Here is a 111,215-nt window from a genome sequence, read left to right on the forward strand (position 1 = left end):
TCTCGTATAATATTCCTTCATGAGCATTTTTTATGTTCAGAGGTGGACCCAGTTCATTTATTACTTTGGGCTGAATGAGGTTCAGAATACAGTGGTACCTCGCAAGACGAATGCCTCGGAAGACGAAAAACTCGCAAGACGAAAGAGTTTTTCGTTTTTTGAGTTGCTTCGCAAGACGATTTTCCCTATGGGCTTGCTTCGCAAGACGAAAACGTCTTGCGAGTTTGTTTCCTTTTTTAAAAAAACCGCTTGAAGAGGTGCAGTTGCGACTGACCGTGCTTCGCAAGACGAAAAACCGCGCAAGACGAAAAGACTCGCGGAACAAATTAATTTCGTCTTGCGAGGCACCACTGTATATCTAATGGTGGCCAGAAGCTTCCCCTAGTGGGAGTGCCAGTGGGCCCAGATATCATTCAGCCCCCAAGATACAGCTTTATAGCACTCAGCCAATGTCTCCAGCTGTCTTACTGAGGAAGCATTTGGAGATTGGCTAGGAAGAAATGGCCATTACTTAGGGTTGCCATATTTCAAAAAGTGAAAATCTGGACACAGTTTCCGACTACCGAATCACGGCTATGTCCGGGAAATTCCGGACGTATGGCAACCCTACATTAATCTAAGCCAATACTTGAAGCCTTTAGGGTTCCATTGCAGCTGCTCAGGGGCATTCAATAGTTATAACAATGCTTTAGAACTATTTACTTGTGTAGAATCTACACATCTGCTGCAAAATGCATGATGGTCCATAGAAGTGCACAGCACATTTCATTAAGGTGTGCACCCAGGGATTGATGGATGGATGGATGATTTATTGATTTAAACAAAGGAAGGGGGAGGGAAATGACAAGACAAACAAATAAGGACTAGGAAGAGGTAAAGAAGAAAAGCTAACAAAAACGATCATTTCTAGAAGCCAAAACATTAGATTTTTCCTGCAGAGAAAAAGACCCTTGCCAAGCTGACCAGAGGCAGGGTAATTCTGGAGGGCCAGGGGCCAAATGGCTCCTCCCCCTTGCTTGCATGCCACAAAAGTAGCCCCTCACCCCAGGTCTCTCCACAAAAGGTGGCAAGTGGAGCTTGGATGGAGACAGAGCCATGGAAGAAGAAGAAGAAGAAGAAGAAGAAGAAGAAGAAGAAGAAGAAGAAGAAGAAGAAGGCTGGATGGATTTGTAGCTTTTGCTTGAGAAGGAGGGAATTCCTGCTCCTTCCTTACTGCCATCACTGGAGCCAATTGCCTTATCACCACTTCCAGAGACAGCCGTAGATTCATTCCAGCCTTTTTATTCTGCTTGCATCTCTCTCTGTCTGCTTCCCTTGACCCCCAGTTTTTTAAAAACATTAGGGTGTGTGTGAGCACCCCCCCCCCTTGCAAGTCTATCCCTAACCCAGGGACAAATCCTGACCAGGTTGAAGTCAGGTTGCCTAGTCATCTATGAAGATGGGTCTGCTATTGCTCTGTACTGCCTTGTATCCAGGCCATCAGAATAATCCCTTTTCCACCTCTGCCCGGGACTCTGATGTCACAGCCACTTAGTCTGATCTGCAAACATCGTGGGCTGACACCTTGTTAAACACTCACGGGGGTCGTGCTTCCAGGCCTTTTCCTGACCTGCTTTCTTTTTGCCCGCTGCAAAGTTTCAGTTGGCAGGCACTTCCCTTGCACTATTAGGTGTCATTCGAGGAACAAGGCACCCAGATCACTTACAAATTAATTTGGAGTTAAAACTACAGAAAATTAGGAACATGTTGCTTTGCAGACTTGGCTAGCTCTCAAGATAAATACATGGAAAACTCCTTCATTTGTAACTTTGCTCTGTGAAAAGGGAGGGGGGGAGTCACAAGCATTCCTGCTTCCTGTCTCTTAACTGTTGTCAAGGCCTTCAACAGCTGTTTAATGGTCTGAGGCCTTACTTCCCAAGGAAAACTGAAGCAAACAAACAAAGGATTGGAATTATTTTCCTTAGGGCCAAATTAAGCTAAATAAAACTGATGAAGCACACAATCTAAAACCCTTGTCAACCATTAGTTTTGCAGAGAGTAGTCACCTTGAGGAGCTGGTCCTTTTCCCCAGCCAAAAAAAAAAAGTCCTGCTAGCGAGTTCTGTTTCCAGTGTCATCACTTTGTCTTCATTGCTTTCTCACTTCTGGGTTGTCAGCTGAGGAGCCACTCTTAAAAAGACCAAATTGTACCCAGCAGGCCTCTGGTTTTAAACCTCCAATCTAAAAGCCAATTTCATTAGTAATCATCATGCCAACCAATACAGGGTTAGAGTAGTGCTCAGTCAGCATAGACTGACATGCCCTGGTGTGCACAGTCATAGGTTGTAATGGTATCATAATACCACAGCAGGGCAATTCAGCCTTTCTATGCTTGGCACAATTGTTATTGCCAGATGCAGAGTTGTGGCATTGTGCATGTAGCTGGTACAACAGGGCACAATACCTGAAAATGGTTCTGCCACCACAGAGCTAGCTACATAGCCACAAACCTGTATAATTAATTATTGCTGGTAAGATGTTGTTATGAGTACAGTAGACCTGCCCACTTGCCTCAAATTGTCTGTCCCTATAATTCATACCTAGGTTACTATGCATATCTACCCAAATATTAGAGGGTTGGGTGTCACTGGTCTACAAAAATATATCAAAGGATGCATTCCATTGGTGGGCTCAATTATGAGCTCAATTTTAATGTTGGCACCCTCATAATGTTTTGTCATGCTGTACCCAATAAATGGGATGCGGGTGGTGCTGTGGGTTAAACCACAGAGCCTATCAGAAGGTCGGCGGTTTGAATCCCCACGACGGGGTGAGCTCCTGTTGCTTGGTCCCTGCTCCTGCCAACCTAGCAGTCCGAAAGCACCTCAAAGTGCAAGTAGATAAATAGGTACCGCTCCAGCGGGAAGGTAAACGGCATTTCCGTGCGCTGCTCTGGTTCACCAGAAGCGGCTTAGTCATGCTGGCCACATGACCCGGAAGCTGTACGCCGGCTCCCTCAGCCAATAAAGCGAGATAAGCGCCGCAACCCCAGAGTCGGCCACGACTGGACCTAATGGTCAGGGGCCCCTTTACCTTTACCTAGTAAATATCTACTAGGTTCAATACATCTTTTTGTTAGAATCATAGAATTATAGAGCTGGAAGGCACCACAAGGATCATCTAGTCCAACCCCTTGCAATGCAGAAATCTTTTGCCCAACATGGAGCTCAATATTATTACTATTATTATTACATTTATATCCCACCTTTCCTGCCAGGAGCTTAATAGTTCTTCCCCTTCTCATTTTATCCTCACAACAACCCTATGAGGTAGGTTAGGCTGAGAGGCAGTGAATGACCCAAGGTCACTTTGTGAGCTTCATGGCTGAGTGAGGATTTGAACTCTGGTCTTCCAAACCCTAGCCTGACACTGTAACCACTATACCACACTGGTTTTCTATGTTTCTGTATGTATCATACAACACTTTCCATATTTTCCCTCAGACTATTGCAACATTTTGCTCTTCTTGCCACTAAATATATTATCACAACCAGTGATGTCTAGAACAATTCCTCTGTATGCATCTATCTACACCCTGAGGTCAATGGGAGAGGCCCTTCTATGCCCTGTGAGGATGGGAATGCATAACCAGGCCTTCTCATCATCAGCACCCACTCTAGCCACTGCCCCAGAATATTTGCCTCACTTTACCTCTTTGAGTGTGTTCAGATGTCAAGTTTAAATAGTTTTGTTTCATGATACTGCCAACGTTTTCAATATTGTCCAGCAAGTGTTGTATTTTTGTGCCCATACCTCTTGAATATTAATCCATTTTTTAAAAACAACAACTTTATAATGTTTTATCATGTTCTTAAATCTATTTAAGCTTCTCTGAGGACCCTGTGTTGTTGCAAGCGTGAGATACAAATATTTAATAAATAAGTAAAATAAACTCAGAATTCCATGCTAGGATCTAAGCAGGCAAAATGAGCTACACTAGGATGGCTCTGGAAAGGCCATGTTTTATGTCTTGCTATTACACGGCAAATTTCCTCCTTTAAAGGGCTCTATTGGTCTCTGCAGTCTGACAGTCTTACTGAATGTGGAGCATATGACACAGTCAATGGTCCCCGATGGCGGCTGGTGTCCACGGGGACTGGAAGGGCAGATGGCAGGGAGATTGACAGTAGGTGGCGCCATAGCCAACAACAGGCAGAGCCAACTCATTCTAGTTTTGTCCCCATCCTCTTCCCTGCTGAGTTTTACAAAGGCAACACTGAGATTAGGGAAGAGGAAGCTGACATCCAAGGCTGCTCTCTGGGCTGGTTGAAGGTAAGAAGGCAGGCAGGTGGGAGCTGACTGATAGCTCACTGAGGTTGGTGGGGAAGTGCCCCCATTTGCCTTAATGGAACAGCCACTGCTGAATTGGCCTCTGATTCTAAGAGAGAAATCTAGAGACCTTGCATTCCCCCTGCCATGTTTGTTTGTGTGTGTGTGTGTGTGTGCGTGTGCTCGTGTGTACTTGCATGCATGTACCAGTCAATAGATGTCTGGAGGGCAATGTGTGTGCATGCGTGAAGGGTACATGCATCCATGCTTGAGGCGTGTATGTGTGTGCAAAGCAGGTTGGACCGACTGCTGTGTGCTGGGACTGTGAGTGGGCGAGTTCCCTGCTCCTGCTGTCCTCTCCCTCCCCTTCTCCTCCCCCTCCTCAGTTCAATGCCCTACTGCAAAGAACTGCGCCTCTATTGTTTCTCTCATGCAGATTTTGGGGTGTGAGGAGAGGAGGAGTGAGAAGGGAAGAGCAGGGACAAGATAAAAGCTTTGCTCTCGCCTCACCAGGCAGAGGCAGAGCCCACCCAAGTTTCAAGGCGTTCGTTCAGACGTCTGACCTCTGTGCCGGCAGAAGGTGCTTTCTTACATTTTCAACGGTGCTTCTGAATTGCAATTTCCTCCCTCGCAAACAGGACTTGGTATGAAAGGGACTACAGGGATGCATCCCATTCCCTCCTCCGTGATGCTATTTCTCTGTTGAGAAAGCCATGAAGAAGAAGAAGAAAGAACTAGAAAGGCCAAGCCTCTAATCATGTGTTGAGCAGTGCTGCTGCTGCCTTGTGTGCCCAGTTACCTGTTTATAATCTCCCCTACAAACCCTTTCCGCGCTACAGATTCTTCTTTGGGGCTTCCAAGCTGAAGGTTGCATTAATGTAATCATTCTGGCAGCCGGGTAGATTTCTGCATCTTGTAAGAGTTGCTACTTTATGAGTCCCAGAGAATGCAAGATGCCCCAAAATGGATGAGGTGCTTCTGTATCCTTACCAGTTTCATGCCACGGACCCTGCTTACAGCCGTATCCTTACCATGCAGGTTGGATCAATAAAAGCACTAATCTCACTGGTCCTGACAGATCCCTGGCTCCTTCCAGAAGCTGTGCAGCCACAAGTCCTGCTTAACCCATCTGGCATCACCTTTCCCACCATTTCATTGCCAGATTCAGAATGTTGGACATCTAGACCTAGTGCAGTGAAAGGAGATGTATTTATAAATATGCACGAAAAGAGAGAGCATAAGTTAGTCATGGGCCAGCTTTTTTTCTTTTTCTTTTTTGCCTATCACCTTTATACAGTCAGAGCTTAAGAGGATCAGGCTGGCACTCACAGAGTCACTCTTGGTCAGGGTAAAACCTTACTTAAAGGCTGGAAATTATTTAGAAAAGGGTTATTCAGACCAACAAAGCTATCTGTGCTAAAGGGTGACTGAACCTCGTTCCTCTAAGACATACCAAATCCAGATGGAGTTCATCAACCCCAGCCTTCCCTACCCCTGCTATTTCAGCTATGAATGCCCTCCCCCATATCCAGTTTATGCTGGTGCCACTAAGTAAAGGGCATTAAAGATTAACTGGCCCAAACCCCCAGTTTGGAAAACTCCAACAAAGTCCATCTTGTCCAGTTTTATGTTGCTACTCTCTGCCTAGTACTCAAATTTATCAAGTTGATCTGTTTTTTGAAATGTTTGAGATCCCTCCAAATATCACTCTGTCTTCAGATTTTATAAACATGCTCACAGTGTGCTCATCCAAATCACAATGAAAACATTTAACACACAGGGCCCCCCCATTGTTTCTGTGGGACATTATTTGGCATCCTTTTCCAAAAGGGTGTGGCACTTTGTACACCAGAGAGACCATTAACTCTCTATAGTAGTGCCAGTTTCATTAGAAGTTCTTTGCCTGTTCTTGCATAAAATGATCAAGCATCCTTCATGTGCTTCCTAATATTTAAAACACTGAAGAAGAAACCATGCCCTGCTGACTACAGAAAGCAGCCCTTTTAGGGACTCAGAGGTGATATTCCTAAACTGTAGCTCCCTGCAATACACGTGGTCAATTTCCTCACCACAGTATTGGGGCAAAATAGTTTTGCAGGTGTATGTCATATTTTAAGATGTATTGCGAATCATGAGAAGCCTCAAGAAGCATGACTAGCACAACTCCATTCTGAAACATTGGAAGCGGTGCAGAATCAAGGGACATTATTGCTCCATCATCTCTGGACGACACCCCTAATTTTGGATTGCTCTGCTCTTTGTAGCAGTTGATAGAACAGACACTGACATTTTGATTTGGGAGATCTGCTTGCAGTGATTTGTCTAGACCTGCTCACATGTAGATGCAGGATAGAGAATACAGATTGGGAATTTGGGAGTGATCTGGAGGATACAGGATGGGTCCCATTCCATGGGAGGTGTGTGAGGTGGGAAAGAAAGAAAGAGAGGGGGGGTTCTCTCTGAAACTCCCCTCCCCAAGCAAGGAAGTTTCTCTCCTATCACTATCAGTGCAGTGAAACTGACTGAGGAGTGTCTCTACTCTGCCTCTCTGCATCTTCAACCAGGCTACCCCCCCCCTTGCACAAATCCACCACAGGAAAAGAAAAGCCCCCAAAGAAGACAAAAGAGCCTGTTTTGGCCATGCCACCTGCTATCCCCTACCCTACAATACCGCCTTAAAAACTGGACAAACAAAAGGCCTTAAAATCTTAAAGGGGCCCATTCATTAGGGTGACAAAAGAGGAAAGAAATACATTATCATAATTAATCCTGTGGCTGGCGGTGGGTGGCGAGGCCCTCTGTCTCCCAAGGTGGCAGTGGCGGTCATGTCACCAAGTCCTGCACTAATGTACACTGGGTAGGCAAAGCAGGATGTGAAATAAACCCCCAAAGGATGAGTGCAGGTTTGTCTTCTCTTTGCCTGCCCCCACCTCTGCTTCCCCCCACTGACGTATATTGATTCCTTCCCAAGTGCCTGCCCCCCCCACTCCTTCCCTCACTACCCATCAAGTCATCCCTGTTTTGCAGGGCTGGAACAGCCCGCATTTGTCTGTGCCTTGTTCCTCACGTGCACAGACACACAAGCATTGTGACCCTCCCTTGCAATCACAGCTGAAGAAATGCCTCTCACCTTCTCTGGCTCCTTAGACAGGGCAGGGATGTCTTCCTGGGAAGCTGTCAAAAATCTGCCTGTAGCCCAAACTCTATATATTGGTTATTTCAGGAAAATGCAGAAAACGCTCTTGCAGTCCTCTGCCGAACCATCCATCCATCTCCACCTACTCAGCTTCCAGGGCTAGAACTATAATAATGCATCTCTAGACCATCTACATTAATAGAAGTTCTCCCAGCAGCATGCAGACACAGAAGAACAAAGTCCCACTTAATGCATGATATGGAAGATACAAGCCCCCACTGAAACAGTTCTAAATGTGCTTTTTGGGGGTTATGTTCATGTAAGCTATTATTTATTGCTCACCTTGAATTTGTTCTTTTTTTTCACATTTCCTTAGTTCAGCAGTATTTCGTTAACTTGCAATTGGCTACTGTTTTTCTTGCTGCTTCTGTTGAATTTTAAACCTGCACCTCATATATGGCTTAATATTAGTGGGGGCAAGTTGCATTTCTACCTTCCCTGCATAAATCCTAAAGGCACAAAAGCTCTGCCCTCTATGGCAGTTTCCTCTAGGGCCTATGATGGGGAGGGGGGGAATCTTCCTACTGTAGCATTAACACCTGCTAGGTTTTGCCAGGCCTGAGCACTGAGTGGGCTCCTTTAGGATTCTAAAAGAAGAATGTAAGAAGTACTTTAATCCACTGCACCTTTTCTCTTCACAGTGCTGCAGTGATAACAGGAAGCTGCTCTTATGCATATAGCGGAGTGTCCCCTTCTTTGCAACTCTTAAAGATACAGGAGCACTCTCAGGGTCTGGATTTCACATACCGGTAAGTATGATGCTGGGCAAGCCATTCCCAACCAACCCAACCAAATACTAAGGTGGGTGGGTGGGGAGAGAAACCAGGCCTTTGTGATCTGTGAACCACCTATAGGCTGAGCTTGTCAGGGCACCACTTCCCTTGGTGACACTTCTGCCTCATGCAAAATGTTGTCCAGACGCCCTCTAACTATGCATTGCCCTGGGAGCTCTCCAGCATTTTCCAGATCTGAACTTTTGTCACATATTACTCAAGTACAGTGGTACCTCGGGTTACATACGCTTCAGGTTACAGACTCCGCTAACCCAGATATAGTGCTTCAGGTTGAGAACCTTGCTTCAGGATGAGAACAGAAATCATGATCCAGCAGCGTGGCGGCAGCAGGAGGCCCCATTAGCTAAAGAGGTGCTTCAGGTTAAGAACAGTTTCAGGTTAAGTACAGACCTCCGGAACGAATTAAGTACTTAACCCGAGGTATCACTGTAGTTATCTAACACATTGTTTCCCAACTGGGGACTATATCCCCCCCAAAAAATATTCCAAGGGAGCTACAGGTTAAAATCTTGTAAATGAGGGGCCCACAACACAAGGCTTGGGGACCACTGAGGGAAGTGAGAAGTGAAGGGGGGAAATTCTGATTGGATGGCTATCTGCTTGGCCAATCACAAGCGGGTAAGGGGGTAGCCCACCAGGGCCTAGCACTCCTTTTTGCCACCTGGGAGCAGTCCTGGTTTGTTTCCAGTGGGAGAGGATGATCACTGAGGCTCCCTTTTTGACCAGCAGAGCTCGCGATCCAGAACCCCCAGGTCAGGTAAGTGCAGTGGTGGGTAGCAGCGGGTAGGGCTGGGCGAGCTGCTTGTTGCTGCCGCCAGTGCTGGGCCCAGTAGCAGCCTGGGCCTTTCTCTGCAATGTGTAGGGTGCAATCCACCCCAGCACCTAGCCAAGCAGGGTCATCTGGTGCTGCTGACTTGCATCTAGTAAACAAGTAAGAGTCTACTCAAAAGAAAGCCACACTGTGTTCAGTGGGCCTTACTCCCAGGTAAGGGTGTGTGAGACTATAGTGTTTTATCTGGGCAGCCAGGGCTCCTCCGCATGACAAGATATTTTTACACCAGGTCAGTGAAGACCACTTGCTTTTCTTAAAAAATCCCATATATACAGAACTTCCTACATACCTTTTGGACTGTATCTGTAGGTTTCCCCCTCTGTGTCAAATAACTGGGGTCAAATAAGTGTTGTTTATTTTTTATAATACATGGAAGATGGATCTGCCTCGGTAGGTTCTGGACTCTCCTTCCTTGGAGGTTTCTACGCAGAGGTTGGCTGGCCATGTGTCATGGATGCTTTAGCTGAGTTTCCTACATTGCAGGGGGTTGGGCTAGAAACATGACCCTTGGGGTCCCTTCCAGCTCCATTAGTCTCTGTTTTTCTGCTTCAACAATATTTCATTATGTTCCTATCATTTTATGTAATTGTATTTTGTATAAATTATAAAAATTATAAACAAAACATTTAAATAGATATCTTTCGACCAGTAGGAGGGGGGCATGGATAGCCACGATTTTTGTTGGGGGGGCAGAACTTCAGATTTGTATTGATTTTTACTTATTTGTGGGGCACAGCTGCCCTCTGCCCCCCCTGGCTACGCCCATGGGGGACCACAATTAGAAAAAGGTTGGGAAACACTGGTCTAATGGTAGAATGCAAAGATTGTGCAATCTATGGTGCAATAGTGATGGGACAGGGTACCTTTCTCTTGTAGATGTTGGAAAGATGGAAGGAAGGAAGGGAGGGAGGGAGGGAGGGAGGGAGGGAGGGAGGGAGGGAGGGAGGGTCTGATAGTTGGTGAGCTTTGTTTTTTCAAGACTGTAGCCAATAAGCAGCACTATTCTACAGATTTTAACTCAGAAGTATGTCTCAGGTAAGTGTGCATATTATGGTAGCCCCAAAGTGTATTGTGCTACAAACCTCCTTCGTTAAGAGTCAGCAGAAGTTTTTACTTCTATAGGTGCAGGACTGTGTCTTTACAATGCGTGTATACTTAATTGGGCATAAATCTCACAGTGTCTAATGGGGCTTCCTCACTAGTAAGCCTAAGTTTGCAATTCCATACATACACACTTACCTGGGAGTGAGTCACATTCAACACAATAGGCCTTACTGCAGGTGCGAACTTTTATTAAAAGTGCCCATACTTCTTTTAAACGAGTTGGAGTCACAACCAAATCTAATACAGGCATGGGAGAGGAGAGGGAAAACATGTTCAATTAAAAAACAGTGGAGGGTGGAGGAACAGACACACTCAAAACATCCCATCAGAGATTGTGTCGATTACAGTGCCCACATACAGAGGCAAACAAGGACTCACAATGACAAGGGCTGGTTGGTCATGTCCGTGGAAGTGCAAACATGCTGGGAATGTGGGCTTGAGAGAGCACATCTCTGTTTGAGACTCTGTCCTTCCATGTGATGTGCAAAATCTTCCTGATGCAGTGCATACGGAAGGCATTGAGGCATCACTCCTGGCAGGTGTAACTTGCCCACGACTCACTTCCATAAAGCAATATGCTCAACACTCATGCCTGGTAGACCTTCATCTTGGTATTGGTCATTAGCATCACAGTCTCCCATACCTTTTTGGAGAAGCGAGCCATTGCCGTAGCTGCCTTCCCAATATGCTTGTCCAGCTCAGCATTGGTGGTGAAGCTGCTGGTTGTGGTAAAGCCCAGGGAGATAAAAAATCATCTACCACCTCAAGCATGTGGTGACCCAGGCTGATGCGTGGCATGCTGATGATGTCCTAACCCAGAATGTTGGTTTTCATTGGGCTGCTGGTAATCCTTGATTATAGCTTACAGTGATTTTTACCAAGTTGGGTGCCAATGGTGTTCTCCTGTAGCATATTATTCCTGGATACCATTTCACTTCATTTGGTAGATATTGCAATGTAATAAATGGCTGGAATTGTGCATCTCCGTCCAGTGGGTCAGAAGAGGTGCAGCTGTATTACAGGGCTTGGCTGTAGTTGATGGGATGTGTTAGGGCTCGCCCACACTTCCATTTGTGTTGTGCCTAGAAAGCATGGGTCTGGGTGGTTTTCTGCTTGACCCAGGCTTTCTAGGCACAGGTCCAAATGGTTTTTCCCCTTGCTCCACCCCTTTCCAAGGGAAAACTCGCTCTTTGGCGAAAGATTGGAACAAGTGGCTGTCTAGGGAAAACCCAAATTGACATTTGCTTCAATTGAGCATTAAAGAGCAGTTTCCCCAGGGGTGGGGGTGAGGGGGAACAGTTGGACCAGAGGAAGTGTGGACAAGCCTTTAGTCTTTAAGGTGCTACAATGCTTTTTCGTTTTTGCAGCAGCAGATTAACACAGGTACCCCTCTGAAAATATATAGCTATTCTCTGAAATCTCAGCATTTATCAATTTCAGCTCATTCCTTCTCATTGTCAGAATTTATCAGCATATCATATTCTGAAAACTTTCAGTGCCTGTGCAGTACAGACTTCCCTTGGTAATTTGCCACTAATTTATGCAAGGGGAGGGAGGGAGAATGACACAAAATTTACATTCTGTGGCAGCTTATCCCACCATTGTCCACTAGGGGGGTTCTCGCTCCTTTTTGTGTTCTGGGTCCTTCTCATTGACCAACTGAGTTAGTGGAGCCATGAAGCTATTGCAGTTATTATAGTCCTCTCTAGGATTAGTGTTTAACGTTGGATATGCAAGTGGTTGCTTTCATCACAGCATTTCACATATTTTTTTCATCACATTGCAGAAGGCATCTAGCAGTCCCACCAGGTCCGATGGGTTCCAGCCACCACTGATGTCCAGTGAACATTAATTCAGATAAAGCAGAACTGGGATCATGAAGTGAGAGGAAAGGCCTCCTCCAAGCCAGGCCTTTGCTGGTGAGAGAAATGAAACCCCCCTGAATATTGAGACCAAATGATGGTTGTGAAGCTGTAGAAGGGATTGGGGAAGTTGTGTGCTCAGAAACGGAAGCTGTAAAGACTTACAAAAAGAACTGGTATGAGCCTGCAGCTTCTGAAAAGAAGACAATAAGATGGCATGATACTATTCTGTATACACACTCATCAAAGGGAAGGGAAGGGAAGCAGGACAAGTGGTACTGCTCTCCACTGTTTAACAGTCTGGCAAGGATTAGGAACCTGCGGTTCTCCTGATATTGTTGGACTCCAGTACTCATCATCCCTGACCATTGGCTGTGCTGTTTGGGGCTGGTGGGAATCCAAAAATATCTGGAGGGTCAACAGTTCCCATCCCTTTTGTTAAAAAAGGGCCAACCACTAGAGTGGAGAGGTGAAGGAAGACCAGATCGATCCTATGGGATTCACTGCCCCATAAGGGGAGCAGACACCAAAAGGGATAGCAATATTCAAGAAGAAAATCATTACTGCCCATGAATTAGACTTTACATGCCGCCTTATGTAGGGAAAAGTAATGCTGTTCAGGACCATTGTTTGTGGGCAAACTATTCTTGCAAGTGCTTAATGTAAGATCTGACACTTCCTCCTGCTGCAGCACCAACTGCTGTCCCTGTAGAATGGAAACAGTGAATGCAGCCAGTTACTTTTAGACCCAGGACTTAATGGTGTTAAGCGGACCCCCTTTAGATGGCCATGCATATTCCCTAAATAGTGAAGCACACAACTAATGTTTCTCCTTCTCTTTCTCTACCTCACTATGCCAAAGCAGTGACCAGCATCAGTCTATGAGACCTGGCATCCCCAGACTGGCCCAGGTGCTAGTGCCAGGCCTGTTTGCCAGTGTTCACAACATCTGCTTCTCTCTAGGTTGTCATCTTGGAGATCCCTAGAGCTGTGGGTTTTGACACTAGCTCTGGTGTTGTGAACCTTTGACCTCCCAGATGTTACTGAACTACAACTCTCATCGTTCCTGGCCACTGCTGAGGCTTGTTGGGACTGATGGGAGTTGTGGTTCAGCAACATCTGGAGGGCCAAAGGTTTCCCACACCTGCGCTAGCTGCACCACCAGAGAGAAAGCCAGGATGCATGGCCAACAGCACAGAGCAAAATTGGCCACTGCCATATTTCTGCAAAGACCATCATCCTCGGAGGCTCATCGTTTCCTGTGGGTGATGTGCGTTTCAAAAAAGGGGATAGGCGGTGGAGGTTTGTTTTTAGGCTTTTGTGAAAGAAGCCCAGAAGCCCCAGCATTAAACAGTAATAGGCAACTAGCCAGTAGATGACAGATGAATTGCTCTTAGATGGGAAAAACCAGGGCCCTCACTTACATTGCTGACTGGGACCCGAGCAAGCTAGTAGTTGTAAGGAAGTTGCATTTCAGGATATAGTGGGGGCGGGTGGGTGGGAAAGAGTCATCCTTCAGCTGGTGCTGTGCACACAGAGACAGACAGAATGTGTGGGATGTTATGCGGAGGGCTTGTTCTCATTACCTCGACTGCCTTAAATATGTCAGCATCCCATTGCCTCTGAGGAAGGATCAGGAGCAATACTGTGCTAATGGAGACTGAGGCCTTTCAGAAACTTTTAAATCCTATTGTAATTTTTGCTTATTTTCTGATGTTTCAGAGTATGTATGATCTTGGTGAAGAAAAGGGTGAGCAGAGGGGGGTATAGTGATAAAGGGCCACTTTTGGGGGATGCTGAAGGTAGGCAATTGTTCCGGAATCAAATATTGTGGATTCCACAAACTTTCCCCCCAGCAAAAACATGAAACCATCTATCACAGATAATAGTAAAGACAGAGTTATGTCAATAATGCATTTTCCTCACCCTGGTTGTTGGTAGGAGCACAGGACAGGGTAGGGATGAGGGTGAGGGAGAGAGTAGAACACTGTGAAGAAGATTACTGGATTTTAAAGGTAGTGGGTGTTGTTTCAGGTCTGGCTGAATATCCAAGGAAGCCCCCAATAGGATTTTTTAAACATCTGTCTATCTAGTTTGAAATCTTCTCTAGTTCCCACTTGATCACTTTAGAAGAAATAAAATGTTTCACTTTTATAATTTTGTCAGTGTCCAGTTCCATACATACCTCCCCAAAAAGCCACTACGTAATACTCACATTTATTTCAAAAGATAGCATGTACCTGCATTCACGCTGTAATACACATGCATAAACCCTAACACAAAAAACAACAACAGATAAACGGTCTCCAATATGTAATACGTTTCTTCTTCCTTACCACCCAAGTTCTTCTGTAAAATTTACATTCCCAAATATTCATCAAAGGAGCAATCTATTGTTTCCTAATATGGGAACAGCAGTGATTGTGCCTCCATCAAAGGAGGATGGAGAAGTGCAATTAAACGCTACTGGCTTTGGTATTGGTTCTCCATATTAATGCACACTCCCATTTACTTTGCATCCAGTACACTCCTGCCACTGGTTTTGGAAATTGTGTATACATACGTTTTGATGCATTTTCCTCCAAACCAGCTTCAATCCAAATTGAGACTTGCTCATTGGGTAAGAAAAGTCCCACCCTGTCTCTGTCTACCAGTGGAGATATACAACGGGCGACTTAGATATGCATCAAACTATGTTCATGAGTACAACAATGTGCAAACATGGTGGGAAATGCAGTGAAATGCAATGACCTCACTGCATGTGTACATGTGTCATGTGTACAGGCCTTCACTTCAGCCCAGAGTGAGTCACATGATTACTCAGGCTGCCATCTCCGAGCCAGATTAGTCCCTCCCACATAGTGGGTCTATTTTTTTCCAGTCCAAGTTCTGCAGCTAGAATCCAGGTTGTTCATTGGTTTTCTGTTAATTTTGCTGCTGCCTCCTTCTCTGGCAAAGGAAGGTATAATGGGCATCTTACCGGGCTGAGAGAAAACAGACCTAATGGGAGCTCATCACCTGCTAATTGAAACCTGTCACTTTTTTTCCTGTGTCAGAGAAGAGTATTTCAAGGTTACTTTAGGAAAAAAATGTATGAGGTTCTGAGTATGATGTAGGGGGTGGTACAATCCTGCCCCTTTGTGGACCACCAGCCTGGTTGTAGTTTCTCAGTGGTGGAAAGTGAGGCACTGACTTTGCAGCTGGCTTTGTGTTTCCTGGCTTTCTTGTGGGTTTCGTCAAAGGAAAGTTTGTCAGTAAAGTTCCAAAATGAAATTCTTGGGTTTCAGGCCTGCCTGGATGTCACACAGACGAGAAACCCATCCTTCCCTCAACACCCCTCCCCGCTCCCCAAAAAACTGGATAAAGTTGTCACTGCTCCAAGGCGTATGAAGGCTAGTGATTATTACTCAATGATGAGTACTTTGCACATGTTCAGAGATTATTCCTCCCCTGTTTCCAAAACTGGCAGTGCAATTCTATATCACTTAAGTATATACTCCTAGATATGGGGTTATATGATCCCTAAACCATTGAAAATAGGTTATAATTTGAAGGTCTGGAGGACCCTGGCTCATATTTTGGCCCATCCATATGGCCAAAATAATTAGTTATTCCATTTTTATGGAAATACAGTTTTGTTTCTGATGTTGACTATTATTATTATTATTATTATTATTATTATTATTATTATTATTATTATTTTGCCCCTTTAGGAACCCTGCATGCTTCTGAAGCAAGAGTTCCTTGGTTTGTGTTGTTTAAAGATTTGATAAATTTGTTTTCTTGGATTTGTATCTGTTCAAGATACAAATGTACTGAGTTCAAGAATCTATGCCATGTGATTTGGCTTAATTTCTAAGCGACAGGTGTTAAGGCTCTGTTTTGTTTGGAATTTTCATACTCATGCCTGCTCACATGGAAGGCGTTCCCTCTGTCCATGGGGTGTGCAGAATAATCAGGGTTTATCAGTGCAAGGGACAGGGACTACAGCACTCTGTACATGTTCAAAGGCATTTTGCCCCTGTGTGCTTTACAAGTCCTGGTGAGGGAAAGGTTGTGCGTACATGTGTGTGCGTGTTAGATCTCTCACACACACACAGCTCAAAAAGTCATTACAAAGCCATCACAGGATAAGAAAAGTTGTGTTGTGTTGTGTTGTGTGTCCCCCCCCCTTGATGAAGGTGATAGTGCCACTTTGGTTTCTCCCACTGTTTATACCTATTTAAGCTTTTTCAATAAATCAGTCCTCTCCACCTGCCTTTTAAAAAACCAAAACAGCAAACCCCAAAGTTTTTACCCTTTTCTCCCCAAAATCCTGGAGAGTCCACCCTGTGTGTCCCCCACCCCGCCGCCCGCAAAGTTTGCAGCTGTCCCACTACATCGCTGCGTCCGCTTGCAATAATAAATAAAGGAGCTGGTTTGGATTTGGGAGGGGGGCAGCTGGGAGGGGGCAACGGGCAGCATTTGAAAATCTGTGGAGCAGAATTCCTGTGTTGAAGGCAAGTCTCTCCCTCCCTCTGCCCTCATTGATTTGAGGCGGTGAGGAGGGAGGCGGGGGAGGGCGCTGCCTGGGTGGTCTCTTCTCTCTCCACTTTGGTGAGCTGTTGCTTAGCAGCTAATAATAGGAGATGTTTGCGGAGTAATTTGCCTCTTCCTCGGCCAATGGGAACCGGGGCACTTTCCCATCAAACCAAACCTTCCTCCCCCCGCTCCTCTTTTCAGGATCTCGAAGGAGACTGTTTGTTCCAAATGTTGGTGGGACGCGATCCGAGGCGCACTGCACCGCCGGGCACCCGGGCGCCTCTCCTTTCGGGGGCTGTGTGAGCTTTCGATCGCCGTCTGCTGCCGCGCGTCGAAGGGGCCACGCTGGGAGGCGCCGAGGGCGCATGGGGCGCGCTTGGATGGCCTCGGATTCGCCCCCATAATGTCCACATGGGATCCCCGCAGCAGCCACTCCTCTGAAGCCTCCGACCCCGCGCTTCTCCCCTCTGGATTACCGCTCCCGGGAAGCCGCCTGCGCCCCTGCGCCTCCCGCCAGCACCGTCCTCGCTCGACCCTGGAGCATGGCTTCGGATCGGCCGGTCCCGGGGGCCGGGGGCTTCCGGGGAGAACTCCCGCCGTCTTACGCGGCGGCGGCCACGGCGGCGGCGGCAACTGCCAACTCGGATCTGCTCCGGAGACCCAGCTACTGCCACGCTGCCTTTGCCCTCAAACAGATCTCCAAGGTAAGGGAATGGGGCGAAGGCGCTTTCCCACGGGTGGGGGGGGGGGACGAGAAGTAAAGTTGGGGCGACCCCGTCCACCCGGGAGAGAGGCGCGCAAGCAGCTGCAAGGAAGGGGACAAAAAAGGCGAGGGATCGGCTCTTTTGGGCCCGGGGGGGGGGCTGGGAAAGGGGGTCCTCTTCGAAGCTTTCGGCTTCTTTGGGGCCAGGGAATGAAGGAAGGGGGCAGGCTTTGGCCGGCGCGCTCCAGAGCGAGCCCGCGCCGTGGCCCCTGGAGTTTGTTTATGGAAAGGGGAGACGCCGGGGAGCCGTCCAGGAGGGACGCGCGGGAGAGGCCATCCCCGGATCGGATCTGCGAGGGGAGACGGCGGCTCGGGGGTGGGTCTGCGTGGAGCGTTTCGCTCGGGGGCGAGCAAGGGAGGCGGGTGGACTTGAGTCGCTGAATCGGTGGAAGGAGAGGAAGGGAGACAATGGGGGAGTCTCCCGCAAGGGAAAGCAAGGAAACTTGACAGGTCAGAAGGACGCACCTGAGGAAAGGGTGCAGCGGACATCTGCTCTCCCCAGAGCTGGAAACTAGACTGTGGTAGGACTCCTTAACATACCGGGTTGCCTTTTGCAGGGCTCCATTCTAACAGGGCACTTCAGCTGCTGGGTTGCTCTGAAGGTGAGGAGTGTATCTGGAACTGGGGAAGGGAAGCAGACCACCGCTGAGGAACAGAGGAGGGAGATTCCTGCTCAGCAACCTCACAGACATAACACATGGATGGTGGCAGGAGCTTCCCAGCGGCCTGTTTCTCCACCCTGAGTAGGGGATTCACCCACATCTACAGCTGTCACTCAGGAGTTCATCTTTCTGCAGACTGGGAGGATATGGGCACTGGCCTTCACAAGTTCCGAGCAGATGGAAGCGCTGCAGGGATAGGCAGGCGTGCACATATATGCCCCCACAAATAATCTATGGCAAGGTTCTTGCTGAAATGCTTGCTCCCAAAGGCTTGAGGTCTGCTTTAACCCCAGTGCCAGCTACCCTGGGGCAGGATGTTGCTGTTCCCTGTAGCAACAGTGTCTTGGCTAACTCTCCATTTCTCTCCCCAGGGTAAGGCTGTGGGCCAGAAAGCCCCGCTGTGGCTGCGGGCCCAGTTCCAGGCCCTGCTGTTTACACTGGGCTGTTGGATCCATCGTCACTGTGGCAAAGTACTTTTTGTGGGGCTGCTGGTCTTTGGGACGCTGGCTGTAGGGCTGCGAGTAGCCTCCATAGAAACGGATATTGAGCAACTCTGGGTGGAAGGTAAGTTCCATTTTGTGAGTGTGTGTGAATACTGGGAGGGCTGCATAGCGCTTTAGGACATTCTTGGGTGATGGTGGAGCAGTTGTCAAACATAGTGGAAGCAAAAGGCCTAGAAGAGCCTTTTAAAGGGAGTTGTTAGCAAAGGGGTCCCTCTCTAAGCTCCACACATGTGTGTAAATCCAGATTTGCACACAGTTTCTTGGAATTGGCATCTTGGGGGAAGCTACCAAGTAACAGGGGGATAGAGAGCACTTTCTTGGATATAAAAATGTATTCCAGTTTGAGGAACTCTTAAAACCTCAAGTCTTGCAATAAAACCCTGTTTCCCCATTTTAACTTTTTTCGATAATTGAAGAAGAGTTTGTAAGCCTTGAGAAAAACTTGAATTATGTGACTTTTCAAACAGGCTAGAAAGCCTCCAAGACCAGCTGGCAAAGTGATGAAAACAAGAAGCTCTTTTATTTAAAAAGATAATTGCACAGGGAACAATCATGCTGGGAACTTCTTCTGTGCAAGCCCCATTGATATGAATAAGAGCTGGATGATAATGTGTGAGTGCCTTGTGCAACTTCATTCAAGTTGAAGGGGCTTCCTCCAGAAATGTTTTCAGTGGGTTGTGCCAGTGGTTTTTAAGCCAGTTCTCTGATTTTTAGAGCCCAAATCAGAATTCTTTTGAATGTTGGTTAAATACTATTCTCCATGATGGTAATGAGCACTGTTTATGAATACTGAATGATGGGACAGACACTTTCCATGCCCTAAATTTGCATGTAGACTTGTGGGGTGACATGGTATAAAACTGGAGAATGTGGGGTTGCCTTAAGTGCTTTTGAATAATTGAAGATTGTGCTAACAATTATGGTTTGGATTTAGAGGCACCTGGCAGTTCTGTTCTTGGAGGTCTCAGTAATGGGATGTATCACATTCATGACACCCTGCCTTGCAGCCCATTCTTCCTCTGACTTGCTCAGAGTGGTTTCCTTACATGTGGTTTCCAGGCAGTCTCCCATCCAAGCACTATACAGTGCTTAACCTGTTTTGCTTTAGCAATAGAATCTCACTCATCCTAAACCTTCAGACCACCTTCCAGAAAGAAAGGTGTTGTGGTGATCCTCACTGATTTCCTGTCCAGGCATGGAATTTTCTTCCCTTTTTTTTGGATTCAATCTTGTTTGGTTATATTGGTCTCAATCTATGAGAAACAATGATTTATACACCAGAAATATTGGGAGACAGACCTCTCCTGTAACCCAAAGGGTTTGGTGTTGTTGTGGTGTTATAGAGAGAGATTTCCACCTTGAACTTGTTCCGCAAGAGTGTGTGCAAGTGTGCATAAACCTTCCTATGCTGCTCTGCATGTGTGTGCCTGTGTTCGCCATGCTGTGTGTGCAGTCCAGATCCCTATCGGTGCAAATACATGCCCCCACATAGACAAGTGCAATTAAATTATTTCCCCCATCTCTGATAATATGTTTTTTCTTGCCACCGGGCCCTGCTTGCTGCATTGCATTATTGACATTAAAATCCTAAATTACCTTTCTGAGGGTGGTGCTGAAGGAGAGGATAATTACTGTCTACAGCAGAGCTGTCAGTTGAAGTTTAACTTGGGTTACACTTGCCTGCCAGCTGAGAATGGAATTGGGTTGAATGCAAATAGCCGAAAGCAAAAGGGGTCACCAGGAGCAAATCCTAATTTCCTACTGGAAACATTTGATAAAAATGATGCCTTTGTTATTAATAAGTTCAGCATGCTATGCTGCCCCCTCCATTCTCGGCACTGCCGTCAATCCATGTGGCAGTGCCTGGGGTTTGCTCCTTGCTTTCCATCCCCTGCTTATTGCAGTCTCCTCTCTTTTCCAACACCAGGTTGCGCTGAGTTTTCACACCCTAGGATTTTTATTTTATTTTTATTCTTTTTTTAAACAAAAAAAATTGCAAGCAGCCTGGGAGCTTTCCAAGAGCAGATGTTTCTCTGTGATGACTGTCAGCGATCTTTGGCGTTCCACACCTCCTCCCCCTGCACAACCCCAGCTCCATGTGTGGTCCTTAACTACTCTTGGATTTTGTTCAACAATAGAAGCAACTTCACTCTTCCACCCTCCCACTCCCTTTTAAATAAAACCCACACTCACATGAATGCCAGTAAAGTTTACCCACCTGTTTCACACACTGAAGGGGGACTGGAAAGGGAAAAATGCTTCAACCTTAGCCTTCTGCCCCCTCCCCTTCTCTCCTTGCTTCTGCCTTCCAGAGGCTTGTAGCAAAAAGGAGATCCATCAAGACCTGCAGCTGTTAAACATTTAAAGAAGGGAAATCCCCTTTTTGTAACCAGCCCATCTCAGCCCAAATCAAGAACATCCCCTGAGAACCTGCACGGTTGGGCTTGTACTTATTTATTGCTTTTGATGCTGACATTTGCTCAGCTTTAAAAGAAAAGAAAAAAATCTGTTGGCTGTCCCATACTGTAGTTGGAGTGATGGCTTGTAAGCTACATAAAGCAGAAGGCACATGGGATCTAGGTCTTGGGGATGTTGCACTGAAAAGAGCACTAAACTTTGTGGAGCTCTTTGGTTGGACGTTTTGTTTTGCTACAAATTTATATTTGGATATATCTTCATTTTTAGATTAAAAAATGCTCGGTGGTACTATTTTACTTTAAATTATGCATGTTAGAACTAGGTACTGCAACAAACAGTGTAAAAAAGCGATGTTCTGATTTATCACTTGCATTTCCTTGAATCACAGTTTATCCTCTCAGCTGGCTGGCATTTGCCAAGTGGGGCTTTGCAATATTGTCTTTCGGTTGGCTGCTTGGTGTGTGGCAAAAAAGCTGGCTGGGAAGAGTTGGCATACAAGTAGAAGTGGAAAAAGTTCACGGCTGTAGATCTCCTGTTGTGGATAGTTCCAGTGTGTAAAATGTTGCTGTGATTACTTGTTTGCTGTGATGCAGGCTCCTTTCATTGGAACCCCATGGCGCTCTGAGGATACTTCTGTGAAGCTGTGCTTTGAACTGTACTGCATCCCCCTTATCCTCTGTTGTGGGCCATTTGGATCAGAAAAGGTTTGCTGTCAAGATTTGGATTCCTAGACCAGAAATTACTTAGCTTCCCTTGCATCCGTGACAAGCAACATGCAGCACTGATAGTGAAAAACCAGCTGAATCTAACTGTGAATTATCCACAGGCCTAGCCATTCTGCAATATGGCAGTTGCTCCATGACTGAGTTTTGTTCATGCCATGACCTTTGCCACATTTGATTGATCTGATTTGTGCATAGCCCTGTACAAATGCCTCTGGAGAAAGCTTCTTTGCATAATGATAGTATAGTATAGATGCTATTTCTACCAGTGGTGCTTTTCACTAACTTAAATTAGACAAATCCAGAAACACATAATTTGAAGGAAGTGACCATTGACTCTTGTTTGAAGGTCCCAGTCCCCATACTCACCACTGTTCTATGAACAAATATCTGTGGTAGCTTCTCATACTTTTTGCACTGTAGTACACTTCAATCACCCTGGAAAAGATGGTTGAGTGTATTTGTGCTCAAAACATGAAGCTGTCATGCAGAGTGTGTGGGCCAGAGTGTGTGTGCGCAGGGTGAAGCACCCTGACCTTTTGTATAGTGGAAAACAACAGAACATCTGATTCCTTAAAACAGATGGGGTATCATTCTAGGTGTTAGTGTAACCATGGCTGTCTCTCCTTCCAGCCCAATCGTCCTCCCTAAACTACTCCTTCTACCAACCTCTTCCATTTGCAATGCTGTTGTGGATCCGCCTTTGCCAACATGGTGACCTCCAGATATTTTGGAATATAACTCTCATCAGCACTGAGCAACATGAGAGATAGCAGGAGAAAACATGTTTAAAAGAAGGAATATGCTTCTGTGACCAGTATGTTTGGCCCTTAGAAAGTTCTCTCTTGGTGTGTGTTGTCCACAAGAGAAAGAGTAGGGAGGAGTATAGATACATGAGTTTAAAGAACTGCCAAATTGAATTGAACCACTTGACCCTTATTTATGAATGGTGTTGAATTTTACTGAGGCAGATAAACGGAAACACTTTGGGAATAGATCAAACAATTTGATATTGGTGAATGAGCTGTTTGCCCTACTGATATCCCATTTGGGGGTTATATGATGTGGTTGGTAGATTCTGTCCATGGAACTGTGTTGTATCCACAGATGCACTCTGACTTCACACTGTTGTTTAGTTTAGATGAGGAGAGGAGAGCAGACAAGGGACCTGCTGGGTATTGATGGGATGGCAGTGTGTCATCCCAGGTCCATCTTAACAGCAGGCTCTGCTTGTTCCTTGTATTGGCATTTGGCTTTAGCAGTGAAAGACTGAGCTCCTCTCTCACAGTTTGGGCATATACTGTATGCCTTTTCCTTAATTCCACTCTTACTGTAAATGCTCATGTTTAAGAAATTGGCTTTGTTTCCTATGTACAAAGTGACCTCAGAGGACTGTGAGGAACTAAGAAAGATCTATTCCATGAATATCCACCAAGTCTTGTTAGAATTGGCATTTTATTTTTGGAAATGTTGAGATAAAGGAGGAGTGTTGAAGTCTGTAAACAATTTGGTGTAAAATGCACAAATATATCCCACATCTACACCATGCAACAGTTTATATGGCAAGTGTGCATTTCTCTCCAGTTTCTGGGTCCCCTTCTGTGCAATAGCAGCTGAAAGCCTTGAATTAAGCTCAATTGAAAACAGCAAGGTTACCCACCTTGACTAAGGATCAGGTGTCTCACTGTGTGATCTATTCTACAACAGTGTTGACACCAGTCATCTCAACCAGTTATTATTATCTATTAAATTTGTATACCGCCTTTCATCCGTAGATCTCAGGGCGGTTCACAGCTTAAAAATAAAAAATAAAAAATGCAGTGGATGGGAAAATACCAAGAGCTGATGTCAACAGGAACTGACTGTAGGCACTTATAGGTAAACCTCTATAAAGGTACAGTACTTGCCTGTTGGCATTGTTATGACCAGGGTAGACTGCTGAGTGGGAATTAAACCCTAGAGCTTGGGGCTTGAAAACATTGGAGAGGCAAAAGATCATGGTTGATTTATAGGCTAAGGGTGACCTCAAAGAAAGGCAGGTTTAATCTTTAACCAGAACATTTTGGTGTAGCTATGTGGCTGCAGGGCCTTTTTAAAGGTTGCTGCTACTGAATGGCTGTTCTGCCAGAGGAAATGTTTTTATCTTTGAATTCCTGAGAGTGTGGGGAGGCAAGAAAAACCGATGAAGGATTTTTGCCCACCCATACTGGAACTTGCAAGGATTCGGAAGAAATGAAGAGTTTGATGGATTACTGCTGGGGCAATGGATAGACACCCTTGCTGGACAGACTGCAGGCAGCATGCTGAGGTGATAAGACCAGTATGCAGAGATCTGGAAGGTACTGTTCAAGAGACTTGGTGGTGAGCCCAGTTGCTGTTCTGAGCTGGCAGTCAAAATTGACCTTGAACGTGTTTCTATATCTTGAATGAGTCAGAACACCCAGAGTGGACAGTAGTGACATTTTCCAGGATAAAGTGTTGTAAGATGCCTTCATGCTGGTGAAAATGAAATTATTTCACTGTACTGGCCTATATCTTGGGATAGGAAAATGTCAATATTTAAAAAGGAATTAATTAATTAGCACAGGATTTAGTGAAGCCAACTCCTGGCATGTAATTTGTGGAGTGGCGTGATTGAATTTCTACTTTATAACCTGGGAGAATACTTTGATGCCAGATGCAGCTTAGTTCTCAGTAGTGTTTTGAGGGAGTGAACATCTAAATATATATGACTAGAGGTAACTTGTAAAGGAGGGAGATTCTGTAGTTTGGATGCTTGTAGGGTACACAAACTGGGCATTTAGCTCAGAATGACTGGGGAACCTAGCCTCATTTGGGGACTTCAGCACAGTATAACAATCATGCACCATTGGCTTATCTGTATCTGATGCCCAGTGAAAGATGTCTAAACTGCCCATTTGAAATGATAGCAAAGAATGGTTCCTTTAAAGAGTGCTGGGGTTCTGAGTCTATCTAGTCTGAGAGAGCTGACGCCTGACACCTTTACAAACTTAGCCTGATATTCCTGCAGATGGGAGAGGTGAAGCAGCCTTTAAATCAGGTCAGACCTCAGGGTGTTTGAGACTGGAGATGAACCCCATGAAGGCAGGCCATGTGAGAAATACTAGAAGGCCCAGTATATATTCAATGAGGCTTTTCTACTCTGAACTCTCCTTCTGAACAGATAAATAAACTGTGGATGTGGGGCCTGCATACCTCGCTCACAAGAGCAAATAAACAAGCCCCCAAGGCAGCTGAGTGCAGAGGCCAAGGGGGCTTCAGTGTATATATGTACGTAATGTTCTTGGGTGGCCAGCAGAGGTGGGTGGCCTAGTGGCTAGCAGAAGGCTCTGAAGTGGCCTTGGTGCTGATAAGAGTGAGAGGACAACTTCAGGAAGGATGAGAGCCATGGGGGAGATGGGTGACGTGAACAAGTGTGCTTCCCATATTGTTGGACATTTGCATTCCTTAGAGGCAAAGGAGGCTGGCAGCAGAATTAAGGAATCTACAAAAAAGAATTTATAATCTTACATAGACAGTGTGAAAGTAAACTGGACTATTTAAAGTGGAAAAGCAAACTCCAGAATGTTGTGATGCAGGGGAAGTATGTGAATCTAACAACGATAGGAGAAGCTAGGTAATTCAGGGAGTCTGGGTATAAACTTAAGGCCTATCAAATTTCCTCCATAAAGAAGTCCATCAGACTGCCACAGGGGCACACAGTTTCTGCACTATTTTTGGAGTGTGTCCCAGCATCTTTCCCTCATACCCTCCAAAATTTTATAGACAATTCCTCATTGTTTCCAAGAAAGAAACTGTATTCCTTGTAGTTTTTTTTTTACAGAGATGTCTGCTGGTATGTCCTTTGATAGTTTAGATTTGGTTAATATTCTATGTGTTTCTCTTCCTTCTGTAGAAGTGATGATTCTCCCACACTTGCTATATATTAAATAAACCTCCTGTTGTGGAAGTCTTAGGTAATGATCAGTCTAGTCTTAAGCCAACCTATTTCCTAGGTTCTTCCATAGTCACCTTGCCCCTTCTCTTGTCTTTTCTTTGGCCGGCATTTGACAGGATTCAACACATAAACTTTGGCACAATAAAGAAAAGAGGTTTTAAGCTGGGCAGAATCCATAGATACGTTTTAAAAACAACACCACACAAATGAAAAAGCAATTGTCTATGGGCCACAGTGGAAAAATGCTACTATCAGTGCAGGTAGGAACGATGATGACAAACTAGGATAAAGTCCAACAAAGAGGGAAATGCCATTAGTTTTGTTCTTTTTCTTTGTCACCAAGTCATTACCAATTTCCATTGGTAGTAAATGCCAGTAGCAAAGTAACACTGGCGTTAACTAAATGCAGTTGTTTATAACCACACTTGAAGAAGAAAAAAATCATTGAACAATTCTCATATGCTTCATAGTATTTATTGTGATTGCTAATAACTGCTGTGAGGGTTGCACATGTGATTGCACATGCAAGTAGTAAATAATACCTGCAGAATAGAAAGTGTTGTAACTACTATTTAAAAAATAGTGTATTTGAGGATACCCTTCAGCCTCTCTATCCTCTAAAAGAGAGAGAAAGAGTGGGAGAGCGTTGGCCATTATCCTCTAAATCTGCTTTGTTTTCTGCCTCTGCTTTGACATTTGCTCTAAGAGGCATCTTCTACTGTGACCATGGCCGGCTTTGAAAGGATCTTTCTTTTCTCAGACTAGCTCAAACTTGCTAGAGTTGCCACTCAGGCTGTTTCAGTTTCCCAAAGAATTGAAGGGTTGGGGGAGGAAAGAGCTCCTTTTGTTGAGGGGGGGGTGGACAAGAGAAGAGTGAGAGGACGGATGCTTCTAGATAAAGATGGGGTCTCCCCACCTCGCTGATCTGGTTGTACATATGGAGATTCCATTTTTAAATGATATGTGAAGAAGGGTGTCTGACCCAGCCCTAGAGATTTTATTTTTTATTTTATTAGCAAGAGCTGTGAGTGGGGAACAGAAAGTGGAGAGAGAAGGAGAGAGTGTTATTCTCTGATCCATCCCCCCTGGCTTGGAAAAGTGGTCTGAGTTCAAAAAATTCATTTCTTGCCTGAATGAAGGCAGCAATGTGGAAAAATTTCGCCATTCAGAGGGGGATGAATGTATGTTTCAACCGCACATTAAGTCACATTAGCAGGCAGTGGAGTGCTTAATGTGGGCATTTTTCACAGCGGCCAACAGAGGGGATGATTAGCATAATTAGTCCAGGCAACTCTATACATATGGAAATGCCAAATGCGTAAATGCCAACACCAGTGGAAATTTATGTCAATGCTGACAGGAGTCTTAGCAGTGAATGGCTCCCAACTGAATCTCTTTTAGCCCCCTTTTTCGGGGGTCGGGCTCTCCCCTCGTCTTTGGCCAAGGCTCCTTCATGCCGTTCCTCTCCCTCACCCGCCCCCTCCACACTGGGAACCTGAGCCCTTCGGATTTCTGGTAAATAAAGACATTAATTTAGGTCTGGGATAAACAAAAGGCCAGGCCAGGCCTGGGGAATGGAGAGTAGGCCTCAAACGGGCCTTTCAGTGCTCTCCTTAAAGCCAGCTCCCCCATCCAGCCTGCCAGCCACCTCCACCCCCTCTGCCTTGTTTATTTAGAAAGCAGCCTGGTGTCTCTGTCTTTGTCAGACTAGGTTTGTTAGAGAACAAGCACCAAGGGACACGGCGCTGCACATCTCCCCCTACCTCGGCCCTCAGCAATGTTTAGCCCCAGGGTGTCAGTTTAATGGGGTGCTTGGGCTCCCTTGCTTGTCTTGATGGAGCTAGTTGCTTTTCCATGGTGAACAGGATCCTGGTTGGACGTGTTTTGACAGCCATAGGCCAGCTAGCGGCTGGCAGGCCTTTCAGAGCAGCCGGGACAGGTAAAAATGGCTCTTTTAGCACGCCCCCAGCGAGACTTCCTCCCGAGCAGCATGGCTCCTTTCACAGCCTCCCTAATCCAGCTAATCCGCCCCTCAACACTTTGAAGGTGGCCCAAGGCATGTGCGTGCAGCACTGTGTTGAGGACGCTGCAAGAAATCAGATTCGGCTGCGGCTGCCACTGCCATAAGGGAGGGAGTGTGAGAGGGGGGTGGGTGCATATTAACCTTCCCCATCCTTTCTTCACTGTTTCAGGCCTGTCAAGGAATCAGATCTCCACATGGATATGGAGGGGACACAGCTGTCCACTTACTCTCTGTTTAGTTGCATTATTGAATTTGTTGCTGATGGGAATAGTCATGGATTAAACCAAAACATAAGCTGTCCATGATGAAGCCTCACTTTCAGCCTGGCTCACTTCCAAGCCTATCTAGACTAGTATCCTGCTTCAGATCAGGCAGCTTCTAGTTGTTGGGGTTTTTGCTTTTGAGGAGATTTCCCAGTAGTAGAGATGTGGGCATAATCTGCCAAAATTACAGTTGACGCCTTGACGCAAACAGTCAAGGATAAGATTTACTCTTTATACTTCTATATCATCTAGATCAACATGTTCACAAATGCAGTCAAAACGTGGGTCTCTGAATCAGGATAAACCCATGCAGTTGCAAAGAAGACAAACATAAGTCATTCTTTAAAAAATAAATAAATCACATTTAACGCATTATTGTCTTGGACAACAAATAAGCAGTCTTCAGTGTGTAGCTTTAAAACCTAATATTCATGACAGTATTGATTTGTTTAGATCAAGGATCTTAAAGCAAAATACCACATTACAGCAATAACTTACATGATACTTTATCACACTGAATTTCTTAAGTGGTACATTTCTTAGGAACAATATTGGTTGATGATTTCTTTTGTTAAAGATAGCTGTTTTATTTCTCTTTTACTGGATTTTTATTTCTCACAATCCCTCATGTGAATATTCAGTTAATGAAGGATGCATACATATGTGCATAATTAGTGTGGTTTGAGCTGCAATTCTATAAACATCTATCTGGGAATAAGCCTATTGAACTCTGGGAATTCCTTCTGAGCAGGCATGTATAGGATTGCACTGTGAAACTGTACCCATCCTATTTTAGTCATACATGCAATATTCCATGAGGATCAAGCTTTGCATAAATTGTCTCTGCTATTTTCCAACAGAAGCCAGCTGTGCAGAATGCTGTGTGCAATGTAAAATTAAAAAGCCACATCCCAGCAGATTTTCAAATTTAAAAAAATGGGTATACAAATAATAATGAACAATAGTAAAATAATAAGGCACAGAACAAATGTCTAAGAGTATAAATGGACAGTTGAAGGGATATTAAAGGTGGAAAGGGTACCTGAAGCAGGGAAAGAGCAGCAAAGAGGACATCAGCAGTAGATCTGTCACTTGACGAGTCAAGTCAAGGGAAGATAAGTTTATCCTACAGCAGAAAAAAGCAACAGTTCATGTTTATGCATTTATTTATGCTCATCCCAAGTTCACCTTTCACAGATTTGTAGTGGTTTGTAATATGTAAGAGGTATGATATGGTTGTAGCCCTAGTCCTGCTGCAAATTTTAAATTATTTTTCTTGTCCTTCAGAACAAGCATTCTCCTTTTTTTTCCCTTTTCACTTTGTATATCTTGATGTTTAGACCTTATTTTTTTGTTTCTGATTTATCTGTTCTGCTGTTCATACCTATCCTAATTAATGACCTTAGTTTGCCTCATATGGTTTTAGATCAGGCCTGCAGAACCTATGCCCCATTAAGTCAGACCCTCCCACCAACTAAGTCTTGTGTCTGCCTGCTACCTGTTTGCCTGTCCTCCTATATTTTTTTCCTTTTCCAGTAGTTGTTTCTCCATTTTTTCTTATGTGTCACTCCAAAATCTATGGAAGCACCAAATATTTTCTGTGGTTGGCTGTTGTAGATAACACTCTTCAAGGTTACCACCTTTACCTATTCAGAGTATTTGGCAGAAGGCCTTTATATCCCATCTTGTAGAAAATCTAAGCTGTGGGGGACTGGGGCTAGGACTGGCCCACCTATGAGGCAAGGTTAGATGACCACCTCAGGTGACAGGTTCCACAGAGGCAACAGATCCTGATGTAAATCTTTATTACTTCCTTGTTCCTGTTGTAGATCTTCACTTACCCCTTCTTCCCTGGCGGGGTGGTGGTGGTGGGGCAGCGTTTTGTGGTTTGCCTCAGGTGCCAAATTGTATTGGGCCAACCCTTAATAGGGTTTTGACACAAATGTCCTCCAGCTAGCTTCATAAATTCCATTAGTGGACTGTCTTAGTGAATACCACATCAAATACCAAAGACTTTGTATGCTCCTGGCTTAGGGCATCAAGTGGTCAGATTCAGAATGTACAGATGTGGATAAGCTACTGGGTTTTGGAACACAGTAGGTTGTGAATCCACTTCCATAAGTTGTGAATCCACAATCCATGAGATAAATACAGGGTGACTGAGATCACCCAAGTCTCTTACAAATATTGCAAAGCACCTTGCCTAGGATCAGTAGAGGTGAGAATACATACAAGAGGCCCATTGGTGCTTCTAAGATAGAGAATCTACTCCCAAAGCCAGTGAAACTCTCTCTATTGTAGAACAAATCTGTCTTTCTATTCACTTTTGAGGCAGAAAGGCCCATTTTTTTATTTCCAAGGCTTTGAATTGTCTCCTTGAAGAAGTCCTCTTTGAGGAACTATTCTCCTGAGTCCAGATCATGACAGATTAGGTAGTTCTTCCAAGGATATCCTCTGATTTTAAAAGGCAATTATCCAAGTTATGTGTAAAACTGTCAAGAGAAGAGGTTTTCCCCTCTGGATTTCATGAAACCTGGTTCCACTTTGCTTGTTTATCAAGACTGCAGCACTCACACTGTGACTGAACCAAAGAGCAAGGCTGGATACAGATAGTGCTATTTATTGGTGGGGGCGGGGAATGGATGTCATTTAATCATCTAGTTTCCATGCAAAAAGTTAAAGTCTGATGAATTTATTGAGATGAATATAGAATAAGTCTTATTCCCCTATTATGATCTTTTCAAATTAGAAAAAATGAAAGAATGAACACTAATACCCTGCTGAGCATCTAGTACCAGTTCCACAGCTTGGGATTGTAGCAAGGTTTGGATTATCTCTTTCCATCAGTTGTCTCTTCAAAAGATTTCCAAGAAGAAGAGAGAACAAAGCACTTATTGGTAATGCACCAGGCTCCGTAATATGGCTTCTGGAGATGGCACCTAGGACCCCATCTGTCACAGTGGGGCGCCTGAGTCAGTCACAATTCTTGTTGTTGGGCTGATGATGAGAGAAGTTCTAGGAGTATTTTTATGTCCCAGTTGAGGTTAGTTTGTGCTGGTACAGGTAGCTAGAGTATCAAAAGGATTGGTTGATGAGTGTTTTGTCAGAAGAATGAGCTTTGGAGGGCCAAGGGAAGGGCCACTGCCCTGCTTCCAAATCAGTGAATAGCTTTTCATATGTTCTTTGGATAGGTTCTCACTTGAATATGGCAGTTTTCCATGCCCTGGATCAGAGGGGTTTGTGGTTAGCGCTACAGAGTCTGGGCCAGGACACACACAGACATTATGCAAGCAGACAATGTAGCAGTCTTTAGGCCAGCACCCACTGCTCAAGACATTTTGTTGATGTTTAGGTCCACCTTTTGTCACCCTGAAGTTGAGCCCAAAGATCAATTAACCAGGACCAGGGAACTCAGCAGCAGAGGCTTTAAGAGCACACAGCTTTCATTTTAGTACACTTTCTTTCTTAAACTATGTAGATCAGATATTGTAAGCTGTGGGGAGTGCTGTGTCCTTCATTAAAGCTCCATCTACTCAAGAGAAGCTTGACTCAAAATTATTGAGTTGATTTACTGACCCTAAGAGCTATACTTTTACTTAAGCTGAGGTTTCTCATTTATAAGGTGATCAGAGCTAAACAGTTCACCCACACAGTCCCTCCTGTGGAGAAACCAGAAATTATAGAATCTTGATCAGCTGACTGTGGTGCTGGCTTGGGCTTCCTAAGAGCAGTCTCTGATGGGGAAGATTTCCATGCCACTTGACCCAAATTATCTGACTTTTAGGATGCAGGCATGCAGAGTAGGAGAGGAGTGTCCTGCTTTGTTTGTGACCAGGGTAGTTGGTGATACAATGTGGAAGCGATGAACTTTGAACAGTTTGTGGTGTCACAGATCACACAAGCATTGTAAGTCCATGTAAATGGTCTAATAAGAGACCCCAAACTTCAGTTCTGACTGAACTAAATTATGTTTTCTGCTCAGGTTCGTAATGCAAAGGTGAGAGAAAACAGCAAGTGAAAGGCCCAGGTTTCCCTTCTAATTGTGTCTTACATCCTCTTACTGTCATCAATTGAGCCCTTAGAAAGGTGGGAAGATAGCAAGGGTGTGACTCAACTTGAGAAGTGGATGGTTATTTGTCCATGTAGATCAGTTGCCATTTTATTTGAGGTTTCTGGGGGCTAAGGCCAATTTAAAGGAACTTCTACTAATTTCAGTCTGCCCTTATAAACTGGGCCAGCAACCCAAAGGATATTCTACTCAAGTCTCTACAAGGAAGAGATTAGAAAGCAAAACTGTCCACTGTCTGCAACCATTTGCTGGGGCAAAGTGTGAATGGGAGACTTGCAGGAAAGATTGGAATGTTCCAGTGGTGTCCAAATTTTTTTCAAAGAGGGCCAGATTTGATGAAGTGAAGGGTTGTCAGGGCCGACCAAAGTTGTTAACCTTTTTTTAGGATTCAAGTTGTTGAGGTAAACTGCCACAGGGGTCGGATTAGGCCCCCGAAACGGACTTTGGACATGACTTGTATAGACCTTAGTGCTTCTTTTTTACAAGTCTACCTTTTCTATTGAGCTGGAAGCTCATATATACTTGGATGGTACAGGGCATAGCCCGAAGTTACTCTGGTTTTCTTGTGTCCATTCTGTTAAATCCTTATTTAAACTTTTGTTCTGGAAGTCAAGATTCTGCCCTTGTTCTAGCACCAAGTAGGTTTGTTGCAGAAAAGGATCCAGAGAGTTCCCCATATCCATTTCCGGCATGCTGGCTTTGAAGGATGCTCCTCCCAGCCCCAAAGAGTCCACCCAGCTGTTGGTATCTGATAACTGAAGCCTTGTCTCTGGCAAACTGCTGTAAGCAGAAGAATCCCAGCTGGATCCTGGGGTGGGGCAATGTCTTCAACCTTTGGATTCAGGGCTTGGTTTTATTTTTATCATTTTGAAAAGATGGAGCTATAAAAGGTGTCGAGGAACATTTGATTATGGTCCCTCAAAACAGCCATGATAGGAGGTCAAGTTGAACCCCATAAGGACATATATCAATATCATACTTTTTTACCCCAGATGACTTTCACCCATTGGACTAGAAGAAAGGTGACCAAAAATGTTCTGAAGGGTTGATGTCGAAATATACAGAATTTTGTGGCACCTTATAGACTGTTTTCTTTTCACATAAGCCATAATAAATCTGTTTCTAAGGTGCCACAAGTTATTTTTGTGGGGAGGTTTGCAGTATCAGACTAGCATGGCTATCCCTTTGGAATTTATCAAAACATACATATCCTTATAACTGAGAAAACAATGCATTGTAAAACTTGTATCTTGCAATAGTCATTATATCTCAAAAGATGAACATGTTTCAGAATTCAGTGAATGCTGTGGAAATGGGGAAATAAAATCAAGTAAGTCAGTCTTGTACTACCTACAGAAACACAAGTGGCAGGTACACTGCAGTATTGGGTGCACATGTTTGCACATGATAAAAGGAATGAGAAAATATGTAGTCTGTTTATTAAATAAGCACATTGGGAAGATATATGATTTCCGGGATGTTACCATGGCTTATATAGAGGTGCCCACAGGCATGTGTTTTCTATTGGATGGGATCTCAGCAGATGCCAGGAACGTGTTCTTTACTGATACATTAAGAGCATTATATTTCCCCTCCAGCAAATAATTGTGGGGAACTGCATCCTTTGAATATTGGAAGAGACAGATGTGTAAGAGAGACCTGTGTCTTGAAAATGCTTCCATGCTTTTATCTGGAGTTCATGGGTCCCATATTCAAGTCTGACCCTCTTGACATTACAAAGACACACTTTCCTATGTTTAAAAAACTGGATGGTTCCTAAGAGACAACAGTTCAGATGCTGTTCAGTTGCACTCTAAGCTCCATCTAATGCAGAACAACCTTGGACTAGGATTAATATTGTTGCTTTGGCTGCTATAGTTAGAAGCCTACCCCTGACCACTAACACATGGCCTCCAGGAGTTGATCACTCCTGCTTTTCTTTTATACACCCACTAGCTTGTTTTGTCACATTCAGTCTAGTTTGCTTTTTAAAAGAGATGAGATCCACTGTGGATCTGAATACGATAACCTTTCTCTTCTAGACAACAAGCCCTATATCTTTATCCATGGCAACTTTTTTGTTTTCATTTGCTTTGTTATTTATTATTATAATTATTTACTTAGTTGCCTAAGGTGAGAAACTGTCTCAAAGCAGCTTACAAGCAATATGAAACAAGCAGAGGGCCTTCTCAGTACTAACACCCTCCCTTCAGATGGAAATGGAATAAACAACAATCTTGACTTTAGAAGACCTCTGAAGGTAGCCCTGTTTAGGGAAAGTTTTAAGGACTGCTGTTTTTAGATAAGTTGTAAGCCACCCAGAGTGGCTGGGGGAACCCATCCAGATGGGTGGAGTGTACATAACAAAATTATTATTATTAATTATTATAATGATATAAAATATAAAACATACCAATAACTATTAAAAAATCTAGCATACAAATGCTACTGCCACACCATCCCATGAAAATACCAGAAACATCACTGGTACAGTAACGATTTAAAAGTGCCAAACAAGAATTACTGCTGCACATACTTCTATGTCCAACATCATAGCTTCTACCTATCCTAAATGTCTGTGATTTGCATTTTAAATGGAGGTTATAAGATACTTGAAATACAGGGATCAGCTTACTGTGCAGTGTTAACATGTCCCTCATAAGAGGGTGCTTCCTCCATATTATTTTTCAGAAAGGGAAGACTGTTAAATTATAAGTTCAAATAGAAGTTCATAATGACAGTAACCACCATTACAGATCAGACATCACAGGCAGAGCTTCTGAGCCTTCTCACTATAATTCAGAAATGGTGGGCACAATCAGCAAAAGCTAGTCACAACTTAAGACTCATTCAAGTAATGAAATAGAACAGATCATAAATACTTTCCCTTGAATGTGGAAGCACTTTTATAGTGAGGCAGTTTTGCACATTCAGCTGTAGATAATCAAATGATTGCTTGGCCACTATGAGAACGAGATGCTGAACTAGATGGTGCTTTGTCCTGGATCTTAGGCAAGTCAATCTAAAAACTGTGGGTTGTTTTTTACAATAAGTATAGAAAATTATTATTTTTAAGTAAGTTGGTATGCACAAGTTTTGTACAAAAAGTGATCTTGTACAAAAAGTGAATCTAGCTCCTTGGAAATAAGGCACGGAACATATATGGACACTAAACAGTGCACGGAACAGTGCCACAGTGAGTGACAGAGCCCTTTGTCTTCAGGTGGCTGAGTGAAGCACGATGGGGTCATGCTCAGATATCTTACGACAATGTCAATCTTCTCAGTATAAAATTATTATGTGTGCTAGATTAACACAAGCAGTTCAAATCTCAAAAGTCCTATACTGTATTTAGTCTCTTGGTTTCTGATCATGGATGAGTCACTTAAAATTCTGGGGCTTCAGCTGCCCAACTAAAATGAGATCCTTCTGTATCTCCAGCAGTGATAGTGGGTAAGGGCAGGATGAAGGACAATATACTGAGGACGCATGGTCAAGAGGCATCTACGGCATATATTTATCCATGTTTTAGCCTCCATTTTCCTTTTTTTAAAAAAAGATATTTATTGAGTTTTTCCACCTTTATACATTAAAAATCAAAAAGAAAAAACAAAAAAGTTAAAAACACATAAAGTTTACAATCCTTATTTTCAATAACATATTTCCCTGACTTCCCCACACCTCCCCTTCTTATATTCCAATTCAAATTGTTAATTCAACAAGTTCTTGTCCCCAATTTTTGACCTTTTCATATTTAATTCATTTTTTTAAAAAACCAATTTTAACTTATAAACATCAGTATTTAAACATCAGTGCTCATTCTTAAAACTTTTTTCTAAAGTCGACCCAAATTCCCTTCCACGAATTCCCCAATTTTCATACTAATAACAAAACAAAATAAAAAAAAACAGATTATAATTCTGCACCCTTTGGATTCCCAAACCCCACCCCCCCTTTCCCGGTTTCAATCCCCAACAAATGTCCATCAGTCTTAGTCTACTATCAGCCTGGAGACCTCACGTCCAAGGCTCTTAATTCTCTCTCAATTCCTCTCTGCCGGTTTTTTTGGTAGTCCTTAATATTAAACACCAGATCTCGGAGAAGCTCTGTCCCGATAGGGTCCATATTTCTTCCAGCCAGACCTCCATACTTAAAAGTGGAGCCCGAATCTTGTTTCTTACTCCTTTTAAGTCCAAATGTCCCAAAAGCTCCAACTTTCACCTTAATCAAATTTGTAATCCATAGGTCTTCAGATCTCCACATAAGGAGATCTCTTCATTCTTCAATCTTCAATTCAAAACAGATTTTCATCATCCAGTACTTATTTTCCTTTGTAGCCATCATGTCAGGCCTCTGGCTCTCCTTTGTCATCTGCAACATTACATCTCCTCCTTCCTTTTCCTCAGAAACAACATATATCTCTTTCTCCACACTCTCAAATCTTTCAAGTTTCTCTTCTTGTCCAGCTGCATGGACTTCATGAGTCAAGTCCTTATCAAATTCAATGGATTTGTTTACTGTTAAGTCCAGAGTTGCAACATTTGTAGCCAAAACATCAATTTGGCCTTGTAACTTTCCCAAGAGAAGAAACACTCTGTCCAATTTAGCTTGAATTTTTCCTCCTTCAGCCATTCTTGTAATGTCCCAAAATCCCCTCTAGAGGGATTTTGGTTACTTTATCTTCCTTCCAGTTCAAATCCAAAAATCAAGTTAGTTTGTATCAGTTCTTCCTTGTTTTCAACAAAATATAACCAAATTGTAGCAAATATATCCAGCAGAGATAGCAGAACCAAAGTTCTCTTTTTCCTTCTTGACAGCTAATTTGACAGCTGTCAAACTCTTCTATATCTCCTCAACAGGCTCTCTCGCGGATCACTCCCGGGTCCGGGGGGGTGGCGCTTCAGCTCTCAAAATTAGCTCTTATCCTCCAGTGAAATTACTTATACTGCCAAATCGTGAAATTAATGTCTTTTACCCAATAAAGAAGAAGAAATTCTCTCGACCTTAGTTAGCTAGTCCTTGCTTTAGATTATTTATAAGACGGGGAGACGGACTTCCTGTTTGCGCCTTCCCCGATCGTGCCTAATTCAAAAAAATTTTTTTCTTTACAAATCCAATTTCCGTATTACTCACGGGTTGTTGCTTTTAGAGTCCAATTGTTCACAAGAAGAAGTCAGTGATCTCCGACCATGGCATGCGGCTTCACTCCGCAGGAGAAGCAGTCGACTCTCATCAGCGCGCTGCTCACCCCGTCCCCCGTTCCGAAGCCTTTAAAAAGGCTCCTTCGCGGGTCGGGGGGCGCAAATGGTGCCCGCCGAGTCACCAAGTTCACAGGCTTCAGCGCCTGTGATTTCTGAGGGTCCCCGCGTCGCCGCAGCGGCAAGACCCGGATCCTGCGGAGCCGATTCCCTCCGGAGCTCGGAGGGAATCCGCCATTAGCCGATGGCGCTAACCCGGAAGTCCGTTTTAGCCTCCATTTTCCAATTGATATTAAGCATGTGCTACCTAAACAGTATAGAAATTATTTAAATCATTAAGCACCCATCTCTCAAGATCTGTGGGGCTCTTAGGCAAGACACTTTTGGACTGGTGGGGTCTTTGCTGTGGAGCCCCAGCTGATGTCTAGCTTTCCACCCTCTGAAGTCGCAACAGGCCCGCCTCAATGTAAAACTAGTATCCCTGTTTTCATGCATTAAATGTTGAAAAATAAAAAAGTTAGCTGTTACTCTTGCTTGCAGGCAATGTTGGACTTTTTTATTTATTTAAGGAATTTATACCCTTATTTTCTTTATGTGTCTTAAAGTGGCTTTCAGTAAAAATATTAAGTCTCTTTGTGCAGTACTGCTGCCTTCACAACTGGGAGCAGAAAATGCTTTTCACTCAGAATTATTGATAGAAGAATGCAAGGTAAATATCATGGGTGTCAATTCAGTTCTTGTGTGAAATTGATTTGTTGTACCTTAGTTTCTGTACAGAAACCACCTAGTTCACATTTTCAGGTACTGAAACCTCTCCTCCAGTTTTTGATTTCTGCAAGTAGCTAGAATTTAGGATTTTACTCTATATCATCTGTGTCTCATGAATCAAATCCTGAATCTTTTTCAGCAGTAAATGTAAAATTGTTGCTTGTGTACTTCAGGATGTTGTTGTTTTCCATCAAGGAAGTGCTTTTCTTTCAGGGTTATTTTATTTTCCCAACACAAACTACAATGTAGTTTCAATGAGAAAATCTCCTTAGCTTGAAGGGCCGGTGCAACTTGAAGTGTTAATATGTTATGTGGCTGCACAGGTGTCACAGGTTTGAGCAGGATATCGCACAACTGTTGCTGGATTATGACTTCTGTGAATATATTACTAAAGGGTTATGTCTGAGATTTTTTTTAATCGTTTGGATAACCCTTCAGGACCCTAACAATCTTCCTGAGGCAAGTTTCTATCCTCTCACTTTATCCAAATGATCTTTTGGCATGCTCTTGGATTGTTTGTCCCTTCTCCTTTGATGACATCTGATATCTCCTGTTAGGTGCAAAGGAACATTATGTGTGTTAATACAAGGAGTAAAGACAAACTCTGTGTTCCATTGTTATTTGTAGTGACAATGCCTAGATTGAATGGAGAGGGCAGACTGAAGGTGGAAGCCAGTTTTATGCATGGAGAAGGGTCTTCTTGTCCAGTTGATTAATTACACAAAGGTTTCTTAATGCCTTCTAGTCACTGCATCCCTGGAGGGTCTCATGAGTCTATTCTCTGCCCTACAAGCTAATGCCAGGTGCTTTCCTTTTTTGGTCTGGCCCAATACTTTCTATTAATACTTACACCCGACCCAGGGCAAATTATAGGGTTGCCCTACTCATGGAATCAAGGCAATTGTTTTCCCTAGATAGCTCCAGTAACATTCAAACTGCCCAGTTCTGTACTCCAGGAAGGGCTTCTCTGAAGCCCATGTGAATCAAACCAGGAAGTACAGCAGCCCTATGTGGGCTTGCTGCAGGTTTCCTGCCCATGTGTACAAAAAACCCTTGTGATGAAAGTGACCATGTATATTTTCCTCAACCTTGAAACAGTTACAAATGCTTTTTTAACTCAAGGTTGAGTTTCTGTTCCTCTGCACACCTTTCACTCTGGAGAATTACCCCCTCCACCCCCACTCCCACAAATAAAGAGAGAAGGGGAGGCAAATGTTGGAATTTCCCTTCCTTGGAAAACATGGGATTTGTGGAGACTGCTGTTACTCATTTGTTATATATGGGAAACAGACAGCTTTCCTCAAGGAAGCATTTCTGTTTCATGCATATTGCATTTTTCCAGTGCTCAAGCTGCAGTATTAGCTGAGTAAATGATATTTGACCCCCCCCCCCTTCTGTTGTGAATACTGGATGGAACAACATGGCATGAGAGTTACAGACACCTATTGGATAGTGCTTGTAATGGCTGCCCCCACCAAGTATCTGTGTGTCACTTCTCGGGGTCTGGTACAAATTTGTAACACGAGTCTTCTTTCCTCTCTGCTGCTCCCTCCCTCTTCTCCCAACCCCCCACAAAAGGCTTTGTCTATTTTGAAAAATTAGAGGCTTGATTGGAATATGTTAGCATAAATAATGGGAACTAAGGAGGCTCTTTCTATTAGTGGCTGCCTGATTTGTATTTATAGCCAGATGTGGCAATATGGGTGTGTGGGGGTGTATCTCACACTAAATGCTGTATAGGCACTGTGTTCCCTTGTCATGGACGTACTGTAAGTTATACACATTGTGAAGGCTAGAGGCCTAATATGTTTGCTGACGTATGTTCTGAGACCTGCAAATCCTATCAAGCAGCACTCTTGCCTTGCTGTCCCTGGTTGGTACAGTGCTTGTTCATCCCTCCTTCTGGCAGTCAGATGCCAAAAGTGTTGGATTCTTGTCTATTGGGATTTTATGTTTAAAGACCATCGTATGTGGTGGTCTTGCAGTTAAGGTTAAAGCTTATTGGGAAATGATATATAATGAATTGAAAAAGATGCTTAAAATAACATTCAAAAAAAAACACAAAAAACTAGAAGCTTTTATTCTGGGAATTATAGGGATAGAGCAGGGATCAGCAACCTTTTTCAGCCATGGGCCAGTCCACCATCCCTCAGACCATGTGGTGGGCCGGACTATATTCTGGGGGGGAGAAATGAACGAATTCCTATGCCCCACAAATAACCCAGAGAGGCTTTAAATAAAAGGATACATTCTACTCATGTAAAAACACTCTGATTCCCAGACCGCCCACGGGCAGGATTTAGAAGGCGATTGGGCTGGATCCAGCCCCGGGGCCTTAGTTTGCCTATCCATGGGATAGAGCTACCTAAACAGTATAGAAATTTATTAATGTATGCGACTACAGCAGCAAAAATGTTATTTGACCAAAAATGGAAAGAATAAGAAGTCTCAATGAAAGAAGAATGGATACCAAAACTTATGGACTTTGCAGACATGGCAAAACTTACTGGAAAAAATAAGAAATCAAGATAACAAACTTTTTATAAAAGAATGGAAATGGTTTATTAAATATTTACAAACAAATTGTAAACAGATAAGGACATTGGCAGGATTATTGTAATAACCTGCAAATTCATAAGAGTATACAATTAAAGTAGATGAATAACTGAAAACTATAAATAATTTTTAAAACAACAACAACAGTGTTGGATTCTCTTGAGTGTGCACAGGAAATGTCAGCAGGAACATAGGAACTCTGGAAGTTGTGGCTCTTGAGAGAGCATCTTATGTAAAAGGGTGTATATCTCTTTGACACAAACGAAGACATTGTGTTAACTATATAAGTGGCTTTTGTGTGTGCTTTTCTTTACCTGTGGGTGGGGTGTCCTGTTTGGGGTAGCAATTTTACGCTTTGTCCCTGCTGTGGCCTTGACCTCCCGGCTGCTGTTTTCACCAGGGGGAAAGTCACTGTCCCACTTCTGCCCACATGCTTGGGCCCTGGCCCCCCTCTTTAACTACTCCAGCATGTTAGCAAGGAACGCTCCCTTTGCAGCAACACCCTCTTTAGGATGCCTTTATGTATTTATTACTAAGTGGTGGGTGAGCCACCTCCTTCAACAAAACTATGTCCACAGCAAAACTACTATGAATTGCTTTGGAGACAGGATATTGTGCTATTGCATCCTGCTTTGAATAAAAGCTGGGCTTTTTAATGTCTTCGAAGGCTCTGAAAAGGGATTCTCTCAAGAGCTTTGTCTGCTGCTCACTTGCCACCCTTACTCTTTCTGTTCAGTCTATGAGGTGATGTTTTCCCACAGGGGCTATGGGCATAAGGGTTTTGTTCCCTTCTTAGCCCCTGCTGTGGGGCTGGAGAAATTCCAGTCCCTTTCCTTCTATGGGCCCGACTTTCCTCTTGCCCAGTCAGACCAAAATTTCAGTTCTTTGAGGCAAGAAATTATCTCTTACTTTTTTGTGTTTGGGGCTGGATCTCTGCCTTCTACCATAAATATCCATAATAATAACTATGAAGCTTTAATAACAGATTACTCCAGTATGGTAGCGCTAAATTGGTTGAGAGGAGGTTTTACCCTAGAAGAGGGTTGGAGTTTTCTTGGGGGGGGGGAGTTTATTGTCCGCACATTTTCTCAAGCCAGGTGGGCCCTTAAGAGGAGAGCCCTATCCTGTCTCTTTTAATTGAAGCTCTCTTGGGCCTCCCAGCTGGTGTGGAAACAGAGCAGGGGGCTGCATTTGGGTGGCCCAGCTGGGAGGGAGGAGGTGCCCAGCCCAGCAATTTATCCAAGAGCCTGTAATTATGGGGATAATTCTGAAGGCCTGTTCCACTGCCTGGGAAGCGGCTCTGCTGAACCTAGGGGGAGAGAAAAGGGAGAGACGGTGTCAGCATGTGCAACCCAGGACTGAGATAAGTTGCTTTTGTCAACACCAGGTAATTGATCTCCCCTGCTCCTCAGTTACATAGCTACCCATTTCTCAGCTGGGTTAAGAGATGACCCTTGCCTTGAGGGCAGTTGACCATGTAGCCAGGCTGAAGCAGCACTTTGGAATCTACTAGGACTAGGATGTCATAGTGAATCCCAGGGTGTGGCTTGGAGTGGCTTCTCAGGAATGAGAAAGGGTGGCAGGAAATAAAGTCTTCCACAGAATAACCTCGCTATGAAGCTCTGCTCCAGTGCCCTGTTGGCACCGGTACTTTCAGGCATGCTCTTGCACTAGGCTTGCAACCCAGACTCTTTTTGCAAAAGCAAATTGGCTAGGCCCTTTAGACACAAGTCCTGCCGGACGTGCTGTGGGGATGTTCCTAGATCAGCCAGCTCTGGGTTACTGGGCATCTCTCCACTTGGCTCCCAACCAATTCTGCTTTTTCGGCTGCCCTTGTTGGTACCCAGCTCTGCTTCTGTGGGGAGACAGGGAGTGTTTCTGGGAGCATGCTGTGAGGCATCCTCTGAGCCAAAGAGGCCCTGCTAGGGGAGGAGTGTCCTACACAGTTGGCTTGTCTAGCAAGATGGGGCAGTGTAAGTCTGTCGGACCCCACACAGTGCAAGGGCCAACTGATGGGATGGAGCTTGCAGCCTCTCCTTAAAGAAACCTGGGAATCTTGAGTACAAGAAGACCCTAATGTTTACAAGCATGTGGTCCAGTGTTTTCATCCCTGCTGTTCTGGAGATATTTCAATGCTCCTGGGGAGGCTGTGAGAGTGAGATATAGCATATCTGAGGTGTGTACGTGTTCAATGCATGTGGGGTGGAATGAGGGATAATCCAATCTAATACTCAAAGCCAAAGCAGCAGTACAATTGGGAGTTTGATCAGGAGGGAGAGGGACCCTTTGCATGAAAAAGGAGAGGGCTTCCTTTGTTAATTGGAGTAAAAAAGAATTTGCATAGGGCTCCTCATTAACATGCTCACTGTTGCTACCTCGCTGTAGCCCAGAATCCCCTCCCCCAACTTTGTATCAAACAATGCTGCTCTCTCAGTGGAGGGGAGGGGGGTTAAGCAGGAGCAGCTGGGGGGGGAGGCTGTGGCACATAGAGTGACAGTACCTAAGTTTAACGCCCTCCCCATCAGACAAGAGAGTGCCCCATGTAAAGCATACTTGGCAGCTTCTCTCATTTTGCCTTGTCTTTTCATGTTGCTCCCTGGTTAATTAGGGTGTTGGAATTTGAGGCTTCCTCATTCCCCTTTGAAGCTTCAGATTGTCCTGTTCCAAATTAACCCTAATTACAAGGAATATCTCCCTCTCTTCCCTTCTTCACAACACTTGCAGATGTATTGTCATTTCAGCTCTGAACATTGTTAATAAATAAATAAGGCTCCCAGTGTCCACTTCCTACTATCACTCATCCTGGGCAATGACAAGAACAAGGTTGTTGAGAGGGTCTCTCTCTCTCTCTCCCTCTCTGCATATTTCTGTTCTGGCCATCACATGGCACAAAACCATCTCCTGGCACTTGTTTAAAAAGAGGCTTTGTACTTAAAGACCGTCTGATGAAGGACTCCTCTAATTTTTGGGATCCATCTTCGCCTGTGGCTTCAAAGTTTGGCCTGAATGTGTTCCCCACCCTTCCTCTACATTCTGGTTGTACGTGTGGTTTCTCTCCTGGGTGGCCTAGTCAAGATCAGCAGAGCTCAGCATGACTCCTGGTGCCTTGCCTCCCAAACAGCCTGGAATGGTTTGGATTCTGCCTCTGATGCTTCCCTCCTAGCTCTTCCCATCTCGGACAGACGCAGAGTGTCTGTCCCCTCCCTGTGTTCCTTGGCATAGCCTCCTCCCTCACTGGCATCCCAGCTGTTCCTTTGGGGAGAGTGGCGTGGAAACCAAAAGCATGCCTGTCAATCAGCTTGGGTTTATATATATATATATATATATATTTATAAAAATCAACAGCTACGAAGCATTAAAAGAAGAATTTATACTTACAAAAAGTGACAAAATAGCAGGACAGGATAGAATTGTTGAGCTCAGCAGCGAGCTTGTAGTAAAAATGTCTACACAAACTCTCTCTTACCAAGTTTGAGAAATATAATTTATGATGAAAAACCCAGAACGATGGAAGAGGAGAAGCACCAATAAGCAAGAGAATTATCAGGCTGTGGAATATGTGGTTTTTATGTCCTCATTTTCTGCTTCTGTTAAAAATAAGGTGAGCCAGAGAATTTGAAAAGGAAAAGATAATATGTGAAAAATGTTTATTATTTTAATATGAACAATATTTGGATAGGCTATCCTGTAGAGCATTCTTCCTCCCACTTGGTGCCCTCCAGATAGAAAGATAATTTTATTTTTTATTTTGACAAAGTAATAATAATAAATAAATAAAAATGAGCACTCTGCCCACAAGGCAATTCCATTGTAACTTTCCAACCTCCCAAAATTTCAGCACGTCTTGTGATGGTTTGATCCATATATTTTTATAGACTACAACTCTCATCGTCCTTGACCATTGCTCAGGCTGGCTGGAGTTGATAGAATGCATTGGTGTTTCTTGGATTCTGACCCTCAAAAGACAGCTATGTTGTCATTAGCCCATAAACCTGAAGCCTAACATTGAGAGTCTTCTGCAATGGCTTGAAAATGGGAGATTGTAGTCAAAACAGAATTTATCTTTGGGTTCAGTAATCTGCCTCTCAGCCTGCGTCTCTATATCTGCAAAATGGAAATAGTGACAGCTTCCCTCACATGCTTATTTTAAGGGTGATTAAGGGAATATCTACACTATAGACCCAAACCAGTATGAAATTGGTTTAACTGCCATGGATTTCCCCCTGGAGAAGTGTGGGAATTGTAGTTGTTTTTGTGAGGTTGCTTTGAGTGCTCAGATATAATCCCTTGAAAAAAGCACAATGACCATAAAGATGGTTTAAATTTATAACACAAATTACTTAACAAACTACTGAAGCAATACTGAAGCAATGTAAATTCATTCTCAATTTCCAAATGATATATTTGTCGTTAACTTTATAAATAAAATTTTATGAAGACACGTGCAATATTCCTCAAGGAGAAGTTTAACCACGGCAAACAAATGTCTCTGAAAGTCAGCTTTATCTGTTTAACTTCCTATCTTCTGCAGTGTGCACCCACAGAAGCTTGTGTGTACTTTCACTTTGTACAGAGTGAATGTGAGGCTCAGCAGGCTTGGGCATTACTGTGACTGAACTGAGTATGCGCTGTAGAATATTTCCCAGAATCCTTTGCTATATACAGCTGTTCTGTGGCAGGCAGGCAACTTCTTCCACAACTTGTGCTATTTTGTAGCAAAGCTACCATTGGGGCATTCTTCAGAGTGGAAGCTTGGGGCACAGTGAATTTGCCCTTGGCATTATTAGTTACTCATCCCACTCAAAGCCATAAGGGGCAAAAATGTTATTCCCCTTCAGTTTTTAATATACTGACTACATTAGTCATATTTATATACTTCTTATTGTGGCTTCTGGAGCACCAGGTCAGTTACAGTATATGGTGGCAACTTCCTCTGGCAGACGATGAACTACAGTGGTACCTCGGGATGCGAACGGGATCCGTTCCGGAGCCCTGTTCACATTCTGAACAGAACGTAAGATGCCTCTGTGCGTGCACATGCACAGGTTGTGTTTCGCTGCTTCTTCTCATGCGCGTGACGTCATTTTGACCGTCTGCGCATGTGCGAGCGGCTTAACTCGGAAGTAACGTGCTCCGTTACTTCCGGGTCGCCGTGGATCGCAACCCGAAAATACTTATCCTGAAGTGTATTCATCCCGAGGTATGACTGTATAGCACTCTGTGCTGGTAGCAGCTTCTCAATATGTAGTTTCTCCTTCCACTCGCCCTTTCCCTTTCTTTTTCAAAAATAAAATACAGTCCCAGAAGCTGCAATTACAGAGGAAGACTGTGGGGGAGGCAGTTCTTAGCCCTTTCCCTCCAACAGTTGTCCCCCCCCGCCGCCTCAGTAAAACTGCTCCTTGCAAGTTGCTGAACACCTGCCTTCTTTCCAGTAGGATTTTGCTTGTGGGTGGGGAGCTTATCAAGCAATACCACTCCTTCTTGAGCCCCTCCTCACTTCTACCTCTGCAGCTGTGTTTTGTTTTATGTTTTAAAGATACTATATGTGATCAAGCACAACACTTCGCTGTGTCTTTTAATTTGTTTTAATTAATTAGACAACTAACACAGATTGGAATCATCAGTCTACTAGTTAAATCTTCCAAGGGTTGGGGAAATGTATTCTTTTAACCACCATGATAATGTGAAGAAGAATACATGTGTTAAAGGGAAAACCAGACTGCATGATGTTCCCCTGTGGGCCTATTCTCAGTTCTAGGGTCTCTCATGTGAATAAGCGAAGAGCCAAGTAAGAGGACAGAGGTAAGTGGGAGGTATATTAACTCCAGTGTTTCTTTCCCTTTCCCTCCAGAGGGCAGCCGTGTCAGCCAGGAGCTCCGGTACACAAAGGAAAAGCTAGGAGAAGAGTCTCTGTACACACCCCAGATGCTGATACAAACTCCCAAACGGGAAGGTGAAAACATCCTGACCCCAGAGGCCTTGGGAATGCATCTTGAAGCTGCTCTGGCTGCAAGCAAAGTGCAAGTCTTACTTTACGGAAAGTGAGTTTCAAAATGGAAAATCTATGTTACTCTCATAAGAAGAACATACACTTTTTATGATGGATTAGATGAGGATCTATCTAGTCCAGCATTCAGTTTCTATCAATCATCATGTGTCTCTGGATGCTCACAAGCAGAGCATGAAGGTTATGGCCTTCCCCAATGTTTGTGCCCAGCACCTGTTACTCAGAGGTACATTGCCTCTGCAGCTTCCATTTAGTTAACATTCCTCTTTCCAGCAATTCTTTTGACTTTTTTTTGACATTCATTGCCTCTGCTTCTTCTTTCAGGTCTTGGGATCTCAATAAAATATGCTACAAGTCAGGTGTCCCCATAATTGAGAATGGAATGATTGCACGGGTGAGTTGCCAAGGGAATGCATGCATCTGCAGGGACAGGGGTTGCACTAAAACCCATAGAAATTAGGTAGATCAGCTGGGGAAAATCTCTTTGTTAGATGGCATAAATAATTCCCTGGGGTCTAGCTGGTTGGCTAGAGAATGGGGTGGGTCTTAGAGAGGATATCCAGGTTGCTATGGGGATAGGGTGGAATCTTTAAAAAAGGATGGTGTTACAAAGGAGCAGCTTCCCAAAGCACCCTTCTGGGTTCAGAGACTTGGACATTTCTGCATAGACTGGACATGCTTCTTTTTGCTAGACCCCTAACCCTGGTAACAATCACTCCTGTGTATCTGAGATAAGAGCTAACTATGAGGCTTTATCTCCCTTCCAGCCATATGCTGGGGGAGTAGAAAGTGGAAAGTCTATTTTATCCTCAACTGCTTTCAGTAGTGCCTGACCTTTGGTGATAAGGGTTTTACATCCTGCATGCCTCCGTTGCAAGAGACTGCTGTCCCCTTAGACAGGTATCCTCAGAGTGAGGACTGCCCGTGGCCCACTGTAGCCCATTTGGCTAGGACAAGTCTTCCAGGTTCTCATATCTGGGATCTGTTTCAATTGAGGGCTTGTATTTGGGATGGTACTATTTGGTTCCCAAAGCCGTTCACTGTTCCAAAAGCCTTCAAGGGAGAGAATGAGGAGACAAGGTAAGTTAAGTTGCAGTAGGACACTGGTTGTAGAGAGGGTAGTCCCACCTGCAGTAAAATTATGTGAGCATTTGGGCAGGTCAAGGTAAGGGACAAAGAGAGCAGAAGAGAACTGGAAAGATGAACTTGTGGTTTTCCTCTGTGACTGTGGCTCTTGTCATTCCCAGATGATTGAGAAGCTCTTTCCTTGTGTTATCGTGACCCCACTGGACTGCTTTTGGGATGGTGCCAAGCTGCAAGGGGGTTCTGCTTACCTCCCGTGAGTACCTGTTTTTCAGGTGTACTTTTCTGCCCTGCTGTGATTGGCCTGTGAGGCCAAGGCTGTGTAGAAGGCTGTCTGTAGGTTAAGCATGTATCCAGCACAGAGATTGAGACCTGACATGCTTTTAGCTATTTCTCCTCTGTTCCCTATTCCACAGACTTATCTAGGCTTTAGGAAGTATGCTTGTCTATACACATACACACTCTCACACACTGTCTTCTATCTGAGCCCCCCCCATCAGCTATTTGAGAGTGCTTTCAAGCTCTTTCACAGGATGTGAAGTATGATTATTTAGCATTTTCTTAAAGTGCCCAAAGCACTTCCCTCACTAAACACAATAATAAATATAACAAACTTTTAAGGTAGGGTGGTCCTATTCTTCCAGTATTAAAGAAGGCATTACTAAAGGCTTTTGCATCCCAGTGTGTTGGTGGATGAGCTGAGATTTGAACTGGGGATTTCCAGCTCAGACGTCACACCTCGAGCTCTTAACCTCTCGTACAGTGTCCCAGTTCTTATTTGCAGCTAAGCAAGGTCCCAACAAGGAGAAAGACATCTGAATGTAGCAGGAATGTTTGCCTGCAGTCACTGGTCAAGAACGAGGAGTAGAGGAAGAACCAGTCATGATAAGGAATGTACATGAGCCTGCCCAAAAAGATGGTGGCATCTTTTTGTGTTTTCTCAATAATGCTCTTTTACCACTAAGTCAGAGCTGGAGTTACCTGTTTGCCTTTAAGGCCTGCAGGCTGGATGGCAGGCATTGTTAGAAAGCATAGTTGCTGATGATGGAGGAGGACGGGTTGGAAGATGGGTTGCAAAAACACTTTGTGGCTTCATAATTTTCCTGTACTAATAAGCGATAGGATCTTTGCCTAATAATTGGGTTTCTTGCTTGGCTTGCTTGGCACCTGTGGAAAAGCTCCCTTCCTGTATCTGATGCTTCCAAGGTACAGTGGTACCTCAGGTTACATACGCTTCAGGTTACATTCGCTTCAGGTTACAGACTCGGCTAACCCAGAAATAGTACCTCGGTTTAAGAACTTTGCTTCAGGATGAGAACAGAAATTGTGCAGTGGCGACAGTTTCAGGTTAAGAACAGACCTCCAGAACGAATTAAGTTCTTAACCCGAGGTACCACTGTACTTACCTACCTTTCAGTATTTTTTCAGCGTGCATTATTGCTTGTTTGGGGAAATGGAGACATAGTTCTCATTTTCAGTGGCACATATACTATAAAGGTGGCACCTGTGTCACAGGAAGGAGAATACTGTCCATCTGCTGTAGAATAGCATAATTTGCCAGTTACCACCATAATACTACAGCTTTTCTCCTCTTACCTATTCCACCACGGCATGGCCAACGGGGTTTTGCTTACACCCCCCCCCCTTGTTCTGCGATGCCACATTAGGGAGGGGGTGGTAACAGTTAGTGGGTGGTAGGATAGTCTCACATCCTCCAGCCTGCCCCCACAGAATTTGGGTATAGGTCCACATCCCCAGCAGTTTCTCCCTGTCCCACTTCCGAACCAGAGGGAAAACGCTTTCTCTAGTCTCCTACCCCCTCCCCTAAGTTTCTACTTTGGGGCCAATTGCTTTGTTTTGTTGCTCCTGCTGCCTCGTAATTATGTTTCTATTAAGGTGTACAAAATGGGGGGTGGAGGGGGAGAGAGGGTAAAGATGTGGGGACCAGCCCCACTGGAGGCACTGGGGGAGGGAGGGCCAGGAACAATAGCCAGCATTCTTTCTGTTTACAAGTGTGTTTGTCCATAAGGGGCCCTGGAGACTTATGCTTTGTCAGCAAACGGCAACACCACGTATTCTCATGCTAATGATACTTTGAAAGCTCCAAGTTGCCCAACAAATGGAATAGTAGCTTTATTCAGCCTGCTGCTGAGAGAAAGGGGACAGGGAGGGAGGGAGGAGAAAACAGATTTCAGAAAAATTAAAAGAGGGAGGGATTTTAATATCAAACTGCCAAGAGTAAGGGTTGGGGTAGGGTGAAGTGTTTTCCGTTGAACTCAGGAGCAGCACAAATGCAAGGTGTGGGGTTTTGTTTTTTTAAGGGAACAGGGTCTGTTTCATCTCACTGAGTTTATCTCATACGAATGTTGGGTGCTATTTGCAGGGTGATTCACTGAACAAAATGGAGAGTTACTCTTAAGCACCCCCCCCCCCAAAGGAGAGCTAAAGGTTACAGAATTTGAGACTTTGGGTTGCTTTCAAGCTTCCCTTTTCTTTTCCTTTTTTAAAGTAGATGAAATATGGGGTTTTAAGAACACACTTTGCATAACAGCTCAGACTCATGTGCAAACGAAGGCAGTTGGCAAGGAAGCCTGGGGATTTTCTTGCTCTTCCTATTCTTCCATGAAACGTCATGTCCTTGCTCCCTTACTTTCTGTATCCAGTCTCTTGGGTTCCTTGTTTATTTATAATGACTCTCGTATCCCCCCTCCTCCACTGCTCAGAAATTTCACACACACACGTCCCAAAGTTTTCTTGTCAGTGGCTGGAATGGGGGAGTCTTTTCCTCAGGTCCAGCTTCCGCTTCAGTTCAGCTGAGGGTCTCTCTCTCTCCCCCCCCTCCTTTTAACGCAAAGGGAGAGAAAACTTGGGAGAACAAAGGGCAGCAATCTATGGAAAAACAAAAGGGCCCGACTTGGCTCAGTGAAGCAAGAAACAGCAGATAAAAGAAGCTCTCTTTGGGAGCAGGAGCTGGGCTGTTTGGAATGTGGGAATCAGGCAAGGAGGAACCTTCTTGGGACCTGGGGGTTCATGAATGATTGGAGAGTGATTCTGCTCTGAGCATGACAAGACTTTCCCTGCCCCTGCTTTCTTGCTTTCCACATCTTGGAGTTTTGCTTTTTCCTTCTGTTTTTAAAAAAAGAAAATAGCAAGCAAAATAGACTTTGCTTTGTGATTCCAGCTGAAAGGACAAAATGCTGCAACTCCCTTCTTCATACCCAACCACTCCCCCCCCCCTTCTTCAACTTATATTGGTTTGTTTGGCTACAAACTTGTGTGGAGAGACAGAAAAAATCCCTAGCAGCCAGCTCTCTAGAAAGAGTCTGGGAGACAAGCTTTGACTATCAAGGCTTTCAGTAATTCGATAGGCTCTGAGAGTAGAGCATGTAGGTCTTCAGGCCCTGATCCTGCATGGACAAGCTCCTCCGATTTTAATGGCTGCACAACAGGAACAAGAACAGATTCTCCCATTAGAATGGGAAAATGAACATGGAAAATCATACCTGGCAAATTTCCTTGCTGCAGAGCTCTTTCAGACCCAGAAACTCAGGGGCTAATTACTCCGGGGCTATGTGAGCAGGATTGTCTCTACCTCCAATCCACTGGGAAGAAGTACGGTTGCTAAGATTATATCAAGGAACTGAGGGAGACTGCAGTCGCCTTGCCACTTTCCCTTGCTTCTGTGGCCTCAATGATGCAAGCACTCCATGACAGGAAGTTGAAGACAAGAATGCATGAGAGCACCAGTGGAAGAGTGAGTGGCGTCAGAGGAACTGTAGCTGCAGCCTCAGGGTCGTTGTTGTTTACAGTATTTAAAGCAGAGATGGGGAGCCTCAGGCCCAGGGATCTTAATGCAGCCCTCCAGGCCTCTATATATGGTCCTCATGAATCTCCCTGGGCCACAGCTCTCACTTGCCCTGCTTTTTGGAAATAGGCCTCTTGTTAGAAATTTCCTTCAGTCATGTTAGGAAGATGCTGCATGAATGGCAGTGGAGGAGAGTTGCTGGATATAATCAGACCTGAAACAAGATGCCAGGATTTGTTTGGATTGTAGCTATAACCTTGATCTCGGAGAATGTGACACAAAGCCTGGATCAATTACAATACACTGGCTAATTGAGTTCACTGTCAAATTCTACTCTATGAAGTTTCAAAACCTCCACCCTTTCCAACAGGTACTGGTCTAGGGAAATATCTTTTATCAGTTAATCTCTTGTCAGACCAAGCAGAGGATTTGCCCCCTCGAAAAGTTGCCCATTTGGAAAGTTTACTATAATCAGAGATCCCTTAAAGACAATTCCCCTTTCTGCTAAACTGTATTCCTATCTGTCTAGAGCTGGAATTAATTCCTAAGCAACTCCCTTGTACTTTATACAGATAAAACTAACCTCTATGGCTCACTGTGGCCTTTGGAACCATTCTTATTGCCTCTTCTCTGACCTTTGCCAGTAGTTTATATGTTGCCAGAAGCAGTCATGCAAGTTGCTTGGGCTTAGTTCTCTGAATATCTTGTCTCAGTGGTTCTTCTCTCCTAGCCCCAGATACTCATTTTGGTGGGTACTGACCCTTTCTCACAGTGTGAAGCCAAGGAACATTTTCAGCGAAACTAGAAAGTGACCAAATAATGGAGTTTCCACAAGATTCTTGTGAAATTTACTGTCTCAGGATAATGTTGGGCAGAACTTGGCACAATTTGCCCTTTCTTTGGTGGGTAGGGAAACTCTAAGTCTAGTACTACATTTTCAGGGGATGTGACCTTTCCTCTGTAGTGCAACAGATCTGTCATTGCAATGGTTGGAGATGAAGCCTTCCTGGGATAGATCCTTCCACACTTGCTCATTAAATAAGTTGCATGTTACAAGGGTTACCCTTTTTGTTTGGGCAGAAGCAAAATGCCTTTTCTCCCATCAAGAAGCCTTTTCAATATGTGTATATTATCTAGACATCTATATAAACAGAAAGAATAAAATATGCACATAACAAATTATACTGCTGTGTACATCCCTGTGCACAAATGCATCGGGCCAAGTGTTGGGCATGGAAAATACCCCTCTTCCCTTTCCAGCTTTTGTTGAAAGATTCTCTTTTGCTTCTGGAATACACCCTGATGCCCCTACATGCACATGACCCCAGCCTATGGCACACACACAGCTCTGGTGCTCCCAGAGGAGGCACTGTCCAGATCCTCTGGAGCTGGCACTCTAAACCAGATGCCAAATGAAAGCAGCATGCCTGATCCTGTTATGCACGGGAACAAAAGGAATGAAGCCCTATATCAGCACTGAGCAGACCCCTCCCACCCCCTAAATGAGTCTTGTGCAGCCAGTCAGGGCAATTAACGCCAGCGTGCTAACATCTTGATAGAGGCAGTGCTGGGAGAGCCAGGGCTCTGCATGCAAGGGAGAAGCAGCAGTACACAGGACAAGGGAAATGGACTTAAATTATGGCCAGACCTAGTATGTGGTGTGTGTGTGTGTTCAGAGATCTTCCTTCTTGGGGGACAAGTCCATGTTCCTTCTCTAGCCTCTTTATTGCTCCAAAGGAAAATAAAAGCTGCTCAAGTATGCATTGCTGCATAAGTATGCTACAGCCCAGACATATGGTCAGGTTTAGCATTGCAAATATTCACACAAATTACTAGCCTACCAAAAAATGTAGTTACCTGCCTACTTACACATATATGAATTTACAAGCCTCCTCTTAAAATCATCCATTTAATATAATCTGTAATAGGAATAAGTGATGCTGTCTGGATATTTTCTTTCCCTGTTAACCCATATTTTATCTCCGTAGGGGCCGGCGCGATATCCAGTGGACTAACTTAGACCCCATTCAACTGATGGAGGAGTTGGGTCAGTTTGCCTCGCTGGAAGGATTCAAGGAGATGCTGGATAAGGCAGAGGTTGGCCAGGCCTATATGGAGCGGCCTTGTCTTGACCCCTTTGACCCTGAGTGTCCTACAAGTGCCCCCAACAGCCAAAGCCAGCAGGTGGGTTTGAGCCAGGCATGTTCCCCAACTACTCAGTGTATTTCCCAAATGCATATGTAAATGAGAAAATGAATTCTCTCAAACAGTATACAAGGGGGTAAATCTGTATGTCTTGACTGTTCTTCACACTGCAGATGACAGCTCATACAATGGCATACTCTCCAGCAATGAAACATTTGGAACTTTATCTAGCTTTCAACACAGAATAAATATTTTTGTAAGAAAGCACATGGTTTGCATGCAGACAGTGCCAGATTCAGTCCCTGTCATCTCCAGGTAGGGCTGCAAGGGACTCCTGTCTGAAACCCTGGAGAGCCACTGTCAATCAACTTTGGCATAACTGAGCTAGATGGACCAGTGGTCTGAATTCATGTAAAGCAGCATCTTATGTTCCTAAGGAGGAGAGTTCCATTTTATGGATGCTTAGATCTGACATTAAGAGATGTACTAAGACAGGTTGGACAGCTGCACACACAATGCAACCTTCTTGTAATAGCCTTTTTGAAAAGGAGAGAATTGTAAAATTGCGAAGTGCACTCAGTAGGAATTCTGCAGAACGGACACAAAATTTGCCACATGGGCAAAGAATTTGGTAAATGATTAATCTTAACTGGGATCACAAAGCTAAAGAGATCTGCAAATTCCATAGATAAATGTGGCAAAAAGTCGAGTGCCATTCAATGCTCCTAAGACATGCTAACCAAATAAAAAGGCAGTTTCCCCAATTGTTATACCTTTTCAAGATACCAGTAGCCAAGGTATCATCGGAGCCAACTCCTTTGGCCCCCCCCAATAAAATATTTGAGGGATCCCTCCCAAGTTGATGGGCATTGCCATTCAAATGGTGTATGCATGCTGCATCTTGTGATCGATTATGCAGGGTGAGGCTTATTTTATTCAAGCTGGCACCTGTGCAAGGTACACACTATATACCATGACATAAGACTGATATAGCCAAAGTAAATGAACATTCTGGCTGCAAAAAGTAGAGCTGATTCTCTGGCCTGGACTCTGGGAGGGGTGGGGAGGAGGCTCGATGAAGTCACAGAGCTCTTCAGATTGTAACACATGTGCAAAGCAACAGAATAGCTTCCTTGTGTCTTGTTGGAGCTAGGGACCTCTTTTCAGGCACCGTGTGCCCCCAAAGGCTGGATTCACTGTGGGGTCCCCCATTTGGTTAGCTTTGCCCTTCTGCGTCCAGGAGTGTGGGGAGATGTGGAATGCAAGGCAGCGTGCCAGAGAGTCACAGGCAGGAATGATGGTGCTGATCCAGGCAGACGCAGTGCAAGTGCTCACCAGCAGGTGGTCATAGTTGGAATGTGTCCCAGAACAGATGGCAGCTTCGGAGCTTTTGGAAGGTGGAGGGGGGAGAGAGCAGTGTGTGCGTACACACACGGAGCACATATGACCAAGGGCAAGCACAAGGAGCGGGAGGATGGAGTTGCAGCCATAATTCCACATTTCCTGGCTTGAAAGCCAGACTGTTATCATTATGGCTATCCAGTTTCTCTCGCTGCCACCACAGGAGCAGGAAGGAGATGCCTGTAGGATTGAAGGGAACACCCAGTGTGCCTGTGGGCAAGCACACGCACACACAGGATGATATAGTCAGAATGGATTCTGCAAACTCCTCAATCTAATGCAAATAGACACTAAGATTTATATGCAGAAAAGCATAGTAGTTGCCTGGTATAATACCGAGTCTTCTTATATTTCTTTTAGTTGGATAAATATTATCAAGCATTAGCTGAATTGAATTCATCCATCTGGTATTGTCCAAATGGGCTTGTTGTTGTTGTTGTTGTTGCTGCTGTTGTTGTTATCCTTGTTGGCTAAAAATGTGGCACTGCTGCTTTGCAAGGTAGATAGATAGATAGTATGTGAAGCCATGATTGGCATGCTTTATGAAAGTGCTGTGCTCCAGCTTACAAGGTGATAGGAATTTTCCTGCTTTTCCCATTGCTTGATGCTTGTCTTATGACTGTGTGGGTGACTCACTGGTGATTGCAGGGCGACAGAGCCAGACTGATTTTGGGTCCTCATTCTATGAGAATACCTAGACCAGGGGAGAACCGATATGGAGCACTTTCACATAAAAGCTAGAATCTATCAGATCTCTTTAGCTCTGCTTACTTTCCCTGCACAGAGATTGTGTGATTTATTATGTCTCAGGGTTCCAGGCATTATGATAATGGTGGCAATGCCATATGGCATGTCGCCGTCTTCCATCCTCAGCAATCAGGGAGGCATCAGGCTGCTCCAAGGAGTAGTTATTCTGACAGTTGTTAGTAAACCTTCTTAATTGTTCCAGGCCAATGTCACTGAACTGAAATGTGGATTATTATTGTCAGATGTGAGGTTACATAGCTAGGAGCAGAATGGATTATTTCCAGAGAGGATCTCAAGCCTTGCCCATTATTGTTAACCAGCAGAATATGCAATATTATTATGTTTACGTATGTGGTGTTTGCTAAAAGAGAGCTTCTGTCTGTTGTCTGCCTTTCAAGGGCATATGTGTATGTAGGGTCCCTATTAGCAAGGGACTGACCACCCAGGGTCATGACTGGAGGGCAGGTTTAGCCCCCAGTCCAACATTGTCCCAAAGGGCAGAACTTTACTTTTCTCCACAGAAGAGGACATCAGCTATTCACTAATGGGCGATGGTAAAGAGAAGCACTTGGGCACCTCATTGGTGTTTGGGCTACACCAGCTCCAGCCAGTGAGAATTAAGCCTGTTCCTATTTGTATAGTTCCCTATAAGGTTCAATTTCTTGGTCACTCCTGGATGTGACAGAATGCTGGAATAGTGTTACGGAATAATGGGAAATATTCTTTGTTTTGTTTATAGAGACATGGATTGTTCTAGTAGCATGGTTAATGTCTAAAGTGCTTTACATTTTTTTCACTATTCTATTTCCATTTATTGGATACAAAACTGAAGCTAATAAATGTTGACTTTTCCAAAGTGCTCAATGAATTCATGGTTGAGCAGGAATTTAAACCTGTTTGGGTCACTCAAATTCAATATTCTGTCTGCTAGAGCAGGCTGCCTGTCCTACTGAGAATTTCGTGCGTGTGTGTGCGGTTTTTGTTTTGTTTTGTTTTTTACATGTGACATTTGCAGAGGAGCAACATTTGCCCTTGCTTTCCATAACAGCTGGGTTTTGTTTTATTAGCCAGCTAGTCAGGGCTATAGCATATAATCCCTTAAGCAGAACAGTTCTGCTTCAATAGTAGTAGTAGTAGTAGTAGTAGTAGTAGTAAATGTACACAGTGCACAAGTCAGAAGTGTGCAAAGATACTTCTTCCTCCATGAAAAGCAGGAGATGGGGCTATAGTGGTGTCCTTCATATGCATCTAAAATACCTGTGCTTATGTCTGGAGTTTATGCTGCTATTTTACATTCCATTCTTGTTGTCTCCACCAGGAACCAGACATCCCGTCAGAGCTCACAGGTGGCTGCCATGGCTTCTCACGAAAATACATGCACTGGGAAGAGGAACTGATCCTGGGTGGCACTGTGAAGGATTCCCAGGGCAAACTGCAGGGGTAAGTGTGTGTTTGTGTGGTGTGTGTGCCTGTCAAGTCAGAGGTCTTTGGCCAGGAATAACTCAGTAGCTAAGGAATTCTTTATGCAGAGCAGATGGCTTTTCCCTGCAAGCAGGGCCAATTAAAGAGGATGGACAAAGTCATAAATGTTGTGTTTGAATGGTGAGGGGAGAGGACAGTGTGGCTCTTGGGAACTGCTTGGACTCTCGCTGCTACCCCTTTCACAGTTGGGGGTGGTAGTAAACTACCTCCTGAGCCAGCTTGTAACTTGATGCCCCTGAGGTTCATATTCTCGTGGGTGCATGTCCGCGACCTGACCCTAGGAGCAACTGGCTTGGGCATTCCTAAGCCATGGGATTTATGTTGATCTCTGAAGCTCTGGCTGCCATCACCCCTTGCCTCCCGAAGCCACCTCCCCCCACCCCAATTCCTTCCAGCTGCCGTGGATGCTGGACGACACAGCACGGACACCTGCTTGCAGCAATCCGCAGCCCTGATCCTAGAAAGGGGCTCAAATGCACATTGGGAAGTTGATTCCACACAAGTCTGCACTGTGCTGGCACCTGCACTTATCTGTTCTACAGGTTGCCATACCTTCTGTTTTGGCATGGTGGGGCACGTTCCGCATGCTGGTGGGGGCAGTGTCATAATCGGTGTCAGCTTTTGAAAACCATTGTTCTTCAGAGGGGAATTCTTGTGTCCCTGAACCCTTCCATATCTCACAAGGCAAAGAGATGCAAAAATGGCTAAGGAATGGGCAATAGATTGAGGACAAGAGTTATTGCTGCTATACATCGCCTTGCTTTGGTTTTAAAATCTCATGCAAGGAAGCAGTCAGAAAATGGGAAGCAGCCAGAAAATGGGAGAAAAGATCCTCACCTTTTAAATTTGGAAGGCTCAGGCAGAAGGAAGAGATGTGCTTCTGATATTACAGGGAGGTGCATCTGCAGCCATTCCCAGCTCTTTTCATGCATTTCTAGAACACAATACATGCAGGCTTTTCTTGTTGTGTATAGTTGGGATGTATATATGGTGAACTTTCTATGCAAATCATCTGCTCCAATCACAGGTCTGCTGGGAAAGCCTATTGGTTTTTCTCATGTTTTGTGTGGAATGTTAGTCAGTGACTTGTTTTCCATGGCAGCTGATCGACATGGCGTGCATACCTTTTGCATACCTTTTTGATAGGGGTGGCTAGCCACCTGTTTCAATTGAAAAAAGCCCCATAAGTAGGCTTGTGAAAGAACTGTGCACAGAATGAGGGCTGACTGTGAGATAAAGAAAGCAGAAATCAGGCTTTGGGTTTCTGCCTTGAGCCTGGGCAGTGGGGGAGCAATGGGGCCTAAAGGCTCTAGTTCCAGAGCTGAAAGGAGCCCTGCCTCCTTGACTGTGAGTAGAAGGGTTGTCATCCAGCTTCTGTTTCCTGCAGAGCCGAAGCCCTACAAAGCATGTTCCTGTTGATGAGCCCACGACAGCTCTTTGAGCACTACCGGGATGACTATGAGATACACGACATCAGCTGGAGTGAGGAGAAGGCAGCTGCTGTGCTGGAGGCCTGGCAGCGGGAGTTTGTTGAGGTGAGATGGACAGGTTGGTTTGTGGCATCTGTGTGGGAACTCCAGGGCTGCTTGATGCAGGTGTGTGCAAGGGTGAAGACATAAATGTGTCTACAAAAGGCTGAAAAAGTGTGTGCGTGGAAGGGAAGATGCTAGAAAGATGACGGGCAAAACTGCGTGCAGGTCTGTCAGTGAGGAGCAGAATATTATGTAGGGCTGCATGCAAATATGCATCTGCCAGTGTAAAAAGGTTGGGTGCCACCATGAATGCTTACGAGCATGTAGAATGGCATGAAAAACAATTTATAGGGTGAAAGCATAGCCAGTTGTTCTTGAATTGAGTGTATAGACCCTGTACAGTTTTCAGTCTTGCTTGGTATACATGACATGTATAGCAGCATATGGGCTCCTTCATGCCTATGAGCCTTCATGCCTATGTCTGGCATGTAGATGGATCCTGTGGATGCATTTATGTATGTGAGAAGGATCCCAGCCACTGAGGTGACTCTTCTCCTCCCAGTGTCTCATGAGTCTTGCTTCTTTGCAGTTGGCCCAGGAATCCCTCCCTGCAAATTCCTCCCAGACTATCCATGCCTTCTCCACCACCACGCTCGATGACATCATGAAATCCTTCTCAGATGTGAGCGCCATCCGTGTGGCTGGCGGGTACCTGCTGATGGTGTGTAGCAGCTTCTTCCCTCTCCTTCCTCCCTCCTATTCCTTTATCTTCCATTGTGTACTAAAGCATAGCTTTTCCATCCTCTCCTTTCTTCTCATTAATTGCCGTCTCATTCTCCTCCACTTGCAGCTGGCGTATGCCTGTGTCACCATGCTGCGTTGGGACTGTTCCAAATCACAGGGTGCTGTGGGCCTGGCTGGGGTTCTTCTGGTTGCCCTTTCCGTGGCAGCAGGACTTGGACTGTGTTCTCTGCTAGGAATCTCATTCAATGCAGCCACGACCCAGGTAGGCCACATTTTGGAGAGGTCTGCCTTCCCTAATGCCCACCCTTTGTTCTCCGTCAATTTTCCCTCCTCTTTGCTCAGCAAGATGTCTACTCCATCAATTTCTCAGGTTATGCAATGCTGAGGTTATGTTCTGCCTCTCTATCCCTGCTTGGCATTAGAAGATGCTGTGTTGTAGAGAGCACTTGACCTTCAGATGCATGGCTGTTCTTGATGTTCCAATGACCATCGTGCTGCCTTCAGCAGTCTGATCACTCTAGCTGCTTACATGCTGTTTCTTGTTCAGAAGTTCCAGGGGAATATACGATACTGTATATTCCCTAGCAGCTGAGTTTTTAAAAAAGAACAACTGTCCATTTGTACTGAGGCAGGTACAGACTAGGAGTATGCCACAAAGAGAGCCTCAGCTAAGGTGCCTGCAAGGGAAGGAAGGAGCCCAATAAACCAGGTGCAGGTGACTCAAATATGTGTTAGCAGAAAGCAAAAGCCCGCCAGAGTCACCAACCAACCTGACTTTGGTTAATATGAGAATCATTTAGAGCCTGAGTATAACAGCAAAAGGAAGAATTTCTGGTGCCTTCCAGCCACAGTTTGCAGCCTGAGACCTGTTCCTACTTTTGTGGGATTTGAGCAAGTCCTGGATGTGCTCCTCTAACTGGGATTCCTCCCATTGTGCTTTTCTCCATATCTGTATAGGTGCTGCCCTTTCTGGCACTGGGCATTGGTGTGGATGACATGTTTTTGCTGGCACATGCCTTCACAGAGACCAGCCAGCACGTCCCTGTCAAGGTAAGAAGGTTCCCTGTTTTTGCACAAGCCTTTGAGTCCCTATGCATTGCCAGTGCACGCTCAACCCATCCTCAACTCTATTCTCACGGTTCCTCGTTTGCACCTTTTCAATGCAGGAGCGGACTGGGGAATGCCTGCGCCGCAGTGGCACCAGTGTGGCACTCACCTCTGTCAATAATATGATTGCTTTCTTCATGGCTGCTCTTGTGCCCATCCCAGCACTACGTGCCTTCTCTCTGCAGGTAAGCCCCTCTGCTAGGAGCTCCTCCCTGCAGGTTTGTCAGCAGACTGTGCTTATGCACATTTGCATTTTCTTTGAATCTCACTGAAGGCAAGCCTTCACTTCCACTCTGGAGGTAACTGTGCCCCCAGTCTCCATGGCCTTGGCTGGAAAGATGGGTGATCCCTCCCCTTGAAGGATAGATGCCCCTCTTTATACAGAGGGTGACCTGGCTCAGGATCTTCAGCATGTTTAATTGTTCTCTCTCCTTCATCTCCTTGCAGGCTGCTGTCGTGGTAGTGTTCAACTTTGCCATGGTGCTTTTCATTTTTCCTGCCATCCTGAGTCTGGACCTTCACCGGCGTGAAAACAAGAGGCTTGATATTCTGTGCTGTTTCTACAGGTACTGTCTTAAGAGTGTTTGTTTGTTTGTCCGTAAATAAATATGTGTAGCTGCTGGCGGTGGAGAGACAGTTGCCCCCCCCCCAAGAGTCCCTTCTCCTTTGGGGCAGTACTGCGCTCTCCCTGGCCAGGCTGGGCTCCATCAGATCTCCCAGGAGAGGAGACACATGCTGCAATTGGGGGCAGTGGTTTGGAAAAGTCATTAAGCCCAAGAAGAGAGGATCAAATGCAGCTGTAAGGAAAACAGCAAGAGAACAAAGCCAGCTGCACAGATGGTAGTGCTCTCAACAACATTTTGAAAAACACATTTCTTTATTATGGTAAAAGTTTGTCTATAAGAACAAGTCAAAATGCACATCAAACTGCACATAAAATCAGCATACTCTGAAAAGCCGCTTTAAAGACATTGTGAAGGGTATCTCTATCTGCTCACCAAGAGAAGTGGAACTTTTTGTGATAGTTATATCCAGGTGCTGGGTGTGAGTTAGGATGCCTGACTGGCTAGGGGACTGTGTGTTGCCCAGCAGTTTCTCAGTGTCTTCTTCTCCCCACAGCCTCTGCTCCTCCCACGTCATCCAGATTCAGCCACAGGAATACACGGATGCAAATGACAACCCCACAGCACCTGCTTTCCCGCATGGACATCCAGCACTGACCACCAGCACACGCATCACCACTACGGTTCAGGCCTTCACCCAGTGCGATCCCTCCGGGCGTCATGTGGTCACCATCTTACCACCCACCCAGCATGTCTATACCACCCCTTCCACTCTCCTGCCTGCCAACCCTTTGGGGTCGCAAGTCTTCACCTCTGCCAGCTCCACCCGTGATCTTCTGGCACAGCTGGATGAGAACAAAAGTGCCCAGGAGTGTGTGCCGTTGCCCCTTTGTCATTGGAACCTCTCCAGCTTTGCTCGCAACAAATATGCACCTATCCTGCTGCAGAGCCAGACCAAGGTAGGCAGCTGAGAATCACTTTCTTTGTGGGTGGCATTCTGCCCTATGTTGAAAGAAAAAAGGGGGCGGAGTACAGCATCCTGGGTAGCATGTCTGTGATGCCAGCACTACAGCCAATGGAGAACTAAGCTCCCTGTTCTTCTCAGAGATGAGAGAACCAATCTGAAATGTAGTCATTGTGCGTGTCATCCTATATGAGGACATGGTGTTGCTCTCCCCTGTGCCCTGCCTATCAGGGACAAAGATTGCATGTCCCTTGTAGTCATTCAAAGACAAGAGCTGTACATCTTTCCTATAGTCTATTTTTACACATCTAGGAAGTTAGGTATGAAGGCTCTGCATCTTCCTTGGGTAATTCCAGATGAAGGGCTGTGTCAGTCACAGATAATCTAGATGATCTAAGATATTGTGTGTGTGTTTACCTTCAGAGAGAGGATCAGGTACAGAGTCAAAAGAACTATGTTCTCAAGGTTAATATGTGTGTGTGTTATGTGCCCCCTTGCATGGAAAACTCCCTACCTGTCATTATTGATTCTCTTGCCTTACAAGTATGCTCCATACTCCCACAATATGGCACATGTTGATATAAACTCCATTAGGGGCAATTCATACCCTGCACGTACTGTAGGTACTAGGAAGTGGGGCTGGGTGGTTGCAGTTCCAGCCCCCAAGCAGTTGTTTGCTTTTCATAAACATCTGGCTGTCCACTGTGTCCACTGTCCACAGATTTTCTTCCATTCTCCCTATGTTTGCTAAGTCAAGTCTCTTGACAGCAACAGAGGAAAAGTTAGCTTCTGCAGAAGAGATTGGGGTCGGAGTGCATCCGTCTTCACTCTTTCCTTTCTGCATTTCCAGGGAATTGTTGTAGTCCTGTTCCTGGCACTGCTGGGCCTGAGCCTCTACGGTACAACCAAGGTGCATGATGGACTCTACCTGACGGATATTTTACCACGAGGCACAAAGGAGCACGCCTTCATTTCAGCTCAGTTCAAATACTTCTCCTTCTATAACATGTTTGTGGTTACAAAGGGTGGCTTTGACTACCCCAGCTCACAGGAGGCCCTCTACAGCCTGCACCAGGCCTTCACCACCATCCAGTATGTTGTGCGTGATGAGAACCGCCAGTTGCCAAAGATGTGGCTGCACTACCTCCAGGACTGGCTGCGAGGTGAGTCGAGGACACTTTGCCAACCCTCTCTCCTGTCCTGCACTGCCTCTGCCCCAAGAAGTGGGGTGGGATGCCCTCCTCCAGCTCTCTGTGCGGTATGCTTTTAGTACAAACCTGCTTGAAGGCTGGAAGGTGCATGGGAGTTTGGATGAGGTGTTAGTGGCCAATTTCACAACCATGTTCAGGATAAGTGCTAGAAATGATTTTTAGCTTCTAAGGAACCAGAAGCAATTCATCTTGCACAGTTTTCATGTCTTATGCACACATCCATTTAGGCAAACACTGTTTACAGCCTTCTCTGCAGTGGCTCCCCATCTGTGGAATGCTCTCCCCAGGGAAGTTCACCTGGCACCTTCATTATACACCTTTAGGTGCCAGGCAAAAACGTTGCTTTTTAACCAGGCCTTTGGTTGATTTGATTCATTTCCTTTACCCTTTAAAAATGTGTTGGGGTTATAAGGTTGTTGTTTTTATTTTGATTATGTATTTTGTAGTTTTTATATTCTGATTCTATTCTGTGAACCACCCTGGAACCCGTAGGTATGGGGCAGTATATAAATTCTATCAGTATATAAATTCCATAAATAAATAAATAAATAAAATGTTTGTGTACATGCTCACCTGCACAGTTGTACAGGTGCCCTTCTGCCTTCTAGGATTAGCAGCTCTGCTCTTGTTCCTCTAAAGTAGGGACAGAAACATGCTGCAGGGGCTGAGAGATCTGAGTTAAACAGCAAAGGGGTGGAGGCCATGAAAGAAGGGAAGGGATTGGCATAGCTAGGGAGAGGAGCTCTTGCTTCCGGGCCTTGGGTTCCACAGATGGCAGTCCCTTAACTGTATACCCCCCTGTTCTGCAGGTCTACAAGCAGCCTTTGACCGGGATTGGGAAGCTGGGCATATCACCAAGGAGAATTACCGCAACGGATCAGAAGATGGTGCCCTGGCTTACAAGCTCCTCATCCAGACAGGCAACAAGAAAGAACCCTTAAACCTCAATCAAGTAAGTGGGGGAGCAATCTAAAAGTTGGGAGTGGGCAGGCAAAGAGAACCCAGTGTGCCATGAGAATTAAGGGTGAGTCCTTGGTGTACCAGGAGGGAAGGAGGAGATAGATCCCCACTGCAAAAGAATGGAGAGAAGAGAAAGCTTTCCCACAGGCATTTGGGGTCCCTTGGAGATGGAGGAACACAGGAGATCTACATGGCTTTGGGAATAGCCAGGTGGTGCCCAAGCAAGGGCCTCAGCCCTATTGCCTGCCAAATGATAGCACCTGTCCAGTAGCACCCTGACCGCTGCTACTACTTACTATCAGTTGCTATACTTCTTAACCGCCCTCATTCCTTCCATCTGCCTACAGCTGACAACTCGCCGCCTGGTGGATGAGAATGGGATCATTCCTCCTGACATCTTCTACATCTGCTTGACAGTGTGGGTGAGCAACGACCCTCTTGGCTTTGCTGCATCTCAGGCCAACTTTTACCCACCACCCCCGGAATGGATCCATGACAAATACGATGCCACTGGCGAGAACCTTCGAAGTGAGTTCAGGCAGCAGCCTCATTCTTGTTCCACTTTCCATCATGCATAACTGTTTCAGCTCAGTCCTATCCCCACTTCTATGGCAATTCCACAGTGGAAATCCTTACGATGTATGTTTCCCACATTTGCAAGCCATGCCTGGCACATGGGCAAAGAAAGCAATTCATTTTTGGCCCTAGAGATGGGAGTAGGGGGCAGAAGGCCACTATATCTGATGGGCTGCCTCTCTTTCTGACAGTCCCTGCTGCACAGCCCCTGGAGTTTGCTCAGTTCCCCTTCTACCTCAATGGACTGCGGCAGACATCAGACTTCGTGGCAGCCATCGAGAGCGTGCGTGCTATCTGTGATGAGGTGGCCCAGACGCATGGTGTCCTCAGCTACCCTAGCGGCTACCCTTTCCTCTTCTGGGAGCAGTACATTGGCCTTCGACACTGGCTTCTACAGGCCATCAGTATTGTGTTGGCCTGCACTTTTCTAGTGTGCACCCTGCTACTCCTCAATCCTTGGACCGCCAGTATCATTGTGAGTATCCTTCTTCATGAGCGACAGGGTGTCTAGCAGTAAAGGAGATGTTTTAGCTCCAGATGTTATATGTAGTAGCAATATGGCATTGTGCAACAAGGGAAATGGTCGTCAAACACTGTCACTGTTAGTTAAATCAGTATTTTTGGCTCTCATGTTTAGGACAGGAAATTTGGAAATGGGAGTGGGGGAGAATTAGTGCGATGCTTCCTGTAATCTCTGCACAGTTGCCTTTCCGTCTCCCTTGCCTTACATAGTGTCCTAAAAAGTTTTCCTTCAATACCAAAGACCTTTTTAAATCATTCAGGTTCTGCCCAAACTCAAAACTGTGCAGCTGTACTGTAATACATTAAAAAAAAACTTGCTGCAGTAGTTTGCAGAATTTATTCTGACTGCAGAAATTGAGTGTTTTGTTGCAAGTCTGGAATGTTTTCGTACCTTCTCATATTCTTTTTTAAAAAAACATGAACATGCGCATATTTTCCCATAAACGTATTAAGGTTTGCACGCAACAGACACCATGTATGTATTGTACACGTGTACGCACCAAGGAGCTGGGAATGAGCACCAATTCCCACAGTATGCAGATGCAATGGTAAACACACATCTGCTACCAGATAGAGTGTAAAGTAGAGCTTTACCTTTGCAGCAAAAAGTAAATATCTTTTTTTCTCCTCAAGCTTTTTTCCACAGTGCTGAAAGGGTTAAGCCTGCACACTAACATGCAGGTGCTCTACTATATTTGCATCCTTATCCACCTTTAGGGCTAGGGCGTGCACAGTCCCATACCCCTACTGTTTACCATACAAAAGCATATAATGCAGCTCAAATAAATAAATAAAGAAATAAAGAAATAAAGAAATAAATAAATAAATAAATAAATAAATATTAACAATCAAGGTATCAAACAGGCATGGTAGTAGTGGTTGGGTGATTGCTATTAACTAATAACCCGGTATTCATGTGCCACAATGAAATGTATACATTTTCTGAATTAGCTCTGAATTCAGAAATTACATACGTATGAGCTTATGGATTTGTAGGTACCTATTCTTAATCTCCCTGTTAACCACTACATTGGGCTTTGTTCATTGCTGTAATTGACATGTCCATAACCATAGCTTGCAGGTAAGATACTGAGCTGTCCCTTTTTTCTGATGTAGGTATTCGTTCTAGCTATGATGACAGTCGAGCTCTTTGGGATCATGGGCCTGATGGGCATCAAGCTGAGTGCCATCCCAGTAGTCATCCTCATCGCCTCTGTGGGAATTGGTGTGGAATTCACCGTACATGTGGCTCTGGTAAGAAGCAATTGTGTGAGCACAGCCCATTCTGCTACCATGTCTAGAGCATGTGATTCAGTGAGACTTCCTCTTTTTGAAGCTCTGTGGGTCCATACTGAAAGGAATAGGGTTCCCTGAACACCCTTGCAGAGTTTTCAAGAGCTCTTTTTCACACCAGAGAACTTGGTGTGTGATATTACAACCATATACATTCAAATAGCTTTAGTGGCACCCAACCAGAACATTTAGATTATTAGGTTTTTATCTGTTGTATCAAACCTGATTAGTAGTGGAGTCTGTAAGGGAGAATCAATAAATTGTGGGTTCATTACCCCCTTAATATCACCCTTATGCAGTCTGGGTGGTCAGAGCAGAATTTAATCCATAATTGTGGGTGCACCATCCAAGGGTTGGTGGTTCTTTTAATTAGTGCTGAATATAATAATATAGCTGTGTATGGTATGAAAAGCAGAATCCAAGCTGTCATTTCAAGATGAGCCTGTTCTAGCTCTGGCAATACCAGCTGACTCAGTGCACAAGAACAGATTTGGGCTTAGCTTCTTGTTCTTTCTCCCAGTCTGGAGGGCCTCCCAAGATGCAGTGTGGTGATTGGCCCCTTTATGAGGGTCTGCTTGGACAAGTCACTCTCTTTAGTCACATTCTGACTGTTCGTCTTTTCTCAGGGCTTTCTCACAGCCATTGGCAACCGGAACCTGCGCACTACTGTGGCCCTAGAGCACATGTTTGCCCCTGTGATGGATGGTGCTGTCTCCACGTTGCTTGGCGTCCTTATGCTAGCTGGTTCTGAGTTTGATTTCATTCTGAGGTGATTGTCATGTGTCTGTCTTCTCCCCTTGTATACTTATTCTGGTGGTGCTCTGGACCAATGTGCTGGGGGCCATTTCCAGAGAGGTATCAGTAAAAGGAGTGGCTAGAGAATGGGAAATTGTCTTTCTTGACATCTGTTGGGAATTTGGGTAACACCACATTGGGCAATAGGTCTAATGGATATAAAGGCAGAATCTAATAGGGTTCAAGGCAGCCCTGGAGGGGCACTGGTACATTCTGCCAAAGTTGGAGAAATCTCCCTGTTCAAGACCACAACTTACAACAGGTTGAGGGGAAGACATTCTACAAGACATTTATGCCTTCTCTGGCACTTTCCCTTACGGCAGCTAAGGCTTGTGAACTCTACAAGTCTGCTGGCTCAGAGAAGGGACACTCTTATCTTCTATACGGAGCAACCTTGAGCTGAGACTGAGGGATAGCACTTGTCAGTGCATGGGTGTAACAGTAATGAGTGTGCAAGAGAATGTAAATGAATGTGTGCTGGTGAACTAACTCTGTACTTGGTTGCTCTGATAAGAGGCTGAGATGCTTTACTGCCACCTGGGTAAATAAGTAACCCTCCCTCTTCACAAAGGCCGCAGAACTGTGCTGCATCTCAGCTTCCTGGGATGGGAAAGAAAAATATACAGAGCAGTAACTGATTCTCATCCTAAAGTTCTATTGTACGCAGATGATTTGCGCAAATGACAAATTTGACCATTACTGACCACCTTGACCTCCCCCCAAAGGTATTTCTTTGCTGTGCTCACCATCCTGACCATTCTGGGACTGCTCAATGGCTTGGTGCTGCTGCCTGTCCTGCTGTCTATCATTGGACCACCTGCAGAGGTAAGAAAACTTCTGTTTCCCATCAGGTTGCTCTAGTGGAGAACCATAGAGAAAAGCAGAAGGGGTCCTATATCTCACTGTCAAAACCCACTGCCAGATCGAGGTGAAGTGCTTGAACAGCCACACAAGTCGTAATAGAACATAGGTCTTGGCTTCACCTGCTATCAATAGATTTCAGGATTCACTACAGTGAATGGAAAGCCTGTGCCTCTCAGGGATCATGCACAAAGACCCTTTATCTGACACCCTGTTTTCTCAGTGTGCTTTCTGCTTTTTTCATCTAGGTCACACCAGCAGATAACGGTAGCCGCCTGCCGACACCGTCCCCCGTCCCCCCACCCATCAGCCACCACAGCTTCTATGTACAGCGGCACGGTGGAGCCTTTGGTGACTCCTCAGACTCCGAGTACTATTCAGAGAGCACAGGAGCATCAGACACGGGTGAAGATGACCGCAGCACCTACATCATCCCCCCAGCGCAATCACATATCTTGGTCAAGGCCAGCAAAAGCCCCAGCTTCCCCAAAATCACTGTAAGTGTCCATCAAGAGCCGGGGAAGCCAGAATTCTGGTTTCTCTGGATGGAGAGAGTAGTCTCAGCGTTCAAAGGCAGTTGGATTCTAGTTCGAGTGTAAAGATAGTGTCCCCAAATGAGTTGGGAGGCAAGGAAAGAGAACCAGGAATGTTTGTTTCTGTTCTTATGCTAGTATGTCAATAGGCACTGGACTGGGGTGGACAGGTCTCTGTGAGACAAAATTCCTAGGATCTCTGGGAAAGACAGACCATAGCACCTTGGAGCATATCTTTGGGGTGCAATGTGGCTATAGTAATGTATAATGGGGTAATAGGAGTCTAGCTTCTATTCCCAGGTCCCAGGAGTTAAAAGAGATGGGACTAAGAGAGAGTTCATAGAATCATTATTAGTTGGAAGGGACCCAAGCGTCATCTAGTGCAACCCCCTGCAATGCAGGAATCTCAGCTAAAGCATCTGTGACAGATGGACAGTGGTTGAAGTCTCCTCTTTAGTACCTTAGGGCAACATAATTCACTGCTTCAGATTCTTCTTACTGATTTCACTGCTTTATGGCCTGAAAGTTCCTGGTGTTGCTGTCACAAGGACTCCATGCCAACTGCACTTGTGTTGTTACCTTCTTCCCTTCCATATCCAATACGCTAACATCAGCCTTTCCTTTCCTGGGCAGGTGGTGAAAAGCTACAAGACCAGTCTAGAATCGCCTCTGTCGTTGTGCAGCCCAGACTGGACCCAAACTGTGACCCCTGGAGGACATTTGCCACCCACTGTCACAGAAGTCAAAGACGCTTCACAGCAGCAAGAGCAGCCAAACCACAAACAAAGGCCTCGGCTGGCTCAGACTGCCCCCAATCCCCCTCGGACCGACCCTACTGCCCACAGCACCAAAGTGCCGCCTCCTGCATCCGGTGGCACCTTCACCACAGTTACAGCCACTGCCTCAGTGATGCTGGCCTTGCACCCACCCCTGCCTGGCTCATGCCGGGGCTACACACACGAGGGCTTTGAATCTGATGGACCCGAGGAGCCTCATAAAGACACATCCAACAGCTTGGAACTGCAGAGCCTAGACCAGAGGCACTAGCATTTCACTTTTGCCAGGCCCAAGACCTTGGGTCTAGAACTCCTGCCTCAGGGATGGGATGTGCACAGTATCCCTGGTGGGGTCAGGGGCCCAGATTGTTCACACATACACACACCGCAGACTGTGAAGCAGGATGGATACCTGGAAGCTCTTGCACTGTGTTTAAACAACTGTAGACATAGACAGTGCCTTTGGGAACTGGAGCAAGAAGGCCAGATGAGCTACTGCCGTGAAAAGGTTGATGGGAGAATCTCTCAGCACCTGGTACTCCACTTTCCCATGCCTTGTTTCTCTAGGTGTTATCTGCCGCCAAAAACATGCTGGGTTTCTTGGTTACCAGGACTTCTGGCTTCAAAACATCCCTAGTTTGCATCCTTACATTGGACTGTGATAGCCCAGATAACATTGTGCCCACTCACCTGCAGACAGGGAAAGTTCCCATCCCATCGAACCTGGAAAATGAAAGTGACAATTCCCCATATGCTGTGTGAACCATCTCATGGCTGTCATCGGGGCAGGGCGAGAGAATTGCCCAAACACTGACCCTCCCATGGAGAGAACAGGACTCAACTTGTGCGTGGGGAAACTCCTCCCGCATTGTGCTGCTATTCTTTTATTTTTATTAATATTAATATTATTATTTTAAGCTGTATAAAAAAGAGTCACGAACCCTCCCCCTTATAATTATAATAATTATTTTTTATTATTTTTACAGCTCCCTCATTAAAAAAAAAAAGTGGCGTATCCCTTTAAGGGGAAACACCAGGGTGAGGTGGTAATGGAGAGAGGACCCCCTGGGCGTGTGGAGTGGAGGGAGCATGCAATGGAGGGGCACAATGTGTCTTAGCGCCTTCTATGCAAGCTGTGTGGGGTGGGCTGCACTCTGCTCCTGCTTCCACCGGCATGTCTGCCTATGCCAGCATTCGCCATCTGGCTGTTCGAAATCCTGTTAAATTCCTCCCTGTCCTATCCCACACTACAAAAACCTTTCTGCCCTATTCTTTTTGCTTGCATGCCTCTTTATCAGTCCAAGGTAGCCCATCACACAAGTGTCCCATAAGTACTTCCTTTTAAAATTTACATTTTAAGCTTCATCATTTCCCAAGAATATCAGTGAGGAATAATTTGTGACTAACAGAAGATGAGAATCATACAGGGCAGGGCTTTGGGCCCTGCAGGACATTTACCCCACACAGATGGAGATCAGAGCAGGGCTTTCTGGAAGAGCAGTTTATATGGGTTTATGTTTTTTCTGCTTCCATGTTTTAAGAGGTACTTCTCACAAGTGAGTTTGTAGTCTGAGACTGCTGCCTGAGTACAAAAATGTATGTGTACTGTGTTGGTTTACGAAGGAAGTGTTTCAAATGGAAATTTAAGCTTACTTTAATAAGAAAGTTGGGCGACCTTGTGGTAAATTCAGCCATTCATTGCCCTTGTTAAGGACAATGTACCGTTTTGAGTTTTTCAACACATGTTTTTCCTATACTGAGATTATTAGCTTCCTGACCTGCATACTTTCAGCACAAACATTCGTGCTGCACCTTCACAACTGATGGTGTACAGAACTTTCCCCCCATCTCTTCACAAATATTTCTGTGTAGGAAAAAAAATCATGTGTAAAATTATCCTTTGATTCTCTCCCACCTAAAAACATCCCTATGTATTAATCAGAGCAGAAAATGTTCAACGGGAGAAAAGAGTTGGGCAAAACATTCCATTTCCTGCCCAAAAGTATGAGTGCTGTGGTTGCTTTTTCTGTTTCTGAATGATCTCTTTCCGGTTCAGCTTCTTTGGCTGAAAAACAAGAAATGAACTGTCGCTTGGCAGCAGGATTGGTTCTCAAGGACCAGTTCCATTTCCATCTGACATGCTTGGTTTCCACATAGCTAAGTCAAAATTGCTTTATGAAATGTTTCAGTTTTTCCATTCTGGTTCAGGACACAAATCAGAATTTTGCACAAAATTCAAAGTGCAGTTTTCTGGCCAGCTCTGCCCTGTACATCAATCACAAAACAACAGCTCAAACCGAAATCCTGAAACACAATACTTTTTTTAAAAAAAGAAGTTATTTTCTTTCTTTCTTACTGACCTACTCTAAAGGAAAAAAGATGGCAGCTGGGGAAAAATATTCTGTTTGTTAGGATTCTTGAGTGATTTTGGAACCTGATGGATGTGCCACAGTTTTCAGCACACTTCTTTCAACAAGATGCAAGGTTTGGGACCAAATGTATTTTTCACCTAAGACAGTGAAATAACTTTAGGTACTCCCGATTGCAGGTTTGGAGATTTTGGGCTTCAGGAAGAGACCCCTCCAACTGCAGAAGTTGCTCAACATCTTTCTGCACTGCAATTATATACACAAGTAGTTTGCCAGTTTCTCGGTGGCACTGACATTTGTAGTGGAATAACACTTTACAACTTTGTCTTTAGAATGAGATAAATTAAGAAGTGCAGATGTCTTCTAGCTGTTCTTTGCCAACATGGAGTTGTCCCTTGGGGGCTGTGTGAAATTCTGACCCACTTGGGCATAAAATTGTGTGTAGTTTTTGGAATCAGAGACTGACACACCACTGCTTACTTGTGTGAGATAGCAGGGCTGATTCACCTTTGAATCTACTTCCTCAGTGACATTCTTCCTTCTTGACCGCAGGCACTTTATATTCCCCCTCCCTTTCGCCCAATAACTGCTGTAATTATATCCCCCAAAGTATGCCGGATTGCCTATTCACTTCTTGCTGCCAAGGGAGTTTCTGCTGAGATTTTCACATTTTGGTTGTGTGAACCCCCTTAGCAGCTTCAATAGGATTGAAATGGATTGATTCAGTTGATTTAAAAATTAAAAACTGCTTCTAGGATCTGGAGAGAATTCCCTGCACACAGAAACTTGCCGTGTGGCAGAGATACCTCTGACCATTTTTTTTCTCACCACGAAACTATTTAGACCAGAAACCACTGTCAAAGGTAGAACCTAGCAACATTTGACATGTATGCCCCACTTCTCCCACTCTCCTTTCCACCCACCCACTGCTTAAAAAACTGCTAAGTGCTTCTAGCTAACTCACAATAGAAATTGTGTTTCTCCTCCCCCCCCCGCACCCCCGCCAACAAGTCTGTGACCAGCAAAGCACAGGAAACGGTGGAAAGGGGGACACATTGTGTGTGCATGTGTGTATCTGTGTGCGCGTGTGCATGTGAGTATGTAGCAGGTGTGCTGGAGACCTTTTAACCTGAAATGTTGTCATGCCATATAAATTATTTATATGAAAAGAAAAAAGATTTATTTTTGTAGTTTGTACAGACCTCTAGCCTTGCAATGGAAGTTTTTATTTTTAAAAGTAAATATATATTATATATAAACCTATCTTCTGATGGTGCCTGTGTGCAGTTCTTTGGTCCCCGCTTTGGAGTCTCTGTGTTTGTAGTCAAGAGTGTACCTACTAGATTGATGCAGGCTGTACACATAGGTTTCTCTTAATAGGACAAATAACAGCTGGGGGAGGAAGCTTTAAGCTGGGAACTGGTGCGGGGGGAAAGGGTTAAACGCCTTTCTCCTCAGCACCACTGTCCTGGTCTGAATCGCCCTTTTGGCTATTATTTGGTAAAACTTAATGAGGATGCAATCCCATCACAGATTTCTGACATTGTGTCTTGTTTTGCTCTAGACTTCCATCTTAGAGAAGTGTGTGTTGATGAACAACAGGAGTTTGTGTATGCATGAGTAAGGATGCACATTATATATAATTAATATATATGATGATGCATGCATAGCTGGATGTTCTTCTGCTCCCAGAAAGATCAAATCCTGCCCCAATAAAGTGCAAGCTTTGGATTAATTAGTTGGAAACATTTTAATATAATTTGCATATTTTATTCTGATTAACCTGTTCACACAATTTAAAATGTATTTTCAAGGCCTGATAGAGCACGGAAAGTGCTGGTGCAGGAACTAGAGGAAACCATCCAAAGTTTACTTTTTTCAGTCTTCAGCAAATACTGTGCTTCATTTTTTAAAAAGGAAGAAAAGATCTGTGTGCCTTGACTTGAGTGTTGTCTCTGGACATTTTCACAGGTTTTACTAAATTACTTTCGATCTGAATTTATGATGCGGGAATATTACTGAGGAGACAGAATAAAGCTAAAGAGAGATCACTTAAAAGCAAATGTACATTTCTACTTAGTGTAATTTTTCGTGCAATTTACAGATGCAGAAAATGTAGTCAAGTACAATTTGTGAAAATCAGCTTCTGCAACCAGCCTGCCAAAGGCAGCAGGAGACCCCAACAGATGAAGTTGACGTGGCCAAAGATAGCGTGTAATATAAAGGATTGTTATGCTAGGTTGTCAGTAACAACCTGTAATAGTGTGAAATCTCTGCAGAAGAGGGAGACGATTCTGATGTAAGAGCTGGATTTTTGAACTTGGTTGGGGGTGACAACTTAGTTTCAATTCTTTATAAACTTCAATTAAGGTTATAAATATGCACAGGTTTCCACAAACCAGCAGAAAACAGGTGTATGAAGTGGGAAGCAATTGTCCAGTGGGATAAACATTATCTTTGCTTCTCTGGAAAGTGCAGAGAGGGACTATGCAATTAGATCAACTTGTGAAAGAGGCCCTGTGTCTGCTTTCAACTCTTATTACGCTGGAAGTAAGACACTGTAAGTTCAGAAGTATGGAAAGGAGTCTGGCCCAGGAACAACACACACCCCCAGCCCTGTATTGCCCTCCCTGGCACGATCAATTTCTTGAGCCTCCAACCCCATCTCAGCAATGACTGTACTGCAGCTGCCTGGCAGTGTTTATTTTTCCAGTGTGTTCAGGAAGCCGGCATGGTGCAGCCCAGCCAAAGGGGGGGCGCGGGGGCTAGGAGGTTGTCTTGTCAGCAGCCACAGGGACCACAGCTGAGCAGATTCCACAAGCAGAGCAACAAACAGAATAAAGAAAAACAAACCGAGACCAGAGCTTGCACACACACATGCAGCATTGTAGACTCAGTAAGGGGCACCCTCTTCACAAAAGTCCATCAGACATTAGGTGTCCCCACAATTGCTTTGTATCTTGCCATTTCTTTGCAGAGAGAAATTGTCTATGGGAGCAACTAAAGCACTGGGGGGCAGGCAGATGCTTGAATATACCAATGTGCAACTTCTGTTCAAAATTCAGTGGTTACTCCCAGGGGAAAGAATATTGGATTAGAATAATGGAGAGCAGTGGAAGAGAACTCTTAATCTTGCTAGTTCCAACCCTTCCCTTCTCCACAAGTGTGCATATCTACTAGCCCATTTAAAACAACTGTGGTCTGGGAATTAAAAATATGGTTCACTCAGCAGTTTGTATGGATCCAGACTTTGTGTCTGAGCGTTAAACGCCCTGCTCCCACTACCTGCCTCTTCCTTCCCCCTGCAAGATGCTTCTCAGCATAATATCACCACGTTTCCCAGGGAGGAGAAGCTTCTTGTTCAAGCCTATTGCACTTCTACTTTCGCTTTCGGAACTCTTCTATGAGATACTGCCACAAGATTTTTCTTTTTCTTCTTGTTCAAACACTTCTTGACATAGCAGCTGCTCCTTGTCATGTTCTCCCCCTATGTTATAGCCATTAATTCTGCATGTTGCAAGAACCTGATAGAATTTACAAGTAGCAGCCTATGGCTTAGTCTTGAGCTCCTCATTGACTCATAATTACCACCATCTGCAGTCTTCCTGAACTTCTTCCCTCATCTCTTTCCGAGTTTATCTTATCTCTTCTTTGGCACCATCTCTATCTAGGTTAATTTTCTCTTTAACTTCTCATTTTTGGCTATACATTCCTGAGTACAAATGCCCAGGCAGTGCATTAATTATGAAAAGTGTACAGCCTATTCCTTTCCTGACAGCCACTTCCGTGTATATTTCAGGGGGCAGGAAAAAGGCCATTTAGGGACAAATAATATGCGGCCCATTGGCACGTTTACAAACAGGACAACCTCTCATGGGCAGCATGCACATGCCACAACCAAGCACACTTCTATTGGCTACAATTCTTCAAGCATCACAGTGGGAGGAGGAAACAAAGGAAGGGGTGCCAGGGAAGGCCTTTGTGGATGGTGCATGTGTTCCTGTGGCATGCAGCATGTTGATGAACTCTACAGCAACACATTAAACCCTTTTCTGTTAACAAAGATGGCTTTAGAAAGCTCAATTTTCAGTGGAAAAATAGTGAGGAATGGAATGAGTGCTTTACCCTTTTCTCACCTGCTGTTTTCTCATGATAAAATCACTCCACTGCCTTTTCTCATTTTTATTACAAGGGTATGTTTATAACGCTCAGGGTAAATTTAGAATAAGACAGTAAGCAAGAAATGTCTGAAGCATCCTTTACCTCCAGCTCCCTCATGCGAAACAGCAACCTCTCAAAGTTGCTTTTCTTAATAAAAATATATACTGAGGCAATGTTACATATTTTTGCCACTTGCCCCTTATATACATGTGCATCACTGACCAATGCTGCACTATGTATTTTGTACTCCATGTTCAGTGGCTAAAATGTGAATTGGGCTTCTGTTACTCTTAGATAGACAGACTTCAGGAGTTCCATCTCTGCTTCTTTTCTTTTCCTTTCTGCAAGAAGCCAGAATAGTGCACTTGATAGTACATATTAGAGGTCCAATCCATGCCCTTAAAGCTGATTAGTTGAGATATCATGTTGGCCCTGAACAGGTTAGTTGTGCTGTTAAAAGTTTAGAGAACAGACTCTAGTGTGTGGGCACTTGGCCCTCTTGCAAGCACATTTAACCCAAAGACCAACAGAGAAGGCCTTGAAGGAGCAAGCTACGCTAGTCAAAAGACAATAGCTATTAGTGATGGTCTACTTCCAGTTTGTCTAGGCCTGAGTTTAAAGGCGCTGGCTCATTCCTGCATAGCTGCCCTACTAAATCAGTGCCAGTGGTTAGAGATGGTAATTAATGTGCTTATTTATTAAATTTCCATACTGCCCTTCATTTGACAATTACAGGTGGCTTATAATATAAAAGCACAAAAACGCACAACAGTGACAAACATAAACAATACCCCCCCCCATTTAAAAAGCCATAGATTGTTTAATTAGCCCGTGAGAAGAGGAATGTTTTAGCCTAGCACCTAAAGATATGTAACAAAGGCGCCAGGTGAGCCTCCCTGGGAAGAGCATTCCACAAGCAGGGAGCCACCACAGAAAACACCCATTCGCATGTTGCCCCCCTCCAGATCTCTCATGCAGGAAGCACATGAAGAAGGGTCTCAAATGATGACTGCAGGGTCTGGGTCAGTTCATATGAGAAGAAAAACCCTTACACAGCACTCTTAGGCTGCAAAGCAAAAATAGCCTTCTAAAGCCCTGAAGAAAGCTGAATCTACACAGAAAACACAGAATGAAAGCACACAGGACTTGTGGGGCAAAAGAAAGAAATGTCTTTCAACTGCCTCACAGGCCAAGTCTTGTGGTGCTTCAGTACAAGAAATTTATGTCACTATCAGGCTGTTCAGATCTCTATTTTCTGAATGTGCAATTGGCACTCAGTTTTTCAGTCTTATGTTTTTCATATCACACCAGCAGGCGGTGGTCGTTGATGGAAAGCTTCCATGCTGAGTTTCTGGGCCCTCTCCTCAGTTACTGCAGTCACCCTCCGCTACTGTTCTCTATTTTGGGTTCACATACAAGTATTTCTGTACCTAGGTGCATGCACCTTTTCCAAAAGAAATCACTGGAAATTTTAAAGAGTGAAAGAGCAAATGTTACCAGCCCTTGGCTATCATGCTTCAAAACTGGCAATATGGAGGGTGCTGCTTTTGAGTGGGGAGGCTGGACAGCATCTATTTCTATTTGGTGTTTGTTACTTAATGCCAAGTTTTTGCACAACACCAGTATTTCACTGTACCAAAACTCTAATAGAGTTACATTTTTTTCCTGAACAGATTTTAAGCTGCATGACAAAAGCCATATTAAATGTGGGGAAAGTGCGGGCTGTCATCTCGATGGCAGTTTTGGAGACTGTGGGGCGGGGGGAATCATACTGGGACAGCACCGATTCCACAATAAACATCCGTCTGGAAGCGCCCTTGGCTTGGCTGAAAGAAATCTCGGGTCTTTCACACATGGGCTAGACTACAGTGCCCCCTGCTGGGAATGCTATCAGTCACAAGAAGTCGGCTCGCGCTTGTTCTCAAGCAGCTTTTGTGTGAAAACCAGCCCAAGAGACCCCGAGAGTGACCCATTAACCAACCCACGACTCAACCTTGCTTCCTCAGCCGCGGCTTCCCGCTCTGCTGCTTCCACCTATGAGGCCGCTCGCGCCTCAGCGCCTCACCCTCGCACCGCATAGTGAGGTCACGTGCTTGCTTATATGGGATGTACAATCCTTATGGCTACCTTAAAAGGTAGCGGGTTGTCCTCACCTGCGGGTTAGGTTCAGTCAAGTAACCGCTCCCTGCCGAACCACGGGGTAGAGAGCGAGCCACGTGCAACGGAGAGCAGGGCTCCGCCACACCTTTCACCGCTGAGCTGAGAATTTCAGCAGGTGCAGCAGCTGGCGATGCAAACGGCTGAAATTCCCTTTTTTGCACGACTTATTAAAGAAGGTGCAGGAGCCCTTGCTCTCCCTTGCACCTGCGAGTCGCGCGCTCGTCCTGCTACTCGACGCGCGTGGCCTGGGGCCTCATCCTCACCCGGGACCGGCGCGAAATGTTGAGCCACCTGCAGTTCCTCCCTCACGCACCATGGCGATGTCGGGAGGGCAGAAATGCATGTTCCCCTTCTGCGCGACTCTCCAGCAGGCGCGCTCTGGAGCCCGGGGCGCGGCCCTCTCTCCGCGCGCGGCGGCGCTCTCTTTCGGTGCCCCTCATTGGCCTGCTGTGTGGTCTGTAATTAATCCCCCGCCGCAGGGTGTCGGGGAGTTACACGTCCTCGCCCAGCAGGGGAGCCCCGGCATCCCCGGCTAATCCCCGTTTCTTGTCGCTCTCCTCAGGGGGCCCGCCGGCACCTCCACCAGCCCCTCTTCCTCCCTGTCAGATTCGCAAGTGGCTGTGTGCAGGCCTAAGACGGGGGAGGAAAGCTGCCATCGCCAGGGCAGGCGGTGGGGTTCGCCAATTTACAGAGCTTAACCCCGCAGCAAAAACTGCACAACGGTCCCGCTCGCCGCCTCCCCAAATTCCCCAAGGCTCTCATGACTCTTATGTGGGGAAACCCGGGAAGGGGCGGAAACGGCTGGGAGGGATGCAAGAACCACGCCGGCCGAGATAAGAGAAAGCGGGTGGGGTGGAGGAGAGGAGCATTGAAGAGCAGCTCCGAGGTGCTGTGAAGTCGCGGGATTTAAGCTTCCCTTCCTGCCCCGCTTTGCATGACAAAAAGCCCAGCTGCAGAGATGACACCGTCCCTTCCCCCCACGCCAAATTCACCTCCCCAATTACCAATCAAGCCCATTATGCGGCTACAATAGCCTTCAGCTCCGAGGCCCACCCAGGCAGCCAACGTACAGACAGTACATCCTCGACCCATGAATGGAGCCATTTTGCCAGAGTGTTCCGTCTACCCTCTTCTATTAAACGCAGACCATTGCTGTTACTGGGAAATAAATACTAGTAACTGCTGCTATTTGAGTAAAGTGAAGCTCGTGGCTTTTGAGGGCCACAGTCTCCATTTAGCATTGGGAGCAGGCAGACTCTGCTGTTTCGGAAAGCTTATCTTCAAAAAGTGCTTTGCAATCCCCCAGAAAAATGTATATTCCGGGTTCTGTATTCCCACCCCACCCCTCAAATTCTTTTCAGAATGTCAGAACTCGGCCTGTCTTAGCAAACTGTCTCTAACAGCTAGCCAAGCACAGTTCTATTTCCCTCAGCCAAAGCGGGACAGCTTTGGTGAAAGTCTTTAATGAAGGTGGTACCAGAGAAAGCCTAAAATCAAATAGAAGCAGGGATTAACAGGAGTGTGGCCCCTCACAGTCAGCAAAGCAGAGGAGGGGCTGACTTTTCCTAAACCTCAGCATCATCTTATGTTATTATATTATCTCATGGGTGTAGCCAAGTGGGGGCAAGGTGGGGCAGCTGCCCCCCATCAGGTAAAACAATAGAAATACTTAACTGATCAATCACATTGGTTCTGCCCCCCCCCAACATAGTTCTGCCCCCGCCCAAAAAAATCCTGGCTATGCCAGGCCATGGGATTATATTGGGCTCCACTGTGCCATACCGATATGCTTTGGATAGGTAAGAAGGATAGCTGAACAATTTGAACAAAACAATCTTAGAATTAAAATGGTCAGACCACTCCTTTTAATTATGGTGCCATAATGCCCACTGGTGGCCAGAGCTGACCACTGCAACTGCTGAGACAAAAACAGGAAGACTTGGAAGAAGAAAAGTGGGTGGAGGGAGTATTGAAAACTTTGGACTGTATTTCTGCAGGCATGGAAATCACTACAAAGAGGAGGATCCTGAACTGTAACCTGAGGATGAAGTCATTAACAGTGTTGGTGTGTAATGAGGGGACAGTGTAATTTAGTACTAAGAATTTATGGTGCTATTGCTTGTGGATTGAATATATCCCCCCCCCCCCGATTGAATAGATTTTTAGTACATTATGTGTGCTAATTGGCATATCAATACCAGGATGTCTGTCATCAAGAACTGTTTTTCAAATTACCGGTACTGTATTAAGTAGATAATTATCACTGTACTTTATTGCATTTCCTTTCCTTATTACAACCCTCCTCCCCAAACTATGTGCATCTAAACCTATAGCTCATGATAACACTACACACATCTGATGCAGTGGATGGTAGTCTATGACAGCTTATGCTAGTCATTAAGGTGCTGTAAGATTCTTGTTTTCGCTGCAAAAAACCCCAATACTCCTCTAGAACTTATAATTAAGCTGTGGCCCTCATGTTTATCTTCAGCTAGAAAGATTGACAGAGGAATCTTATAAACATCACCTCAGGTCAATGGGATTTGCTCCCGAGTAAGTGGGTTTGGAATTGCAGCCTAAGGAGAGGTACAGGTTTCAGAAGAGAATTAAGACTGCAAGCCTCACACTTGGTAATTTATTATATATACACATACATGCTTTCTGGATCTTAATAGTAAGAGATTATTGCATGTAGGAACTATGTAACACAGAAGAAATGGTTAACAAGGCCTCAAAATAGACTCACTCCTCCCATGGACTCACATCTGTGTCAATAGCCACACAGTTATAAGCCGCATAACGCAACTTTTCCTCGCAGACTTTCGCCCTATAAGTGAAAAAGAAGAATCACATCAACATTTTCACGTACCTTCTGGTCATCCCAAACTCATCTCTGACTCCCCAAGATGCTATGCTTCTGTAATTAACACCCCACATTGCTGATACTCCCATCTCCATGCATATTATTCTCAATGGCAGCCACACTTCCCAGTACATTGTCCTATTTCTTAGCCCTCCCCCATATCTCCCCCACCATAATCCGCTTTGCATTGCCACACTATAAACTGGGAAAATCATGTCCCTGGTCACTTGGTGATACTCTAGGCACCTTTAAGTCACCCAATGTTCTTCCCATAGCATGCCTCCCAAACCTTTCAGCTGCCTTTCCCAGGTCCAATACACCCTTGCCCAAGAGATTTATAGAACAAGACTTACGAAGCATAGTTTGGTAAAAAAAGTGTGCTGGAGCAAGTGGAAGATTCAGGAAGTGCATCAGTGGTTTCAGAGCTTTGAGAGAAGAGATAACAAATCAATGAGATCTGTGGAGAAGGCTTTATCACACAACAGAAATACAAAATGGCTGCCAATCCATCATCACTCACTCTGCAATATGATGCACGTTAACAGAACATAAGGAGAGCCCTACGCATCAGATCAAAGGCCCATCTTGTTCAGCATCCTTTTCTCACACTGGGTAGCCAGATGCCCATGGGAAGCCCCCAAGCAGAACTTGAGCACAGCAGCACTCTCCCCACCTGTCATTCCCACAACACTCACCCTAATTTGTCAGGATAGATATAAATCCGAGCAGGAAGTCGGCTTCTTCCAGTAACAAACCTCAGGAAGCGACTGCGATCCTCTGAGGGGAAGAGTACACAACCATCAGAAACTCCCAGGGACATCTCACCAGAAGTCATTATCCACAACAAGCTTGCCCAGTATGCATGTGGGAATGAAAACAAGACCCAAGCTTTGAATGGGAGCCAGTCAATGTTCGAGGTGGGAGTAAAAACTGACCCTCCTAAGCAGGGGGAACCATTCAGTCGGGGGAGCTGTTGTAATAGCCTGTTTGGGGCTATTTTTCTCCACTGCCATCTCCCATTGCCACATTGCTGTGACTCCCTCCAGGTTAAAAACAAAACCACTTTCTGGGAGTGGTTATGAGCCACAGTGGGAGGAGCCTCTCAAAACCCCCTGAACCTGCAATTCATAGCACAGATTTCTTCACATCATCACTCCACAACAGTGTGCATTTGCTAACATCTACTTACCATTAGTAAAGTTGTTCAAGGCTTCCCAGAAATACTGAATTCTAGTATCCGATGGTTCAAAATCCTCAAAGCGAGCTGTGAGAAGAAGAAAAACAGATACATGGTGCAGGTTACGGAGAAAAATATTGCTGGCACAGAACCAAGGTCCAACTGAAGGGGAGAGGGAAAGATGGTATGCCCATTATTTGGGCAGAACACATTAAGGAAGAAAGGAATATATACCTAGGCACATGGATATGAGGTGCTAAAATGCTAGCTCAAAATCATAGTACAACCCACCGATATGGCATTTGTACTGTGAATCTCCACTCGGTGCAGTAGCTGAATGTGGAGTCGCCACATGTTTTATGATGACATCATGCGGTATGTTACCCATGAAGAGTGCAAGGTCTCCCACACTTACTGAGCTTCTTTAGAGCCTCAACAGTAACTTCAGGGTCACCACAGACCTTCTTCTCCAGTTCCTGCCAAGTGAGCAGATCCAGTACTGCCTGAGGCACTACCTTGAGAAGTCCAGCCTGCATGGCCGCAAGCTGAGAGAGTCAGGAAAGAAGAGACAGATGAGATGGGGCAAGGAACCACAAGTCAGCACCAAAATCCTATTGCCCAAATGCTATACTGAATTACCTGCTCCTTGCTCTCATTTAGCCGTGCCTTCTGCACCAGGCGGATGAAATCCAAGCGGTCCTCATAGTGCACCACAGTGCGAGTGCCACCAGGGATAAGCTCCACCATGCACTGGTCGCTCAGCACAGTGGTGTATGTCAGCTCATGCCCAAACTTGAACTCAAAGGTCTCTTTGTCCATTCCTTCCATCATCTCCAGAAGCTTCACCTGAAAACAAGGAAAGGGATAATCTCACCTATGCCCAAGAAAGCAAGGAAGTGGCAGACAGGGATTTTATAAAAAACCATAGCCATAAATAAACAGTTATTATAAGATATTGTCAAACACTTTCTATCACCTGGAAGCTTGCATTATGTCTAAAACTGTGCAGCTGTTATGGTTGGAAGCTGCAGTATTTGTGTGTGGACCATTGCTATGTGTTCAACATCATGAAATGTTGAAGGAAGTTTACTTACGCACCCCTTCACCCTCCCCACTGGCAGATTTAGAAAACAAAATGAAGCCAGCTGCTCTGCCATGCCAGTATCCAAATCCACAGGCCATGCAGACAAATGCTAAATAGAAATCTGCACCCCATGTTTCAATAGCGACTCCTAGATACACGTCCCAGGGACTCACCAGCACAGAGTCAACAGCAGGGAAGTCCTTGCTCCAGCTCACTTCCTCCCCTGTCAGTTGCTTCCAGACAAAGCCAGGCAGGGCCAGGACCTTAAAGATAAGAGGAAGGAGAGATGCAGCACTGCAACACATTGCCTCCAGATGTGGTCTTTTGTATCCCACTATGCTCAAAGGAAATGTTCAGGAAGGAAGACAAGGCAGTTCCTAGATCTGATTTTATAAGAATACTTGCAATTATGAATGATTAGAAAACAATTTGGCACAGTTTGGCACAGGAGAAGGAAAGTCTGGCTTCAACTACCGGTATCAAAGAAAGATCCAGCCTTCATCCTATACTCACTAGGAACTCCTTGCCACGCAGGGCGGCTCCCATGATTTGCCCAATCCACTCATATTTTGTGAACTCTTTGCAGGACGGGTTGGGGACATACATGTCTCGGGCCTCTCCGGTACCACTGCCCTGAAACAACAGACAGTTCAGCTCAAATGTCCTGATAGGGACATAAGAATGAATGTTAAAACACATGTACAATCCAGTCTCTCTGCATTAATTTCCCCATGCAATAGTGGTACACTAAATTTCCACACTGACCAGGACTAAGCAGGAATAAAAGTTGGATTCTGGGAAAGCTGGAACCAAAGGACAGTGCTTTGGTGTCCATATTCTCCCTCAGAGAGCACTGCTACTAAGCACTTTTCTTTCTCCAGAGCTTGCCCGAATCCTCACATTGACAGTCTCTTGAGACTCATGCTGCTCTAATATCCTTAAGAGGAGGAAAGGGTTAGCTTCATCAGGGAGCAAGCACCTGGTTGGACGTGCGGACGAAAAAAGGCAGCGGCACTGGAGTCTCAGCTGAACTAGGACACAGCTCCTCGGACATATCAGCAATGCTGTCTCGGAAACCGCCACCTGGGAGAGAGAGCACATGGAAGTGTGTGATCAGCTTTGCTATGTTGTCACCACCTGCTTGCGTTCCTGAATACATTAGCTGGATTTCAGATTTTCCCACTCCCGCTCTTGAGGCCTATCCAATTTTCTGTAGGATGCAGAAAACCCTGAGAGGACACAAGAAAAATATTTGAAACTATGTTTTCTCCCCACCAAAATCTCTTCACACTTGGCATTCTCCCTGGTGGACCCATTGGAGGAGGGGGCTCAGGCCTCCGTTGAAATCTTCTGCTGTAACCAATACTTCGATCCCCTTCAAGGATGCAATTGGTTTAACAGCCAACTCAAAGGCAGGAGCAGAGTTCTGAACACTGAACCGCTGTACTACAAATCACCATCCTTATTGTTTATGCTCCTAACCAGAACTCTGTTCAAATAATAATAATAATCTCCAAAACTGACTCAAAAGAAAACCCAAATTTTCAGCTTCAAACTCTGGAAACTGTCAGAGATCAAATTTCTATTAGCTACCATTTTGGACTACACAAAGTGCAAAACTTACCCTGATCAATGATGCCCTCAGCAATGAATTTACACTCCCACCACTGGTCATAACGTAGCGGCCACCTGAGATGAATGAAAAATGGTCACTTAAACCTACCTGTGGAGGTTTGTGGGAGGCACTGCATTGCTGGTGAAAGTGCAATTATTCTAGCGCCTCTCTTTCCCAGTCGGAAATCTTTTGATATATTATTATTATTTCCATTTCATTTCTATACTGCTTTATATTTTTAAGAAATATGGTAATAGTGCCATATTTCTGTGTGGCCTAGAACCTACTAAGGTCCTTGAATAACTGGTGTGTTGCAAATATTTGGAGTAAGCTCTCATTTATTAAAATAAGGCTCTGTTTTCTTTCCAAGGATTCAGCTTTCACTTTACTCGAAACTTTGTGGTGCTTGGCATTCAGGTACTTAGGCTAGAGACACCAAGCTGGAAGGGGCAGGGAAGACAGACAGGTGGCTGCTGGATGAAAAAACTCACCTGTAATCCAGGGCCTTCTCATACTTGTCAGAAGGTTTTAGTCCCTCATATACCTAGGAAAGCAGACAATGCAGCAGAGGCATTAAGAGAAGAATCCTGGGCAATGTGCTTACAGATAGCAAAGCGGGAATAGGCGTCCTCTGAAGGTCTTGATGAATTTGTTACACGAGGACTGGCAACAGGCAACATGCACCAAAGATGTACAATAAGTTCTTTTGTGCACTGCACAGTCAGGCAGATCCCTAACAACCACCAATGTATGTGTAGCAAGGGACACACATTAAATTAAAAGGCTAGCGTGACAAAGTGGCTAGAATAGCTAGGGTTGAATGTAGGAAACCCAAGTTCAAAACCCTGCTCAGCCATGAAGTTTATTTAGCACACTTGGGCAAATCACTAACCCCACAACATTAAGAAGAAAAAGGTATAACCTCATTTATGTCAGCTTGAGCTCATTGGTGAAAAGACAGGATAAAACAAACAGTAAACAAGCAACGAACTACAATTTCCAGTTACCCCAATGCCTTAGAAATGAGAATGAACCATAAACACACGATTCCTGCAAATCTGAACTAACATACACCTTGAAATTAGAGTTCAGAGAAGCGTTAACTACCGTAATTGGTTCTGGGAAAAGTTTGAACCAGGTATGTTAGTTATTTAATCCCATGTGAAAGAGGAAATAATCATCATTTAATCAGAGGTACATTGTGCATGTGCATCACCAGCAGCCACTGCTGAATTTCTTTTTATATTATACAGTGAGGGGCTCCAAAAACACACAACTCCCATTAGCATTGTGCAGCACAGTAAAAGAGCAAAATGGCTAGGGAGGGGCAAAGGGACTGTGAGCTCCTCTCCCTGAGCCTGTATGCTCATGTATTCATGCTAAGCCAGGGTTTGGGTTAGTGTGACATGTAAACCAGGCCACTGAGTGGGACTCCCAACCACACAGAAGCTGCATCGCCCTGCAAAACTGTTTGCTGAGCTTATGCTCAGAGATGGATCTTGCTTTGAAGGTATAGGCTGAAAAAGCATTTCTGGAGTACAATAGGACAGAACACATGTTGCAGGTTGCAAAGGCAGAAGACTCCCTCCATCCCTCTTGCCACAGAGTACCTGCTAGTGGGTGAGCTGGTCTTACCTGAGTGAAGACTGTGTTTTTACAGCTGGGGTCAAGTGCAGGATTGTCACGATGCTCCATGGCCAGGCGACGGTTGATGTAGAGCCGTGGCATGAAGTTGGGCTTGCTAGTCTCTGAGTCTTTGAGGCACTGGGTGATTAGCACTGTACGTCTTTTGGACAGCAACAGGAACTGTTTGATGTGCTATCACGGGCAAAGCAACACTGGGTCAAAGTCAGGAATATCCCGCACAGTCCTTCTCCTACTTTACAAACCAGCTGGCTCTACTGCCAACATCACCGCAAACTATTCTAGCGCCTCTCTTCCCCAGTAGGAAATCTTTTGATATATTATTATTATTTCCATTTCATTTCTATACTGCTTTGTATTTTTAAGAAATGAAAAGTCTCAAAGCAGTTTACAACCTACTTTGAAAGATCAGATAATAAAACAATCCAGAATGAAATATTACCGAAGAAAGTCAAATATAAAGTAGACATTCAAAGCAATGGTTTATTTCCCCAAGATAGAAAACACAGAAATTGGGAATCAGAAAGTCCCTCGCCTCACCTTGAGTTGGCTGAAGGTGCCAAGTGTGTAGTCCCAGGCGGGAACAAGATGGTGAAGAACACTATCCAAGATCTTGATAAACCTACCCAAACCAAAAGCGCAATAAATAAATACCAACGTTGCCATTGCAGATGGCGGCAGAGTAACCAGACGTGTTAAATTTGACCCCTACATTTACTCCTACATTTCTTGCTATCTCTGTTGGCTTCCCTCCCCATTTCACCCGACAAGCTGATTAAGCAGGTGAGGATTTACAACTACAGGTGAAACAAAACAAAAGTAAACAATAAATAAATTCAATAGGGTTTTACAGCACAGACACCTAGTGCTGTACCACAGTGCACGGACACGCACATGCTCAGCCCACTACCACCACAATGACTGTGGGAGCTCTCGCTCTTTGAGGCATTTCATATTGCAAAACAAAGAAATGCTGTCAACAACGGCAACACTGAGGCTGGAGACTGTTCCTCAGCCCTGCCCTGCTCCATACCTCTGGATGATCACAGCCCGCCGATAGAGCACATCAGGGTCTCTTCCCTCCAGGCGAGGATACCTCACCAGGTTGGCTGGCTGAAACATATCTGCATTGAGCCCCAGTTCCCGTTGCCGAGAAGATTTGATCTTTATTCCCCGTAGCCGAACATCTATCCCATCATCTGTATTAAAAGGGAAGAACAAAGCAACTTAAGACACATCGGTCAAATAGGGAACTGTTTCTCCAGGAGGCGGGAGAGAAATACTGGGGGGAAGAGTAGGGATGAGGGTCTCTCTTTGGGTCACTCTAAGTGACCCATGGTAATCACAAATTGGGGGTGGGTGACTACTGAGAAATTCCAGGGCTTAATTCATCACTTGCCACAAAAACAGCAGACCTGTGGTGGCTTAAAGATTAATAAATGTATTGTGCCTTTGCTGTTTTTCCTAGATAAAATAATCACAAAATGGCATCCACCAAAGGGGAAGCACCAGGGCAGCTGTCAAAGCAGTGAACCACTAAGGAGAATTAATAATAATAATAATAATAATAATAATAATAATAATAATAAATCCTCAGCCACTCTGGGCGGCTTCCAACAAAATATTAAAAATACAATAAATCATCAAACATTAAAAACTTCCCTAAACAGGGCTGCATTCAGATGTCTTCTAAAAGTCAGATAGTTTTTTATTTCCTTGACATCTGATGGGAGGGCATTCCACAGGGCGGGCACTACTACTGAGAAGGCCCTCTGCCTAATTGTACTCTGACTCTAGATGAAACCTGTCTGGGTACGTAACTACAGAGGGAGTGAAATTCTAAACTGGAGCATTTAGAGAAAAGCAGGGAGATCATTGCACCCCAGGGATTAATAGGCGCATCCCCAAACTGATACCCACACACCTCTGCACTCCACAATGCGGATTTCAATGACAGGCAAGTGAGCAGTCATGTCTTCCAGCACACACACATCCCCGATGTAGCTCCTGGAGACACAAAAACATCTATTTCCTCTTGCACAAGGTAGGCTTACCACCCCCCTCCAAAATAGAAATCCTTTAATCTTACATGCTCAGGGGAAGTTACATCAAGGTGGATGTGGGAGCCAGAAACCAGAACTCCTGGGATCTGTTTCCAACCTTCTGGGTACCCTAAAGAGACCCATCAATCACCTTCAGATGGTTTTCGAAGGAAGCACAGGGAACTTTTATGCTCATGAAGGCAGTGGGTTGGGGTGAACTACACTGTATGTTTCTCCCTGAGACACTGTAGCACGCAATGGTAGCTTTATGCATTACCTCAGGAATATGAAAGATGCCAGGAAATGTCTCCTCATAGTATAGAGCAGAGATGGGGAGTCTGTGGCCCTCCAGACTGATCTTGCTGAAAGACAACTAGAGAGCCACAGTTTCCCCATCCCTTGCATAGATAAGTATTTACCACTTTAAAAAGTATTGCATTTTGGAATGGCACTTTACTGTGGACCTCCAGTCTGCCCTGTGTGTGGCTTTAAGTTTTTGCCTTTTGTACTTTATGTAACTGGCTCTATTTAGCCTTGAGTCACAGCTGCATTTTGTACATACTGCATTTTACTGGACTGGTATAAACATGTGTTAGTTCTCCAGGTGCTGTAGTGTTTGACTGGGGTTGGTGGGTGGACTATTAACTATGTTCCTTGATGTTTACTTATCTCTGAGGTCATATACTGGGCCCTGATTATGTGTCTTTGGAGTTATAAGGGTGTGTACGCTTATATATCAGTTGCTATGGACAGAGGGAGAACTAATGGTAGAAGATGGATAAACTGGGAGAGCCATGGGCATAGCCAGGGGGGTCCACGGGGGCAGCTGCACTTGCCTCAAGCCAATAAAAAAAGTTAATAATAATAATGAGATATTTCCTTCCTTGAACCCGTTGGGATATAATAGGCTACAAGCTCAAAAACAAAGAGATGTCCATTAGCCGCTAACACTTCAGGTCTAGTATTTTGTTGCTTTTCTTCACCATCTGATTACAATAGAACCCCTTTCACATTCACTTCTTCTCTTCCCCTTTCCATGCCTCATGAGGTGCCATACAGGCATAGGCTAGAGCAGGCATAGGCAAACTTGGCCCTCCAGATGTTTTGGGACTACAACTCCCAATATCCCTAGCAAACAGGACCAGTGGTCAGGGATGATGGGAATCGTAGTCCCAAAACATCTGGAGGGCCAAGTTTGCCTATGTCTGGGCTAAAGAAAGAATCTGAGCCAAATTTAGGCTCAGTTTCACACCTGGTTTTCCTCAACAAGCAAATTCTCTCTCTCCACCCACCCCCCGCCTCCCTCGTCTGACTTACTCATCAATGCCCACGTCACTCAGCTTCTTCAGGTTATCCCCCTCGCCACCATACACAGCCACCCTCTTGGGCATGAAATTCTCATCTGTTGTGTCCACAGTCAGGAACAGCTTCCTGGGGGGAGAGAATTAAAGGGTAAATGTGAGACAACAATAAGATACAGGACAAGTTTCTGGCTTTTAAAACTACTTCCCAGAGCTCCTATGGACAATGGAGGGTCCAAATATGCTTAGAAACCTTCACTGCAACGAGCTGAGAAATGTGGGGAAAGCAGGGGAAGGGTGCAGGGGAACCTGGCAGGCGATAGAACTGGCTATGAAGCTTCCCCCAGGCTGGACCTTTATGTGGCTTGGAGGAAAAGCTTAAACCTTCCCAGGAACGAACCAAAAAGGGCCAGAAAGACTCAGCCATTTTGAATCGAGAAGGGTGGTTTTTGTACATCACTAGTACCACATTCTGCACAAACCTATGTGATCACAGAAATCTTACTTAACAGGAAAGCCAAGGTGGGTGGAAGAAGAGGTGGGGATGCCTTTGTCTGCCATATGGAAAGGAGAGGGCAGATTCAAACAAATATTTTGCTGCAAACCTCAAAAGGGCCATTCTGAAATTGCTCAACATTCAGTTTCATGGCAGTGGTGGAATCACAGTGGTATACATGAGAAAAGATAATTCCTTTGTTGTTGTGATGAAGGCAGTAATAGTTTAATTTTCTACCCACCCTTCACCTTGAGGTCCCAGAGTGGGAAACAACCATTTAAAATACAGCACTAAAAACAATTTAAAACAACTTACAGTCACAAAAATAGTATGAGTCCCAAAAATATGCATCTCAAGTGTCAAAGGCCAGTTTATAAAGAGGTACATCTTCAGCACCAAACTTAAAGCCTCATAGCACCTAACCAGAAATCTTTTCCATGATTCCCTCTTTGGGCAGGAAGAAGCCCAAGCACAGAACAAGGCCAACATTCATGGGCATTAACATGACCCAGCTGCTTTCAATGTAGCTTTCACACTCAGTGAGAGCAGAGGAAACAGGGTTTAGCTACTATGGTACTTATAGGAAGTAGCTGATTAGGCCAGGACAGCGAAGTGTCTGCCAGTGATGTCCCCACATATAAGGAATAGGCTAGTAAAGGATAAGGAACTCACTTGATAATGGTCCCTTTCTTCATGTTGAGACGGACCCAGTGCTGACCCTGAGACCCATCACTCTCCCAGTAGGTGTCTGCATGGTTGTCTGTCAGGCATGAAACATTGAATTCTTCCTGAGGGAAGCAAAGACAGACTGAGGGGAGTTAGAAATAGCCACTTAATAGCTTGCTTTCAGGCAACCCACAAGATCCTCCCAAGAGGATACCAACTCTAGAACCTCAGACAGGAACCTTTAGTTCCAGACACTCAGGCATCCAGCTGCACCTTCCTACTATCCCTGAAAATAACTGAACACATCTTCCTCCCTCAAGGCTTCCTGGATTTTTACCACTCTCCATTTACCTAGGAGAGGCAACCTGCAGATCTATGAAGAACGGTAGAGGAGACACCGGGCACAGTGTCCTAGCACTGATCAGGGTAGTTAAGCGTTATCAAATTTCAGAGAAAGACTTGATGACCACTAAAATCAGCAGGTGGCCAACTTAATCTGAAAGTTTGCAGACCTATGCCAAGACAACACAGAATTCAGAAGTGTATATATTCCTACAACTATAAAAGTTGATCAAGTAAAACACATTATTTCACACATTATTTTATTTCATTTTCTGGAACCAAGAGAACAACTGTCTAATAACCCATTCCAGGGGCCGGTGAAATTCATTTCATGGGTAGAGCCCTACCATTAGACAGAATAAGGCAGTCGCCTCGGACAGCAGATTCTGGAGAGTGGCAAGATTTTGGAGGACAGAGCTGTGTGCCACATGGCCTACCCTGTACCCCAAAGCTAGCCTGCTGCCCCCAAGTGTGGCTGGCCTGTCCCCAGTGTTAAAATAAGATTCAACCACTGGTCTAGTTGTACATAGCATTGGAAGGGAGTATCATTTTATCCTCTGCCTCAGACAGCAAAATCTCTTCATTACCAGCAAAGAGACACCCAGAGTCTGTTTACACAAATAAGTTATCCTGACCTAACAAATTCTTAACTCAGTTCACCCTAAGGTTATAGATATCAACCAGAAGTTATCTGTTGTCACAATCTGGCTGGCTCCCAGACTTAATAAGCTGCAAGTAGATGTTGTTAGTTTACAAGCAGATTTATTAAACACCATCATTGTACTCAGAGCAGCTCCCATGGGCTACTGTCTCTTTCAAGATGTTGAGGCATCTGGGCTCTGATTTCGGCGCCAACAGGAAGCACGCCAGAACCTCGCCTTCCACTTCCTTGATTGACGCCTTTCCCTGACCCTCGTTAACCTATGGGAACAGGGAGATTCTGGCTGGCCTCCTACCTTTTCCTCTGATGAATCATCCCTCCCCTATGTTGTTGCTAGGGTCCGCTTATCAGCGACTTGGCCTCTCTCCAGCCTCCTCTTCTCTGGCTGAGGAGAAGGGGTTGCGGGCGACTGTCTTCAAACAGCTGAGAAGCAAGCAAAACTACTCCTTCCTCCTCTGACTCTCTGTCCCCCTCATCACCCTCATCGTCCCTCTGGGAAGCCCTGCCCCTGACATCTGCCTTTGCAAACCCTTTAATATTAGCAAATGATGGCCTAGTGGTTAGGATGCTGAGGCAACAAGGGACAGTATGCATGAAGGCAAGGTCTCTATGCAAAGGAGCCTGGTTGATAGTGACACTTTACCGTGTAGGAGGACACATCAATGCTGTCCACATATTGCTTGATGCTGCCCAGATTCTCATCTTCCTTGCCGATGTGGTCATAGAGGAAATGCACCAAGTCCTCATCACATTCGTAGCTCCATGTGGGTGGTACAAATCTAAAATGGCAATAATTGGTGTTAATAGTACAGGATGAGAGAGAGAGAGCTGCGTTTACAGAAATTTACATCCCCGATCATACTCTCCACTACCCAATTATATCCTCCAGGATATTATTTTTACTCCCACTTCTGCACAAGCACTACTCCCAATAGAATTAAGTCCTCAGGCATACAAAGCCTGGATAATATGTAGAAACGTCCAGTGCCGCGGGCCCAGTTACCACTTTCAAATTAAGTGCACTGGCTGCCCCACTTTTTCTTATTGCTGTAAAGGAGGTTGCATGCCCTTTACCGGAGTCTCTCTACCGCAGCTGCATCTGGCTCCATGATTTTTGGCTTTGCCCCAAGACGGAGGGAATATGTTAAATCCACCACCTGCTCCCATCTGGAAAATGGAAAAAGGCAGAATTAACAACTATAAACTTCTGTGTAAGCAAACAGAAAAAGGAAAAGTTCTAACTGCATTATTAGCTACTAAAACAAGGGATAAGTATCTGAGAATAATTCAAAGGGTTGATATATAGCCCTTTGTTTAATGCTACAGAGGATCTAATTTATAATGCTTATAGTAATAATAATTTTTGCTGCTATTAAAATGAAAAACTTTACATTTATTAGATAAAACAACAAAATGGACACACAGAACTTAACACATCTTAGACTTACTGATAAGGTTTGAGCCAAGTGATGTGTGTGTTTGTGCATGTTTGCATACATTTTTGACACAGTTGTGAATATCCCTTTTTTACAACTTTGGGAGCTATGGACAGGAGTGACAGTGTTTGCAGTGCAGTAGCTGTACTCCTTGTTCTCCCCAAAGACATTCAAAGTGAGGGCAACACTTCCTACTTTCACTCTGAATTGGCTTCGTTACATCACCACAGTCTAATCTGATTGTCTGTTTTCCACTGTAATGTCACTACACCGCTTATTTGATCCCCAATTGGCTGCAATAACGTAATCCAGAAGAAGAGAACCTCTCTCCCCCTTGGCACACAAGCTGTAGATCAGAGGAGGAAATCAGCCATCAGGAAAGAAGCAAACAAGAGATGAACCACCTGAGAACATATGCCACTCCCCCCCCAAAAAAAAAATTTTGAAATTTTGGTACTGATACAAATTTCTATTAGAAACTAAGAACTGAATGTAGGCAAAGTGCTCGTGGTTGATTCCGTTAGCAAAATGATTGGAAGCTACTAATTTAGCTTGCAACCATAGGTATTTCTGAAAGTCACACATTCATTGATAGTATTATGTATTTGCTTTGGCCACCTCATGAGAAGAGAAGACTCCCAGAAAAAAACTCTGATGTTGGATAAGATTGAGGGCACAAGGAGAAGGGGACGACAGAGGACGAGATGGTTGGACAGTGTTCTCGAAGCTACCAGCATGAGTTTGACCAAACTGCGGGAGGCAGCGGAAGAGAGGAGTGCCTGGCGTGCTCTGGTCCATGGGGTCACGAAGAGTTGGACATGACTAATCGACTAAACAACAACATGTATTTGCTTACAGTGAGCGCCTTCCCCAATGGTCCTCCTCAAAAGCCAATCAATCCAAACAAAATGTAGAGATGGTTTTCAGTACCTGATTACAGGCTTATAATCCACCCCAAAGAGTTGTTGCTGCCTCTGGATTCTCTCCATCGATTCCACTGGCACCAGCCTGTCCCCACCATCTGCATGCTTACACATGAGTACCCAGCCTTCCTCCAGATCACAGCCAATCTTGAATTCCTCCAGCTGCTCCTATTAGGGAAGAATATGAAATCATTTGTCCAGTACAAAATACGACATTGGAGATAACTAAGGAATCCAAACAGTTTATCAAATCCTCATACATCATACAAAGAGATTTACACAGATGGTTAGGAACACTGATTATCCATAGAGAAATGTACAGCTCCTACTAATTGATTAAAAACCAAAATGCATGTCTTTAGTCTGTGCTAATGAGTGTCTATGACTACTTTTTCTGGTCTCTACAGACCAACAACAGTCCCCTTTCTCACTTGAAAGAATGCACACGCATGCAATCTCAACAAAACGGTATTAAACTGTCCTTCCAATTATAATTATAGGAAATTTGCTGAATTCTAAAAGATTGTAGGAGGGTGCCCAGGTATACATGCATAGGAATTACTGAGGTTTACTAGCACATAGCCTTTGAGGGCCATGCAGTTATCAAAAAAATCTCCCCAACTTGATAAGGAACGTTGTTGGTATTACAGCTGTTTGCATATTCCTTATTGTTGCTATTTCCCAAGCGCAAAATGTGACAGCCAGTTTATTGCCACACTAATACTAAAAGGGAAAATGATAACCAAGGCAGGAAAAAAAAATCATATGGGCCAGGAAAAACTGAAAGGCTCTTCTGTCAGCTAAATTCGTATCAAGGAACCATAAAACTAGCTGATAGTAATCTATGACTGTAAACAGTGACAGTCTCTGAGAAACGTAGGAATACTTGTGCCCTGTGTTACCATCCTTGAGTGCGCATGTAGGACACAGCCCCCAAAAGCAATGGGAAAGATAGGATGAGATGCCTATGTTTATCTCTGTTACTTGTGTCTTAAGCCTCCATCTACATTTGCTCTAGCATGCAAATTATGTAAGTTGGGGGGGGGGGAGGTGTCAACCCTAAAACATTTGAAATTATAATAAGGGCTCAAGTGCCTCTGAACATGGGTAGAGTGCATTTCCTCCTCTTCAGAAAGCATCCCGGCTGGGTTGCCAGTTCACACCAGGAATTATGGACAACAGGAATCATTACACGGTAGGAGGAATGTGGCGCTAACGGGCTGGAGCCCTAGCAATTTACCCTCCTCAAACTTCCGCGTTCAGCGGGTGCGGGTGCCCGTGCGCTGCAGGCCCCGCCGGGGGCTATACCTTGCCACACTCACCTTTGTCAGCTTCACCCAGAGACCGTGCCCGTTGCAGTATTCCTCGCCGCTGGCTCGGATGCACGAGCCCTTGCGCAGTTCGATGGTGCCCCTGCCCAGGCCCTTCCTGCCGCCCGACCCGGAGCCGGCGCCGGCCTTGCTGGGGTTCTCCCATACCGACAGCAGGGTCCGGCCGGAGGCCGAGGCGGGCCCGGGGGCGCTGGGGTCCTTGCAGATCTTATACTGCACCTCGCGGGGCACGTAGCACAAGGCGGCGGGCAGCGGCTCCGCGCGCGTCAGGCACCCGATCGCCTCGCTCAGGAAGCGCAGCCGGCCTAGCAGCTGGTGCGGCGACTCGCCGGCCGTCGGGGGCATCATCCTGCCCGCCTGCAGCCGCCGAGGCGGGGTTGGCCCAGAGGGAGCAGCCGCCGCGGGAGCAGCTCCGCCGGTGGCCCCTTCGCTCCAGTCCCGATTCTGGCAGCCTTTCCCCAGCGCAGCAGCGACCGGGAGGAGGGCGGCTGTGGCTGCTTCCTGCTACTCTCGCCCTCCTTCCTCCTCGGTTCTGCCGGGTGTACCGTAAAGCAGCCTCTATCGGCGGACGGCTGAATGAGCAAGCCGAGCATGCAAGAAGCGAGGGGAACCGCGCAATGGAAATGGGTCGGCGGCAAGCTCCGGAACCCGCGTGGGAGGTTTAGGCCTAAGGTGAAAGTGGCCAAGGAAGGTCGACGCGCAAGATCTCGGACTCCGTTTCACTTCAGTTCCTGGGCTTATGTGAATGGCTGGCGATGAGGCATATCATAAAAGTTCGCGTTTCCAAAACAAACAACAGGGCAGGCGGAAGGATCTCTGATCAGGTGCCAGGGAATTGACACTAGTAGTAATATAGTGGCCTTAAACTAGGGACAGGGGACCTGCGGCCTTCCAAACCTTGCTGGCCTGGATCACAACTCCCATCATCCCTGATCATTAGCTATACCAGCCTTGGCTGATGGGAGTTTGGCGACCCCCAGGTTCTCTAAGGCAGTGGTTCTCAACCTTGGGTCCCCAGATGTTTTTTGGCCTACAACTCCCATGATCCCTAGCTCACAGGACCAGTGGTCAGGGATGATGGGAGTTGTAGTCCCAAAACATCTGGGGACCCAAGGTTGAGAAAGGCTGCTCTAAGGCATTTAAACATGTTCTCTGTTGCTGAGTTGTGCTCTTTAGATGTCACTGTTCTTTGGAGGTGCCCAATTATCTAGTGGTAACTCTGCTTGGTACAGTCTTAACACTTTCACCTCTGTATCTTCTCTCCCAGAAGGACCTAACACTGTTTCTCAGATCTGTCTTGTCTGTCTCCCTCATCATTAATGTTGTATGATGATCTGGAGTCATATTGCTTCTTAGACTTACCAGTGTTGATGAACATTGTTAAGCAACACTACAGTACAAGGATCTGTGAACACAAATGCACTTACCCACATGGGATTAAGAAGCCAAGTGGCTTCTGAAAACTTCTGCTTGGCCTGATGACAAGTTTTGCTGTGGAGGTTTTTGCTTGTACTTCTGCCAATCTTGGGGTCTCCCCGAGCCTGCTAATACTTCCTTCTTGCACATATATGTTGCACCTTTGGTTACATAAGGACTGGATCTCTGAGAACTGTGTTTGCTGTTGGTGTATATATATCATGACTGAGCTGTGGATTCTCCAGTAATATGAGAAATAAGGCACAGACAAAGCAGCCTTTGGCAACACCTTCCCACATTTTTATCTATTGGTCCCATGTGGTGCTGTGGTTAGGGTAATTTTTATCTCCAGGCAAAGAGCACAATGTATCCAAGGAGGTGGTCCAAAGTTTTTATCAGCCAGGCACAGGGAGTGGCATTTATCGGTTAGGACAGGAAAATACCACATATTTTATGGATGTAGAACTAGTAGCAGATGTACTAACCCAACTTCTTAATCATTCCCCTTGGCTGTGAATACGGGGGCTACATGAGGGCAGTGGACTTGTGGGGAAACTGAATGCATATTTCTGTTTTTTAATTCATTTCTGCATGCACAATAGCTGCCTTGACCCAAGGGTTTGGTGCATTTGTCTAGCTCCCATGAACTATACGGGTTGTTGCAATGCTCTCTGTACTGTATTTAATTTAATTAGGAGTTCTAATGCCAGTTACTTGTTGGGTGTCTATGCTCAAAATAGACCAGAGGGGTTTTTGCTGCCCCACCACTTGGGCGTCCAAGAGCCCTGCTCCGCGGGGCTGGTTCTGCCCTCTCTCCACCGCCCCAGACAAGCGGCGGCGCGTGTGTTGTGCGCCTCCCTTCCTAACTTTTCCGGGAGACGTGCTACAGCGCACATTACGGTAATGCCGGTCCTGCCCCGGCCACGCCCAGCGGGAGCCGTGGGTGGATCCCACAGGCCACCAATCGGGGGAGCTGGGGAAGGAACCCGGAAGTGGGGAGGAAGAGGCGTGTTGTTCTCCCCGCCAGGACTCGGGAGTAGGGTGACCGCAGCAGCGCGGGCGGGATGGAGAAAAACGGGCCGGTCGTGTGAGTGGAAGCGAGAGAGCAGGCATTGTGCGGTCGCGGGTTCGTGGGGTGGGACAAGGGTTCCGCGCAGGGGATGAGGGACATTTGCCGCTTGTTCCCTTGGCCGGGCTGCTGGGTCTTCAGCTGCTGCAGGGAAGCAACACATCAGCCGCTGACGCCCTTTCTGACATGCAGGTCCACCCGTGCAGTACTTGGGGTTGAGCTCGTGTTGCCGGTGCAGGCAGGGCTGACACGGTGCCGAGTTGTTTGCTTTGAGCCAAATGTCGGTTCCGCTGAGCACCAGTAGGCAAAGTTTGAGTTAAGAAGCGTTTCCACCTTGCCTTGCACTGCTTTTATCCATTAGACATTAAGACGCAGTGCTACAGAGTATGAGAAAAAAGGAGGGACTCCTTTTTCTCTTTCCCGCTTCCGGCTCGCATTTGAGATGATTCTGCGTGCTGTAAGCAGACATTGCTTGCTGCAGTGAGATTCTTTCTTTCACCTGGGTTGTTCTACTTCAGCTTCTACGATGGTATTACTCTCATTGTGGCCAGCGTGAAAGTACGTAGGCCCCGGTAGGCTTGATGGACTCTGCTTCTGAAGTACTGTAATATACATACAGTTGTGCTTGCACATGTGGCCATGGCAAACCAGGCTTTTGAACACACTGCAAGGGCTAAGCCCAAAACTAGCTCTGATCCAAATGACACAGTGTAAAGCAAGGGTTCCCAAACTGTGGTCTGTCAACTTCATTCAGGTGGTCCACAACATGTCTGTTAAATAAAATTAGAAATAGTCCCCCAAGGGACTAATATAAATATAGAATGTAGAACCTGTAGTTGTAACTAGCTAAGAGGGGAATAACTGTTCCTGTCTCGCACTGATAATTTATTCCATGATAGTTCCATGGACTGGACTGATGTTTGTGTGTCTTTTTCCCTCTGGTTTTCTTCGGATTGTAATGCAGTAGTTTGTTTGAGAAGTAAAACAGTCTGTACCTCTCTTGCAGCAAAGAATACTACAACATGGTAGTGAGAGAGGAAATGGTCTGTAAATATTTTTTCCAAGTTTTAGTTAGTGAATGCCACTTATTACCTTCCCTGGTCATCAGTTTAATATTTGAAAGGGGGAGGAGGGGGAGAATCTTCTTTCACCTGGGAGTCACATTATATTGGATAGTTTTTGATAAATGGTCAAACACACATCTTCACCCAGGCCTTTGGATGAGTGGCTGTTTTCTGTTCCCTGATAAGTCTCACAGAATTCCCTGAACTGAAGAATGATACCTTCCTCCGAGCAGCACATGGAGAAGAGACAGAATACACCCCTGTTTGGTGCATGAGGCAAGCAGGAAGGTACCTCCCAGGTAAGTGAAGTGACTGAGGTGTTTTGGACAAAGATGTTTGGATCTTGTCCTTGGGGCTGGGATGGCCTGCTGGTTGGCCCTGAGTTCTGAGAGAGGAGTATGATTACCTAAAAATGAGTAGGAGGGAGAGGGAAAGAAGCTCTCAAGACCAGAGCCTTTGGAGGATTCTGAAAGCAAGAATCCAGCTATTAGTATCTGCCCACAAAATGGATCTTGGAGAAACTTCAGCTCTGAAAAGCATTGACAGATAGTGTCCTGTGCCTGGATTATTTTCCTTGCAACACCTCTGTGATTGACATAATTAGCCTTTACCCATTTCTGAGGACGGGTTCCTGTAGTCCACAGATGGAGGGAATCTATGGCCCTCCAGATGTTGCTGGAATCTGACTCCCATCAGTACCACCCAGAATGGTCAATGGTCAGGCATTATGGAAATTGGAGTCCAACAACATCTGGAAGCTCCTAGGTTCCCCACATATCTCCTCTAGGTTAAGTTGCAGTCCTTTTGAGAAGCGTCTCCCTTCCACTCCATTTTCTTTTTTCTTTTTCTTTTTTTGCAGAGTTCCGAGAGACACGAGCAGCTCAGGATTTCTTTGCTACCTGTCGATCACCAGAGAAGTGTTGTGAACTTACTCTGCAGGTGTGTTGTGAACTTATTCTGCAAGTGTGCGAGGTTCCAGGAGGGAGATTTCTCTCTCCCTGCCCCATTCACAATTGAGGGTTATTCCTGTTCTGCAGACTGTGGCAGGAGCTGAATATACCCCAGAGTATAAACTGTGACATTTGCTCCCACAAGATGGTCACCAGCATAGTTTTACAAGAGGCTCCCCAGACTCACCATCTCATCTGCCTTTCCCTAACCAATTTCATTTGTCTCTTCCATCTAAATAGCAGTTATTGATTTGGGTTTTAATATCCTCCTTGCTGCATTTGCTATTCAGTTGCATGGGCAATTTATATATTTAGGTCAGGGGTGGAGAACCTCAGATCCAGGGACCAAATGTGGCCTTATCTGTCCCTGGGGACTGTCTCTGCTTCACACCCTTCTTTTTGTCTTGCTGGAATGTGTCATGAGCTCTGATAATGCTTCTTGCTTGCCTGGGTGGAGGAGAGAGAGGGGTGTGTAGAAACTAGCACATTGTGCAAAGGGAAAACTTACATTTGTTGCTTTGCCCACTTTTCCCTCTGCCTTGTGACTCCTGGAACATTCCCCTGGAGGGAATGTGGCTCTCAGGCTAAAAAAACACCACCACCCCAGTTTTTAGAAGTATTGCAGTCTTCTTCATTAGATGTATCTAAACATTATTCAGGAAATAATTTGGTATGTTGTTCTACGCTGCTCCTTGAATATAAAAACAATAGTGTCCATGGGTGGAATTCAAGATAGTGAGAAGTAGGCTGTTCACAAGTGGAACGAGGTCTGCTTGCACAATGGGACTTTCCTCTAGCTCCCGTCCACATGCCCTCTAAACCTGATCTGGACTGTTTCCCCAATTTTCCAGAGCAGGTTTTGAGGGGAGTAGGGGAGGGAAAGTGCTCATTTTACTCATGCAACAACTTAGCTGAATTCCACTCCATTTCGCGATGAATGTGTTGTCTCCAGAAGGCACAAATGAAAATGCATCTGTTAGCTTGAAATATGAAAGAGGGATTGTGATAAAATATGAAAGATAGGTATATAAGTAATAAGTTATTGCCACAAATGTAAAATTACTAACAGAACATTATAATTTTGATAAATGCATTTTTGTGTTTCTTTCAATACAATATAATATTTTAAAAAGAAATACGGAAGAAAGGGCTCACTAGCTAAAACATGCCGTGGTACCTTGGTTCCCAAATGGCTTAGTTGTCGAACAAATTGGCTCCTGAACACTGCAAACCCGGAAGTAAGTTTTTCGGAAGCTGAACGTCTGACATGGCTTCCGCGGCTTCCGCTTGAGTGCAGGAAGCTCCTGTAGCCAATCAGAAGCCGCGCCTTGGTTTTCGAATGGTTTTGGGAGTCAAGCAGACTTCCGGAACAGATTAAGTTTGAGAACCAAGATACCACTGTACTTCAGAAAGTCTTGGCCACTCTACTAATAGGAAACTGATATTTCCACTGTGACTATTACGCTTTCCCTTGCACAGACAGTGCTTGGCTGAGCAATAATGTCTCTGTTGGGTGTTCCATGTAGCAGGAAGGGTAGCAGAGTGTGTGCATGAAGCCTCTGCTCCAGTGTCACTACATGTTGGCTCTATTCTGAAGGCATGCATTTGAACTTGCTTAAAACATCCATAACTGGAACCCTGATAAGGCAGAGGTTCTGACTGCAGGGAGGCTTCTCAGTGCATTCCTCTGAATAAGAACGTAAAAAAGAGTCATGCTGGGTCATGCCAATGGCACATCTAGTCTTGCATCCTGTTCTCACGATGGCCAACCAGATGTCTGTGGGAAACCCGTGAGCGGGACATGAGCTCAAGAGCACTCTTCCCTCCTGCAGCTCCCTTTTCAGAAGCATTGCTGCTTTCGACCATGGAGGCAGAATGTAGCCCATAGATCTTCATGCTCAGCTTCCAAAGATCTGAAGCTTCCACATGGGGATGGGGAGGTTGGAGTGGGGGCTAACATGCAAGGACCCCCCCCCCACTATTTTGAATGCCTGGGAGTGGACTATTGATACATGTGCATCAGATTGCCTAATTCAAAATGGAAGCATTTGATCGGACTCGGTGTGCTCTCAAATGCACAAAGGCACATCATACGCTCCAGCTATGTCCTGAAAGACAGATGATGCACAATTGTTTTCTAAGACCCGTTTCCTTCTCAAATAACATACATCTGTGCAGCGTGCTTTCCCTTTGTTCTTTTATAATGTGTCTACTTCTTGGACCTCCTCCCTTTTTTCTGCTTTTGGCACTTTCATGGGTCTCTGATTCTCCCCACCCCCCATGTTCTTTTTCACAACATCATTACAAACATTTCTATTAAGTCTATTTTAGTAACATTCATTAACAACCCGCGCCCCCGCTGCACAGCACTGTCTTTCTCTTAAAAAATCTTATTAATGGCTTAACGTTTGTTCCTTTTTGTTCAGTTGTAAAAGAAACCCCAAAATTCTATGCGCAGCTGACTGCTTGAGGAATTCTTCCACCTCTTTTTTAAATAAATAAATAAATAAATAAATAAATAAATAAATAAATAAATAAATAAATAGACTGCATTTATGCAGTGCTTCCTTCTGTTTTGCCTCACTTCGTTATACAACCTGTCAATATGTTTTTCAGTGTTCATTGTCCCTCTGACAGCACACCTGTAAACATTACTGTATTTTTTTTTTAATGTTCATAACTCTCTTGGTCTCTCTCTCCCTCTCCCCCCCCCCTCTCTCTCTCTCACACACACACACATACACACTTTCTCTTTTTCTACACATTCTAATCTCATTCTGTTTTGGACTGTTTTAGCTTTTGAGTCAACTTGAACAGATTATCTTTTTGGTTCTTATTATCTTTGTAGTCTTTTCCTGCCATTTTTTTTTTAAATCACAGCTCCTTTATTTTTGCAATTTTGAATACTAGACTCCTTTTCTTTTAAAAACATTGTAATAGAATTTCCAAGAACTGTGGGGATTGTGGACTGAGAACACATTCTTTGAACTCCAAACCCCTCCCCCCCGCCCCAATATCCTGCCTTAAGCCTTGTCTATCCTGAAGGGAAGCAAGCGGCAAGCAAGTTCTGTTTTATATGCATAGCCACTGTCTGCCCTTTTTGGGGTGGGTGGGTGTAGAGAGACGTTCCACAAACCAACATTGTCCTGCGTATTGGTGTAGTCTGTGTATCAGTGCAGTTTCCCTACATATCTGTACTTAAAATGAACTCTGGGAAAGACAGGAATGGGTTCCTGGATACCCTCCAGCATACGGGAACCTATTTATGCCTTTCTCCATGTTGCATGCTGTGCTCCACATACAGCACACCCACTTTACCTTTACAGGAAGTGATACTTCCTCACTGTCTGAATCTGAATATTTTGGTAATAGTATAGTGGTGGTAAATCAGGGGAGATGTGGACTCAAAGGACCAAGAAGGCCAGGCTGCGGGAAGATCATCTTGTGCAGTACACAGGAGGACTGTATCATTGTCTGCTGAAAATCTAGGCTGCAGGGTTCGGGCTGCCTATTGGAATGTCTGCAACACCACTGCCCGGCATTCTCTTTCGTGAAGGAGGGGCTGTAGCACATGGTTAGAGCATGTGCTTTGCACACAGACAGTCCCAGGTTCAATCCCCAACATCTCCAAGTAGGACTGGACTCCTACCTGGCCCCTGGAGAAGAGTTTCCAGTTAGTATAGATAGCACTGAGCTAGATGGACTAGTGGTCTGATTCAGTATCCTATGCTCTGATTCAGCATCCTAAGGCAGCACCCTATCTTCTGGTGTTCATATGCTATGTCTATATACACTAGCTTTTGGGCCTCAGCAGAAATCTTGCCCTCCTTCCCCCCTCCAGTTTTCCCTGGATTTTGAGTTTTCAGGCTTACTGCCTTTGTATTTTCAAATATTTCCTCTCTCCTATGAGAGGGTGGTTCTCTTTCTACACACGTGTCATTTCTAGCTTAAAAATGGGGCAGAGCACCCCTACAAGGTCTGTGTGTTCTTCTTCCTTTCAGCCTCTACGGCGCTTTCCTCTCGATGCTGCCATCATTTTCTCGGACATCTTGGTGGTGCCCCAGGTAAGAGATGCTGGACGTGGGGAGGGGCAGTGGCTGTACCACTTATAGAAATTCCTTAACATCCTGCTGCTTGCCTAGGCGCTAGGCATGGAGGTGGTGATGGTGCCTGGCAAGGGACCCACCTTCCCGGAGCCACTGAAGGAAGTCGAGGACCTGCTGAAACTCCGCCAGAAAGTGGATGTGGCAGCAGAGCTTGGCTACGTCTTCCAGGCCATCACGTTGACCCGGCACAAATTGGAAGGGAAGGTGCCCTTGATCGGCTTCTCTGGCGCCCCGGTAAGTACAGTTCTTTGGAAATGGGCGTCTCCCAAAGAAACTGTGTGTCAGTCCCTAAAAATGCTGGTGGGCGCTGGGAAATGTTGGGATGTGCTGGCCATCTGTGCCGCTGCATGAGGCCAGGTGGATTCTGGGTTCCGTGGATTTGTAGCTGCAGCATTTGACAACCTCTGCAGAGGAGAGTGTGTCATGGGGGGTGTCACTTACAGGCTGGCGTAGTTCATGGTCTCTCCTAGTAAGGCCGTTGGGTCCCTGACTCCCTGCCTTAGCTTGCTGCTGCTCAAACATTGACTTCATAGAATGATATTTGTGGAACTAACTGATGGGTGGCAGGTGGCTGAGAGAGGCGGCTTTTCTATGCCTTCCTTTCCAGCATTTTCTGCTGGGCAGGGAAGACACACTGGAAAGGGTGTGCCAAGTATCTCCTTAAGATATTGCTTAAAATAAGTGTGTTGCATTTCATTTAGGTGAACATTAAAAATTGTCATGCATTTGACTGATTACAGTTGGCCAAAAGTCAACTTAAGAGTGGAAGCATCAAAGCTTGGGCGTGTAAGTTTTGGGGCAGGAGAGGCAATGCATGACATCTTTAGAAGTGAATGATATCAATTAAGGCAAATACAGCTTCTGGTTTTTAGGAACCCAGAGGGATTGAGGCCTGGTTCTGAACTGAACAAGTAACCTAATATGTTGTGAACTGCCCTGAAATACGCAGGTGAAGGCCAGTATGTAAATTCAATAAATGATAATAGTAAATAAAATAAGAAGAAGAACAGAGCTGCCTCACAGTTTCTGGAAGAACCACTTGCCTTACAGAAGCTGGCTTGGGCATGGTGAGGCATTGGAACAAGTGCTTTTGAATTCACGCCTGCTTTCACTTTCTGCTTATTGTCTGCTTCCTAGTGGACACTGATGTCCTATATGATTGAAGGTGGCGGCTCCAACACAATGGCCAAAGCCAAGGCCTGGCTCTACCGGCACCCTGAGGCCAGTCACCGTCTACTCACGTTATTGACTGATGTAATTGTGGATTACCTGGTGGGGCAGGTGGCTGCAGGCGCTCAGGTGAGTGGAAGAAGAAAGTGGCATCATCCTGCTTGAGAAGAGCTGTAGACTCCTGGGCAGCTCCTGCCCACAATCTTTCAGGCATAGCTGTAAGTTGGACAAATTTGCCACTCATTTTCCAAGGCACTTTTGAGATACCCTTCGTCTTCTACAGCCACGACCCTTAAGACAAATGAGATCTGGGGGAAAAGCTTACTTCAGGAAGGTAAAGGGTGCCGGCAAGAAATCAGTAGTGCCATGCTGCTAATCATAATCTTATCATGTAACCTTTTATTACAGAATCCAATCACTTTGTTTTTAGGAATAGGCTTTTAGCCCTCGTGGTTGCAAAGAAAAGAAAAGGAAAACAGCTTTCCTCCTTTGGCAAAATTGCTGCCTGATGGCACTCTGCATAACACAGCAAACTTCTCCTCCTCCCCAAGATCATGCCAGCTGGCTTCAGCCCTCCCTGGTTTTATTCATTCAGTACTAAGGTGACACTGGGCTATGCATGTGATTGGGGAGCATGGCAGGGTTCCCCATCATGGGGACAAGCACTGTGCACCAGATGCTCCCTCTTGCATCATGTGGAATGCATGGGAGGTGGGGTCAGCTGGTGCGATTCCTACCTCCCTCACACATTCACATAACTTACGGATGGAACATGAGAAGAAGTAGCCTTCCAGCTGATTTCCTTAGCTTGTGACAACCTCCTAGAGCACAACCTTTTAGATGAAGGTGATGAGAATAAGGTCTGTAAATTAACACTCTGATCTTATTCATATGTACTCAGAACTAAGCCCCACTGGCATTCTTCCGCCCCCATGTGATTTACTTCCAAATAGGGGGTTTAGGATGGCAGCCTAAGGCAGTTTAATTATAGCATTGGTTCCAGTTGAAGAATTCAAGATTGTTTACTGGAATCGCTTGCCTTGTGTCAGGAGAGATTGGATTGGGGGGGGGGAATGCATTGTTCTGTGTCAGGCATGGGCAAACTTTTTGGTGCCAAGGGCAACCTTTCCTTGGGGTGTGGGTGAGTGGAGGAGGCCCACTTGTGTGCTGTGGGGAAGGAACAGTCATTTCTGATATTTGTAGAAGAGTTGCACTTAAGAGGGAGAGATGTCAGCCAAGAGGGATGCTGATTCCTTGGTGCTGTCTCTCTTGGCAGGCTCTACAGCTTTTTGAGTCCCACGCAGGACACCTGGGACCAGAGCAGTTTGCAGAGTTTGCCCTCCCCTCCATCCGTTGCATTGCCAAGCGAGTGAAGAGCAAGCTACGGGAAGACGACCTGCCTCTGGTGCCCATGGTAAGAGACAGATCTCTTGGGTTCCTTGTGGGATTCATAGGATCAGCAGATCTTGGAGCTGGAAGGACTGTTGGTGTTTTCTGTTCATCCTAAAAAGAGATATCACCCATGGTGATATTGAAGCAGCAGCCATGGAAGGCCACTCCATCTGTCCATACCGAGGGCAGGACAGAAGGCCTTTGGGAGCTGCCTTCCAGAAGAGATATAGATGGGCAATAGTGGTGTATGTGTGGGCATCTCCTCTAGTGTGCCTTGTGCACAATTAAATGCAGAGGACCATGATGCCACAAGGCTGAAAGGAAATTCTTGTAGAGTCAGAAAGAGAGCAGAGGATAAGGTGAGAGCAGGACTGGGTATCCTTCTCTTAAGTCAGGCTCCTACTGTAAGAATTGGGGAGCAGGAACATTCTACCCCCCTAAAAAAAATGTTTTCCCCAACTCATACTGATTGGTTGAGGTGGGCTACGAACTTTCCTAAATCCTGGAGAAGTTTGGCTTTTGGTATGTATTTACTAGTACTGTACACACTCATGTGCTGGAGGTTACTCCTTAACACACTCAGTACTCAGTTTGATAATTTGGGACATCCCTACCTCTGCACTGTGAAGGAGTATAGCTGTGATAAAGCTCAGGATATGCACGTGGGAGGTGCCAGATTCAAATTCTGGCATCTTCCATTGAAAGGACAAGGTAGCAGGTTTCCAAGTCCTAAACGGCCTCTGCCCAGTATACCTGAAGGAGCGTCTCTACCTCCATTGTTTAGCCCGGACACTGAGATTCAGCACCGAGGGCCTTCTGGTGGTTCCAACACTGCTAGAAGTGAAGTTACAGGGAACCAGGCAGAGAGGGCCTTCTCCGTAGCTGCACCCATCCTGTGGAATGCCCTCCCATTAGATGTCAAGGAGATGAGATATAACCTTTAGAAGGCATCTGAAGGCAGCCCTGTATAGCAGAGCTTTCCTAACTGTGTTGCGACACATTAAGTGTGTCAGCTGCAGTGTGTAGGTTTGCCGTGCAAACACTACCCACACTCCTCCCAGGGCTGGAAAGGGGTTTAGTTTAACCTCCGGTTTGCTAGTAAAGCTGAATTACTGTGTCACAAAATGATTCATGTCTAAAAAGCGTGTCATCAACATGAAAAGTCTGGAAAGCTCTGCTGTACTGTATAGGGAAGCTGTTTAAGGTTTTATTATGTTTTTATGTTGGAAGTCACCCAGAGTGGTTGGGGCAACTCAGCCAGATGGGCAAGGTATAATAATAATAATAGGTAGGAAGGAAGGAAGGAAGGAAGGAAGGAAGGAAGGAAGGAAGGAAGGAAGGAAATCTGAGACCCTGGAGAGGTGTTGCCAGTCAGGGAATATGGTGCAAACTAGGTCTGACCTGGCTCATGAGGCAACTTCTCAAGTTCCTGTGAGATAGCAGGAACAGCAGTATTGACCGGAAGTGAAGGAATCTGCAGAAGGAACTTCCTGTGCTCCTAGATTATATACCAAGCTGTTGACTGCTTGGAGGGAATCTGCCCCACACAACCTCCCTCAAAATCACCTGCATTCCAAGCCAATTCTTGAATGGCGGTGATGGAAGATATTCCAGACTGGAGGTATCTCTTGGTCTGTCTGCTGCCTGTCCCCATTCCCTGTTTTCTGTCTTTCCTTTTAGCTTGGGGCTGATGTGTCTGTGTTAAGGAGAACCCCCCCCCTTTTAAAATAAAAGCAAAGTACAAAGTTGTAGTAGTCCTGTTTCACCACTAGAAGGCAGCCAAGTAATAAAGCAATGCCAACTGGGCAAGCCAGAGCGGTCAAGGACTTGCCTGCAAAGATCTGCTTGCGTATAGAAACTTCTCTGTTGTCCTGTTCCCCCCTTTCCCATTGTGCCCCAAGAGAAGCTCTTCTTGTTTGTGGATGTGAACATCTTACAATGGAAGAGACATGTTGTCTTCCAGATTCTGCTGGACACCTAACTCGCAGGAGCACTAGTACCAGCCAGAGATGACGGCAATGGTGGCCAAACTGCATCTGGAGGGCCAGAGGTTCCCCATTCTTGCTTTGGTGCTAAGCACACAGCCCTGCCCACCACGTTGTCCTGTTTTTCTGTCTCCTCTCTCAGATCATCTTTGCCAAGGATGCGCATTATGCCCTAGAGGATTTGGCACAATGTGGCTACGAGGTGATTGGCCTGGACTGGACCATCTCCCCCCAGGCTGCTCGGTGAGAAATTGACTGGCCTTCCGTAGGGACCGTTAGGAGGGTTGGTAGGATTTCTAAAGTGCTTTCCCCAATATTAGAATCCTTTCGTTTCCCATAAATTTTGCTTCATACGGTACTGTGGATACAACAACTACTGGCTAAGTGGAATGGACTGGGGATAGTAAATAAGAGGAGCCAGCAGTTTATAGGTGCAGGGAGCTCCTTCATTGGATTGCCACTATGAAGAACCAAACCCTGCTCACATGCAGCCGTTGGGAAACAGAGAGCTGATTGTTTCATGTGGTCAGTGGAACAAAGTAAATTTCACTCTACTGTTTCAGGAAGCAGGGCTAGAAGGAATGGGTGGAAACCACAAGGAAGCAGAATTTTGGCTAAATCTTGTTAGAAATATCCTAATGGGAAGAGCTGGGCAGTGAGCTCTTATTCACTAGAGGCTTCCAACTCCAATATGTTATGACTTTGCAACATAAGTACAACCTGGATAAGTTTAATTAGGTACAACCTTCTACCTAGGGCTAGCCAGATACATCAGAATTAGACCCAAGAGGCACCTGGGACACAGGTGTCAAGTAGATGTAGGCAACCATCATTAGCTCTTACGGCTTCCAACCATTGCTCTTCCTGTTTTAAAACCATCTGATTTCGTAAGTATCTCACATTCTTGTGATGATGAGGAGCTACATCTTGCTCTGGTGCTTACAAGTATCCCCCCTCAACCTCCAGAGCAGGTACTGATGTTTTATTTTTTCTGTTGCAGTCAGAGGATCGGGAAAGACATTACCTTACAAGGGAATTTGGATCCATGTGCCCTCTATGCACCAAAGGTAAAGAGGCAGGTATCACAAGCCCCCTAGACAAATGTCAGGGAACCTTTCTTAGGGCTAAGGTCACGTTACTTCAGTGGAAAGCTGTTGGTGGGGGGGATGGACACATTTCAGTAATGGGCGAGGTTGGACCCAACACACAAAGCCACAGGATGCTCCTAGTTAGCAAACAATGGTTGTAAGGACTGTCTGCACTGAGTCTGTCAAATACGCTCTCTCCCCCCCTCTTCCAATACACTATAAGTTAGCCTAGGTTGGTTGCTTCAACTGCCTTGCCCTGCTGATTCTTCTTCGCTTTTGTCAGGAGAAGATTGGGGAGCTGGTGAAGAAGATGGTGGAAGGCTTTGGCTCCAAGCACTACATCGCCAACCTGGGTCATGGCCTGTATCCTGACATGAGCCCGGAGCACGTGGGGGCCTTTGTGGATGCTGTACATAGGCACTCTCGCCATCTCAAGAAATGTTCCTGAAGACTTGGGGAGCCACATGGAAAATGGACAAAGCATCAAAGAGAGGATCATGTTTGCGAGTGCTGGAGAGCCAGTCACTAGGACTGAGAGAAAGAACAAGGATGTGGGTTTGTAATAGCGCACTATTAAAATGCTTTCCACATTTTAATGGCACAATGCTTGGGATGGTGGGTGGGTTGTAGAGGGGGAGAGAATGTATGTGTCTTGGGCACTTCCTGAAGCACTCAATGCTTTTGATCCTGGCTTTATCCCTACACACTACAAAGCTTATCTGAGAAAGGGGTGGATCCTTTTCTTGCCCCTTCCAACCAGTGGCTAGGTGTGGCCTTTCTTATGCTCTGTCCTCCACAGTGGAGTAATTTTTTTGCTGTTTAACAATAAAAGGTGGGTCAGGGTACCTTGTATCACCCAATTACTCAGTTTGGGGCCCCCTTTAGCAATAGCCACGTGTCTCTACGAAGCGATGGCCATGCGCCATACCGCAAAGTGAAGTATTTACAACAGTTTCCCATCTGGATTAACAATCCAGCACATGGTGTTTAGTTAAATGATTGAATCTTCCTCTGCTTTGGTGCTGCTGTTCTGGCTTAGTCAAGGTCTGCATATGCACAACCCACTCAGGAAGGATGAGCGACCACGTCCTTGCTGCTGAACAGGCGATCCAGGAATAAGTGGAAAAGACTCTTGTGA

General features: G+C 45.2%; 3 protein-coding genes across 4 annotated transcripts; 2 read left to right on the forward strand and 1 right to left on the reverse strand.

Moving 5' to 3' along the window:
* The first annotated feature begins 12,133 nt into the window (after positions 1 to 12,133).
* On the forward strand, positions 12,134 to 71,887 carry PTCH2 (patched 2). Of its 2 annotated transcripts, none has more exons than XM_053392602.1 (23): positions 12,134 to 12,152; positions 16,818 to 17,320; positions 18,413 to 18,605; positions 46,371 to 46,560; positions 46,851 to 46,920; positions 47,774 to 47,865; positions 53,403 to 53,598; positions 57,026 to 57,147; positions 58,577 to 58,724; positions 59,251 to 59,667; positions 60,363 to 60,455; positions 60,572 to 60,697; positions 60,960 to 61,078; positions 61,632 to 62,034; positions 62,890 to 63,202; positions 64,060 to 64,202; positions 64,558 to 64,738; positions 64,978 to 65,261; positions 66,425 to 66,562; positions 67,228 to 67,370; positions 68,122 to 68,221; positions 68,506 to 68,754; positions 69,424 to 71,887. In XM_053392602.1, exons 2-23 carry the CDS (start codon positions 17,159 to 17,161, stop codon positions 69,835 to 69,837), a joined length of 4,296 nt encoding a protein of 1,431 aa, XP_053248577.1. In that variant the 5' UTR covers positions 12,134 to 12,152; positions 16,818 to 17,158; the 3' UTR covers positions 69,838 to 71,887. The 2 variants fall into 2 exon arrangements, with proteins under 2 accessions (XP_053248577.1, XP_053248578.1); XM_053392603.1 differs by lacking the exon at positions 12,134 to 12,152 and having other exon boundaries at positions 16,702 to 17,320; positions 59,251 to 59,382; positions 59,512 to 59,667.
* Positions 71,888 to 80,877: 8,990 nt separating this feature from the next.
* On the reverse strand, positions 80,878 to 96,284 carry HECTD3 (HECT domain E3 ubiquitin protein ligase 3). The gene is made up of 21 exons (XM_053392604.1): positions 95,829 to 96,284; positions 94,514 to 94,674; positions 93,222 to 93,314; positions 92,791 to 92,926; positions 91,151 to 91,266; positions 89,999 to 90,112; positions 88,564 to 88,646; positions 87,673 to 87,838; positions 87,180 to 87,261; positions 86,631 to 86,813; positions 85,487 to 85,539; positions 85,005 to 85,069; positions 84,360 to 84,463; positions 83,894 to 84,013; positions 83,554 to 83,643; positions 82,936 to 83,142; positions 82,712 to 82,841; positions 82,309 to 82,383; positions 81,815 to 81,896; positions 81,473 to 81,544; positions 80,878 to 81,083 (listed from the first exon to the last, which is right to left on the reverse strand). The coding sequence occupies exons 1-21, from the start codon at positions 96,183 to 96,185 to the stop codon at positions 80,999 to 81,001; spliced, it is 2,574 nt and encodes an 857-aa protein (XP_053248579.1). The 5' UTR covers positions 96,186 to 96,284; the 3' UTR covers positions 80,878 to 80,998.
* Positions 96,285 to 98,212: 1,928 nt separating this feature from the next.
* Positions 98,213 to 110,564, forward strand: UROD (uroporphyrinogen decarboxylase). Its single transcript, XM_053392608.1, has 10 exons — positions 98,213 to 98,340; positions 99,573 to 99,685; positions 100,246 to 100,325; positions 104,338 to 104,400; positions 104,479 to 104,676; positions 105,580 to 105,741; positions 106,889 to 107,026; positions 109,132 to 109,232; positions 109,990 to 110,056; positions 110,361 to 110,564. The coding sequence occupies exons 1-10, from the start codon at positions 98,318 to 98,320 to the stop codon at positions 110,523 to 110,525; spliced, it is 1,110 nt and encodes a 369-aa protein (XP_053248583.1). The 5' UTR covers positions 98,213 to 98,317; the 3' UTR covers positions 110,526 to 110,564.
* The last annotated feature ends 651 nt before the right edge of the window (positions 110,565 to 111,215 follow it).

This window comes from Podarcis raffonei, chromosome 6 (genome assembly GCF_027172205.1).
Source record: "Podarcis raffonei isolate rPodRaf1 chromosome 6, rPodRaf1.pri, whole genome shotgun sequence".
NCBI lineage: Eukaryota > Metazoa > Chordata > Lepidosauria > Squamata > Lacertidae > Podarcis > Podarcis raffonei.

What these genes read in the sequence shown, in the direction of transcription:
- PTCH2 (XM_053392602.1), top strand. Translation starts at nt 17,159, where the DNA reads ATGGCTTCGGATCGGCCGGTCCCGGGGGCCGGGGGCTTCCGGGGAGAA. An exon ending in AACCCTTAAACCTCAATCAA is followed by an intron (nt 64,203 to 64,557) that starts GTAAGTGGGGGA and finishes ATCTGCCTACAG; the next exon opens with CTGACAACTCGCCGCCTGGT. An exon ending in CCAGCTTCCCCAAAATCACT is followed by an intron (nt 68,755 to 69,423) that starts GTAAGTGTCCAT and finishes TTTCCTGGGCAG; the next exon opens with GTGGTGAAAAGCTACAAGAC.
- HECTD3 (XM_053392604.1), bottom strand. Translation starts at nt 96,185, where the DNA reads ATGATGCCCCCGACGGCCGGCGAGTCGCCGCACCAGCTGCTAGGCCGG. An exon ending in TGCGTGGCAAGGAGTTCCTA is followed by an intron (nt 83,644 to 83,893) that starts GTGAGTATAGGA and finishes CTTATCTTTAAG; the next exon opens with GTCCTGGCCCTGCCTGGCTT. An exon ending in TAAATGAGAGCAAGGAGCAG is followed by an intron (nt 82,842 to 82,935) that starts GTAATTCAGTAT and finishes TGACTCTCTCAG; the next exon opens with CTTGCGGCCATGCAGGCTGG.
- UROD (XM_053392608.1), top strand. Translation starts at nt 98,318, where the DNA reads ATGGAGAAAAACGGGCCGGTCGT. An exon ending in GTTGTGAACTTACTCTGCAG is followed by an intron (nt 100,326 to 104,337) that starts GTGTGTTGTGAA and finishes TCTTCCTTTCAG; the next exon opens with CCTCTACGGCGCTTTCCTCT. An exon ending in AGGTGGCTGCAGGCGCTCAG is followed by an intron (nt 105,742 to 106,888) that starts GTGAGTGGAAGA and finishes CTCTCTTGGCAG; the next exon opens with GCTCTACAGCTTTTTGAGTC.